This window comes from Eschrichtius robustus, chromosome 12 (assembly GCF_028021215.1).
Source record: "Eschrichtius robustus isolate mEscRob2 chromosome 12, mEscRob2.pri, whole genome shotgun sequence".
Classification (NCBI taxonomy): Eukaryota; Metazoa; Chordata; class Mammalia; order Artiodactyla; family Eschrichtiidae; genus Eschrichtius; species Eschrichtius robustus.
In genome coordinates, this window is record NC_090835.1 from 84,314,743 (window position 1) to 84,436,638 (window position 121,896).

At 50.4% G+C, this 121,896-nt stretch overlaps 10 protein-coding genes across 33 annotated transcripts; 6 read left to right on the forward strand and 4 right to left on the reverse strand.

Moving 5' to 3' along the window:
• Window positions 1-19,949: 19,949 nt before the first annotated feature.
• Window positions 19,950-31,207, reverse strand: LOC137774087 (butyrophilin subfamily 1 member A1-like). Its single transcript, XM_068559206.1, has 8 exons — window positions 30,739-31,207; window positions 26,912-27,193; window positions 26,595-26,795; window positions 26,306-26,326; window positions 26,185-26,211; window positions 25,081-25,134; window positions 21,021-21,047; window positions 19,950-20,611 (listed from the first exon to the last, which is right to left on the reverse strand). Exons 1-8 carry the CDS (start codon window positions 31,205-31,207, stop codon window positions 19,950-19,952), a joined length of 1,743 nt encoding a protein of 580 aa, XP_068415307.1.
• Window positions 31,208-51,730: 20,523 nt separating this feature from the next.
• On the forward strand, window positions 51,731-74,077 carry NOTCH4 (notch receptor 4). Its single transcript, XM_068557486.1, has 30 exons — window positions 51,731-51,797; window positions 52,596-52,677; window positions 52,864-53,156; window positions 54,749-55,096; window positions 55,196-55,318; window positions 55,429-55,665; window positions 55,790-55,945; window positions 56,405-56,599; window positions 58,065-58,178; window positions 59,258-59,371; window positions 59,458-59,580; window positions 60,423-60,582; window positions 61,204-61,349; window positions 61,760-61,912; window positions 62,134-62,251; window positions 62,482-62,569; window positions 62,930-63,083; window positions 64,789-64,973; window positions 66,728-66,980; window positions 67,230-67,342; window positions 68,333-68,856; window positions 69,432-69,815; window positions 69,925-70,100; window positions 70,644-70,863; window positions 71,045-71,126; window positions 71,221-71,359; window positions 71,874-72,169; window positions 72,408-72,555; window positions 73,085-73,182; window positions 73,358-74,077. The coding sequence occupies exons 1-30, from the start codon at window positions 51,731-51,733 to the stop codon at window positions 74,045-74,047; spliced, it is 5,979 nt and encodes a 1,992-aa protein (XP_068413587.1). The 3' UTR covers window positions 74,048-74,077.
• A 1,931-nt stretch (window positions 74,078-76,008) lies between these two features.
• GPSM3 (G protein signaling modulator 3) lies at window positions 76,009-77,779 on the forward strand. Its single transcript, XM_068558366.1, has 4 exons — window positions 76,009-76,143; window positions 76,351-76,459; window positions 76,671-76,870; window positions 77,116-77,779. The coding sequence occupies exons 1-4, from the start codon at window positions 76,102-76,104 to the stop codon at window positions 77,251-77,253; spliced, it is 489 nt and encodes a 162-aa protein (XP_068414467.1). The 5' UTR covers window positions 76,009-76,101; the 3' UTR covers window positions 77,254-77,779.
• A 1,032-nt stretch (window positions 77,780-78,811) lies between these two features.
• Window positions 78,812-83,671, forward strand: PBX2 (PBX homeobox 2). The gene is made up of 9 exons (XM_068556916.1): window positions 78,812-79,032; window positions 80,055-80,128; window positions 80,367-80,614; window positions 80,714-80,904; window positions 81,093-81,228; window positions 81,348-81,501; window positions 81,888-81,976; window positions 82,099-82,185; window positions 82,308-83,671. The coding sequence occupies exons 1-9, from the start codon at window positions 78,812-78,814 to the stop codon at window positions 82,398-82,400; spliced, it is 1,293 nt and encodes a 430-aa protein (XP_068413017.1). The 3' UTR covers window positions 82,401-83,671.
• A 272-nt stretch (window positions 83,672-83,943) lies between these two features.
• AGER (advanced glycosylation end-product specific receptor) lies at window positions 83,944-87,465 on the forward strand. 10 transcript variants are annotated; one of them, XM_068556914.1, is made up of 11 exons: window positions 84,525-84,591; window positions 84,776-84,882; window positions 85,024-85,216; window positions 85,393-85,457; window positions 85,576-85,663; window positions 85,760-85,942; window positions 86,086-86,216; window positions 86,405-86,546; window positions 86,822-86,848; window positions 86,965-87,091; window positions 87,214-87,465. In XM_068556914.1, the coding sequence occupies exons 1-11, from the start codon at window positions 84,540-84,542 to the stop codon at window positions 87,311-87,313; spliced, it is 1,215 nt and encodes a 404-aa protein (XP_068413015.1). In that variant the 5' UTR covers window positions 84,525-84,539; the 3' UTR covers window positions 87,314-87,465. The 10 variants fall into 10 exon arrangements, with proteins under 10 accessions (XP_068413008.1, XP_068413006.1, XP_068413007.1 ...); XM_068556907.1 differs by having other exon boundaries at window positions 83,944-84,882; XM_068556905.1 differs by having other exon boundaries at window positions 83,944-85,216; window positions 85,760-85,993.
• Window positions 87,466-87,648: 183 nt separating this feature from the next.
• Window positions 87,649-90,077, reverse strand: RNF5 (ring finger protein 5). Of its 2 annotated transcripts, XM_068556934.1 has the most exons (6): window positions 89,893-90,077; window positions 88,894-88,912; window positions 88,685-88,797; window positions 88,524-88,578; window positions 88,330-88,447; window positions 87,649-88,223 (listed from the first exon to the last, which is right to left on the reverse strand). In XM_068556934.1, the coding sequence occupies exons 1-6, from the start codon at window positions 90,030-90,032 to the stop codon at window positions 88,126-88,128; spliced, it is 543 nt and encodes a 180-aa protein (XP_068413035.1). In that variant the 5' UTR covers window positions 90,033-90,077; the 3' UTR covers window positions 87,649-88,125. The 2 variants fall into 2 exon arrangements, with proteins under 2 accessions (XP_068413035.1, XP_068413036.1); XM_068556935.1 differs by lacking the exon at window positions 88,894-88,912 and having other exon boundaries at window positions 89,893-89,975.
• Window positions 90,078-90,366: 289 nt separating this feature from the next.
• AGPAT1 (1-acylglycerol-3-phosphate O-acyltransferase 1) lies at window positions 90,367-100,292 on the forward strand. 6 transcript variants are annotated; one of them, XM_068556930.1, is made up of 7 exons: window positions 90,367-90,543; window positions 97,057-97,253; window positions 97,479-97,612; window positions 97,928-98,103; window positions 98,257-98,352; window positions 98,477-98,549; window positions 99,064-100,292. In XM_068556930.1, exons 2-7 carry the CDS (start codon window positions 97,066-97,068, stop codon window positions 99,246-99,248), a joined length of 852 nt encoding a protein of 283 aa, XP_068413031.1. In that variant the 5' UTR covers window positions 90,367-90,543; window positions 97,057-97,065; the 3' UTR covers window positions 99,249-100,292. The 6 variants fall into 6 exon arrangements, with proteins under 6 accessions (XP_068413031.1, XP_068413030.1, XP_068413034.1 ...); XM_068556929.1 differs by lacking the exon at window positions 90,367-90,543 and adding an exon at window positions 90,771-91,005; XM_068556933.1 differs by lacking the exon at window positions 90,367-90,543 and adding an exon at window positions 91,259-91,357.
• An 88-nt stretch (window positions 100,293-100,380) lies between these two features.
• On the reverse strand, window positions 100,381-103,061 carry EGFL8 (EGF like domain multiple 8). 4 transcript variants are annotated; one of them, XM_068556925.1, is made up of 9 exons: window positions 102,984-103,061; window positions 102,336-102,464; window positions 102,000-102,122; window positions 101,780-101,892; window positions 101,584-101,679; window positions 101,307-101,477; window positions 101,137-101,216; window positions 100,905-101,058; window positions 100,381-100,600 (listed from the first exon to the last, which is right to left on the reverse strand). In XM_068556925.1, the coding sequence occupies exons 2-9, from the start codon at window positions 102,434-102,436 to the stop codon at window positions 100,551-100,553; spliced, it is 888 nt and encodes a 295-aa protein (XP_068413026.1). In that variant the 5' UTR covers window positions 102,437-102,464; window positions 102,984-103,061; the 3' UTR covers window positions 100,381-100,550. The 4 variants fall into 4 exon arrangements, with proteins under 4 accessions (XP_068413026.1, XP_068413027.1, XP_068413025.1 ...); XM_068556926.1 differs by having other exon boundaries at window positions 102,336-103,010; XM_068556924.1 differs by lacking the exons at window positions 102,336-102,464; window positions 102,984-103,061 and having other exon boundaries at window positions 102,000-102,256.
• Window positions 103,062-103,987: 926 nt separating this feature from the next.
• PPT2 (palmitoyl-protein thioesterase 2) lies at window positions 103,988-111,418 on the reverse strand. Of its 6 annotated transcripts, none has more exons than XM_068556919.1 (9): window positions 111,217-111,418; window positions 110,105-110,298; window positions 109,706-109,859; window positions 109,137-109,232; window positions 108,940-109,047; window positions 108,055-108,138; window positions 107,851-107,935; window positions 104,972-105,026; window positions 103,988-104,791 (listed from the first exon to the last, which is right to left on the reverse strand). In XM_068556919.1, the coding sequence occupies exons 1-9, from the start codon at window positions 111,224-111,226 to the stop codon at window positions 104,648-104,650; spliced, it is 930 nt and encodes a 309-aa protein (XP_068413020.1). In that variant the 5' UTR covers window positions 111,227-111,418; the 3' UTR covers window positions 103,988-104,647. The 6 variants fall into 6 exon arrangements, with proteins under 6 accessions (XP_068413020.1, XP_068413023.1, XP_068413018.1 ...); XM_068556922.1 differs by having other exon boundaries at window positions 110,105-110,320; XM_068556917.1 differs by lacking the exon at window positions 111,217-111,418 and adding an exon at window positions 110,807-111,194.
• Window positions 111,419-113,212: 1,794 nt separating this feature from the next.
• PRRT1 (proline rich transmembrane protein 1) lies at window positions 113,213-115,598 on the forward strand. The gene is made up of 4 exons (XM_068558798.1): window positions 113,213-113,231; window positions 114,148-114,683; window positions 115,055-115,240; window positions 115,422-115,598. The coding sequence occupies exons 1-4, from the start codon at window positions 113,213-113,215 to the stop codon at window positions 115,596-115,598; spliced, it is 918 nt and encodes a 305-aa protein (XP_068414899.1).
• Window positions 115,599-121,896: the final 6,298 nt, after the last annotated feature.

Sequence of the window (121,896 nt, forward strand, 5' to 3'; positions counted from 1 at the left end):
GTCCCCACAGAATGGTTTCTGTGCCATTAGACTCTACGAGAGGGAGTACTGGGCCCTCACCTCCCCAGAAACCCTTCTTACTCTAAGAGAAAAACCCCTTAGTGTGGGGTTATTCCTGGATTATGAGGCTGGAGATGTATCCTTCTACAATATGACAGACGGATCCCACATTTTCACCTTTCCACAGAACACATTCTGTGGTGTCCTAAGACCACTTTTCAGACTTTGGTCCGCTGACTCAGGCCCCCTAACTATCCGTCCAGGTGATAGAGAATGAACTGATGTTGTAATTCATATGCTTACCCCCCCATGAGAAATGATTACTTTGATCCCCAATGAAGATCACAATTCTCACCCAAGGAGATATAAATTGATTTTTTCCTACTCCTTACTGGTTCATTCGCTAGATGAAGCTCTGGGCACAGACTTGTGATTGCCCTTCATATCAATTATCCCTTCTTCTTCAGTTATAGATCCTTATTATTATCTTTTCCTATGACAGCCTCATATAAATATTAGATTTCCTAGCCTCCTCTACTGAATGTGAATAAATGATGATGCCGTATTATTAGCTAAATTATAAGTATGTATCCTTAAAGGGAAATTGTGCCTTTCTATTCTTCTTTACTTTTTCTGCTGGCTGTAATATGTCCTGATGGGTAGAATTCAAAAAAATACATGACATGTAATATGACATGGATGGTGGAGAAATTAAAATGAACATGGGTTTTTGAAAACTTCATGGAGCTACTCTATTGCCCAATTCTAGAATTCTTTTCTGTGATACATAAACTTTTGTATCTTTAATCAACTTATATGTTGGATATTTGTCATGTGTGATTGATTCTTACCCTTACTGGTGCACTCTCCCTTTATGTTTGACAGCAGATGACATACACAATTGAATATGCAGGTGACACTGGAGGCGCAGAGTCCTGTACTTGATCACTTAGCTCCTCCTACTCCTCCAGTGTGCCAGTCTCATTAGGTCCCTTTATTTCTTCTAATTCAGCAGTCACTCCTGACTTCACTTCATATTCTTTCCTATTTAGGTGCCATAGCTATTAATTTCAAGTTTTCTCTTACTAATAAATGAAAATCCTGGTGTCATTGTCCTGTCACATTGACCTGGCAAAATTCCAAATATGAATTGATCTAATTATCCATTTCTTATACTGGCAACTTATCATGCTATAACAACTCACAGAAATTAGTAGATTGTTTCTTTTATACATGTAAAGTCACCTATCAACTTTTGGACACCAGTACTATCTGGTAATGCTCCTATGCCTCTCCAGCCATTTGCATTCCCTTATTTTGCAATCAATTTTGTTAAAAATTCCACTTTCTTTAAACTTCCAAATCTACTACCACCTTATTCTCATTGTTTGTTTTTCTCTTCTTCCTTTTCTTCCACACCATATGGCTTGCGGAGTATTGATGCTCAGGCTGAGGGTCAGGCCTGAGCCACTGAGGTGGGAGAGCTGAGTCCAGGATGTAGGACCACCAGAGAACTCCCAGCCTGATGGAATATTAATCAGTGAGAACTCTCCCAGAGATCTCCGTCTCAACACTAAGACCTGGCTCCACCCAACGGCCAGCAAGCTCCAGTGCTGGACGCCTCACACCAAACAACTAGCAAGACAGGAGCACAGCCTCACCCATTAGCAGACAGGCTGCCTAAATTCATACTAAGCTCACAGACCCCCAAAAGCACACCACCAGATGCGGCCTTGCCAGTCAGAGGGACAAGATCTAGTTCCACCCACCAAAACACAGGCAACAGTCCCCCCCACACCAGGAAACCTACACAAGCCACTGGACCAACCTCACCCAATGGGGACAGACAACAGAAGTAAGAGGAACTATGACCCTGCGGCCTGTGGAAAGGAGACCCCCAAACACAGTAAGTTAAACAAAATGAGAAGACAGAGAAATATGCAGCAGATGAATGAGCAAGGTAAAAACCCACAAGACCAAACAAATGAAGAGGAGATAGGCAGTCTACCTGAAAAAGAATTCAGAGTAATAATAGTAAAGATGATCAAAATCTTGGAAATAGAATGGAGAAAATGCAAGAAACGTTTAACAAGGACTTAGAAGAACTAAAGAGCAAACAAACAGTGGTGAACAGCACAATAACTGAAATTAAAAATACTCTAGAAGGAATCAATAGCAGAATAACTGAGGCAGAAGAACGGATAAGTGAGCTGGAAGATAGAATGGTGGAAATAACTGCTGCAGAGCAGAATAAAGAAAAAAGAATGAAAAGAAATGAGGACAGACTCAAAGACCTCTGGGACAACATTAAACGCACCAATATTCGAATTATAGGGGTTCCAGAAGAAGAAAAGAAAAAGAAAGGGTCTGAGAAAATATTTGAAGAGATTATAGTCAAAAACTTCCCTAACGTGGGAAAGGAAATAGTCAATCAAGTCCAGGAAGCACAGAAAATCCCATACAGGATAAACCCAAGGAGAAACACACCAAGACACATATAAATCAAATTATTAAAAATCAAATACAAAGAAAAAATATTAAACACAGCAAGGGAAAAGCAACAAATAACATATAAGGGAACCCCCATAAGATTATCAGCTGATTTTTCAGCAGAAACTCTGCAGGCCAGAAGGGAGTGGCAGGATATATTTAAAATGATCAAAGGGTAGCATTGACATACATACACTACCAAATGTAAAATAGATAGCTAGTGGGAAGCAGCTGCATAGCACAGGGAGACCAGCTTGGTGCTTTGTGATCACCTAGAGGCATGGGATAGGGAGGGTGGGAGGGAGGCACAGAGGGATGGGATGTGGGGATATATGTATACATATGGTTGATTCACTTTGTTGTACAGCAGAAACTAACACAACATTGTAAAGAAATTATACTCCAATAGAGTTGTATATATATATTTAAAAGAAGACAAGCCACACACCCTCGAAGAACCATCAATTCTTTTAAAATAGTTTCCTGTAACTCACAGCTTTTCTCTTCCAAAGCAGTATTTGAACCCAACATACTAGTCAAGCTTCATCTGTCTATTTTATGGTTAATCTCCTGTAGGTTTCAGACAGCTTAAAAGATGGCCAGATTCTAAGGAGAGAATGTCTCCTTATATTCAATAAAATTGCAGGTATAGAGTGAAGGCTTAAACTCCCCAAAGAGAATTTGGCGGGGGGCGGGGGGGGGGGATTCCTATCAAAATAACTCATTCTTCAACGTTGTTTCTTTTTTTTTTTTTTAATTTTATTTATTTATTTATTTATTTATGGCTGTGTTGGGTCTTCGTTTCTGTGCGAGGGCTTTCTCTAGTTGCGGCAAGTGGGGGCCACTCTTCATCGCGGTGCGCGGGCCTCTCACTATCGCGGCCTCTCTTGTTGCGGAGCGCAGGCTCAGTAATTGTGGCTCACAGGCCTAGTTGCTCCGTGGCATGTGGGATCTTCCCGGACCAGGGCTCGAACCCGTGTCCCCTGCATTGGCAGGCAGATTCTCAACCACTGCGCCACCAGGGAAGCCCAACGTTGTTTCTTGAGTGAACAAGATTTCAGCAAGGAGAAATAAACTTCCACCTAAAGAGTGGTATTGCTCTTTTTCTGTTTTGTTGTACAAAACCACTCATTCATGTTAGATTGCAAATATTGTTCATAGTTCTACAGTAATTTGATGGTATAGAGACCTGAAGTATATACTAATGATGATGCAACTATGTGTTCATACTGAACACCAAAACATATGCAGTGATTCCTGGGACTGGCATCATGGGTCCCGTGACACGAGTCCCATTGTTTGCACATCAGTGGATCCACAGGTTCACTTTTGTGCATAGTGCCAGTTTGTCAGCCTGATTACTATTTCCCAGATGACTTGAGAGTCTGGTTTATTACAATACCACCTCATTGCTTATTTTGGTACAAGTGCTAAGAGTTCAGATCATGGGGTGCTTTAAAAGGCTCAACCTTCCCCTTCACAACATCAAGAAACATTAAGTCTGGAAGAAGCATGATTGACTGTAAAGCAATGTAGGGGATGAAAATTTTAAAATTTCATAAATTCCATTTGGTCCCCCTCCTAGAATTTGTGACATAGTTTTCAGAAAATGACACCAACCTGTGCCTGAACTTGAAGTGATTACATCCCGTATTTATCATTTGGTCTCCCCTTAAAGCCTCTTGCACTCTAATTAGTATTGCTGAGGGGTTAGATAATTCAAAATATCCAGAAGATATTGTCTCTGACACTTCACTCATATTATTTTACTCTTTTAAAAAAATCCACAGAATTATCTTTAATCATTTCAAACACTGAAGAGGAAATTTTCCTGCACATAATTAATCACTCCTCAACAATCAAAATATTTAATTTAATCCATATTGATTAAATTCCAAAGACTACTGATTATATGATCTAGATATTTTGCTCAGTAACCATTTATAGTTAATTTATTCTTACAATCTTTCTCATATTTAACAAGGTTTAGATAACTTTGTCTGATGTTTAGATAACATATTGAATGCTTAGTCCAAAGGTGAATAACATGGTAAGAGAATTATCTTACATTTATTCATTCATTCACTTCTCACAAGAAGTCTAACCTGTCGCTTACTGGAAAAAAATTGTAAGACAGTCGCAGGCAAGATTTAGGAAGTGACAATAACATCAGATGATATTTATTTGTAACAGGAAGATTGAAAACTTCTGTCGTTATTGTTGTTGTTGTTGTTAACCCAAACGATTATGCTGGAGGTTCAATATAATCACAACAGTCCTTAAAGGTGGAAGTAGGAGGTAGAATAGAAAGTCAAAGTTATGTGATGTGAGAAGGACTCAACTTGCCATTGCTGGCTTTAAAGATGGAGCAAGGCAGTCACAAGCCAAGAAATATCAGTGGTCTCCAGAAATTGGAAAGGACAAAGAAACAGACTCAACCCTAGGGCCTCCAGAAATGGATGAATCCCTGCCAAACTTCTGAGGGTTTCCCAGTGAGATATGTGTTAGATTTACCCTATAGAACTACAAAAAAATAATTTTTGTTTTTCTAAATTGTACGAATAGTTTATTATGGCAGCAATGCAAAACTAATACATAGATAATGGATGGGAATGACAAATGGATAAATAATATGAGGGGGGGAGAGAAGAATCACGATCAAGTAAAAGGTTTCTAAGATTGATTTATTTAATTTCAACACCAGTCATCCTACAACTTTCCTTATTAGATATTCTTCCCACATTTTCATTTTCTTACCTCTTCGCTATCATATTCTACTCTCTGGTTCTCAGGGTTCATTTCATTCTATCCCACTTTGGTTCTTGACCCCACACTATCCCACTTCCTGTCTCTGTTGCCAGCTCCACTCACTTTTCTTTCTGAGTCTGAGAACCATCTGAGTCCATTTTCATTTATGTATCCACTTTGTATAATCCATTCACTTGGAGGAAACTGAATCCTATATGTCCTCTTTTTAATGTCTGACATGTTTGTGTTGTGAATCATGTCCAGTCATTATTCCTGTGCATTTATTATCATTTGGGAATATATACCCTGTACGGTTCCTTTGGAAATTTTCCCTTTCAATGAAGGAACTAAAATTGTGTGTGTGTGTGGGGGGGGGGGGTGGTTCTGAATTAGCACAGGAAAATAAGAAACCATAATGCTGTTAAAATTAAAGCTTACAATATTGATTCTTCCAATCCAAGAACATGGTATATCTTTCCATCTGTTTGTGTCATCTTTGATTTCTTTCATCAGCATCTTATAGCTTTCAGAATACAGGTCTTTTGTCTCCTTAAGTAGGTTTATTCCTAGGTTTTTTTGTGTTTGTTTTTCTTTTTGATGCAATGGTAAATGGAATTGTTTCTTGAATTTCTCTTTCTGTTTTTTTTTTTTTTTGTTAGTGTATAGAAATGCAACAGATTTCTGTGTATTAATTTTGTAACGTGCAAACTTTACCAAATTCATTGATGAGCTCTAGTAGTTTTCTGGTAGCATCTTTAGGATTTTCTATGAATAGTATCATGTCATCTGCAAACAGTGACAGTTTAACTTCTTTTCCAATTTGGATTCCTTGTATTTCTTTTTCTTCTCTGATTTCCATAGCTAGGACTTCCAAAACTATGTTGAATAAAAGTGGCAAGAGTGGACATCCCTTGTCTTGTTCCTGATCTTAGAGGAAATGCTTTCAGCTTTTCACCATTCAGTATGATGTTATCTGTAAGTTTGTCATATATGGCCTTTATTATGTTGAGGTATGTTCCCTCTATGCCCATTTTCTGGAGAGTATCATAAATGGGTGCTGAATTTTGTCAAAAGCTTTTTCTGCATCTATTGAGATGATCATATGGTTTTTATTCTTCAATCTGTTGATGTGGTATATCACACTGATTGATTTGTGAATATTGAAAAATCCTTGCATCCTTGGGATAAATCCCACTTGATCATGGTGAATGATCCTTTTAATGTATTGTTGGATTAAAAAGATTAACATATTCAGATTTGCTAGTATTCTGTTGAGGATTTTTGCATCTATGTTCATCAGTGATATTAGCCTGTAATTTTCTTTTTTTGTGGTATCTTTGTCTGGTTTTGGTATCAGGGTGGTGGTGGCCTCATAGAATGAGTTTGGGAGTTTTCCTTCCTCTGTAATTTTTTGGAATAGTTTGAGAAGGATGGGTGTTAGCTCTTCTCTAAATGCTTGATAGAATTCACCTGTGAAGCCATCTTGTCCTGGACTTTTATTTGTTAGTAGTTTTTTAATCACAGATTCAATTTCAGTACTTGTGTTTGGTCTGTTCCTATTTTCTATGACTATACTAGCCAAGGCAATCTACAGATTTAATGCAATCCCTACCAAATTACCAATGGCATTTTTCACAGAACTAGAACAAAAAAATCTTAAAATTTGTATGGAGACACAAAAGACCCTGAATAGCCAAAGCAATCTTGAGAAAGAAACACAGAGCTGGAAGAATCAGGCTTCCTGACTTCAGACTATACAACAAAGCTACAGTCATCAAAACAGTATGGTACTGGCACAAAAACAGAAATATAGATCAATGGAACAGGATAGAAAGCTCAGAAATAAACCCATGAACCTTCGGTCAATTAATCTACGACAAAGGAGTCCAGACTATACAATGGTGGAAAGACAGTCTCTTCAACAAATGGTGCTGGGAAAATTGGACAGCTTCATGTAAAAAAAAAAAAAAAAATTAGAACGTTCTTTAGCATCATACACAAAAATAACCTCAAAATGGATTAAAGACCTAAATGCGAGACTGGACTATAAAACTCTTAGAGGAAAACATCGGCAGAATTGCTGACATAAATTGCAGCAATACCTTTTTCTATCCATCTCCCAGAGTAATGAAAACACAAACAAAAATAAACAAATGGGACCTAATGAAACTCAAAAGCTTTTGCATAGCAAAGGAAACCATAAACAAAACGAGAAGACAACACACAGAATGGGAGAGAATATTTGCAAATGATGTGACCAACAAGGGATTAGTCCCCAAAGTTTACAAACAGCTCATGTGCCTTAATATCATCAAAACAAACAACCCAATCATTAAATGGGCAGAGGACTTAAGTAGACATTTCTCCAAAGAAGACACACACATGGCCAAGAGGCACATGAAAAGATGTTCAACATCACTAATTATTAGAGAAATGCAAGTCAAAACTACAAAGAGATACCACCTCACACAAGTCAGAATGGTTATCATCAAAAAGTCCACAAACAATAAATGCTGGAGAGAGTGTGGAGAGATGGGAACCATCCTACACTGTTGGTGGGAATGTAAATTGGTACAGCCACTGTGAAGAACAGTATGGAGGTTCCTTAAAAAAACAAAAATAAAGCTACCATATGATCCTTCAATCCCATTCCTGGGCATATATCTGGAGAAAAACATGGTTCGAAAGGATACATGCACCCAAATGTTCATTGTGGCACGGTTTACAATAGCCAAGACATGGAAGCAACCTAAATGTCCATCGACAGAGGAATGGATAAAGAAGATGTGGTACATAAATACAATGAAGTATTACTCAGCCATTAAAAAGAATGAACTAATGCCATTTGTAGCAAAATGGATGGACCTAGAGATTGCCATACTGAGTGAAGTAAGTCAGACAGAGAAAGAGAAATATTGTATGATATCACTTATATGTGGAATCTAAAAAAAAAATGATACATATGAACTTATTTACAAAACAGAAACAGACTCACAGACTTAAAGAATGAACTTATGGTTACTGGGGGGGAAGGGTGGGAGGAAGGGATAGATTAGGAGTTTGGAATTGACATGTACACACTGCTATATTTAAAATGGATAACCAACATGGACCTACCATATAGTACAGGGAACTCTGCTCAATATTATGTAACAACCTAAATGGGAAAAGAATTTGAAAAAGAATAGATACATGTATATGTATAACTGAATCACTTTGCTGTACACCTGAAACTAACACAACATTGTTAATCAACTATACTCCAATATAAAACAAAAAGTTAAAAAAAATTAAAGCTTACATCACTTCTTCCTTCCCCTATATGACAACTGAAGAAAAGTTTATTCTCAAAAATATAAACTAAGGTATACCTATTGGACTATTGTTACCTCTATATTTACACCATTTCATTACTTATGCATTCTCAGATAGGAACCAACATCCCCCTATACCTAACATAGTTCCCTGTATGGAATAGGTATTAAATAAGTGTATAAAAGGATTCTCCTCTTTGGGGATTATTTTCCTTCCTTCAGCATCTCTAAGCATAAGGAGCAGAGAGGGGACCTTCAAGATGGCAGAGGATTAAGATGTGGAGATCATCTTCCTCCCCACAAATACATCAAAAATACATGTACATGTGGAACAACTCCTACAGAACACCTACTGAATGCTGGCAGAAGACCTCAGACTTCCCAAAAGGCAGGAAAATCCCCACGTACCTGGGTAAGCAAAACAAAAAAAGAAAAAACAGAGACAAAAGAATAGGGATGGGACCACACGTCTGGGAGGGAGCTGTGAAGGAGGAAAAGTTTCCAGACACTAGGAAGCCCCTTCACTGGCCGAGACAGGAGTGGGTGGGGGGAAAGCTTCAGAGCCATGGCAGAGAGCACAGCAACAGGGATGCAGAGGGCAATGCGGAGAGATTCCTGCACAGAGGATCGGTGCCGACCAGCACTCACCAGCCCGAGAGGCTTGTCTGCTCACCTGCTGGGGTGGGTGGGGGCTGGGAGCTGAGGCTCGGGCTTCAGAGGTCAGATCCCAGGGAGAGGACTGGGGTTGGCTGTGTGAACACAGCCTGAAGGGGACTAGTGCACCACAGCTAGCCAGGAGGGAGTCTGGGAAAAACCCTGGAACTTCCTAAGAGTTGAGACCATTGTTTTGGGGTGCACGAGGAGAGGTGATTCCTTCCCTGTCTGCCCACAGAAGGCAGAGCGCCACCTAAACGAGCTCCAGAGATGGCCACGAGCGGCAGCTATCAGCTTGGACCCCAGAGACAGGCAGGAAACGCTAACACTGCTGCTGCAGCCACCAAGAATCCTGTGTGCAAGCACAAGTCACTATCCACACCCCCAGGAGCCTGTGCAGCCCGCCACTGCCAGGGTCCTGTGATCAGGGACAACTTCCCCGGGAGAATATATGGCACACCTCAGGCTGTTGCAACGTAATGCTGGCCTCTGTTGCCGCAGGCTACCGTACCCCTCCCTCCCCCAGGCCTGAATGAGCCAGAGCACCCTAATCAGCTGCTGCTTTAACCCCATCCTGTCTGGGTGGGAACAGAAGCCTGAGGGCAACCTACATGCAGAGGTGGGACCAAAACCAAAGCTGAACCCCAGAAGCTGTGTGAACAAAGAAGAGGAAGGGAAATTTCTCCCAGCAGCCTCAGGAGCAGCGGATTAAATCCCCACAATCAGTTTGATGTACCCTGCATCTGTAGAATACCTGAATAGACAACGAATCATCCCAAAGTAGAGGCAGTGGACTTGTGAGCAGCTGTAGACTTGGAGTTTGCTGCCTGCAGCTGACTTCTTTCTGACTTTTATGTTTATCTTAGTAAAGTTTTAGCACTTGTTATCATTAGCAGATTTCTTTATTGGTTTGGTTGCTCCCTTTTGTTTATTATTATTGTGTTTTTTATTATTTTATTCTAATAATTATTTTTCTTTCTTTTTTTTCTCTCTTTTCTTCTGAGCTGTATGGTTGAAAGGGTCTTGGTGCTCTGGTCTGGTGTCAGACCTGAGCCTCTGAGGAGGGAGAGCCTAGTTCAGGAAATTGGACAACCAGAGACCTCCTGGCCCCATGTGATATCAATCAGTGAGAGCTCTCTCAGAGATTTCCATCTCAATGCTAAAACCCAGCACCACCCAACTGCCAGCAAGCTCCAGTACTGGACACCCCATGCCAAACAACTATCAAGACAGGAACATAACCCCACCCATTAGCAGAGAGGCTGCCTAAAATCATACTAAGTTCACAGACACCCCAACACACACCACCAGACGCAGCCCTGCCCATCAGAAAGACAAGATCGAGCCCCACCCACCTGAGCACAGGCACCAGTCCCCTCCACCAGGAAGCCTACACAAGCCACTGAACCAACCTCACCCACTGGGGGCAGACACCAAAAACAATGGGAACTACGAACCTGCAACCTAAGAAAAGGAGACCCCAAACACAGTAAGTTAAACAAAATGAGAAGACAGAGAAATATGCAGCAGATGTAGGAACAAGGTAAAAACCCACCAGACCAAACAAATAAGAGGAAATAGGCAGTATACCTGAAAAAGAATTCTGAGTAATGATAGTAAAGATGATCCAAAATCTTGGAAATAGAATGGAGAAAATACAAGAAACGTTTAACAAGGACCTAGAAGAACTAAAGAGCAAACAAACAATGATGAACAACACGATAAATGAAATTTAAAATTCTCTAGAAGGAATCAATAGCAGAATAACTGAGGCAGAAGAACGGATAAGTGACCTGGATGATAAAACAGTGGAAATAACTACCACAGAGCAGAATAAAGAAAAAAGAATGAAAAGAATTGAGGACAGTCTCAGAGACCTCCGGGACAACATTAAATGCACCACATTTTAATTATAGAGGTCCCAGAAGAAGAAGAGAAAAAGAAAGGGACTGAGAAAATATTTGAAGAGATTATAGTTGAAAACTTCCTTAATATGGGAAAGGAAACAGTCAATCAAGCCCAGGAAGCGCAGAGAGTCCCATACAGGATGAATCCAAGGAGAAACACGCCAAGACACATATTAATCAAACTATCAAAAATGAAATACAAAGAAAAAATATCAAATGCAGCAAAGGAAAAGCAACAAATAACATACAAGGGAATCCCCATAAGGTTAACAGCTGATCTTTCAGCAGAAACTCTGCAAACCAGAAGGGAGTAGCAGGACATATTTAAAGTGATGAAAGGGAAAAACCTACAATGATCATTACTTTATCCAGCAAGGATCTCATTCAGATTCAACGGAGAAATTAAAACATTTACAGACAAGCAGAAGCTAAGAGAATTCAACACCACCTAACCAGCTTTACAACAAATGCTAAAGGAACTTCTCTAGGCAGTAAACACAAGAGAAGAAAAAGACCTACAAAAACAAACCCAAAACAATTAAGAAAATGGTAATAGGAACATACATATCGATAAATACCTTAAATGTAAATGGATTAAATGCTCCAACCAAAAGACATAGACTGGCTGAATGGCTACAAAAAACAAGACCCGTATATATGCTGTCTACAAGAGACCCATTTCAGACCTAGGGACACATACAGACTGAAAGTGAGGGTCTGGAAAAAGATATTCCATGCAAATGGAAATCAAAAGAAAGCTGGAGTGACAATTCTCATATCTGACAAAATAGACTTTAAAATTAAGACTATTACAAGAGACAAAGAAGGACACTACATAATGATCAAGGGATCAATCCAAGAAGAAGATATAACAATTGGAAATATTTATGCACCCAACATAGGACCACCATACATAAGGTAAATGCTAACAGCCACAAAAGGGGAAATTGACATTAACACAATCATAGTCGGGGACCTTAACACCCCACTTTCACCAATGGACAGAACATCCAAAATGAAAATAAATAAGGGAACGCAAGCTTTAAATGACACAATAAGCCAGATGGACTTAATTGATATTTATAAGACATTCCATCCAAAAACAACAGAATACAGTTTCTTCTCAAGTGCTCATGGAACATTCTCCAGGACAGATCATATCTTGGGTCACAAATCAAGCCTTGATAAATGTAAGAAAATTGAAATCATATAAAGTATCTTTTCCAACCACAACACTATGAGTCTAGATATCAATTACAGGGAAAAAAAACTGTAAAAAATACAAACACATGGAAACTAAACAATTCACTTCTAAATAACCAAGAGATCACTGAAGAAATCAAAGAGGCAATCAAAAAATACCTAGAAACAAATGACAATGAAAACACGACCACCCAAAACCTATGGGATGCAGCAAAAGCAGTTCTAAGAGGGGAGTTTATAGGAGTACAATCCTACCTCAAGAAACAAGAAATATTTCACATAAACAATCTAACTTTACACCTAAAGCAATTAGAGAAAGAAGAACAAAAAAAAACCAAAGTTAGCAGAAGGAAAGAAATCATAAAGATCAGATCAGAAATAAATGAAAAAGAAATGAAGGAAACAATAGCAAAGATCAATAAACTTAAAAGCTGGTTCTTTGAGAAGATAAACAAAAGTGATGAAGCATTAGCCAGACTCAACCAGAAAAAAAGGAGAAGACTCAAATCAACAGAATTAGAAATGAAAAAGAAGTAACAGCTGACAATGCAGAAATACAAAGGGTTATGAGAGATTACTACAAGCAACAATATGCAAATAAAATTGACAACCTGGAAGAAACGGACAAATTCTTAGAAAAGCACAAACTTCTGAGACTGAACCAGGAAAAAACAGCCTATATACCAGATGAAGGAACAAGAAAAACCCCCAGAAAAACAACTAAATGAAGTGGAGATAGGCAACCTTCCAGAAAAAGAATTCAGAATAATGATAGTGAAGATGATCCAGGACCTCGGAATAAGAATGGAGGCAAAGATTGAGAAGATGCAAGAAATGATCAACAAAGACCTAGAAGAATTAAAGAACAAACAAACAGAGATGACCAATACAATAACTGAAATGAAAACTACACTAGAAGGAATCAATAGCAGAATAACTGAGGCAGAAGAACGGATAAGTGACCTGGAAGACAGAATGGTGGAATTCACTGCTGCGGAACAGACTAAAGAAAAAAGAATGAAAAGAAACGAAGACAGCCTAAGAGACCTCTGGGACAACATTAAACGCAACAACATTCGCATTATAGGGGTCCCAGAAGGAGAAGAGAGAGAGAAAGGACCAGAGAAAATATTTGAAGAGATTATAGTCGAAAACTTCCCTAACATGGGAAAGGAAATAGCCACCCAAGTCCAGGAAGCGCAGAGAGTCCCATACAGAATAAACCCAAGGAGAAACACGCCGAGACACATAGTAATCAAAGTGGCAAAAATTAAAGACAAAGAAAAATTATTGAAAGCAGCAAGGGAAAAACGACAAATAACATACAAGGGAACTCCCATAAGGTTAACAGCTGATTTCTCAGCAGAAACTCTGCAAGCCAGAAGGGAGTGGCATGATATACTTAAAGTGATGAAAGGGAAGAACCTACAACCAAGATTACTCTACCCGGCAAGGATCTCATTTAGATTTGATGGAGAAATCAAAAGCTTTACAGACAAGCAAAAGCTAAGAGAATTCAGCACCACCAAACCAGCTCTACAACAAATGCTAAAGGAACTTCTCTAAGTGGGAAACACAAGAGAAGAAAAGGACCTACAAAAACAAACCCAAAACAATTAAGAAAATGGTCATAGGAACGTACATATCGATAATTACCTTAAACGTGAATGGATTAAATGCCCCAACCAAAAGACATAGACTGGCTGAACGGATACAAAAACAAGACCCATATATATGCTGTCTACAAGAGACCCACTTTAGACCTAGGGACACATACAGACTGAAAGTGAGGGGATGGAAAAAGATATTCCATGCAAATGGAAATCAAAAGAAAGCTGGAGTAGCTATACTCATATCAGATAAAATAGACTTTAAAATAAAGAATGTTACAAGAGACAAGGAAGGACACTACATAATGATCCAGGGATCAATCCAAGAAGAAGATATAACAATTATAAATATATATGCACCCAACATAGGAGCACCTCAATACATAAGGCAACTGCTAACAGCTGTAAAAGAGGAAATCGACAGTAACACAATAATAGTGGGGGACTTTAACACTTCACTTACACCAATGGACAGATCATCCAAAATGAAAATAAATAAGGAAACAGAAGCTTTAAATGACACAATAGACCAGATAGATTTAATTGATATATATAGGACATTCCATCCAAAAACAGCAGATTACACGTTCTTCTCAAGTGCGCACGGAACATTCTCCAGGATAGATCACATCTTGGGTCACAAATCAAGCCTCAGTAAATTTAAGAAAATTGAAATCATATCAAGCATCTTTTCTGACCACAACGCTATGAGATTAGAAATGAATTACAGGGAAAAAAACGTAAAAAAGACAAACACATGGAGGCTAAACAATACGTTACTAAATAACCAAGAGATCACTGAAGAAATCAAAGAGGAAATAAAAAAATACCTAGAGACAAATGACAATGAAAACACGACGACCCAAAACCTATGGGATGCAGCAAAAGCGGTTCTAAGAGGGAAGTTTATAGCTATACAAGCCTACCTAAAGAAACAAGAAAAATCTCAAGTAAACAATCTAACCTTACACCTAAAGAAACTAGAGAAAGAAGAACAAACAAAACCCAAAGTTAGCAGAAGGAAAGAAATCATAAAGATCAGAGCAGAAATAAATGAAATAGAAACAAAGAAAACAATAGCAAAGATCAATAAAACTAAAAGTTGGTTCTTTGAGAAGATAAACAAAATTGATAAGCCATTAGCCAGACTCATCAAGAAAAAGAGGGAGAGGACTCAAATCAATAAAATCAGAAATGAAAAAGGAGAAGTTACAACAGACACCGCAGAAATACAAAGCATCCTAAGAGACTACTGCAAGCAACTTTATGCCAATAAAATGGACAACCTGGAAGAAATGGACAAATTCTTAGAAAGGTATAACCTTCCAAGACTGAATCAGGAAGAAATAGAAAATATGAACAGACCAATCACAAGTAATGAAATTGAAACTGTGATTAAAAATCTTCCAACAAACAAAAGTCCAGGACCAGATGGCTTCACAGGTGAATTCTATCAAACATTTAGAGAAGAGCTAACACCCATCCTTCTCAAACTCTTCCAAAAAATTGCAGAGGAAGGAACACTCCCAAACTCATTCTATGAGGCCACCATCACCCTGATACCAAAACCAGACAAAGACGCTACAAAAAACGAAAATTACAGACCAATATCACTGATGAATATAGATGCAAAAATCCTCAACAAAATACTAGCAAACAGAATCCAACAACACATTAAAAGGATCATACACCACGATCAAGTGGGATTTATCCCAGGGATGCAAGGATTCTTCAATATACGCAAATCAATCAATGTGATACACCATATTAACAAACTGAAGAAGAAAAACCATATGATCATCTCAATAGATGCAGAAAAAGCTTTTGACAAAATTCAACACCCATTTATGATAAAAACTCTCCAGAAAGTGGGCAGAGAGGGAACCTACCTCAACATAATAAAGGCCATATATGACAAACCCACAGCAAACATCATTCTCAATGGTGAAAAACTGAAAGCATTTCCTCTAAGATCAGGAACGAGACAAGGATGTCCACTCTCACCACTATTATTCAACAGAGTTTTGGAAGTCCTAGCCACGGCAATCAGAGAAGAAAAAGAAATAAAAGGAATACAAATTGGAAAAGAAGAAGTAAAACTGTCACTGTTTGCAGATGACATGATACTATACATAGAGAATCCTAAAACTGGCACCAGAAAACTGCTAGAGCTAATTAATGAATATGGTAAAGTTGCAGGATACAAAATTAATGCACAGAAATCTCTTGCATTCCTATACACTAATGATGAAAAATCTGAAAGAGAAATTATGGAAACACTCCCATTTACCATTGCAACAAAAAGAATAAAATACTTAGGAATAAACCTACCTAGGGAGACAAAAGACCTGTATGCAGAAAACTATATAAGACACTGATGAAAGAAATTAAAGATGATACCAACAGATGGAGAGATATACCATGTTCTTGGATTGGAAGAATCAACATTGTGAAAATGAGTATACTACCCAAAGCAATCTACAGATTCAATGCAATCCCTATCAAATTACCAATGGCATTTTTTACGGAGCTAGAACAAATCGTCTTAAAATTTGTATGGAGACACAAAAGACCCCGAATAGCCAAAGCAGTCTTGAGGCAAAAAAATGGAGCTGGAGGAATCAGACTCCCTGACTTCAGACTCTACTACAAAGCTACAGTAATCAAGACAATATGGTACTGGCACAAAAACAGAAACATAGATCAATGGAACAAGATAGAAAGCCCAGAGATTAACCCACGCACCTATGGTCAACTAATCTATGACAAAGGAGGCAAAGATATACAATGGAGAAAAGACAGTCTCTTCAATAAGTGGTGCTGGGAAAACTGGACAGCTACATGTAAAAGAATGAAATTAGAATACTCCCTAACACCACACACAAAAATAAACTCAAAATGGATTAGAGACCTAAATCTAAGACTGGACACTATAAAACTCTTAGAGGAGAACATAGGAAGAACACTCTTTGACATAAATCACAGCAAGATCTTTTTTGATCCACCTCCTAGAGTAATGGAAATAAAAACAAAAATAAACAAGTGGGACCTAATGAAACTTCAAAGCTTTTGCACAGCAAAGGAAACCATAAACAAGACGAAAAGACAACCCTCAGAATGGGAGAAAATATTTGCAAATGAATCAACGGACAAAGGATTAATCTCCAAAATATATAAACAGCTCATTCAGCTCAATATCAAAGAAACAAACACCCCAATCCAAAAATGGGCAGAAGACCTAAATAGACATTTCTCCAAAGAAGACATACAGACGGCCACGAAGCACATGAAAAGATGCTCAACATCACTAATTATTAGAGAAAGGCAAATCAAAACTACAATGAGGTATCACCTCACTCCTGTTAGAATGGGCATCATCAGAAAATCTACAAACAACAAATGCTGGAGAGGGTGTGGAGAAAAGGGAACCCTCTTGCACTGTTGGTGGGAATGTAAATTGATACAGCCACTATGGAGAACAATATGGAGGTTCCTTAAAAAACTAAAACTAGAATTACCATATGACCCAGCAATCCCACTACTGGGCATATACCCAGAGAAAACCGTAATTCAAAAAGACACATGCACCCGAATGTTCATTGCAGCACTATTTACAATAGCCAGGTCATGGAAGCAACCTAAATGCCCATCAGCAGACGAATGGATAAAGATGATGTGGTACATATATACAATGGAATATTACTCAGCCATAAAAAGGAACGAAACTGAGTCATTTGTTGAGACGTGGATGGATCTAGAGACAGTCATACAGAGTGAAGTAAGTCAGAAAGAGAAAAACAAATATCGTATATTAATGCATGTATGTGGAACCTAGAAAAATGGTACAGATGAGCCAGTTTGCAGGGCAGAAGTTGAGACACAGATGTAGAGAATGGACATATGGACACCAAGGGGGGAAAACTGCGGTGAGGTGGGGATGGTGGTGTGCTGAATTGGGCGATTGGGATTGACATGTATACACTGATGTGTATAAAATTGATGCCTAATAAGAACCTGCAGTATAAAAAAAAAAAAAATCTGATAACAAAATTATACATCTACATAACATTTATATCAGTCAATTCTGACAAAGCTCTACCGTACTGATGACCTTAATCATTCTTTCTGGAAATACTTAGGCAGCTGGTCCCCTTGTTTAAAAAATTACTCCTCTGTTGTGTGGATAATTCGTATCACACAAACACCTTCCTTTTCTCTCTATTTCAAAGGAAACGTGCCCGTAGCTCATCCAAAAGTAATATAGTGTCATAAAGGTATAAGATAAATGGAAGTGGGGATAAATATAACAGAAAATATATTAACATAAAGAGTACTTAAAATCCACATGAGAACCCCAAAGAGTACATTTGTGTGACTTCAGTGTTGGGGTAACCATTATAATGAATCTGCCAATGCCTCAACTACTCTTTCCCACACACTGGGGGTGGGGCAGGGCCCTCCTCCAAGCCACACTGCAGTTGAGATGTTTATATCAGAGTCCAGTCAGGAGACAAAAACCACATCAGTCATTTGAAAGGGGAAAACTGAGATAAAGAACTATTAACTACCAAAAGGTAGTTAGCTTATAAAGAAGTGAAAGAAAGCTCTAAGGAACACAGAAATAGCAGATATGGGGAAAACACACTACCTCTAGGGCTGAGGCAGACCCTGCACCTTTGGCCACTCAGCTTCCCCGCACACCGTTTTATACACAATTGAACTTCCACGTAACAGCACCACAGCTCTGCCTTCTCACCCGTCAAGACAAAGCTAGCCTTGCAAGGGAAGACGTTCTCACCCTTTCCCCCAGACGAGGAGACAGACAGTCCCAGACATTGGATCCACACTGCTCCTCAAACGCAATCATAATACCTTTGACTCTTCTGTTACCTGAAGACTGTTTTACAAACATAACCTCCAACAACTTGAATAAAAACACAAGGGTAAGAAGAAGAAAGAGGAAGAAAATGGATAATAAATAGAAATCAACACACACACGCACACATACACATGACAAGAAAGAGAAAATATGCAAAGCTATTAAAGTCCTCTTCCTGTAATTGATCACAGGGTAGATCAATATCCATGACTGCCTTCTTCCACTTCCTACTCTCTGTCTTCTCACCCAGAACCACAGGTCAGATTCTCTACCTGGTCGAGTGACCGCAACTTCATTCCCAAAGGTCTGGGTCCTTAATAGTCCTGCTTCCTTTCGTTTGCTGTGGTTTTCCATTAACCTTTACCGTTGGACTTGGAAGTACTGAGAGGCAATACATTGATAACCGGCTCCATGCTCATGGTCAAAGCTTTCTACAATTCATCCTGACCCTGGAAATTCTCTTCTTCATTTACATCTTAATTCGGATAGCAATTCTTTTATTTCCATCTGCTGTTGGCAGAAATGAAAAACACAGATCCTTCTCCTTAATTCCTTAAATGAACACAACACAAGTTTTTCACAGGTAACAGAAATTTACTGAGGTTTGGAAAAATGGGTGTGTTTTATCCATCTCAGAATATGAAATACATAAAATAAAATACTAGACTTCTTAGAAGTCCATCAGCCACCCATTTCCCTGGAAATTTTTGGATGACCACCTTTTCTGGCTTAATAGTACAGATCCCCCAAAACAGATCTGGGGACCAACCATCAGCCTCTGGGTTCTTCTGCACAAACTCAAATTGGATAAAGTAAACACCACTTTATTCTGCAGAGTAATTCGATCTATCACATCCAAACAGTATAAAAACCTCATGAAATATTTTTTATTACCGAAAGAAAAACAACTTCCCATAGTAAAATTCAGGCTACCCCGAAACGCGCCCAGGGTCAGCTTTTATCATCTGCTTCCTGAGCACAAGGCAGGAACTGATGGTTCTCGTAACCACACACCCAGGAGTCTGCCTCCACAGCAACAGGGCAAGACTCCCAGCCATCCAGGACCCACCGCAGAGGCCTCTGTCACATGGAGTCTGCAGCTCCATGAAGACCCACAGCGAGGGGTCCAGGACAGTGACGGGCCCTATGGGGACACAGCCTCCGGTTTGCAGGGGAGTAATGGAGACTCAGCCACTGGGGGAGCATTAGCACCTGAGCCTGAGCTGAACCCCTCCCCTGGGAGGCTCACAGGCTCCTCCAGAAAAGAACTGTTATGGGGCACAGGGTGCCCCTCAGACCATCCCTCCTTGGAACAGACGGTCAGCGACACATCTCCTGACCTGATCATGAAGTATGGAAAGACGGTCCCAGAGAAGGAAGCCCGAGGGAAGGAGAAAATGTGGGAGCCATCAGTCATGTTGTAGAAGGAGACATCCCCTTCCTTGTGGTCCAGGAACACCCCTACCCTGCGGGGAACCTGTCTGAGGGATAGCTGAGTCAGAGGTACACTAAGGGCACAATATCCAGCTTCATACTTCCCCACAACCCAGAACCCCTTTTCTGGGGATTCTACATACCAGCCGTTCCTGTTCACATTTTCCCTACAGACCCCCAGAGCCCACTCGCTTCGGTCTCCATCCCTGATCTCCACCTCCCAGTAACAGCACCCTGACGTGATGCTCTCAAAGCCCAGTACGCTGTAGGTGCTTCCTGAGCTCGCACTGGTGTCCTTCCAGGCCACAGTCGTGTTTTCATGAGAGACGACAAGGTCTGAATGGGCAGATCCTGGATCCAGAGTGACAGGCCCTGCAGAGAAAGTTGCCTATCATGCAAGGACCTCCCCTGCCCCATAATAAGAGCACACAACCACCCCCCAACCTGGACTCTCAGCTGCATGGGGAGAAGGCTAAGCCCCCCAAGATTAGAAACTTGTGACTCAAGTTCACAGCCTTCCAAGCAGGAAAAGGATCCACAAGATAATTTCAGAGTTACATATGTCACAGGGCCCTGAGGACCAGCCTGGACTTCAAAGACTGAAAAATATCTATTTAGCATCCAATATCAGCCACACCCACCAGCCCCACCTATGTGACTATCAGCACCACAACGCCCCACCACCATTGATGGTGCCAGCATCTACATCACCACTGAGAACTGAAGGAGAAGCCACAGGGGCAGCAGTAGGAACATCCAGAAACAACACGAAGTCACTCACAGGCCTGGAACTTCTCCTTCCGCCAATCTACAAGAGAACCACACATTTCATATCAGGGGTTTGCAGAGACTGTACATATCAGGGTCAGTGCTTAGTCTTCTGAAGCATACTGATGTGAGAGTTATAGAGGAAAATGTTTTGGAAACTTTCAACTGATGCATGTATTTCTTTTCTCTCTCTCTCTCTCTCTCTCTCTCACACACACACACACACACACACACACACAGAACCATCATGCTTCAGCCTCCCTTGAAGGCTAAGCCATAGACCTTAATACTGAGGGATTGAGAGGCTTGATATCAATTTGAACATAAAGGTCACTGCCCAGATTTCACTATAAAATAAAGCTTTCTCAAGTCCCTAGCCACTCATCCGTCCCGAAAACTAGGTTTTCTGGAGAAAGAATTGGGGATATCAAAATTTCCAAGGCTTTCATGTAATTATCAAGAATTAATTGAGGGGCTTCCCTGGTGGCACAGTGGTTAAGAATCCTCCTGCCAATGAAGGGGACACAGGTTCGAGCCCTGGTCCGGGAAGATCCCACATGCCACAGAGCAACTAAGCCCGTGCACCACAACTACTGAGCCTGTGCTCTAGAACCCACGAGTCACAAATACTGAGCCCATGTTCCACAGCTAACAAAGCCTGCGCACCTAGAGCCTGTGCTCTGCAAGAAGAGAAGGCACTGCAATGAGAAGCCCGCACACAGAAAGGAAGAGTAGCACCTGCTCGCTGCAACAAAAGCCTGCACACAGAGACGAAAAACCAACACAGCCAAAAATAAATTAATTAATTTTTAAAAAAAGAGTTAATTGAGCTACAGTAGAAACTAACACAACATTGTAAAACAACTATACCCCAATAAAAATTAAAACAACAGAGCTTATGACATGGAATGTCAAGTTTCCCTCTAGAATGTTGTACTTGATTATTTCCTTTCGTCAGTTATAAAACTGCCTTTTCATCCCATCTTTTGATAGGTAGTGAAGATATATGTTTGTTCATGTGTTTATTGATTTGGAATTTCTTCTTTTATGAAATGCATGTTTGTGCCAGTTCCAGTGCGGGGGGGTAATTTTATACTGACTTACACTAGGTCTTTCTCTATTTAGCATTTTAAGCCTTTGTATATCACATCCAGGGCAAGTATTCTTCCTTTTTGCCATTTTTGTTTGTTTGTATTTTGTTGTTGTATTATGGTGTTTTGATGAGGGAAGTATTTTATTTTTATGAAGTAAAATATGGCATAATTAAAACAAAAAAAAGGGTTAATTGAGCCGAACATGCAGGTTACCTCCAAGCCAGCGGTAGAGAGAATACAACTTGGCTTAACTGAACTCAAAGGATGACTATAAACCATGAGTGGAGAGAATTCGGGATACAGCATCAGAGAAATCTTGCCCAGTTAGGAGGCAACGGAAAGGTTTCAAGGAAGGGAGACAGGTGTTCAAAGTGAGGAAGACATACATTCAGTAAGAGGAAAGACACTAATGAATTCTCTGCCCCCTTTTCACAGTGTTAGTGAAGCAAAAACATCCCTATATGTGAGGGAGAACCCAAAATACTGGATCTAGTCATCTGCTTCCCCCTATAGTTACCCAGAGAGGTTGTAAGCTTCCAGGAGAACCTCAGTGAGAGGCCCCCAAAGATGTCCATGTTCTAAACCCCAAAATGGGTAAATATCTTGTGGTAAAGGGAACTTTATGGATGTATTAAGAACCTTGGGATGGGGTCAAGGGTAGGTGGGAAACAACAGTGCCTAAACAGCTAGACAGGACCTGCCGCTCCTCAGCTGACCCCAGACCAAGGATCTTAAGGACCAGGTCAGGCTAGTCCCTCCAGGGTGATGGCCTGATATGACTAAGGGAGAGCAGAGGGACCCCTTTCTCCACTGACCCAAGGCCACATAATCTCTTCCAACCTCCATACTCCCTTTTGGGAAGAAGAAAGGAAGCTCGCCGCCAACCAAAGCAGAGCCTATATGAGTCATGGGACCCTGAAATGTCTGCACAGGGACAGCTGTTGCCTCCAACAGGGTGAAGACTCGGGAACAAGATTAGAACATTTGTAGAAGTAAGTAAATGACATTTCCGTGCACATTTGGGGTGCATATTTGTGACCACTATCCCCACGTAATACAGGTTCATGCAGAAATTGGCATTTCCGTCTCTGTTGATTTGGTTGATGGAAATAAGATCACAAAAACTGGCCTGACCCATGTGACCCTTTGAGAAAAAAAATGAACTTTAATTTACTTGCTCTTCACCAAGACACTAGTTGACACCCAGCTATAAATTTCTGTATCACAAGTGATCGAGATTAACAAGAAGAAGGGGAAGGAGGGGAAAAGAGAGTTGGCATTTAATTGTGAGACTCCACAATGTATCGAGTGTGATGCTATTCTTCACTTAATTTCCACAGCAAATCATTAAATTACAAATTGTTTTTCCAATTTTATGAATAAAAAGAGATCAAACATTTGTCCACCTCACACTATGAACCTGTCAATATGAAAATGTTGATTCTAGTGTAATGGGATTTGTCCTTACAAAATAGAAGGGTATACAAGATATACATTAAAACACAAGCTCTTTAATCTAGCAGGTAAGGGGGAGATGGTAAAAGAGGACTATCTGATCCTCATGTTTAACATATAAATCCCAGGGAGAATCGGTAAGAATCCCTAAGACGACATCCTCACTCCTCATGCTTTTTTCACCCCTTGGTTTACCCCTCTCTGTCTCTCACGATCTATATTCCTGACTGTAAACAAAAACATTCCAAGCAGGGAAAGGGCATGTTACACAGGCTTTGAGGGTATAGATCTTTAACTCACCCCAAAGCTAAAGGGTCCTTGGGACAACCTTACATTGCACTAGGATGTCCCATACCACACTCCTGCCCTGACCACTACGGGAAGGTTGAGATGGTCTCGTTATCAGAGGCCAACTCAATTCGAGGGTTACCTCAAAATGGCTTAAAAATAAATGTGTCTTGACTGAAATTTCTCAAAGCGGTATCAAGGAGTAGATTACACTTCATGCACCCCAATAACTTGCACAACCTCTGTGTGCTCCCCAACTCAAACCACCATGGTTGTGCCTTGTGGTCTCTCTTCCACCACTACAAGCAACCCCAATCTCTATAACACAAATCTCAGACACACTATTTCCTCCTCATCTCCTCCTCTCTTCCTCCTCCTGGTCTTGTCTTCCTTGATTTGCTCCACACCCTTTCTCTGGGAAACAATTGTGACTCCTCTGTGTTTCTTCACACATTGCCCCTAATAAACCTAACCAGGAATGAGCCTATCAGCAAACACAGAGTTCTCTGAAAAGGAGAGATAATGGTTGTTACATTTTTGTTCCTATTACACAAACGTATACACAGGATTTTTCATATAATTTCAGATCTTTCACAGACCCTCACCCCAGGAGTCCATCAACATCCCAGAAGTTCTGGACCCCAGATCCAGAACACCTGCTCTAGAGCAACTAATTCCTCAGCAACCAAGGAGGCTTGGAGGAAGAAACTGAGTCTGGACAGGGAGTCAGAGCACGAGGAAGCAGACAGAAGACCAATATCCCAGAGGACCAGGAAGAAGCAGGAAAACCAAAACTAGAGCCTAAAGGGGTAGGAGTTTTGGAGCAAGAGGGATCAAGAACCAAGGGCCCCCTTGGGAAGGCCTGAGTCCTAAGCAGGCAAGCATGACTTCTGAAATCTTCCAGGGCTGAGCGATCCCTGATCCACACAGTCATTCCCTGCTGCCGTCCCTCCTCACAACTGACCCCTCCATGGTCACTGCACCAGTGAGCAGTTCCAGTTGGGCCAGGTGTTTGGGGAGGGCGTGGCTAACCCTGACAGTGCCCTGCAGTAGAGGACAGGCCGGAATGGAGGCAGATCTGTGTTCCAAGGAGGAGTCCCTGCGGTCTCTGGATGGAGGTTACAAAAGTGACAAGGAGACCAGGGACACCAACCCCACCCTCATGAGTCCCCTGATGGAGAAGAGGGCAGAGTCCAGGTTGGGGAGGGGAGGCTGCAGGAACTCAGAGCCACTTACCTGCATACAGCTGGGCCTTCCTCCAGGCTGAAAGGGAACACACCCTGGTGAGACCTCAGCCAGAACAAGCCTGCTCGCTGTGAATCCACTGGCCCGTGCCTCCCCTCTGCTCTGCAGGTGAGACTAACTACAGTCGTGGAGAGGCTGGAGAGGAGGTGACCCCCTGCTATGTGCAGACAGTGGGTGTTGTGGGAATTTCCCTGGACCACAGGTCAGGAGCCCTGCATTACAGGCTGACTTACACCACTGTCCCACTGCTGCTGTGTGGTGTTTGGCAAGTGACTTAGCTGTTCTGTGCCTCAAAAACCTCAAAAATTCTTATTCTACTTACGTTGACTTTTGCTGCTAAGGATCAAAACTTCTACTATGTGTGAAAACATTTTAGGGAATACAATATAAATTATTCTATAATTTTAAGAAAGCATCATCATATTCAGTTTTTTTCTGGCAAAGATATATTTGGGAAATAACCCTGAAATGGGAACTATTTAAGGACAGGAATGTGAGATGAGTTCTGGGATAAAAGTGGTTAATCTTTCTCAGATGAAATATTTCTAGAGATAAACATCACTATTCTGGGGCATTGACAGCCCTTCCCATCACATTCCCATGCATGGTCAGCCCAGCTATGCCCCCATAACTTTTTGATCATCACCCAAAGAAACTAGAGGGAACAGACCCTCTTTGGATGCTGTTTTGGGGTGGAGACAGGAGGTCACACTCCTAAACTGAATCACCCCGCTGATTTGGATAGCTCCTTTAATGCAATCTCAGAGCACATGACTTTTGCTTCCAGGTACTGTCTGAAAACCAGGGGCATTCAAGGCTAGAAAACTATCAATATAGTGGGTCAGTCAAGGCTGGAATAAGACCCAGGGTGCATGATGGACCCTGGGGTCACCGTCACACCCAGGCTCCCAAGCACTGGGTGGGAATCAGCAGCCCAGATCTGGGAGAGCCTTTGCAGCTGGGTTCTGCCTCCCAGCAGCCTTCACTTCCGCCCCAGGGAGGGGGTCCACACAGCTGTGTCTGGACAGAAGCAAGGAGAGGGACGCCTTGTCACAGGAGGACAGGAAAACCAAGGACATCAGGAGAGTCACTCACCAGCCAGGTAAGCGGATTTCCTCCAGTCTGAAAGGCAACACACAGGAAGCAGGTGAACTAAGAACCAGAATGTCTCCTACGAAGGGCATGCAGAGAGCTCAGGGGGAAAAGCAGAACTTACCGAGTTCTGCCTGGAGTTCATCTGAAAGAGAGTGCAGAAGAAGCATGAGCTCCCATCCCTAAGAAAAAGAGTCCACAAAATACCACCTCTCTGTGTGTAACCTGGAGGAGCTTCCAACCCCAGACCCATCAGGGCCTCCCTGGCTCCAGCCATCCACCCTGGGTCTCCCCAGCCACCGGCCCTGGGCCCGGATTTCCCCGGAGCCCTGGACTCAGGCAGGCCCTGCGGTCGGTCATCCATCTCAGCGCGGCTGCCGTGCTCTCCAGCCCTGGCCACTGTCCTGCCTTACCTGTGTCCTTCAGCACCTCCTCCTTTGCCCGCCGGTCCTGCTCCTTCACCAGGGGCAGACGCTCCTTTGCTCGCATCGCCTGCAACTTCATGGAATGTTCTCTCTTGGTGTAATATCCAGCCCCAAGCAGCAGGACCATCAGCACAGACAGGCTCACTGAGAAAGCCAGCTTCCAGGGAGAGGCCTGGGGGAAGAAGGGCTCTGCAGCCCGGCCAGAGACCCCGTCAGGGCCACCACCCGGGACACCCAAGCCCAGCACACTCAGGAGCGCCCGGCCCGCTCCCCCAGCCCTGCGGGGACCAGCGAGCAGCGCTGACCTGGGATGAAGATGGCCATGGCCTTCTCCTGGCCCAGGACAGTGTTGAGGACGGAGCAGGTCACGTTCCCTGCAGAGCTGTCTCTCACCACCAGAGCCACTTCCACGCCGAACAGCCCTTCAGAGTCCTGGGTGTGCGTCTCGGAGAACGCCAGGGACTTCTCTCCGCTGAGGTCTCTCCACCGCACCTGGGGCTTCGGGAACCACCCTGAGGACGTGCACACCACACGGACCCCATCCTCCTCGGGCCCTGTGATGCGCACCTGAGGGGCAGAGCCCACACCTGCGGGAGGCAAGATGTAGAGCCCAGGGGGGCCGCCTGGGTCCTGGGGGCCCCAGCAGTGCCTACGTGTGCACAATTCCAGTGGGAGCCCTTCGCCTTGCATTCTGGGGCTCTGGGGGAGGCTGTCCCCTGCAGGGAGAAAGGCAGCCACCCTGCCACGGGGAACACAAGGAAGGAGTGTGGGGACCTCCGGGGGCTCAGAGGGCTGGGACTCTTCTCCCCAGTCATGCAGGTGCAAGGGCTGACGCCCAGTGGAAACAGGAGGAATGTGGTCCCAGGTCCCATCCTTATCCTCAACTCTCCTCACCTCACACACTCTCGCAGGGCACCGGCTTCCACACACACTGCCTCTCTTTGAAAATCACCACCAAAATTAGATCAGATGACAACCCTATCCCCTGAACTCCCCTCCCATATATCCACATCCAGTGGGTTATTTCCGCCAGGATTCCTCACATACATTTCAAACTTAAAATTCCAGAACTGAATACGTGATTTTGCCCCATCTGTGATAGATTGATTGTAAAAAGATTCCCAAATCTTCACTCCCTCTTTATATCCAGCTGGCCCTCGGCCACACACTTTTTGATGCCTTCACACTCTGCCTCTGGGCCGGGTCAGGTGACTCAACTAGCCAGTGAGAGACTAGGCCATGTGACTCAAGCAGAGGTTGTAACATCCTAGTGCCATTGGGCTACCCTCTGCCACAGGGAGGACATGTTTGGTCTGGTGCAGCCTTTCCAGCTGAAGCTTTCCTAGATCAACCAATACCCAGCTGAACAAACCCAGCAAAGGTCCTTATGGTGACCTCCTCAGCTGACTGTAAGGACAAATAAGAATTAAAATTAAGAGGCGTCATTCTCCGCGTTGAAAATAAAGGAAGAGATTCCTCTCCCATCCTTTTCCTTAGAACACTTGCTTTAGAAAACCTGTAATTGTAGGTATTTTCTCCCTACTTCCTTTTTTTTTTTCTTTTTTTAATTTTTTGGCCACACGCCACACGGCATGTGGGATCCTAGTTCACCAACCCAGGATCGAACCTGCAGCCCCTCCATTTGAAGGGTGGAGTTCTAACCTCTGGACCGCCAGGGAAGTCCCCCCCTCCACTTTGAAATGTATATAAATCCTTTTTGAAAACTAGATAGGCCTCTTGCCAGCTTTGGGACCCACGAATGCCTTTCTCTAGGACCTGGGAGCCATCTCTTTGAAATATAAACGTTAAGGGAGATAGCACCCAATTTTTGCCTTCCCTGTGGAAGGGTAGGAGCCTAACTTCAGTGGACACTGAACTCCAAGCTGTAAAACCACCTTCTGTCATAAAGGCATAAGAAATTGTTTTTCCTCTGGATAAAGCCAGTTAGCTAACATAGATAGTCACCTCAATTACCAGGAAAATTTAGGGTGAACTATGTGACAGATGGTGCTATCAAGTCCTCTGACCTGAGGATTAGTTAGTGTTTACCTTGAAAACATGTATGTAATGGGATGTATCTGCTTGACTTTATAAAAGGGGGAGCTTTCTCTCTGTCTTTGCGATCTCTTAGTAGATTGCCTGTGATGTGTATCAGACTCTGGTTTAATGCCCATTCAGTAATAAAACTGTATTCTTTCTCTACTAACTTTGTGAGGACGATGTCTGGTTTGGGAGATTTTGTTTTTAATTGTATTTCCCCAACATCACCAAAGGTGTATAAATAATCCCAAGTAAGATTAGTCAAATACAGTCCAGATTAGCTGTACTCCTTTCATGCCTGAATTACATAAATGGTTATTGTTATATGCCACTGTGATTTTTGTGGCTGTTTGTTACACAGCATTATCATGGCAACAGACAACACATGTAAAACAAAGAATGTTGCCCACCACGCAATTCTACAAGGATCAAGTCATTAGCACTGTAGCCACTCACTGACAGTACACCCCAAAAGGAATTCAGGACAAAAAAAATAGGATAAGGCACTCTGTGCTTTGGAAAAACAGGTCCCTTAGATAGTTAGAGATATCTCAGGGAAAAAAAATTTAATGAACCCAGGTTCTTGCATCTTCTCACACATAGAAAAGCACTAAAATCATTAACTGAGGTGTCTGATCCTCGTGACTAGCAGTAAACGTTCACCGAGATGTATGCTTGTCTGCACACATTTCATGGCCAAAATCCTGTATAAACTGGCTTCTCCTCCTACCTCTTTGGAGCAGTTTCTCAGAGCTACTGAGAGACTGTTTCCCGGATTATATAGCCCTCAGTAAGACCCTGAATAAAACTCAGCTCACAGCTCTTAGGTTGTGTGTGTTTCTTCAGTCGACACACAAAATTTTCAATATTCCTACCACTAAACAACAAACAGCCAAGGCAAAACCCTGGGAGCTTCTGCAGTCCCCTCTTCCCCTCCAAACTGTGTCCCCAAATCCACTCACTCAGTTGGGTCGGCTTTCTAAACCTCACTGATGTCTGATCCCCCGGTCCCTCTATGTGATCCCATTGCCTCTATGTGAGGTCATCCTCTTGACCTCATCACTGCATCCATGCCTCCAGCCTGGCTCACCTTTCATCCATCCTCCTCACAGCTGACAAAGGGAACATTCCAGGCACTGCTCTGTTTAAAATTTCCTCAGCAATCCATCAACACCCCATAGCACAGCATGCAAACTCTTCTATGATCTGGAATTTGCCTTCCCCCCCCAGACTCCTCTCCTCTTCCCCCCAGTTTCCACTACCTATGCCCCTCAGGGACCACACACTCCAGCCCCAAGGACCCTTTGATTAACTGCTAGTAACTGCGATCACCATGCTCTCTGTGGCCCCTGCCTTCTCATGTTCCAGTCCATCAGCATCAAGGGCTTTTTGGAGCCTGGTCTGGTGAACTCAAGTGCCTGCTCAAGTGTGTATTACCTATGAACTCCTCCTGATCGCCCCAGAGAGCATTAACCAACCCCTTCTCTGTGCACCCTCGGCCAGGAACATCTCTTCGTTCCATTATCGTCACCTCTTACCACCCTCCCGTTCACTCATCTTATCAACCATGAGGGCCGGCTTGTGTGCTCAGAACACACCAGCCACACTCCCACCTCAGGGTTTCACGCCGGGTGTTTCCTCTGCTGGGAACTCTGGTCCCACAGATATCCACATGGCTAAATTCCTACTTCCTTTGAGCTTCTGCTCAAATTGTCAAAAAAGCCCAGCCTGAGGCCCCATGCAACACTGAAGCCCTCCTCACCCCTGGTCCCCTTCCACTTTTTTCCTGGCCTCTTATCCTAAATACTTACCACTTCCTAACATCCTCTATAACCTATTTATCTAGTATTTATGGATTGCCTCTAGAATATAAACTCCACAGAGCAGGGAACATTGTTTGGTTCACTGATGTATCCCAGGTGCCCAAAATAGGATGTGGCACAGAGTAGGCTTTCGATATATTTGTACTGAATAACGGAATGAGTGGATGAGCCTCCTGTTATCTGTAAAATGAGGGGCCGATTTACATGGGCCCTGAAGTTCCTCCCAACTCCAATATTCCAGGATCAAAAACATAACTCAAGTCACCAACCTGCCACCTTCAGCTCCAAACTCGCCTCTTCGTAGAAGCCTCCCTTTCTGAAGAAGCAGGTGTACATCCCATTGTCTGAAACCTGGACCTTCTGGATGCGTACGGCAGCCTCCCCCTGGGCAAGGAAGTCGCTCACCAGCGAGGTCCGCCCTACGTAACGAGCAATCTGCTCCTCATTCCGCTCGACTCGGTTTTGATAGATGAACACGGCTTCTGAAAACTTGGAGCGGAACCACCTCAGCTCCATGTCTTCTGCACTTATGGGTGGGGACACACGACAGGGCAGCACGGTGTCTCTGCCCAGCACTGCCACAATGGGATCCGAGGGGCCAATCACGAAGAACTCCTCTGTGGACCCAGACATAGGAGTGAGAAAGACAGAGGGACACAGAGTGAGGGCAGGAAACACACACAGTCTGGTGGGAAGGCCTGGGCAGGCTGGGGACAGGTGTTGGATAACATGAGCCATCATGACCTGAGGGATTGAGCTGTGATGATTCTGAATCTCCGCAAGACATTCTGATCACAATTTTATGACCCAGAAGTGATGTCACAGAGAATCCTTCATCCATCTGTACTGCTGTTTTCACACTCTTTCATGGAAAACTCTAAGTCGGTGGTTGGCAACCTTCAGCATGCAGCAAAATCAGCAAGAGGGCTTGTAAAACACACAGTGCTGCCCCCTCACCCCCACCCTGAGCTTCTGATTCAGTAGGTCTGGGGTGGGCCCAAGGATCTGCATTTCTAAAGAATTCCCCGAGATGCTCATATTGATGTTCCAGGGACATCACTTTGAGAACCATAGCTCTATCCTGGCCCCTCTTGGACAGGACTGAACCCTGACCAAAGAGAATACCTGTGGCCTAGGAGAGAACTCCTTGATCACTCAGCCACACCCAGAAACATCCCCACTGCCAGGCCTACCTTAATTATTGGTGCTCATGACTTTCTCCTCAGCTGAACTACAAGTGCACTGAAAACTAGACGCAAATGCTATTTTCATTAAAAACCTGCCTTTACTCTCGTCGCCCACAGGAGCCCATATTCACCCCACCGATATCTTCTCAGAGCCATTGGCCTTCTGAGGCCTCGTGGATGGGCCACGGCATGACCCTTCTGCAGCACAGCCCCGCTGGATCTCCAAAGAACGACTTCTCACTCCTGAGCTGCTCAGACTTGGTCTGAGTCACCATCGTCTCTCACCTGGAGGATGGCAGTAGACTCCCTCCCTGTGTCTTCCTCTCCCCACTCCCACGTCTGCAGCTCTTCAACCTGGAAACCATGTCCTTACTCTGCTCAAAGCCTTGCCATGGCTTCTCGTTCCCCCAGTGGACCACAGGCCGGGTGGGGATGACCCCCAGGGCCTCTCTGACCCCAACTCCTGCTTCTCTCCCTCTCACTCACTCTGCTCCAGCCAACACTTGCCTCCACAGTCCCTTGAACATCCCAGGCACACGGGCAGCTTTGCACTGGCTGTTCTCTCCTGCAGAAACCATCCTTCCAAGGGACCCCTCACAGGCTCACACCCTCCTCCAGGTCTTTGCTCTCATCTCCTTGTCTTCACTGACCACCTCACTGAACACGCTGCTGCCTGCTTCCCACCTCCACACCCCTGACTCCCCCCCACCCCCGCACACTGCTTCACTGCCCCCCTCTTCTCATCTCCTCTTTTTTTTGTTTATTTTTGGCTGCGTTGGGTCTTTGTTGCTGAGCACGGGCTTTCTCTAGTTGCGGCAAGCGGGGCTACTCTTCATTGATGTGTGCGGGCTTCTCACTGCGTTGGCTTCTCTTGCTGCGGAGCACAGGCTCTAGGTGCACGGGCTTCAGTAGTTGTGACTCGTGGGCTCTAGAGCACAGGCTCAGTAGTTCTGGTGCACGGGCCTAGTTGCTCCGCGGCATGTGGGATCTTCCCGGACCAGGGATCAAACCCGAGTCCCCTGCATTGGCAGGCAGGTTCTTAACCACTGTGTCACCGGGGAAGTCCTCTTCTCATCTCTTTTAACAAACTGTCTAGTATAGCTGTTTCTTGCATTTATTATTCATGGCCTCCTGCTAGAGTGTAAGCTCTAAAAGGACAGGGATTCTCTCTGTTTTATTCAAGTATAGCACCTAACACGTAGTCGACACCTTATAAATATATGTAGAATGAAATGAATTAATGAATGAATAAGAACTTCAATACCAATAAAGCTGGGAAACAAAAATTAAATGGAAAAGTATGGTCATATTTTTGACAGTTGGTGTTTTAAAACATCATAAGTTCATAACTGAACGACTGTCAAGGTCCCTTCCCCTTATTATATGGTTTAGAGACTCTTGTTAAATATTTAATAACAATTACTGGTTGGGGAAGCATCATGATTTTTCTAGACAAGGGACTCCTCAAATAGCAACCAACTCCTGATGGTTGGTGGAGTTGAACCAGCCCAGCTCCCGGGGATCCACTCACCCAAGAGGACACAGGATGAGGGGTGGGGTACACTCACCTGCGGACCCCCCAGTGGGCAGCTGGATGAGGAGGAGCAGGGAGGTGAGGTGGCAGAGCACACAGCAGCTGGAGAAATCCTCCATCTCCTCAGAGCTGGAGAGACAGTGCAGGAGGCAGGGCCAGCCCGGAGCTCTGGGGGCCCAGAGGGGAGGCAGGGCTCAGGGCCAGCAACAGTCCCCCCAGGAGCACAGTCCCCCTACTGGATCACTATGCTGGTGAGGTGATGGCCTCCCACAGCCCTGACACCAAGAAAGCCCTGGGTCTGGAGCTTCCCACCCCTGTAGCAGGCCTCTGTGGGGCTAGACAACCACTAGGTTTGCTTGGGAAAAACACAGTCCTTCCCTTCCCACCCCAATGGCACCTGCAGCACAACCCACTCTGCCCAGAAAACCAGGTGTTTCCTTTCTCAGCACCAGGGGCCCCGTGGTGGAAACGTCCTCCATCTCCCCATTATTCACAACCACCGGTGATGCCCCAGGACAGAGACCCATACTCGGGCCCCTCACCACGAAGGACAGGCCAGCTCCCACTTGTTGTCCTTCTGTGGCCCCCAGAGTGACCAGGAATCACTGAGAAGCCTCAGAGACAAACTACGTCCTCCTCAAGGAGACTGTGGGTCCATCACAGGTACCCTGTGCTGCCTTTGCTGCTTGTTTAGTTGACCTGAACTTCAATCCCACCCAGCCCTTTCCTGAGAGGGACCAAGGACATGGCCCTGCACCCAGGTGCCCAGTCAATCCCCACTGACAGCTTAATCCTCAACCTCACTGTCTTTGAAGAAGATTTCTGCATTGGGGTAGAAGATCCCAGTGGAAACAGAGCAGCCGAGGAGATAAATGAGTCCTGGTCAGAGAAATGACTTAGTGTTCAGGGTGGGGGGACGAGGCAGCTTAGGGTCCTGGGAAGGACAGATTCTTGGGGCTGACTGCTGAGTCCCCAAAAGCTGGGGCACTGTCTGTGTGACAACCTTAACCAAGTTTCTCAACCTTCTCTGCCTGTTTCCTCATCTACGAAATGTGCATGTTAACAGCATCTAGATCCCAGAGTTTTAATGAGAATCACACGAATTTATATTTCTAGGGTCACTATATGTAATTAGAACAGGGCCAATTACTAGTAAGTGCTAGAGATACAACATTAAAGTGAATGAAGGAAGGCACACCCCTCACCGCAGTTGTCCTGGGTCTTCCTAGAACCACACGGTCCTCCAGCGCCGCCCACCCCTGCCCCCAGCCCCACCTCCTGCTCATCCGCCTCCTCACCGTCAGCTGCTCCCTGCTTTCTCTTCTTGGCCCACAAGTGTCTTCAAAACCAACCTACCTGCTTTGAAAGGCTGGGGCTTCTGAAGCGTCTCTAAACTCGGCAGCGTGAGAAGGTGCAGGGACTCCAGCAGACCCCAAATCTGCCCTCAAAATTTGCACCTGAAGTTAGTCACTCTGGGCCCCAAACCCTAATTCCAGATCCAAATCTGAGTTCCTCACGTCTGAGGGGCAGGCGGCTCCCAGGAGAGTGGAGAAGCAGCAGAGCCTGGCACAGGGGTGTCTGCAGAGACCAGACCATGGGGACCCCGCTGAAACGATCCCAGACAGCTGAGTCCACCTTTCTCTGGTTCCTTCCACTATTTGAAAGTGAAACTTGGAAAAAGCAATCCCAGCAGACTCTGCCCTGTCCTCTGGACAGTCACCCAGTGATCAAGAAGGAAACAGCATGATCAGAGCAGCAAAAGAGAGTAGATACAAGTAAGCTGAAAGCACCCTGAGGGGGACAGATAGACTCACAGGCTCGATAACCATACTTTGGACAAGTGCTGCCCTCCAGGTTGGCTCCTAACCTCGGGAGCGGGGACTACGTGTGTGGCACAGCCAGGACTACTCGCAGGCCCCCCGCCTGGCCTGTCTGCACCAGGGGCTCGCTGCGGAGACCATCAATGTCAGCTGGTAAACTGCCCCGGAACACAGCCCCCAGTGTGGCTGTTTCCTCTTCTTCCCCAACAGATGACCCAGGAGCTCCCCACAACCTGGCAACCCAGGGGTTAACCCCAGGCATCAGGAGCTTCCGGGGCCAGCTCCGGGACCCTGGCCCTGCCCATGCTGAATGGACAGTGCCCTAAGGCTTGCTAAGGTTTTATATCACCCGTGGCCTGGGTACAGCCATTCAGACCCCCTCCCCGACAGGCTGCAGTGAACACCAGGAAAGGCCGGTCTCCAAAGAAAAACCAGGGAGACTGGCTCTTCCTCTCCTGCCCCTCCCTTACCTGCAGTTTCCTTACTTAGTAAAGGGCACCTGTGTTCACCCAGTTTTCTCTGCCAGAAACTTGAGAGGCATTCTTCATATCCCACTCTCCCACCCAGTCTACTTCCAAAAAGTTCAAGATTTTTCACAAATTCACATCAACGGCCAGCACCGACTTCCAAGCCACCCTCATTTCTCAGCTGGCTCAAGCAGTGATCTCCTCATGGGTCTCCCCACCCCACCTCCAGCCTCACCTCCTCCAGTTCATTTGCCTTCCAAGGTCAAGATCCTCTCACATCGTCTTTTGTCAACTCTCTGGCTCACCCCTCAAGGGACCTCCCTGCTTAACCTCTCCTCTGTGGCTCCCAGGCCTCCAACGTCCTCCCTGACCTCATCCCGTGGTTCCCTCAGGTGCTCCCTCACTGGCCTCAGGTGAGATCCTCCAGTTCCCCGAGCCTTCCCAGCCGAGGACCTCCTCACCAGCCACTGGATGCTCCTGCCGTCCCCCTCCTCCCCCAAACTCCTCACTGCCCAGCTCTCACCTAAAATGACCTTGCTCAGGGGACCCTTTGCTGACTTCCTGATCCCCATTATGTGCCCCATACACATGCTTCTGGGGTTTTGGTGGCACCCTGTCTCCTCCACAGCCCTGACCTGTGCTCAGGTGAGGAATGTCTGGGGAATCCAGGAGAGGAGCCACTGTGTGTCCTGTTCGCCTGTCCAGCACGTAGTAAACACTCAATAAACATTACTTGAGCTCATTTTCAGGAGTCTCTTCAGCAGCGCAGGGGCTACTCAGCCTCGCCCACTTTCGGAAAACATTTTAGTCCACAGAAACACAAAGACTGTTAACCCTGAAAGTCAGCCCCTGGGCAGATGCAAGAGCCACACCATCTGCCCCTCTTTTTTCTTATCTACCCCAGAAATAAACGCATCACTGAGTACAGCCCTGGCCAGAAACATCAGCTTCAACCACTTCTGATGCTTCCTCAAGCCTGCCCAGTGTCGGGGCTTCACAGTAAAGTGACTTTCCTAGTGTCTCTCCCACCTCACTTCTGCCTGGTGGTTGGCATTATTATCCTCATTCTACAGTGGAGGAAATCAAATCTCAGACTGACAACCACACACCCAGCAAATCTCTCTCAACCTGTGTTCACTCTGGGTTGTTCTGAACGGCCTGTTATATTTGTCTTCATGGAACAAGGACTGACCGACCCGCTGATGTCTGGGATGCTTGGTTTCTGCCCGAAGTCTGGCGTGAGCCATTACCCAGAGCTTCTGGATATACCCGAACACAGCCCACTTTGTCATCCCCCAAAAGCCCATTTTTGCTAATATCTACTTACACTCGGGAATATTTGGAAAATCCACATTAACACAAAAGTACCTAATTACACGAGAACAAATATTAGCCTCCGGGTCTGCCTAACCTTCACCCCCCACTACCTCCACCAATCCCTTCCCCACAAGGAGATTTTTCAAGGCCTGAGAAACATTAGAGGAATTTTATGAAAACTAAATTTTACTGAATACCTACTAAGTGCCAGGAACTGAGCCACACAAATCAAATTTATGCCACTTCATTTTCACACATGCACACAGACACGAAGTAAGACAAGAGCCCTGCCACTGAGGACACTTAGTCCAGGCCCCTCACAGAGGAGGGGGGGCTAGAGCTGCAGGGAGGCTGCCCCGCCCCCACCTCCAGCCCTCAAACCTAGCCCAGCCCAGCCCCCAGCTCCACACACAACTCCACAGGAAGCAGGAGCAAGAAGGGACCTTGGACTCCGTAATGCCACAAGATGATCTGGCCAGAAAGCTTATCTCACCCTGAATGCCAGCCTTTGATTCCATACTGGGAGGGGAAGAGCAGTACGGATGACAAAGTACAGGGAAGATTTTCTGGAAGCACACTGGACGGACACTGGAACACACTGGCAAGATGGATATCAAACAACATACTTCACTGCCCTCTCCCAGACATCAGGGTCATGTTCCAGCTGCTTTAACAAGAAAGACAGCTCACTAGCCACAAATGATTTTTCTTTCTCAAAGTATAAATTATCCTAATGCTAATGGGCTTAATATTTTACTTTCTTCTTTAACAGCCACATGGTACCTCTTATCTTTTATTTGCTTCAAGTGCTTTCAGAAGAGTTTCAGATAAACACCTAAGCCATAAAACAATGGTGATGTAAAATGAACTGTGATTCTTAAAATGTTACAGTGCATAAATCACAGCAAGATCTTTTTCAACCCACTACCTAGAGTAATGAAAATAAAAACAAAAATAAACAAATGGGACCTAATGAAACTTCAAAGCTTTTGCACAGCAAAGGAAACCATAAACAAGAGGAAAAGACAACCCTCAGAATGGGAGAAGGTATTTGCAAATGAAGCAACTGACAAAGGATTAATCCCCAAAATTTACAAGCAGCTCATGCAGCTCAATATCAAAAAACCAAACAACCCAATCCAAAAATGGGTGGAAGACCTAAATAGACATTTCTCTAAAGAAGACATACAGATGTCCCAGAGGCACCTGAAAAGCTGCTCAACATCACTAATTATTAGAGAAATGCAGATCAAAACTACAATGAGGTATCACCTCACACTACTCAGAATGGCCATCATCAAAAAATCTACAAACCATAAATGCTGGAGAGGGTGTGGAGAAAAGGCAACCCTCTTACACTGTTGGTGGGAATGTAAATTGGTACAGCCACTATGGAGAACAGTATGGACGTTCCTTAAAAAACTAAAAATAGAATTACTGTATGATCCAGCAATCCCACTCCTAGGCACATATCCGGAGAAAAACATAATCTGAAAGGATACATGTACCCCAATGTTCATTGCAGCACTATTTACAATAGCCAAGACATGGAAGCAACCTAAATGTCCATCGACAGATGAATGGATAAAGAAGATGTGGTACATATATACAATGGAATATTACTCAGCCATAAAAAGGAATGAAATAGTGCCATTTGCAGAGACGTGGATGGACCTAGAGATTGTCATACAGAGTGAAGTAAGTCAGAAAGAGAAAAACAAATATCGTATAATATTGCTTATATGTAGAATCTAGAAATATGGTAGAGATGAACTTATTTGCAAAGCAGAAATAGAGTCCCAGATGTAGAGAATACATTTATGGTTACCAAGAAGGGAAGTCGGGGTGAGATGAACTGGGAGATTGGGACTGACATATATATACTACTATGTTCAAAACAGATAACTAATGAGAACCTGCTGTATAGCACAGGGAACTCTACTCATTACTCTGTAGTGACCTAAGTGGGAAGGAAGTCTAAAAAAGAGTGGATATATGTATACGTATGACTGATTCACTTTGCTGTACAGCAAGAAACTAACACAACATTGTAAAGTAAATATATTCCAATAAAAATTAATTTAAAAAATGTCACAGTAGATGGAAAGAATTAATCCCCTTTTTTTTGAACATGCAATCTGGTAAAGCTTATTTTACTTGACACTGTTAAATTGAAGTGTTCACTGGATTAATTTACACTGTAGGAAACGTTTAAACAACTCCTTTGATACTTATTTTTTTGAAAAATAGGAACACACACATGCACACACACGAAGCAATGATTTTTTTTCAACGTTGAAGTGCTTCCTTCCTTCTCTAACCACAATGACCCTGGCTGGTGGGCTAAGCTCTGCCCTGGAAGCCTGCTGAGCAGACCCCCAAGGGCACAATTGGGGCCATGACCTTCCTCTGAACCTGCACTTCTGCCCCTCTGCTGAGGAAGGACAGCCCCTCCCAGAATAGGCTGTCATCTCCAAAACTGAAATATCCAACCAAAGGTGGCTCACAGACTTCCTTAGGCCCCTTACTCATTCCCAAGAGTGGGTGCTGCCCGGGCCCACCCAGAGGTTGGCTGCAGAGCCCACCTGGACCATAGCACCTACCCCACCACCCTCTGAGTAGACAATCCACTCTGCTTCCAAAGTCTGAGATTCCTGGGGACATGAAGAGGCACCACTCCCGCCCAAGCCCTGAGATGTGTAAAGGTAAAGGGGGGAGACTGGGGAGAAAGACATTCTTACGGAAAATGTAATAAATTTTATTACATTAATGAATAAACAAAAGATAATAAGAGATTAAAAGGAAAGGAAACAAAAAGATAGTATAAGAAAGGAAAGAGGGCTTCCCTGGTGGCGCAGTGGTTGAGAATCTGCCTGCCAATGCAGGGGACACGGGTTCGAGCCCTGGTCCGGGAAGATCCCACATGCCGCGGAGCAACTGGGCCCGTGAGCCACAACTGCTGAGCCTGCGCATCTGGAGCCTGTGCTCCGCAACGAGAGGCCGCGATAGTGAGAGGCCCGCGCACCGCGATGAAGAGTGGCCCCTGCTTGCCGCAACTAGAGAAAGCCCTCGCACAGAAACGAAGACCCAACACAGCCAAAAATAAATATAAATAAATTAATTAATTAATTAAGAAAGGAAAGAGAAGGAAGGAAGGAAAGAAGGAAGGAAGGAAGGGAGGGAGGGAGGGAGGGAAAAAAAGGAAGGGGTAGGATCCCGCTAGCATTCAGCCCTGGCACATCTGGGACAGGACATCTGAATGGACACATCTGCCCAGAGTGTCTCAAGCACGTTCCCCAGTCACTGAGACGTCAGTGAATTTTGCAGAGAAAGTTATTGTACTGCCCACATGGGTGACCCACTCAGCAACCTGGGAAGTATTTACTCACTCTCTCAATCCCATAGGTCAGGCCCACCCACAGTCAAGAGTTAACCAGGCAAGTCTTGCTCGGAGGGATTTGAGTGCCAACTTACAGGAAAGGCCTGGAGTTCTGGCACTTTGGCCTCTGTCCCTGAGAGAATTCGAGGAGAGAGACCTGGGCAGTAAAGGCAGGAGAGGCCCTGACCAACCCTCAGAGGCCGATTCTAACAGCCCCCAGGATGCCCGCCCTGTTCCTTCGTGTCAGGAGACTTGTCTCCACAGGCTGAGCTGTAGGCTGAAGCCCTGAGGCCGGGCCCTGCTCTCTAATGAGTGTCACCAAATACTCAGGCACGCTGTTCACCCAGTGCCATTTTACTCTGAACGTTACATACTTTATTATAATCCTCAGAGGAAAGTTTAACTTTCCTCATTTTACAGCTGGGAAATAGAGGTTCAACAATATGAGGGGACCTGCCCAGGGTCAGACCTTTGTGTGTCAAACCCACAGGCTCCACACACACTGCCCCCCCCCCACCAACAAAGCTCAGCTGAGCTCTAAACAGGGGCCACCAGGTAGAGGTGAACCAGCCCCAGGGGTGCTCCAAGGATCCGGGGGCAGGAGGGGAGGCAGAGGAAATATTCGAAGTTCTGTTATAAATGCTTTAGTCTTATCTCTTTTCATGTGTTACTTGTGTTTGTTTTTATAATCTGTACAACATTTGTGTGTATTTGATAGCTGCATGTTCAAAATACATTACCAGAAGGAGTGGGTGATCCAAAGAGTTTGGAGACCCAAGCTGCAAACTTCCAGTCCAGAAATCCTCTCTAAAGCAGCAGGTGTCAGAGAGGGAAGCAGCAGGACCATCCGCAGCAGCTGCCTGGGAGGCAGCCCAGAAAGAGGGTGCTACCTGGGTGGGAGGAGGAGCCCAGGGGCCAAGAGAAGGCTTGCCCCGCTGGGTCAGCCCAGATTCCATCGGGTTCTGCTGCTCCCTTGTGGCCAGCGGGGTGGACTGGCACAGCGCTTCCCGGGTGGAGACACTGAGGGAAGGAACGGAGAAGCAGACAGGGAATCTTAGAAAAGTGGACCGGGACACAGGAAACCAGACACAAAAGACTGCACGCTACAGGATCCCTGATATACAAAGTTAAAGCACAGGCAAATGAGTCTGTGGTGGCAGAAGTCAGACGAGGGGTTCCCTGCCTTGCTAAAGGGTAGTTAGGACAGGAGGGGACACCAGGGAGTGTCCTGGGGTGGGGGGACTTAATTCAAATATTTACTGACTTACTGAAGAGTTAGCTCTTATTCATGTTGTCTATTATTTTTATTTTATTTATTTATTTTTAATAAAATAGTGTTCGTTTTAAGAACAAAACTGAGTTCCCACAGGACAGTGCTGGGACAACGTCAGCATCTCCGCCCAACCCAGACCCCACTCACTCGTCTATCCCACAACGCTCCCCAATCTCATTGCTCCCTGAAGCCTGAGAAGGTGAGGATCTCCCCCTTCATGGACCCCTCCCCACTAACCTTGTGCGCGCGTGCGCACACACACACACACACACACACACACACACACACACACACACACACACACATCCTGACGTTGCAAAAGGCCCAGCCTCGGCTCTGCCATTTCCCCCAAATCAAAAGCTTTCCTCCTCCACCTGCCCCCTCCCGTTTCACCTCTCCTGGCATCCGTACTGAAAGGTTATAGGACACTCCCTACGCTCACTGGTTCAGTGGGCATTTACTGACAGCATCTCGGGAAGAAAAAGAAAGTCTCTTGCTTCAGGCAGCCTCACAGCCTGGCCACCTGACAGGACAGAAGAAGTGGAGAAAATCACAAAACAAGAGACCCCCTCAGGTACACCAAAGATAAAACACAGCTAAGGGAGGCCCTGGGCAGAGTTGCTGGAGAAGTGCCCTCAGTTTCAGCTTTGGCTCCTCTGGGGAAATTCTGAATTCCTGGGACGAAGCTGAAAATGGCTGGTCGGAGCCTGACCTCTCTGAGGAGACGTCTTCCTTGCTGAGAAGGCGTTGACTCAGAGACCTGGAACCAGCGGTTCAAAGGTAGAGGGAGGAGTTGAAGGCTGACTCCCAGGAGGCTGGAAGGTGAGGGTGAAGCGGAAGACTCCACCCTCCAGCTTGCGCTGAGGAAGAGCAGGGTCCTGAGCGAGGGGGGAGGGCCTCCCCACCCCACCCTCACCCGGCGCCCCCAGCCCATGAGAAACTCAGTTCTCGTCCAGCCCCTGTGAGGACAGGGAGGAGAAGAGAGGAATGAGGGATGGAGGGTCCCAGCGGGAAGCAGAATTCCACTGAGACGGTTCCAGGACAGAGCTGTGAACAGGGGGCTATTTATGTGGGTGAGGACTGGGTGAAGGGAACAGCGGGGGATTCTGAGGCACTGGGGAGCCTTTACCCCGTAAACACACACACACACACACACACACACACACACACACACCAGACCTGAGGGGACAAGGGGAGGACCCCGACACTGACAGGGAAGGAATGTGAGAGAAGCATCGCATCCTCTCTCCTTCCACAGCAGGTCTCCCCCTAGTGCCTCCCACTAGCCAAACGCAATGAGACGCCGCCAGCAAGTCCCCCCTCCCTCATCCCCCTCCCAGTGATCAGTCCAAGGAGGTCAGTCTCCCAGGTTACAAAGCAGGGCAGGGAAAAGTGAGAAAGGGCGGGGGTGGGTGGGTGCAGACGGAGAGTAACACAACAAAGGACAAAGGGGCCTGGGGGAGAGGGTAACATGAGAATTCCCACCCTGATGTCTCTACCACAAGCACCTTCCCAGGTGACCCACCTATTGCTTCTGCCAGAAGACAACCCTCCCCCCACAGAGATATGGACATACTCCTTTCCCCGAATAGCTGACTCCAGTGAACTCCCAGGCTCTTCCCCATTTCTCTCTGCAGGTGTCCCTCTGTCACCTGAGGACTTCCCTGCCCCACCTGCCTGCTCAGGGAAGCCCAGTGCCTCAGCCCCCTGCTATCAGGTGTCAGGTAGGAGACCCCAAGGGGTACTAGAAAATTCTAGTTCACATCCAGAGGTTCAAGTTGTCCACTGCCCCTGGTCACCATTTCCCACTCTATCCCTTCCCTCCTCGGAAGTGATACCTTCTCCTTGGCTAAAAATGCAGGAGAGCAGGCTGCCTCGCCCCAAGGCGACCTGGACTTCCCTGGCCTTGGTCTTTCCCATTTGCTTTCCTCACTGCAGGGGGAGGGTCCCGTCTCACCCTGGAGCTGCACCCAGCACATGTATGCCGCTCCTCTCCCAGGGGCCAGGCTCCGCCATCGCTCCTGAAGAGCCACACTTCCACCTCCTGGCAGGAAGGGGTCAGCCTGCTCCTCCCTTCCCACAACCAAGAGTTGGACATCCTAGGTGGGTGGAAGTCCAGTGTCCACACATCAAAGAGGCCTTTCCCCCAGGGAGTGGGTGCCAGGTCACATTCACCAAAGGATAGGATGGGAGTGACGGTGGGAAGTCTTCTAGAACCTTCCTAGGGGTCTCCCCAATCTTCCAAGTCACAGAAGGGGAGGGTCCTCGGGCTTCAAATGCATCCAAGGAGCTCCTGCACCCAAAGGAGCAAGATTCAGAAAACCTCTGCCCACGTCCAGCCTAGAGCACTCCTTTGGGGAGAAGGGGTCTCTCCACTACTCCCACCTCCTCTGTGGAAGGCTCAATGCCCCAGAGAGAGGTGGTCTCCATAGTAGAGACTTAGTCATCAAAAATGGAGAAATGGAAAAAAGAGGTGGGGGGCAGAGCCAAGGGGAGACCAGCAAGGAAACATCTGTCTGTGGGAAAGACTTATAAAAAAAAAAATAAATTAAAGAAGTAAAATTAAAAGATGGGTGGAGTGAACCTAGAGTTGTTTTTTAAAAATCTAAGGTCCCCAGACATATGAACCCCCATCCCACTCCCCTTGAAACCAGAACACAGGATGTAGAGGGTACTAATAATGGGGTCCAATAGACAAGCACAAGAATGCAGAGAGGAGCAGCCCTGGGCATGGAATCAGGAGACTCAGGTTCAAACCCTGGCCTTCAGCTCATTGCTCTAGGACCTGGTGCGAGAGCCATCACCCTGAGGTGTCTCATTAGCACCCTATAAACCTTCACAGGGGAGAAGGCGCTCTTCTTTTTCCCAGCCTGTTTGGCCGTGGGGATCCCCAACCCACCACAGTTCTGTGCACACCCAGCCTCCTTCTCTGAAGAGAGTGCAAGCCAGTCAGCCCCACCGGCCCCACCATCCACACTGACAATGGTGGGAGCAGAGGGCTCAGGGCCATGACCTTAGTCTCTCTCCCGGGATCTGTGGACCCCAGACCTGCGCTTCCTTCACCAGCTTGTCCTTCAAGACCACCTCCGTCAGCTTCCTCAGGCCTGACTCTTGGACCCTCCAGCTCTGCATCAGCAACCAAATCACCTGCAGAGTTTTTGAAAAAACAGGTTGCTGGACTCCAACCCCAGAGGTTCTGATTCAACAGGTCTGGGGCAGAGCCCAAGAATGTGCATTTCTAACAAGTTTCAAGGTGATGCTGATACTGCTGGGCTGAGGACCACCCTTTGGGGACCACTGCTGAAGCTTCCACCCACAGAGATTCAGACTTAACTGGTCTGGTTGGGCCCTGGGCACAAAGATGGGGGCTTTCTACGCCTCATGGCCTGAAGTTTTTGTCCTCAGAGAGATGGAGAGCCTTTTGAAGTTTTTAAATCAGATTTATATCATTGCATTGGATTGCTTTATTTTACCTTTATTATAAAATGTTTTAAACATGTAAAAAGTAGACAGAATAGTATAAAGATGACAGTATAATAAATAGCCACTTACCCATCTCCCAGCTTCGACCATATTTACTCTCACCCACTTCCCCCTCCTACTGGATTTTTTTTTTTAATAATGTATTTCTTTTTTTTTTTTAATTTATTTATTTTATTTATTTATTTTTGACTGCGTTGGGTCTTTGTTGCAGCACGTGGGATCTTCGTTGAGGCATGCGGGATCATTTGTTGCACCGTGCAGGCTCTTCCTTGTGGTGCGCAGGCTTCTCTCTAGCTGTGGCAAGCGGGTTTTCTCGTCTCTCGTTGTGGTGCGCGGGCTCCAGAGCACGTGGAATCTGTAGTTTGTGGCCCGTGGGCTCTCTAGTTGAGGCGCACAAGCTCAATAGTTCTGGCACGTGGACTTAGCTGCCCGGCAGCATGTGGGAAACTAGTTCCCCAACCAGGGATCGAACCCGCATCCCCTGCATTGGAAGGCGGATTCTTTACCATTGGACCACCAGGGAAGTCCTGCTATAAACATTCTTGTACAGGTTTTTATGTGAGTGTAAGTAAGTCTCCATTTCTCTGGAATAAATGCCCAGGAGTGCAATTTCTGGGTCGTAATTACATATTTAGTTTTATTTTAAAAACCCAAAAAAACCTGCCAAACTATTTTCACAATTTTTTAGTGTAAGTAAAATATTGCATGGAACATACATACTGATACTAAAAATTATTTATTGTTTACCTGAAATTCAAATTTTACTGAGCATCCTGTATTGTTATTTGCTAAGTCTGATATTCCTGCTCCCAGGTGATGCCAATGCTGCTAGTTTGAAAACTACGTTTTTGGTATCTGGGTTCTTTCTAATCTGGTTCCTTTTTATAATTATGAAAAATTTTTCTAACATAAAAATAGATAAAAACAATATAATCAACTCTTCATACCCAGATTCTAGAATTTTCAACTTTGTTATTTTTGCTTTATCCATCCCTCTTTTTTCCCTGAAGTATTTTAAAGCAAATCCTGGTCATTTTGTCATTTTACCCCCACAAACTTCAGTATACTATTCTAAAAAATCGTAAATTTTCTGACATAATCACAATGTCCAGATCACAGCATTAACAGTAACTCCTGTGTCATCTTATTCCCAGTTCATTGAAGAAACTGCCTTTTCCCCATTGTATGTTCTTGCCTCCTTTGTCATAGGTTAATTGATCACATAAGCATAGGTTTATTTCTGGTGTCTCTATGCTGTTCCATTGATCTATGTGTCTGTTTTTGTGCCAGTACCATTATGTTTTGATTACTGTAGCTTTGTCGTATAGTCTGAAATCAAGGCTTATGATACCTCCAGCTTGTTCTTCCTTCTCAAGATTGTCTTGAATATTCAGGATCTTTTGTGTCTCTCTACAACTTCTAGAATTATTTTTTCTAGTTCTGTGAAAGATGCCATTGGTATTTTGATAGAGATTGCAATCTGTAGATTGCCTTGGGAGTATGGTCATTTTAACAACATTAATTCTTCCAATCCATGAGAACAGTATACCTTTCCATTTATTTGTGTCATCTTCAATTTCTTGTCATCAGTGTCTTATAGTTTTCTGTGTACAGGTCTTTTACCCCCTTAGGTAGGTTTATTCCCTGTTGGTGAGCTGGGACTTTTACCTGGGACTTTCAGCTCTCCATCACAATGTCACTGGAAACCAAATGGAAGCAGTAATAATGTGTTTCACACTCTCCCAGCCAATGTGTGTTAGAAGAGGCCTAGCAGGGAGCCTGAACTCCCAACCCTATCCAGCAGTAACAAGATGTCAACAGAAGCCAAGTGAGGAAACTGGGCTTCTACCTTCACCTGACAACAATGAGGCAGCACCCTCTTTCCCCCACTGGCACAGCATCAGAGGATATCTGTTAAAATAGATTTAGATAAAATCCAGAGTCTCATCACGTAATACCCAAAATGTCTAGGATGCAGTAGAAAAGCACTTATACCAAGAACCAGGCAAATCTCAAATTGAATAAGAAAAGACACTCAACAGACACCAACACTCAAGATGACCTAAATGTTGGACTATATGACACATATTTACAACAGACAAGTATTTTAAAGTAAGTATTAAAAATGCTGCAACAAGCAAGGACAACCTCTCTCTTTTTTTTTAATATTTATTTACTTGGCTACATTGGGTCTTAGTTGTGGCATACGGGATCTTCATTGTGGCACGCGGGATCTTTAGTTGTGGCATGTGGAATCTTTTTAGTTGCAGCATGCATGATCTTTAGCTGAGGCATGCAGACTCTTAGTTGCAGCATGTAGGATCTAGTTCCCTGACCAGGGATCGAACCCGGGCCCCCTGCATTGGGAGCGTGGAGTCTTAGCCACTGGACCACCAGGGAAGTCCCTAGGACAAACTTTCTTGAAACAGATGAAAAAATTAATAGTCTTAGCAAAGAAATAGAAGTTATAAAGAAGAACCAAACAGAAACTTTAGAACTTAAAAATACAATAATCAAAATTTAAAACTCAATGGATTGGCTTAACAGGAAAGTGGAGAAGACAGAGGAAAGATTCAGTGAACTTAAAGGTAGATGAACAGAAATTACTCAATCTTGGCAACTGAGAAAAAATAGACTAAAAAATGAGCAGAGGTTCAGAGATTTATGGGACTGTAACCCATTTTTAAATTGTCATTATTGAGTTATAAGAGTTCTTTTTTTTTAATTTAATTTATATTTATTTATTTTTGGCTGCATTGGGTCTTCGTTGCTGCGTGTGGGCTTTCTATAGTTGCGAGAGCGGGGCCTACTCTTCGTTGAGGTGCACGAGCCTCTCATTGCTGTGGCTTCTCTTGTTGCAGAGCATGCGCTCTAGGTGCGCGGGCTTCAGTAGTTGTGGCACACGGTCTCAGTAGTTGTGGTTCGCGGGCTGGAGAGCACAGGCTCAGTAGTTGTGGTGCACAGGCTTAGTTGCTCCGCGACATGTGGGATCTTCCCGGACCAGGGCTCGAACCCGCGTCCCCTGCATTGGCAGGCAGACTCCTAACCACTGCGCCACCAGGGAAGTCCCAAGTTAAAAGAGTTCTTTATATATTCTGGATACAAGTCCTTTATCTGATATATGATTTTCAAATATTTGCTCTCGTTCTGTTGCTTGTCTTTTCACCGTCTTGAGGTGTCATTTGGAGAGCAAATGTTTTTAATTTTGACGAAGTCCAATTTATTTTGTTGCTTGTGCATTTGGTGTCATATGTAAGAAATCATTGTCTGACCCAAGATCTTAGGCAGAGATAAGGCACAAAGTGGGCTCTGCACCTTCCTGACATTGTCCTTAAACTTAGTTTCTGCCCACCACTCTCTGGATTCCCCTGCTACCTAACCACTCCTTCTCTGTCTCTGTTACCATTTCCTCTTCTTTCTCTCAAGTCCCAGCCTAGTGCCCCAGCCTACTTTTCCACAAAAAGTGTGAGGTCAGGAAGATGGCAACCCTGATTCTCAGGGTTGGTGAGAGTAAGGGCATGTGCAGACACTACTACCAAGAATATAAAGTCCTGCACTGCTTTCTGGAGAATGACACTTAGGTACCAAAAGCTTTAAAAATAAGTCTATCCTCGCTTGGAGCCTCCTTCTGCAGGGAAGAGAATCAGTCTGGAATTTACTAACATTGTTTTGCTTTCACTGAAGTTTTTTGATGCCTACTCTCTACAATCAGACAGAAAAAGATTCCCTTTAAAAATCTAAGTTTAAAAATGGGCGGAATTCCCTGGCGGTCCAGTTGTTAGGACTCGGCGCTTTCACTGCCGAGGGCCCAGGTTCGATCCCTGGTCAGGGAATTAAGATCCCACAAGCCGCGCAGCGAAGCCAAAAAAAAAAAAAAAAAAAAAGGGAGTAGACTGTTTAAATATATAAAACAAATTATAGTACTTGTGGTGTGCAGGTATGGTGCGGGTGGTCACAAATGACTGTAGTTTTAGAAAGATGTAACTAATGCTAGACACTGTGTATTTAACTACAGTGAAAGTTTAAAATATGTCGTATTGAAAAATAGAGGGGACTTACAAGTAGATATATGTCCTAATTCTTCTCAAAGCCAAAATAAAATTTTACGTCTATCCTTTGACCCTTTAACTCAGTATTCTCCTCTAGGAATTTAGCCTAAGGAAATAACTAGACAACCACTCAAGTATGTAAGTTCAAGAATATTTATTGCAGCATAGTTTCTCATATTTTTAAAGATTGAGAGCCACCTAAGTGCCGCCCTTACAATAGGAAACTGGTTTCAGTGAACTAGAGTTCACCAAACAGTGGAATACTAGGCAACCATTAAGAATGAAGTTAGCTCTGACTTCCCTGGTGGTGCAGTGGTTAAGAGTCTGCCTGCCAATGCAGGGGACACGGGTTCGAGCCCTGCTCCGGGAAGATCCCACATGCCACAGAGCAACTAAGCCCATGGGCCACAATTACTGAGCCTGCGCTCTAGAGCCCACGAGCCACAACTACTGAAGCCCACACGCCTAGAGCCCGTGCTCCGCAACAAGAGAAGCCACCGCAATGAGAAGCCCACGCACCGCAACAAAGAGTAACCCCCGCTTAGCCCGTACGTAGCAATGAAGACCCAATGCAGCCAAAAATAAAATAATTAATTAATTTAAAAAAAAAAAAAAAAAGAATGATGTTGGCTCACGTGTCTCCTGGTGTGATGCACTGAGGACACAACATCACTTCTGTGGTATTCCTGGTCAGAAATGCATAAACTGAAGAAATAGCAGACATACCTAAATTTAGGAACAGTCTGCAAAGTAACTGAACTGTATCCTTCAAAAGTATCAATATAATGAAAAGACAAAATCTAAGGAACTGTATCCTTTTATCTTATTAAAATAAAGGAGACTGAAAAGACATGACAAATAAATGCAATGCATAATCCTAGATTAGATTCTGGACCAAGAAAAAAAAGCTTTATAAAGGACATTATGAGGCAATTGGCAAATTTTGAACATGGACTGTAGATTAGCTAATAGTATTGTATCACTCTAAGTTTCCTGATTTTGATAGCTGTACTGTGGTTATGTAAAAGAAGGTTCTTGGGACTTCCCTGGTGCTGCAGTGGTTAAGAATTCACCTGCCAACGCAGGGGACACGAGTTCGAGCCCTGGTCCAGGAAGATCCCGCTTGCCGCGGAGCAACTAAGTCCGTGGGCCACAACTACTGAGCCTGCGCTCTAGAGCCCGTGAGTCACAACTACCGAGCCCGTGCGCCTAGAGCTCGTGCTCCGCAACAAGAGAAGCCACCGCAATGAGAAGCCCACGCACTGCAAGGAAGAGAAAGACCCGCTTGCCCCAACTAGAGGAAAGCCCGTGTGCAGCAACGAAGACCCAACGCAGGCAAAAATAATTAATTAATTAATTAATTAACCTTCTTTTAAAAAAATAAAAATAAAATCTCTAAAAAAAAAAAAAAAAAAGAAGGTTCCTGTTCTTAAGAAATTCACACCGATGTATTTATGAGGAAAGGGATATATTGTGTGCAACTTACTCTCAAATGGTTCAGAAAAAAATACTAATGTGTATTTAGAAAAATAATGATAAAGCATATGTGGTCCAATGATATCAATTGGTGCATCTGAGTGAAGAATATCCTGGAATAATTTTTAGTATTCTTGCCTCTTTTCTGTGAGTTTTAAATTATTTCAAAATAAAAAGTTAGTAATTTTAAAAAATTGTGCTGGCAAAGTATACTTATTGGCGTGGAAAGGTTCTCAGGGTGCGCCAGGCTGGGCCGTGAGCGCCTCAATACTGGGGCTGTGCACAGCTGCTGACGACACCTCGAACCACCCTGGACTCTCAGTTCTCTGAGCTACTTGAGGAACTGGGTGTGTGGCTGACCCCAGAGCTGTCCTGGGTTGACTCAAGAAGGTTGAATGAGTCAGGGCCCTGCATTCTCTCTTTTGTGATTTTATTTACTCCAATTTTTAATTCAGTGACTGCCATTCCTTGCATCCCAGGGACCTCTGCGGTGGAGGGAGGGAGACATGGGAGGAGGGGAACCCACACAAACGCAGTGTTGGCTATGGATAATCCAGACTGCAAAATTTAGCGGAGACAATGTTCATTTATCATCGATGACGATCTTACACGTTCCCCTCCAAAAGAAGGCCGAGATTTCCCCCCAAACCAGCCCAGCATCTTCCCCATTTCCCAGAAGGGGAAAACTAACAGCCCAGCAAGGGCCAAGGGTAGACCCAGAAGTCCCCTGTGTTCCTTCTGCCAAGATGAGTGGGTGGAAGCGTGCGGATTCTCTGAGAAGCATCTGTACTGACCTCGCAAAACAAGCATCCTCTCCATGCAAGAGGAATAGGAGATGTCTCATCACCCCACACCTCTGTTTCCAGGTCCTGACCCGACCCCGCCCCCAGGGCATAGGGCAGCCGCCTTGCAGTTCCCGTCTCTAGAAAGGGGAGAAGGACTGGGACTGCTCCCAGGGGCCCCGTTCCCCCGTCTATCACTTGCACTCCAGCCACACTGCCCTTCTTCCTTGCCACCTCCCCAGGGGTTGTCAGGGACAGAAGGCCCCTCCCTCATCCCCCTCAATGTTCCTCCACTCCGCCCCCCCCCCCCATCACTAGGGTGTCCAGGACATTGTGTGACTCAGGAAACAGCTCAGACGTGAGGTTCGCAGCAGGCCGAAGAGGAGGAAGAAGGGGCCGTGGGAGCAGAGGAGGTGGTCATTGCCTCAGTGAGGGCTCTGAGGGTCCCACTGGAAGAGGCAGGGGGGGATCTGGGCTTGGGCAGGGGCTCTGGAATGCAGCCCCCTTCACTGCTGCTGCCGCTGCTGCTGCTGCTGTGTCGGTCAGTCGTCCAGACCAGAGGTGAGGCGTGGGGTGGGAGAGGTGAGGGGACCCACATTCCTTAGGAGGATGTCCAGTGGGTTGGGGACAGAGGGTCAAGCCCCATGCTTTGAGGCGACACTGGATGGAGAAGATTCTCACCCCCCCAAATGGGACTGCCGGCAGGGAGAGACAACTCTGCCCCTGCAGCTACACAGACCCAGGCTATGGGCCCCGTGCCAGGGGTGGTGACGGTAGGGGGGATGGGTGAGAAGGTGCCCACCCCCAGGGAGAACCAAGTTGGCCCTGGAACTGGCGGACAGCGTGCTCTTACAGTCACGTTTAGGAGGAAGAGAGGGAAAAGAGGGACCACCTGCTAGGGGAAGAGATGAGAGGGAACAGGAGACGGAGACACGGGAAGGTCAAGGGCCCACCAAGTCCCTTTCCCGGTCCAGCTGTCCCCACCCCCCGATGGCTCAATGCTGGGCCCTTCCGGGAGGAAATCCCTTCAATGTTTCAGCCATTCACCTCCCAGGAGTCCCCTCAGCCCCCCTCCTGATCCCTGTTGTCTTGCTTCCGAGGGATGGAGCCTGAAGCTGGACTTGGGAGGCCAGAGAATAAACAGGAAAGGAGGGGTGGGGATTAGTAACTGAGAGGCCTGGGATCTAGGGGGCTGGGGAGTGAGCACCACGTGGGGACTAGGGACAGGAGTATCAAGGCGATGGTGGTTTAGAGCACCTGTGCGGGGCTGCTGCAGGCAGGTCCCTCCGGAGCGTCCAGGGGAGGAAAAGTGGAGCGTAATGCTCCCTGCTCCCGTCTCATCCTCATCTCCATCTCTAGGGCTGCCGTGCGGGAGTTTCCCAGAACCCTGTGCCAACGGAGGCACCTGCCTGAGCCTATCTCAGGGGCAAGGGACCTGCCAGTGAGTCTACCTTGTGGGAGTGGGAGACTGGGAAGGGGAGTAGGGGAGGGGACGGGGAGAAATGGGAAGAAAGGAGAAAGGGAGGAGGTGAAGCAGATGAAGGGAAACAAATGAAGGCAAGGGAGGGAGGGAGGAGAGAAAGCAGAGGGCCAGGAAGTAAGCTCTCCTGTCTCCTCCCCTGCCCAGGTGTGCCCCTGGCTTCCTGGGTGAGACATGCCAGTTTCCGGACCCCTGCCAGGATGCCCAGCTCTGCCAGAATGGAGGCAGCTGTCAAGCCCTGCTTCCCACCCTTCCCAGCTCCCCCAGCCCTCCCTCTCCCTTGGCCCCCAGCTTCTTCTGCACCTGCCCCTCTGGCTTCACTGGTGACAGGTGCCAGGCCCAGCTCAAGGACCCCTGTTCTTCCTTCTGTTCCAAAATGGGCCGCTGCCACATCCAGGCCTCGGGCCGCCCACAGTGCTCCTGCATGCCGGGATGGACAGGTGAGCATTGATGGGAGCGGAGAGGAAGGGGGACAGGCAGGGGCCACGGGCTGGGCTGTGGGGTAGGAAAGATGGAACTAGAGCCTGAGAGACTGCGAGCCCTTTGAGGAGAGAGGCCGAGAGAATCAACAAACCAATTCTTGGTGAACCATTTACCCAAGATTGACATTCACCGACAGGATAGTACTGATTGCTAAGATGTTGAGGTATTTCCAAGCCAGCTGGTAAATAGCTACTGCCACAGCCCCCTTCGCACACCACCCTGACCCCTTTCCCAGCCCTTCAACCTCCCCTCGGTCCACTAGCTAGAGGGTTAATGCCTAGCACAGCAGGTGACTTCCAGGACTCTGCATTCTGAGCACCTGAATGGCTTCTATTCTGAGTGGTGGGAGCCCATACTGTCACCTGGGAAGACTGCAGTGGTGGGCGGTGTGATGGGGAGGGGGTGCAGCCCTGGAGCGAGAGAGCAGGACACATGACGGGCAGGGTGTGCTACCATGAGGAAGTGGTCAGGGGTGCCTGGACAGAGCTGCGAGGCCCTGGAGAGAAAGGATCCATAGCACCTCACCAGGATGGGGAGGGCTGGACCAGGCAGCAAGGGCCACGCGGTCAGAGAGTGCTTGGGATGTGGGTGCATCCAGGAGGCGGTGGACTAGAGACAAAGTTTCTCAAACTTGGGTAGGCATAGCAGTCACCTGGAAAGCCTTAAACATACCGGTGCCCTGTCCCAGAGAGCCTGCCCTAGTGCATCTGGGGTGGGCCCAGGACATGGAGATTTTTTAACTGACGAGGAAATTCTGAGGAAACTGGGCCTGAGACTGGGTGTGAGAGACCAGCGTACGTGACAACAAGAAGGATGGCCAGTGGCAACTAGCCAGGCCTTGTGCTTCAGAGTAGGGGCTCTGGGCGGCCCCCTCCTCGGGTCCATTGCCAGCTCTGCCACTGATTAGACATGTGACCTTGCGTAAGATATTTAAGCTGTCTGGGTCCTCGGTTGTCAGCCGATGTCCACACTTCATAAGGCTGGTGTGGGGAAGAAAGGGGGCGATGTTCAGGAAGTGCTTACTTAGCTCAGTACCAGCGCCACTGCCGCCACCGCCGCCATTCCCACTGGTGCACACGGCTGTGAAGTGAGTCTCTCTACCGTTATCCGGACCATTACACCCACCTGAAGTTCAGGAAATCAGGATAAGAGAGGCAAGACGACTGCCCGAGGGCACCCAACTGGCCGGGCCAAGGCAAGGGGCTAAGTCTCCTGCTTGCAGAGGCTGCGTGCTTTCTAATTCGCCACCAAGGTCACCACTAAAGGAACCCTACGTCCCAGATTTTCCCAAGCAGGGCTGATTCACAATACTCCCACCAACAGCTACATGTTCAGTTTTCAGCTTGAAAAATGTGGTCACTCCAGATATAACTCTCCCAAAGAATGATAAAAGTGAGGGTGTTGGAATAGGGCAGAGAGGGTATGGGAGGGAAGGGAAGAAAATATGGAAATTAGGCACAGAGATAATCCAGAGTGAGAGCTGGGTCATCTCAGAGGACCTGGAATTTGTGCAGTGCTAGGAAAATGCCCCCCCCGTCCTCTGCCTCAGGTGAGCACTGCCAGCTCCGGGACTTCTGCTCAGCCAACCCCTGCGTCAACGGAGGGGTGTGTCTGGCCACATACCCCCAGATCCAGTGCCGCTGCCCACCTGGCTTCGAGGGCCACGCCTGCGAACGCGATGTCAACGAGTGTTTCCTGGACCCAGGACCCTGCCCCAAGGGCACCTCCTGCCATAACACCCTGGGGTCCTTCCAGTGCCTCTGCCCCGCTGGGTGGGGGGGTCCACGCTGTGAGCTCCGGCCAGGGCCCTGCCCCCCCAGGGGCTGTCCCAGTGGGGGCACCTGTCAAGTGGTTCCAGGGAGAGACTCCACCTTCCACCTCTGCCTGTGTCCCCCAGGTGTGTCCTCGCAGGGGTCCTCCTGCAGCCCCTCTCTCTGGGCACGGAGGTTGCCTCCCATGGGTCCCCTTTCCTCAGCTGATCGCATGACCCTGTCAGGTTTCACAGGCCCAAGCTGTGAGGTGAATCCAGATGACTGTGTCGGGCACCAGTGTCAGAACGGAGGCACCTGTCAGGATGGGCTGGGCACCTACACCTGCCTCTGCCCAGAGGCCTGGACAGGTGAGTCGTTTCAGCCAAGTTGATGGCACCAGTGGCCCAGATGGTCAGCCCCTGTTCTCCACTCCTCACAGGGCCCCCAGCTCCAGCACCTGTCCCCTTCCCCTTGGCAGGCTGGGATTGCTCTGAAGATGTGGACGAATGTGAGGTTCAGGGTCTCCCTCGCTGCAGAAACGGGGGTACCTGCCAGAACTCAGCTGGCGGCTTCCACTGTGTGTGTGTGAGCGGCTGGGGAGGCACGGGCTGCGAGGAGAACCTGGACGACTGTGTTGCCGCCACCTGTGCCCCAGGATCCACCTGCATCGACCGTGTGGGCTCCTTCTCCTGCCTCTGCCCACCTGGCCGCACAGGTGTGACACGGGGTACAGGGAGGCGGGAGGTGGGAGGTGGAGATGGTACGTGACAGAAGCACCAGGAGGGCAGCTGGGAGCTTCAAGCGGCCTCTGAGAGCCTCGCCTCCACCCTGCCCTCCAGGCCTCCTGTGCCACATGGAGGACATGTGTCTGAGCCAGCCGTGCCACCAGGAAGCCCAGTGCAACACCAACCCCCTGAGGGGCTCCACATTCTGCGTGTGTCAGCCTGGCTACACGGGGCCCACTTGCCACCAGGACCTGGACGAGTGTCAGATGGGTGAGGCACCTCCACATGAGACCCTCTCTGAGCCCCCAGACAGCCTCTGCACTGAAGAGGGAAACAGGCAAATTGTTTTCCAAATTAAAAATATAAACATCTTGGGGATTCCCTGGCGGTCCAGTGGTTAGGACTCCGCACTTTCACTGCCAAGGGCCGGGGTTCGATCCCTGGTTGGGAAACTAAGATCCCGCAAGCCACACGGTGGCCACGTACATAAATAAACATCTCTTTTTCCTGAATTTGTCCATTTTTGGCATCTCTGCCTCACACGGTCTTCTCACCAATCCTCAGCCCTCGAGGCCCCATTTAGTCCTCCTCCATTTTAAAGCCACAATCCCTTTCCCCACTTTGATCTCATCAGCCACAAACAGGGTCCCCACACCTTCCCTGCCACTCTGGCCTCCTCGCCCTTCCACCACTGACCCCTGCGGACTCCCAGATCTTCTCTCCTCCTAGCCCAGCAAGGCCCCAGTCCCTGTGAACATGGCGGCTCCTGCCTCAACACGCCCGGCTCCTTTGAGTGCCTCTGTCCCCCTGGCTACACGGGATCCCGCTGCGAGGCCGATCACAATGAGTGCCTGTCGCAGCCCTGCCACCCTGGCAGCACCTGCCTGGACTTGCTCGCCACCTTCCAGTGCCTCTGCCCACCAGGTACCAGCTGAATGGGCCCTCGGGTAGAGGAGACGGGAGACTAATCCCGAACCCATTGGACGTGACCCCTCCAGAGCACAGACAGCCTCAGGCCGGTTGGGGTCAGACAGCAAAGAATGCTTCTCCTCCTCCCCTCACCCCCCAGATGAAAACTCTGGGAAACCGACGGCCCCTGGGAGAAGGGCTGCCACAGACGGTAGTGAGGCTGTGCACTGCTCAACTCTGCATTCATTTCATAGACACCGCAGGGTACACAAACTGGTCCACTGTACACAGAGGCCCATCAAGGGAGAGCAGAGCAGCAGTTAATAAACTTTTCATGCTGCAGCCTCTGCTTATGCCAACCCAGAATGCTCCTCCTAATCACAGAAACTCTCCCCTGTAGAGATTGAGAGTAAACCTTTAAAATCCCAAAGGGTCTGTGTGCTTGAATTTGGTACAATGGGAAAGGAATGCTGCAAGGCTGCACCTACCTACAAGTTAGTGTTAAGAGGGGTAAACATCTCCCCAGGGAGACAGGGATAGAGCCAATATCAGGGAACTGAATAAAACCAGAAAAATAACAGCTTACTTTGTGCCTGAGCATCTTACATGCATTATCTAATCTTTACAATAACCCTATGAAGTCAGCATTGTCACTATGCCCATTTTATAAATGAAGAACCTGAGGCACAGAGAGGTTAAGTGACTTGTTGAAGGTTGCCCAGCTTGTAAGTGGCAGAGCCAGGATTCAACCCCAGAGCTTTGATAGTTTTACCCAATATACTACACAGCCTTCCTAAGCTGAGAAGCATCCAAAGAAAAATGCTGAGAAAACTATCCAGTAATCCAAGGGACAAGGTTGTAGATCTCAAGGAGCTTCAGAGGCAGGTTCCCCAGGCAAGAAAAGGGAGGCAGCCGAGGTCCAGAGTCTGATCCAGCTTCAGTTCAGGGTGAGACAGTGCAGGCCAGGAGGAGGCCGAAGAAGCAGGACAAGTATGGGAGTGACACAGGTCCCCAAATGCCCTTCAAATCCCCACCTTGGGGATCCCTGGTCTCCCTGGCACAGAGGTCTGCCCAGGTAGAACAAGAGGAGTGAATCACCTCCAAGCAGATGCCCATTTGTCACATTGGTACCTCGAGGACCTCCAGGCTGATCAGCCCTTCCGGGTGAGCCCTGCCTTCTGTGCACAGAGGAATGGCCCCAAAAGGCACTTCCCCAGAGCCCTCCCACATGTCCCGGCAGGTGCCCTGCTCCCTGAGCTTTCACACCTGAGGGGGGCAGAGCCAAACACAGCAGAGCAGCAGGGCCTCGGGTTCGTCTCTCCAACCCACACGCAGACGGCCCCCTGGGAGGGGCTGCCTGCTGGGGCACAGGTCAGGTCAGGGACAGGGCTGGTTCTAGAACCTGAGCCTCCTGGGCAGAAGGGGTGAGCAGCTAAGGCAAGGCTGGCCTGGCTGAGCCTCGCCCTTGACCCCTCCTCAGGCTTAGAAGGGCAGCTCTGTGAGGTAGAGACAGACGAGTGCGCCTCTGCCCCTTGCCTGAACGAGGCTGACTGCCAAGACCTGCTCAATGGCTTCCGGTGCGTCTGCCTGCCCGGTGAGTGCAGATTCCACTCCACGGTTCCAGCCTGGCAATCGCCCGTGGCCTCTTGAAGCTCTCTCGGGCCAGACCGAGGAGCGCCCCATTTCTCCAACTCCTTCTCTGTTCTCCAAACTCTCTTCTGTTACGTCCTCCAAATCTTCCCCTGCTTACTCGCCCACCCTCATCTGTGTCCTGCTAAGTCACCCAAATATCCCTCCTCTCCAGCCCTCCTGCAGAGTCCTCTGTACTCTCCCCCTGCATGCCGGGGGTCCCTGGTTGGTTTTGGCACTGTTCGGCATGGATGCAGGGAAAGTCGCCCCAGGCCTTCCTTCTCCAGCTTCACGGGACATCCCTCTATTCCCTGTTACGATAATAACTGATGTTTATTGAATATTTACTCTAAGCCAGGCACTTGGCTATGTACTTTTCAGGCATTATCTCATTTAGTCCTCTCAGTGGTACCATGAGTAGTTTATATTATCATTTCCCTTTTACAGGGGAATAAAGTGGAGCCTAGAGAGGTTGGGTAGCTTGCCCAAAGTCACACGGCTGGCAGGTGGCTGTTTCACCTTTATGCATCACCCTCCTGTCATCTCCACCTGCCCCAGGTGTCTCCTCTGGAAGTCCTCCAGGTTCACCTTTCCTAGCAAGGGAAAGGGCCAGGACTTGTATCTATTCTTTTGATAAAATGTATTTTCAGCATTAGTACACATATCCAGTTATGCCTTATTTATATAAAGACTAAAGTTACCAAGTTATGCTCTATTTTGTCCTGAAATCCAAATCACTATTTGAGAAGCCCCCATATTGGTGCCTTCATTATATAATGACACGTTTAGACAAAACCCCAAACCAAACCATCTGAAACAAGATTCTCTCCCTTGCAATTTGTAGCAATGTTATTTCTGTATTTGTAAAGAGAAGGCTAAATACCAGTGTTAACTCTTAATTTCTTGTTTGAATCCATGAAATCATGCCTGTAAAGCTCAAACATTTGTAACAAACTCCCTCATAAATCTAGAGAAAGTCAAGAAAAGAAAAGAAAAAAAAAAAGACCTTGGTCATCTCTCCCCTCTCACTCCCAACCCCACCAGGATTCACCGGCTCCCAGTGTGAGGAGGACATCAACGAGTGCAGAAGCTCTCCCTGTGCCAACGGTGGGCAGTGCCAGGACCAGCCTGGATCCTTCCATTGCAAGTGTCTCCCAGGTAAACTGGGGCTCAAACACTGGAGGCGAGAGTGAGGGCAGGGGCAGACTTCCGTGCAGGTCCCTGACCCTCCTGCTGTGCCATAGGTTTTGAAGGCCCACGCTGTCAGGCGGAGGTGGACGAGTGTCTGAGTGGCCCATGCCCCACTGGAGCCAGCTGCCTTGACCTCCCAGGAGCTTTCCTTTGCCTCTGCCCATCTGGCTTCACAGGTCAGCAGGGGAGGCATTGGAAAGAACTGGAGGGGTATTTGAGTCCATTTGGGGTACAGTAGAGGTCACTGATGGGCATTTGAGGATTGGGATGTGAGAACAGAATGAGAATGGAATCCCTTAAATTTATGCAGTGCAAAACCTGCACAACCGTACAGGAGCTGAGGGTGAGTGTTACTGTAGGACCCACATCAGGCCCAACATGAGTGGTATGACTGGGGATCAGGACCAGAGGATGAGGTTCAAAGGCAAGCCATTCATTTGCTTATTTAGCAAACATTTATTAAGTGTCTACTATGCCAGACACAGACACAAAGTTGAGTAAGAGTTGCTATCCTCAAGTGGATTTAAATCTACTGTAGAGAGACCAACAAGTTGATTATGGCCCAGGGACGTGCTCTGAGAGAGGAATGCACAGGATCCTATAGGAACACAAAGGACTGGCCAACCCAGACTAGAGATGAGAAAGGCTGGCTGAACAGAGTCTTAAAGACTGAGTAGGAGTTTGTCAAGACAGAATGCTAGGCAGCGTGTTTTAACTGCAGATAACAGCATGTGCAAAGGCACGGAGGGAAGAAACGTACACCCCACTAAAGGGAGTGTAGGACATCCAGAGCTTAGGCTACAATGGGGCAAAGGTCAGAAACATAGCAATTGTAGGAAGGCCATGACAGGCAGGACCCCATGTGTCATTCTGAAGACGTTGGTATCCTGAGGCATTAGGGAGCCACTGAAGGACAGGTTCATGGTGAGTGAGCAAGTCATGCATAAGAAGCGGCCTTTGGCCCCGTCAAGGACAGGGACGGACTCTGTTTTCTCTCTGACCCATCTCCCCACCCCAGGTCATCTCTGCGAAATTCCCCTGTGTGCCCCCAACCTGTGCCAGCCCAAGCAAAGATGCCAGGATCCAGAGGAAGAGGCCCACTGCCTCTGCCCCAGTGGAAGCCCTGGCTGTGCCCCAGCTGAAGACAACTGCACCTGCCACCATGGGCACTGCCAGAGGTAACATCTTCCAGGCCCTCCCCATTTATAGTCTCCTCTGGGTCCTCCTCAGCTAGGGCAGGAGAAAAGAGCCAGTGAGGGGTGAGTCTGTAGGAAATGACCAATGGGGAATAGGAAGAAGATGGCAAAGTTCTGAGATCACAACCAATGGGAGGGTTTGACTGGTGAGTGTTATCCAATGAGGGGAGAGTTCATAAATAAAGAGGGAAACAGAGGACTAGGGAGGTCAAAGCAGAAAGAAGAGTATTAAATCCCAGGACCAATTCATCTCATCATTCATTAGACAAATATTTACTGAGCATCTACTATGTGTGGATACATTTCCAGGCATTGGGGGAGCAACACAGAACAAAAGAGACAAAGTATCTACTCTCATGGAGCTTTGGTTCTAATGAGGAAAGACAGACAATAAACAAGTTATAGAAGGGATGCGTGAATAGATAGATAGACAGACAGATCTAGTTGGAGAAAATGAGTGGGGCAGGTAGGGCAGAAGGGGGACAATGCTGAGAGCAAAGACGCTGAGAAAGGGGCCAGAGTCTCAGGGCCAAAAAAGAAGTCATAGGGGTCTGACCAATGGGGAGGGGAGAAGAGAAAACCCCCCTTTCTTTTTATGACCAGATCCTCGTGTGTGTGTGATGTGGGTTGGACAGGACCAGAGTGTGACACAGAGCTGGGGGGTTGCGTCTCCACACCCTGTGCCCACGGAGGGACCTGCCACCCCCAGCCCTTTGGCTACAACTGCACCTGCGCCACAGGTTACACAGGTGAGGCGCTCCCTAAACCATATATACCCTGGGCTGACCACCATTTAAATCAAGGGCAAGGCCAGTGGAGACATGTGTCCAAAGGGCTCTGGGTCTCAGTCACCACCAAGAAGAACTGGGCACGGGCTGGGACTTCCCTGGTGGCCCAGTGGTTAAGACTCCACACTTCCACTGCAGGGGGTGCAGGTTCCATCCCTGGTCAGGGAACTAAGATCCCACATGCCCCACGGTGCGGCAAAAAAAAAAAAAAAAAACTGGGCACGGGCTACAGAGGGCACGGGTGACGTGCAGGAGGTGGTGAGAAAAGAAAAGAGGTTGGGGGATGGGGATGAGGAAGGGAAGGAAAGGGAAGACGAGGAAAAGAAGGAAAAGGAGGTTTCCTTTTCTCAGACCCCACCCGCTTCCCTCAGGGCCCACTTGCAGCGAGGAGCTGACAGCTTGTCACTCAGGGCCCTGTCTCAACGGTGGTTCCTGTAGCCCCAGCCCTGAGGGCTACTCCTGCACCTGCCCTCCGAGCCACACCGGGCTCCGCTGCCAGACCAGCATTGACCACTGTGCCTCTGGTGAGTGCCCACCATGTCCTGGGGCTGGGCCACAGGAGGATGGAGAAACTGGTCAGGGTATGTTTGTACCACATTTTAAAAAAAAATTAACTGGACACAGTGAGCTGTTGTTTGGGTGGGGAAGTTGCGGGGGGCGGGGGGTGCCCCGTGTGGGGTGTGACTGAGGCCGCAGGCCAGGTTACAGGCGAGGAACCCAACCCCTCACAGCCTCCTCTCTCCAGCACCGTGCCTCCATGGGGGCACCTGTGTGAACAGGCCCAGCGCCTCCTCCTGCCTCTGCACCACAGGCTTCCAGGGCCCACGCTGCGAGGGAAGGATCCGTCCCAGCTGTGCGGACAGGTGAGCAGGGCACAAAGACCCCTGGAGGGAGGGAGGGAGCCCTCCCCACCCTTCCTCTCCATCTCCTCTGGGGCGCCATGCCGCCTCTCATCCCACATCCCACATCCCTTCACTCTGCCTTCCCTCCTGCTTCCCCATCTCCCCAGTGGTTGCCTGCCACCACATCACACACTCCCTCCCCTTGTTGCCCTGGCCTTCCTCCTACTGTGCCCTCTCTCTTTCTTATCCAGCCCCTGTAGGAACAGGGCAACCTGCCAAGACGGCCCTCAGGGTCCCCGCTGCCTCTGTCCCCCTGGCTACACAGGAGGCAGCTGCCAGGTGAGGGGCACTGAGCCAGGTGTGCTGAGGAGGGAGGGGCAGGAGAGCTCCAGTGAGAGGGCCTCGGGTATTAAAAGGTGGCAGCAGGGAAGCTTAGGAGAGGTATCCACGTGAAAGGAGGTTTGGAAGTCTAGGAGTTGAGGTCTAGCTTGAGATTTGTATGGTTCACTGAAAGGATTTCTGATCCCAGCGACTGTTCTGGGATGTGGGTATCCAAGGAAACCAGGGAGGCTGACCTAGTCCCAGACCATTCAGGAGAGAGTTTTCAAGGTAAGGGACTTTGAGACACTGGCAGAGGACCATCTCTAGGCCTGGGAAGCTGATGCTCTTTCCTGCCTCACACTCCCTCCTAACCCTCAGACGCTGATGGACTCATGCGCTCAGAAGCCCTGTCCACACAATTCCCACTGCCTCCAGACTGGGCCCTCCTTCCAGTGCCTGTGCCTCCAGGGATGGACCGGACCTCTCTGCAACCTGCCGCTGTCCTCCTGCCAGAAGGCTGCTCTGAGCCAAGGTACTGACCCAAGGACCGACTATGGAGCAGATGAAGAGCAAAAGAGTGTCCTCCCCTACCCCACCCCTAAGGACATCCACACACAACATCTGGGCAAACAGTGGACCAAGAGTCAAAGCAACACAGACAACCAGTTACTGATGCTGCAGCTCAACACCCAGGACAGCCTAACACAACTCAACTCCTAGCACCACGTTCAACACAACACAAGCAACACCACCCAGCCCAGTCAACCAGACTCCCGTTGAACACAACCACCAGGGACATAACCCAGTGATCCAGTGTGGAACAACTCAGCACTGTCTTTACCATCATAATTCAACTAGAGTGAACCACGCTTAACCAACTACACTCAACACACTTCGCCATACCCCACTCACTCGGATGTTATGCCAACCCCCCGGGTGAAAGAATACCCTCCTTGTTCAAATAAGTTTTGTTATGAGACAAACTTAGGAAAGAGACCATTGTGAAGTTAGGGGATGGCTGATGGGAATCACTGTGACAGAACATCAGAGGATGCAAAACCCAGGGGATGGACTTAGACCATTAGTTAAGCCACTTCAGGTGTCCCCACCTGAAGTTTCTCTTGACTTCTTTCTTGCTTGAGACATTTAAAGCCAAGAATATAGTTGCTTATAATGCCCTGATAAGCCAAAGAAGAGGTATTTCTCTCCATTCTGACAAAACAGGCAGGAGGAGGAACTTGATTTTTTTTTTTTTTTTTTAGTTGGGGTATAGTTGATTTACAACGTTGTGTTAGTTTCAGGTGTACAGCAAAGTGAATCAGTTACACATATACATATATCCACTCTTTTTTAGATTCTTTTCCCATATAGGCCATTACTATATTGAGTAGAACTCCCTGTGCTATACAGTAGGTCCTTATTAGTTATCGATTTTTAAAAATTAATTAATTAATTATTTTTGGCTGCATTGGGTCTTTGTTGCTGCACGCGGGCTTTCTCTAGTTGCGGCGAGCGTGGGCTGCTTTTTGTTGTGGTGCGCGGGCTTCTCATTGCGGTGGCTTCTCTTGTTGTGGAGCACGGGCTTTAGTCGCGCGGGCTTCAGTAGTTGTGGCACGTGGGCTTCAGTAGTTGTGGCACGCGGGCTCAGTAGTTGTGGCTCGTGGGCTCTAGAGCGCAGGCTCCGCAATTGCGGCCCACAGGCTTAGTTGCTCCACGGCATGTGGGATCTTCCCGGCCCAGGGCTCGAACCCGTGTCCCCTGCACTGGCAGGCGGATTCTTAACCACTGTGCCACCAGGGAAGCCCTAGTTATCTACTTTATATAGAGCAGTGTGTATATGTCAGTCCCAGTCTCCCAGTTTATCGCTCCCCCACTTACCCCCTCGTAACCATAAGTTTGTTTTCTACATCTGTAAATCTATTTCCGTTTTGTAGATAAGTTCATTTGTACCCTTTTTTTTACATTCCACATATAAGCAATATCATACGATATTTGTCTTTTCTCTGTCTGAGTTACTTCCCTCAGTATGACAATCTCTAGGTCCATCCATGTTGGGAACTTGATGTTTTAATCTCTTCGGGGTCAAGAGTTACTGACTCCTCAGGCTCTGAGTGCCCTCCACCCACCCTAGGAATGTCAGTGGCCCCTCCATGGACCTCTCTGCTCACGGTCTGGAGCCCCTGAGCATCCTTCCACCCCACTTAGCTTTATCAATCCCTGTGTGTCTCTCTTCCCAGGCACAGAAGTCTCTTCCCTGTGCCAGAATGGAGGCATCTGCATCGACAGCGGCCCCTCCCATTTCTGCCACTGTCCCCCTGGATTCCAAGGCAGTATATGCCAGGAGAGGGTGAACCCCTGTGAGTCCAGGCCCTGCCAGCACGGGGCCATCTGCGTAGCCCAACCTAATGGTTATCTCTGCCAGGTGAGAGCGTCTAGAGGAGGTGGGGGAAGACAAAGTTGGGCTGGATGTGGGAAACAGCAGTCATGGGGCAGAAAGGGGAGGGGGAGAGGGCATTTTCTTTTCATTTACCCAACACATCCAACCAACCACCAAGTCATTTTACCTCCTCAATATTTCTCAACTCTGTCCTTGCCCCTTCACCCTCATCCCACTGCCTTAGTCCAGGGCTTCGCTGCATTCCACCCGGACACCTGCATCCGCCTCCTAACCATCATCCCTGCCTCCACACTTGTCCTCCTAAAGGTTCAGCCTCTACTCCACCACTAGGGTGCTCTGTTGAAAATATTAAGCTGGCCTGTCACTCTCCTGCTTAAAACCCTTCAGTGGCTGCCCACCTCTTTCACAATGAAGTCCCAAGCCCGGCGCGACCCAGCCCTGCCTGCCTCTCAGGCCTCATCATCTCTCCCCGCCAGCCCCTAACACTGCTCCAGCAACACAAAACTGCAGCCGACTTCCCTGCACCCCAGACTAGCTCTCTGGGGGCTTTCCTCACCCCTCTTCCACTGGATGGTGCCCAGGAGGCGTCTGCCTCAGGGGAATGTCCCTAACTTCTCTCCAGACTGGGTCAGGGCCTTACCTTGGTGGTTCAGGTCACTGAGCAGGCCAGGAAGGCAAAGCTGGGATTCAAGTCCAAGCAGCCTGATGCCTGTGCTCACAACCACGCGTTTGGATAGAAGGCATGATCCTTTAACCACCCTCTTTCTTTAACTCTTAAATTTTATTTTTTAACTTTTTATCACGAGCGTTTTCAAACATACACAAAAGCAGCATACTGATTAGTAGTGAACCCCCGTGTACCCATTACTCAGCTCTCTTTCCTCTTTCACGAAACTCCTTCCTCCAGAAGTTTCCAAACACGCCCCTCGTCTGCTTCTTCCAGCCCTCTGGCCATTCCTCGGATGCTTTGTGAATCCCTTCTCCTCCATTTTTCTGAAGCCTTCCTGGTACTCCATTCTTGCATACTCTCCTTCCTCCTGCAAGAACTTGGCACATGATACAGACCTCATCAATGACTCTTCTCTCACTAGCAAAATGATATGAAATAATCAGAAGACGGTTAAGGTCATCAGTTATGGAGTCACAGACTCGCATTGAATCCCAGCTCTGCCACCTACCAGCTGTGTGGCTTGTGCAAGTCACTCATCTTTCAAGGAATCAGTTTCCTTTTCTGCAAAGTGAGACTCAAATGAGATGATCCATATGGAGGGTTGTTAGGAGGGTTTTATGAGGTTATGTATATAATCATGCAATCAATGCCAGCTGTCTCTCCTCTGGTTGACTGAGAATTTCATGGAAGCAGGGATGAGTTTTCATTTTCTCTGTATTCGTAGAGCCTGAAAAAGTGCCTGGCACAAAGCAGACATTCAATAAGTGCTTATAAATTAATTAAGCGTGACAGATGTGGATGTGTGGATCCAGTGGATGTGTGGTTGGGGGGAGAAGGTTTTTTCAAAAACGGAGCTATATCTAGTGGCAATGAATCAAAGAGATTGTTTGGGACTGGGAAGTGGTTAAGTTGTGTATTATCAAATAATTGTGTATCATGTGGAGTTGAGATAAAAGGGTTAAGCTACACGTGGCTGTGATGGATGGTGAGTTGAGTGATGCTTTGAGTTGGAAGGTGGGGTGCTTGCAGACTATCTGGAGCTGGGTCCCCTAGAGTGCCAGGATGGGCTCATTTACTGGTTCCCTGTCTGACCCTCTTTGCCTACAAGTGTACACCAGGCTACAGTGGACAGAACTGCTCAAAGGAACCTGACGCTTGTCAATCCCAGCCCTGTCATAACCATGGAACGTGCACCCCCAAACCTGGAGGCTTCCACTGTGCCTGCCCTCCAGGCTTTGTGGGGCTGCGCTGTGAGGGGGATGTAGATGAGTGTCTGGACCAGCCCTGTCACCCCACGGGCACTGCAGCCTGCCACTCTCTGGCCAATGCCTTCTACTGCCAGTGTCTGCCTGGACACACAGGTAAGGTCTGAGAGAGGGGGTATGGGCATTTCTGGGCACAGCTGAATTGACCATGGAAACCCAGACAATCCCCACCCATGAGGCAGCCTAGTCATCTGGTCCATCCCCCTGCCTCTACGCCCCACGCCAGAGAGCATGCCCACCACCCCTTTGCCTGTGCGGCTAGTGCTGGGCCGTCTCCCAGGAATGAGCTCGGAAGGAGGCAGCGACTGAAACAGAGTGTTATGTTTAACCCCACCCCTGCCACAGGCCAGCGGTGTGAAGTGGAGCTAGACCCCTGCCAGAGCCAGCCCTGCTCCCATGGAGGGTCTTGTGAGGCCACAGCAGGACCACCCCCAGGATTCACCTGCCACTGCCCCCAGGTGAGTGACCACAAAGCTGCTTTCTCTGTTGCCCCCAACGCTGACGCAAGGTGAGAATGCCTGAGCCAGGAACCTGGGGGAGCACTGGAGTGGGAATTACTGGAGAAAGCCATCTCAGGTCCACAGTGGTACGTGGTTCTCAGCAGCAGTCGTGGGGAAAGGCAGGATCAGGTGGTAGCATGAATGGAACTTTCAGAAATCATGGGATTTGGGAAGATCCCCAAATCATGGGATTTGGGAAGGTCCCCCAAGGCCAGCTGGGTGAGCTTGGATAAGTTCTTTTAACTCCATGTGTGTATTTGTTTATAGACCTCAGATGCATGAAAGTGGGTTAATCTTAAGCCTTGGTTCATGATACACGAACATACAAACTAACATTAGTTTATGTACTGCCTTCTTTTAATTATCCTTACAAGATAACACCCATGAACCTAAAACAATAATTACAATATTAATAATAACTTTCATGTACTTATGTCCTCCTGTATGCTGTTCCCTTCCCAGAGGAAGTGAAGTACATAATCCTATCTCCAAGGATCAAGATAATATAGTATTAGTTCAATTACTATTACTCTATTAACAGTTTCGTCTTCCAGGACTCACATCATGATGACAGTTCACCCAGGTTTTTTGGGGTTTTTTTTTAAATTGGCGTATAGCTGATTTACAACGTTGTGTTAGCTTCAGGTGTACAGCAAAGTGATTCAGTTATACATGTACATATATTCATTCTTTCACCCACATTCTTGCGAACAGCTGTGGTTCATCCATTCTCCCCACTATGCAATATGTCATTGTGTGAAAAAAAAAAAAAAAAGGGGAGACATGGTTTCAACTACTGTAAAATGATGAATTTGATGTTCTCTGAGGCCCCTTCCAGATATGAGAATCTAGGACCCTCTGAGTTATCTTAATGCAGGGGTTAGCTTAAGGGGAGGCAGGGAGAATAATACAAGGTCCTTCCCCCAATCTCTCTCCTCCTCTCCGCAGGGTTTTGAAGGCCCCACCTGCAGCCACAGAGCCCCCTCCTGCGGTCTCCATCACTGCCACCACGGTGGCCTGTGTCTGCCCTCCCCCAAGCCTGGATTCCCACCCCGCTGTACCTGCCTCAGTGGCTATGGGGGCCCTGACTGCCTAACCCCACCCGCTCCTCCAGGCTGTGGCCCTCCTTCTCCATGCCTACACAATGGCAGCTGCTCAGAGACCCCTGGGCTGGGGGGCCCAGGCTTTCGATGCTCCTGCCCTCCCAGCTCTCCAGGGCCCCGGTGTCAGAGGCCTGGAGCAAAGGGATGTGAGGGCAGAAGTGGAGATGGGGCCTGCGACGCTGGCTGCAGCGGCCCAGGAGGAAATTGGGATGGTGGGGACTGCTCCCTGGGGGTCCCAGACCCCTGGAAGGGCTGCCCCTCCCATTCTCGGTGCTGGCTTCTCTTCCGGGATGGGCAGTGCCATCCGCAATGTGACTCTGAAGAGTGTTTGTTTGATGGCTATGACTGTGAGACTCCTCCAGCCTGCACGTGAGTCTGAAACCCTGATGGGCTGGGCGGGGGCAGGGTGAGGGCAGAAGGAAGGACATAGATGTCTCTCGAGTTACAGCATGACCACAGCCTCAAGCTTCAGGGAATTTCCACCCTAATAACCATTGCTGATTAGGGGTATAAGACGCTAGACTCCAACCCAGAGGAATGGGGCAGCATGAATATTTAATGTGGGGACCAAGAAAGAGGGCACTGCCTCTTTCAGAGCTACCCTCTGAGAGCTGTGGGATCTCTGGCCTCAAGCTTCTCTCTCTAAGCCCTGTTGCCATGGAGTATCTCCCCTAGCAACCAGCACCCCTGAGGGAAAAGGGCTTCCCTTCAGGGAGACAGGAGTTTGGGAGGGTAGAGAGTGGGGACAGTGTTAGGAAACAAAGGTGTCAGTAGACATTAGGGTGTCTGGACTACCTACCACCCAGGGTCTAAGCCCATTACTCCAGAGCTGCCCCCACTTAGCAACCAGAGCCCTAGAGGCTGTGGAATATCAGGGATCCTCTCTGGGATGAGGAAGTCAGGTTTCTTTTGGGGTCCTGAGTCCCCGTCTCCTCAACCCACAGTCCAGCCTATGACCAGTACTGCCGTGATCACTTCCACAATGGACACTGTGAGAAGGGCTGCAACACTGCAGAATGTGGCTGGGATGGGGGCGACTGCAGGCCCGAAGATGGGGATTCGGAGTGGGGGCCCTCCCTGGCCCTGCTGGTGGTGCTGAGCCCCTCAACCCTGGACCAGCAGCTGCTTGCCCTGGCCCGGGTGCTGTCCCTGACTCTGAGGGTAGGGCTTTGGGTAAGGAAGGATAGTGATGGCAGGAACATGGTGTACCCCTATCCTGGAGCCCAGGCCGAAGAGGAGCTAGGAGGAACCCCAGAACCCTCTCACCATGAGAGAGCAGCCCCTCAAACACAGCCTACAGGCAAGGAGACGGACTCCCTCAGCACTGGGTAAGAAGGCTGGGAGGCGGGGGAGAGGGGGCAGACATTAGTTTTTTAACCAGCAGAGAGAAGGGAACCAGGGACCAACCGAAAGTTCTCTGAGGTGCCTTCCCCGCAGGTTTGTGGTGGTGATGGATGTGGACTTGTCCCGCTGTGGCCCCGACCATCCTGCATCCCGCTGTCCCTGGGACCCTGGGCTCCTGCTCCGCTTCCTTGCTGCGATGGCCGCAGTGGGGGCCCTGGAGCCCCTACTGCCAGGACCCCTGCTGGCTGCCCACCCTCGTGCAGGCACCGGTAGGTGGCCCCATCACTTCCCCTGAGTTTGCTCCCAGGCCAGCTTTCAGGCCAGCAACCAGCAATGAAGTCAAATGAAACAGAAGCCCTGGAACCCCAAATGTTCTTTGTGGAGACTTACCTTTGTTAACCTTCTTCTCCAGCTAGATCTCCTCATGGCCCATTTGCTCTGCAATCTCCTTTACTTCCCTCAGTACTTTATTCTAACCTCTATCACAGACCGCCCACAAACCTTGGGTTCTGGTCTATTCTACTAAGCCGAGAGTATCCAACCATCCCCGTATCAAACAATTCACAGCACATGAAAGAATAATAGCTCTTATATACCACTTACTATGTGCCAGGCCTCGCTCTAAGCATTTTACAGTATTAACTTATTTAATCCTCCCAATGACCCCTATGAGGCAAGTACTATTATTATTCCCATTTTACAGTTGAGGAAACTGAGGCAAAAAGAGGTTACTGCACTTACCCAAAGGTCTCACCAGAGTACCCAGCCTCACCAGGAATGGCCTCTTTTTCTGACTGTGTCTCTTCCACCAGAGCCCCCCGCCAACCAGCTTCCCTGGCCTGTACTGTGCTCGCCGGTGGCCGGGGTGCTTCTCCTGGCCCTCGGGGCTCTTCTCGTCCTCCAGCTCATCCGCCGGAAGCGCCGAGAGCATGGGGCCCTCTGGCTGCCCCCTGGGTTCACTCGAAGGTCTCAGACTCAGCCAGTTTCCCGCCGACGCCGGCCCCCACTGGGCGAGGACAGCATCGGCCTCAAGTGAGAGTGAGAAAGAACTGGGGCTCAGGGAGGGGACTCGTTCCTGTGGAGATATATTTATGATCAGAAGCAATAAGAGATGCTATGCAGAAGTTGAAGACACGGGAAGGGGAGAGGGGTGGGAAGCCTGCTGGAAATCTTAGGGACCCTGAAGGTCCTCTACCCACCCACCCCCTTCCAGGGCACTGAAACCAGAGGCAGAAGTTGATGAGGATGGAGTTGTGATGTGCTCAGGCCCCAAGGAAGGAGAAGAGGCGGACCAGGTGAAAGCACTGGGGCAGGAATGGTCCTAAAGTGATGGAGGGCTTGAAGGGACAAGTCAACCTTCCTTCACTGATCCTTGTTCTGATCCTCAAGGTTGAAGAAATAGCCTCACCCTCCAAGTGCCAGCTCTGGCCTCTGAGTAGTGACTGTCAGGAGCTCCCCCAGGCAGCCATGCTGACTCCTCCCCAGGACTCTGAGATGGATGTCCCTGATGTGGACACCCGTGGACCTGGTATGTGAGCCAACCCAGACTAAGAAAATGAAAACTCCCTTTGACCCTTTTAGAATCAGAAAGTCCTTTGCTATCAGAACTGGAGAAAGTAATACTAGAGTGAGTGCTTCAAACAGCCATTCTCAAAGAGTGGTCCCAGGACAGAAAAATCAGCATCACCAGGGAAATTGTTAGAAATATAAATTCTCAGGTTCCACTCCAGAGCTACTGATTCAGAAATTCAAAATATTGGGGAATCTGTGTTTTAACAAGCTCCGCAGGTGAGTCTGATCCAGGACTCAAGTTTGAGAATCACTGCCCTAGAATGTTAGAGTATTAAGGCCTGATGCTTCCTTTTACAGATGAGGAAACCAAAGCCCAGAGAAAAATAAAGTAGAAAGTCACTTGACTAAAGCCACAGAAAATCAAGAACCCAAGCTGGGCTTCCTGACACCTCAAGCTGTGATTCTCCCTGAGCCTCCATGTTCTCCCCCTTCCCCAGTTGTCTCCCATTCTTCATGTCTCTCACCCACAGATGGGGTGACACCCCTGATGTCAGCAGTCTGCTGTGGGGGAGTGGAGTCCAGGACCTATCAGGAGACATGGTTGGGAAGCCCTGAGCCCTGGGAACCTCTGCTGGGTGGAGGGGCCTGTCCCCAGGTTCACACCGTGGGCACTGGGGAGACCCCCCTGCACCTGGCTGCTCGATTCTCCCGGCCAACCGCTGCCCGCCGCCTCCTTGAGGCAGGAGCCGACCCCAACCAGCCAGACCGGGCAGGGCGCACCCCCCTTCACACCGCTGTGGCTGCTGATGCTCGGGAGGTTTGCCAGGTCAGTGCCCACTGGGGTTGCTAAAGGAAACGGGGCAAACTTGCAAGTAAGGCTGGGCAATAGCATCCTCTGGGTTTGGCAGAGAGGAAGGTGATGTGAGACTGGGGACTGAAAGAGAAACAAGAACAGGTGGATGAATGTGGATTGGGAGGTGGTTAACAGTGTGAGGGACCTTAGCTAGCAGTCTAGATATACCAGGGGTCACTGGCCCTCTCTGCCGCCCCCCACCCCGCCCCAGCTCTTACTCCGCAGCAGACAGACTGCAGTAGATGCGCGGACAGAGGATGGGACCACAGCCCTGATGCTGGCCGCCAGGCTAGCTGTTGAGGACCTGGTTGAAGAACTGATTGCAGCCCAAGCAGATGTGGGGGCCAGAGACAAATGGGGTATGGATCTGGGGAAGTTGATGTTGTGCTATCAAGAAGTTGAGCAAATGGGGTGTGAGATAAGATGCAAAAAAGGGGGGTCAGCAGAGGGACCAACTGGAAGCTGGGTCATTCCCTCCCGGGTCATTCCCTCCCACCCTGCTGTCAAGGTGGTAAATCTGCAGTGTGGTGGCAGTAGGCAGCACGTGAGTCTTCCCTCATCATCCTCAAACACACACACACACACTACCCTAGTCCACTGGGAACTAGGATGGGGGAAGAGTGTGAGAAGGAAGGGGGTCTCGTGGGAGGTACGTGATCTGCCGGTCCCATCGACCCCAGAACAATGCCCCATTGTCCCTCCCGCGCGCCGGTGACGTCACTGGAGCAACGCTTCCTGCAAGCCGGCGGTCACCCGGGCAACGCTTCCGCCTTGGAGGGACCCGGCGGGCTGAATAGCCCTCCCCCCAAGTCCAGAATCCGTGGGAAACAGGAACCCAGGCGTCGGGCCCCCAGCCTCGGGGTAACAACCTCTCACGTGGTGCCCTAGGAAAAACCGCGCTGCACTGGGCCGCCGCCGTGAACAACGCCCGGGCCGCCCGCTCCCTTCTCCAGGCCGGAGCCGATAAAGACGCACTGGACGGCAGGGTTAGACCGGGTAGCGGGCGCCCCCCCCCCCACAATTAAGCTGACGCGGGAGAGGTGCAAAGCGCCGGAACTCCGAAAAACCTGAAGGGGGAGGGACCACCAGTCAAGTAGGAGGGCCAGTCCTGTGGGCGTGGCCTTCCCTGACCGCCCCCCCTGGCTGTTTCCTCCCGGGCAGGAGCAGACGCCGCTGTTCCTGGCGGCCCGAGAAGGAGCCATGGAGGTAGCCCAGCTGCTGCTGGGGCTGGGAGCCGCCCGAGGGCTGCGGGACCAAGCCGGGCTAGCGCCCGGGGACATCGCCCGCCAGCGCAACCACTGGGATCTGCTGACGCTGCTGGAAGGGGCGGGACCACCGGAGGCTCGTCACAAAGCCACGCCGGGCGCCGGCGCCGGCGCCTTGCAGCGCGCGCGGACCGCATCAGGAAGCGTGCCCCCGCGTGGGGGCGGGGCTCAGCCGCGCTGCCGGACGCTGTCAGCCGGAGCCTATCCTCAAGCCCGGACTTTGTCCGTAGACTTGGCCGCCCATGGGGGCGGGGCCTATTCGCACTGCCGAGGCCTATCGAAAGGAGGAGGAGAAGGCCCGCCCCTCCGCGGCCGTAGGTTTTCTGCAGGCATGCGCGGGCCTCCGTCCAACCCTGCAATAGTGCGAGGAAGATCCGGGGTCGCGGCCGGGTGCGGGGGTGTGGCCTCAGCTGTTGACTGGCCCTGCGATTGGGTGGCTCTAGGAGCCTGCGGTCCCGCCTCCAACACTCCAATCCCGCCTCCTTGCCTTACTCCGTCCCCTGAGCGGGGATCCCCTCAAGTTGCATGGGGTCCCCCAGCCCACCAAGTAATACCCTTAAATGCGGGAGGCGAGGGTCAGAAATAAAAGGCTGCATGTCAGGGAGGGATTCTAAAAGTGAGTACTCATTAAATGACAAGCAGTATGGAAGGCCTCCAGATTTTAAAATCCTTGAGCCTCAAAAGTGAGGGGTCATGAGTGTAGTGTCTCTCCCAAAATGGTGTATGCCACATCGTCTTCCACGTGGAGAAACTGCAGCCCTGGAAAGAGAGTTCGGGGTGCTGGGATGAAGCAGGCCCAGCCTCTCTCACAGAAAATAAGGATGAGGTGTTACAGGAGGATGGAGTGGAATGGGAGAAGTACCCCTGAACCAAGAACTGCAGACAGATAGAATGTAAGATGTTCTTTCCTGTACATTGTTCCCAAAGGGAGCCTCTATCGCCTGTAACCCCCACTACCCACAAACGGCTGACAGATATTTATTGAGCACCTGCTGTGCGCCAGGCACTGTGTAGGCACAGAAGGCAGGGCCAAGGGTCACTCCAGCTGATGACTCCTTGCATTCTCCCCACCTCACCCCACCCCCAAACAAACCACTGCAGGGATGAAGTGCCACTCTTCTAGCCACCACTATATCTAAGAACCCCAAGTCTGTCACCCCATAATAAAGCTGATTTGAAGTGTTACCATCTTTTGGAGGGGTTGGGGAATGGAAAAAACACGAGGTTGACTGCAGAGTGTTTTCAGAATTTTGTGCCCTAGGTTCAACATTTGGATGGAAGCTTTGAGTATAGTTTTAAGAGCAGGAATAAGTAGATTTGGGGTCCTGTGTTAACTTAGGGTATCATCTAAAGGCAAGCGTCTCTAGTAGCCCAATGAGAAACCACACACACTAAACCATGCATACCCTTTGTCCCTCTTCCAAGGGCATTTTTTATAGCCACGGGAGATTCCTGAGGCCTCATGTAGAGGGAGATGGAGAGAGCATCTCAAACTTTAGCCACCATTCAGCAATATGGTTATACCTCTTTCATGGCAATAGACCTGAGACACGGAGACATGAAGCATATTGAAAACTAATAATAACTACCATTTATGAGCATTCACTATGTGCCAAATGCTTTATCACATTTGATCCTCATATCAACGCTATTTAAAAAAACCTCCATTTTACTCTTTCAGAAACTGAGGCACAGAGATTGTATTTGCCCAAGATTGCAAAGCATTAAGTGGCAGAACCTGACCTCTTCATCATATTTCATGCTCAAAGTCACTCAGCTAACATGACAGGCTGCCATTTAGAGGGCCCAAATGTCTCTGTCCTGTTCCCACCTTGGTGCCAGCTAGCCTGACCAGCATTGATCAAAGACCAAGCCAGGTTGTGGTCCTCTCCCTTTTCCACTTCATGACGAGAGGAAAGCTTCCCCTGCATCTCTTACATTTGGTGCATATTTTGTGCCCTAAATAGACTCTAAGCACATATAGGGCAATGATAACTATTCAACACATATTTGTTAGACACAGTGCTAGGGGTATATGTATGTTTGAGGGCCTGACATCCTTGGATCTGAGTCCTCTGCTTCCCACTGGAAACATGCCCCGCCCCAACCCAATAAGTCTGAGGGAAGCTGGGAAGCAGGGGGCAGGTCCTTCTTAGGGAAGGTACCTGGGGTAAGGAGTGGGGGTGTGGGGGGGATTCTGAGGAGTGAAACCACTTCCTCTGTAGCTAGTTCCTGTGTTGACAGAACTGAAGGAGAGGAGGTGGGTGGAGGGAACAGAGCAGGGGGTTAGGGGGCTCCTGAGGCTCTGGAGATGAGAAAGCCAAAAGTCCTTCCCCCTCTGAACCCCCAACCCTACTGCAGCTGGAGGAGTTCTTCCAGTCTCTGTGCTCCCCTGGGGCGAGAGAGGTCAAGCAAGCCATTGGGTGGGAAAAGAGAACTGGAGGAAGTTGACAGGGATGGGCGGGGCCCGGGGGGGGGGGGGTGCTGACCAGGAACCCAGCTTCCTGCTCAGTACCCAGGCATCCAGCCCCCGGCTCACCCCCACCCCTTCCAGCCCCTACTCCCCTCAGGAACTCAGGATTCCGGCCCTCCTCCCAAATCCCAGCTACCCCTCCCCCATCGGTTTCTCCCCTCCAGGGGATGGAGGCTGAGAGACCCCAGGAAGAAGAGGATGGTGAGCAGGTGAGCTCGGCACCGGGTTGGGGAGGCTGGCATTGGGAGAGAGGGAGGTGAGAGGACCTGAGGCAGAGACTGAGTAATGGTGGACTCAAGGGACTTGGACAGGCTTGGGCACAGAGGCAGGAACAGAGACGCAGAGAGAGGAAATGGGCTGCTGGCCTAGCCCTCTGCCCACCCCACCCCCACTTGACTGCAACGGATGTCTCTCAGCATCAGGGCCCCCATCAGGATGAGCATGGCTGGCCCCCTGTGAACACCAGCAATCGGCCTTGGCGATCTGCTCCTCCGTCCCCTCCTCCTCCAGGGTCCCGCCACACAGGTACCCCCACCCACCCAAGGAGCTCCCTGACCCTGGTGCCCACATCCTTCCTGATCCCATGACCAAGGCTCAATCCATCATGGGCTCTCTCCCCACCTCCTCCGGACTCCCCATCACACCCCCTTAGCTCTGACGCCCCCATACACACACACCCACCACTGCTGTCTGCCAAATTCTCTGGGTCTCTGAGCCCTCCCCCTCCTCTCCCCAGCCCTGGGGCCCCGCTCGGCCTCCCTGCTCTCCCTGCAGACTGAGCTCTTTCTGGACCTGGTGGCTGAGGCCCAGTCCCGCCGCCTAGAAGAGCAGAGGGCCACCTTCCATCCCCCCCAGAACCGTCCAAGCCTAGGCCGAGCCCCGCCCCGGCCTCTTGAGGACAGAGAACAGCTCTACAGCACCATCCTCAGTCACCAGGTGAGACACCCATCCCCTCCCCGCCAGGAGGCAAGACCCAGGCTTCTTGGTCTCTTGGCCCCTGTTCTCTTTGGGGGTCCTACCCCTCCTTCTCCCCAGGCATCTGCCCCACTGCCCCGCCAGGTCCTACTCCCCCTACCCCCATCACAGGTGTCCTATATGCCCCTCACACCAGCCCTGGCTCCTTTCAAGCCCTGCTCCTCTTAGAACCTCACCAACAACTTCCCCTCCCTCCACTCCTCCAGAGCCAGCGGATGGAAGCCCAGCGGTCAGAGCCTCCCTTACCCCCAGGGGGACAGGAGCTCCTGGAGTTGCTGCTGAGAGTTCAGGGTGGGGGTCGAATGGAGGAGCAAAGGTCCCAGCCCCCCACACACACCTGCTGAGACTTGAGCCCCACCAGCCCCTCTGCACTCCTGGGGCTCAAAAGCTGGGCAGCCCACTGCATGCCCTCAACCCTGCCAGGCAGGGGCACCAGAGACTGGAAGACCCAGCAGAAATCTCAATATTCATCCACCTTTCCTGGGAACTGGAGCGGGTGAAAGTCCTCAAACCCTGGGAATAGTCAAGGTAGGATGGACATTCAACTCCCTCCATGACCAAGTATGTAGGAGCTTGAGGCCATGAGAGGATCCCAGCCACAGTGGGACACCTCACCCTCTCCTCTGATCTCAGGGAGTGGCTGGGAGTCTTGGTCCTGAACTGTGGGGACACCCCCAGTAGTCAAGCCACCAGGCAGGATCGGAGGGGCTCATTTCCCAGAGGAAAGGTAAATCTCCCAAGGTTTTCACCTGAGAGGCAGTTCCACCCTCCTTCTCAGTAAGAAGAAAGGAAGAGAGGGCACAGCAAAGACATAAAGACTGTTCTCCCACCTCCATCACCGGCACACCCAGCGCCTGGACTGAGGGGCCTACAGGCTGTGAATGGACATTTAGCCCTGCCCACCCTCCCTTCCCACTGCTGTTCTGAGCTGTCTGATGTTTGGTTATATGAATAAATGTAATTCCCCTCTGGACTGAAGACTGGTGTCTCGGGTGGCGGGGTGGAGCGTAGGAGGGTGAGGCCGGAGGCCACCACTCTCCCCAGTCTGGCCAGAGGCCAGCTTCCCTCCCTGGCTGGTTAATTACTGGCTCATTAAGCAGCGGCTGGAGACCTCCCTAATTATCTCCCCCAGCCCCCCTCTCCTGGTTTTAATTAAGTAGAACAGGGAGGGGAGTCATTAGGATAAGAAATATGAACTAAGCTGTCTGTGAACCCAGGCATTCCAGCGGCCAGAGTCCTCATCAGCTAGATCCCGGATTCAGAACCCAGGTGCAAGGCCCCCCAGCCTCCAACACGCCCCCCGCTTCAAGGCCACAGAAGTCCAGACCCTGGGACCTTCCCTTATTTTCCCCACGGGCTAGTCTCCTCCCCTCGTCCCCTCTCCCCTCCTCCACTCGTCTCCGTTCCTCCGTTTCTGTGTGTCTCTCTCCGCCCCCAGCTCCTCCCTGTTCCTCCTCTCTTCTCCCCTCCTCTTCCTCCCCGGCTCCCCTCCCCCAGCCTCCCTCCCTCGCTCCCCCCCTCCTCTCTCCTCCCTCCTCCCTCTCTCTCACACACACCCCCGCTCGGGCCTCCTCTCGCTCTCTCTCCCTCTCTCTCTCTCCCTCTCTCTCTCCCTATCTCTCTCTCTCTCTCTCTCTCTCTCTCTCTCTCTCTCTCTCTGTCTCTCTCTCCGGCTCCATTTTCTCCGCCGCCGGGGGCCGGGGTCTCCTGTGGGGGGCCCAGACAGTACCCCAGGTCTCCCTGCAGGGCCGGGGTGAACCCCCGGGAGAGCCGGGAGCGGGGTAGACGGGCGGGGGTTCGGGCGGAGGGAGCAGCGGCCCCAGCGAGTTTGGGGGGGGAAGTAACCAGGCGCGGGGGGGGGAGGGGCGGAGCAGGGAGGGGGCCTCAGGGCCCCCCCCAACTATGGACGAGCGGCTGCTGGGGCCGCCCCCTCCAGGCGGGGGCCGGGGGGGCCTTGGATTGGTGGGTGGGGAGCCTGGGGGCCCTGGCGAACCTCCCGGTGGTGGAGACCCCGGTGGGGGTAGCGGGGGGGTCCCGGGAGGCCGAGGGAAGCAAGACATCGGGGACATTCTGCAGCAGATAATGACCATCACCGACCAGAGCCTGGACGAGGCCCAGGCCAAGTGAGTGCCCCCAACCCGGTCCCCACACAGACCCAGCAGAAGCCCCATTCACAAGCTCTGAATCTTCTGGGAGCCCCCCAACTCCAGGACCCTCCCCAGGATACTACAGCTCTTCTCTCCTCTCCTTACTCCCGGGAGCCCCAAGATAAGTGATCCCTCTCAAACCTTCCTTCACCCCCAGTCCCTGAAACCTTCAAAAAGGGGAACACTAGGTGGTCTCACTCCCCCCCAGGTGGTCTCACTCCCCCCCCAAGTCTCTCACTGACCCCCGCCCACACACACACACACACACACACACACACACACATACGCCCCTGGAACATCTTTCCATCTCCAGAGCCCTCTTCTGGCTCCCAGACTAAGAAACAGCTATGCTGTCTTCTCCCCTAACTCTCCAGCCCACCCTCATCCTAGGGGCCTCCACACCCCTTCCCAGGGCTGCGACCCTTTCTCTCCATGTATGGCCCAGCCTCCAAGGGTCCTCACTCACCCTTTGCCCCTGCTCAGCTGACACTAGGAGCATCAGAGCCTCCCAGCCTGCTCAGTCCCAGGACCCTTCACACACCTCTATACTGAATTCCCCACTTAAGCTCAGCACCCCTAACCCCCTCTGGCACCTCAAACTCTGACTCTTCTCCCCAGCCTCCTTCTGTCTTCCGCTGAAATTTACCTAGTCACTCTCACTTCTGCAGCCGTTCCCCAAATCCCCTCCGTACCCTTCTAGACCATCTCCCACAGCCTCCACCCGGCCACGGTGCCTTTAGCCTACTGCACCTTCCCTCCTCCGTCCAGCCAGAGCCAAGCAGCTTCCCCACGTCTCCACACTCTGGGAGCTGAGCTCTTCCCAAGAACCCCCCAACTCCATTCGGCCTCCAATCCTGCTTTCCCCCGCCTGCTTACCCACCACCTCCCTTATTCCCAGGCTGCCCTCTCTTACCCTCATGGGTGTGTCGTTTTGTGGTTGTCTTTCCCACTCCCCCATTTCTGTAGCCTCTCAATTTTTCTCTCCCATTCCTCCCAAGGAAACACGCCCTAAACTGCCACCGAATGAAGCCTGCTCTCTTTAGCGTCCTGTGTGAAATCAAGGAGAAAACCGGTACGTGGGTCCCCCCTTCTGATTCCTCAACTCTGGGGACAGAACCCTGTTCACTACAGAACTGGGGCTACGAGTTTGACAGCTTGGGGCCCTGAGGAAAGTGTGGGTCAGGATGATTGCTAAGGGGGGCCTGGGAGGGAACCCAGGCCTGGAGACTTGGGTCTCCAGGAGGCACCAGGAGGGCTGAGAGCTGGGTGTGGGGTCCCGGGGTCCCTAAGTCCACTCGCCTGCACGCTAGGCCTCAGCATTCGAAGCTCCCAAGAGGAGGAGCCTGTGGACCCGCAGCTGATGCGCTTGGACAACATGCTTCTGGCAGAGGGTGTGGCTGGGCCTGAGAAAGGGGGCGGCTCAGCGGCAGCAGCTGCGGCCGCCGCAGCCTCCGGAGGCGGCGTGTCCCCCGACAACTCCATCGAACACTCGGACTATCGCAGCAAACTTGCCCAGATCCGCCACATTTACCACTCGGAGCTGGAGAAGTATGAGCAGGTGAGGAGAGGAAGCTGGAGCGGGTGGAGGGAGAGGCCCTTCGGGGGAATCCCAAGGCCAGGGGGCTCCTCCTCACCAGGCCACGGGCCCCCACTGCAGGCGTGTAACGAGTTCACAACCCACGTCATGAACCTGCTGAGGGAGCAGAGCCGCACGCGGCCCGTGGCCCCCAAGGAGATGGAGCGCATGGTGAGCATCATCCACCGGAAGTTCAGCGCCATCCAGATGCAGCTCAAGCAGAGCACCTGCGAGGCCGTCATGATCCTGCGTTCCCGCTTCCTGGATGCCAGGTGGGGCCCAGGGCCCCAGGCCGGCCCCCAGCACCCAGCTCCTTCACGTTCTTCTCCAAGCCTCTGGGCCACCAGGTTGCGCAGCACAGCACTATACTCCGTGACAGCGGCGCTCTCTGGAGTTAATCAGCGTGGTGGCCCTGCCGGGACACCCACATCCTCCTCACCACCCCGTCTCTCCTCTGTAGACGGAAACGCCGTAACTTCAGCAAACAGGCCACTGAGGTCCTGAATGAGTATTTCTACTCCCACCTGAGTAACCCATATCCTAGTGAGGAGGCCAAGGAGGAGCTCGCCAAGAAGTGCGGAATCACTGTCTCTCAGGTACTGGGGAGGCATGGGCAGGAGTTTTGGGGGCACGGCGCTCTCCCATCCTGTTGACTAAGGTGTTTACAGAGGGGCAGGTTCCCACCTGACCCTCCTTTCTGCCCCACACCCCACAGGTCTCCAACTGGTTTGGCAACAAGCGGATTCGCTATAAGAAAAATATTGGAAAGTTCCAAGAGGAGGCAAACATCTACGCCGTCAAGACCGCTGTGTCAGTCACCCAGGGAGGCCACAGCCGCACCAGCTCCCCGACACCCCCTTCCTCCGCAGGTGGATCCCGCTGCCACCCTGGCTGGCTGTTCTGCACGCTTCCTGCTTTTGTTCCAGCTTCCTATCTAGGCAGGATCATAGCAGAGAGGGGGCCTTCTGGGGTGAGAGGGACCAAGCTGAGATGGGGTGGGAATATCAGGGGACAGAGGCCACCCTAGTGAAGTTACTTCTGCCTTTCTTCCGGCAAGTGGCCAGGGGAGGCTCAGGAACAAACTGCTCCTTCTGAGTGTTGCAATGTTGTTTGGTGGAGAATTTGCGTATGGTGGCCTACCCCCAGAGAGCTAGTTCAGGGGGCTTTTTGAAAACTGAGAGCTGTAGTGAGTCTCCCATCTGCCATCACAGGCTCTGTTACACTCTTCCCTAATTCCCCCTCTGCTTCCCCCAAGGCTCTGGCGGCTCTTTCAATCTCTCAGGATCCGGTGACATGTTTCTGGGGATGCCCGGGCTCAACGGAGATTCCTACTCTGCCTCCCAGGTCAGGTGGTCCATCTCGCCTTGAGTAGGGCTTTCCCAAACTCAGTTTCCCTACTTTAGGATATGAGACTTTTTTTCTTTTGAGGCTTCTCACTGTGTCCTATCCTCCTTTGTTGCCTGCAGGTGGAATCACTCCGACACTCAATGGGGCCAGGGGGCTACGGGGATAACCTCGGGGGAGGCCAGATGTATAGCCCTCGGGAAATGAGGGTGAGTACGTGAAGCCCCTTTCTCCACCTCTCACCAGGATGGGAGGGCCTTTTCCCTGGCAGCGCTGTCCCCTGTGCTGGGTTTCCTAAAGCCCTACCCCAACTGTCTGCCTCTTTTTCCAGGCAAACGGTGGCTGGCAGGAGGCTGTGACCCCGTCCTCAGTGACATCCCCGACAGAGGGACCAGGGAGCGTTCATTCTGACACTTCCAACTGATCTCGCCCCTCAGGGCCACAGGGGTTAGGGGCTCACAAGGCACCTCTTGAAGAGGACGCAGGCATCCAGAGGACAAAACCCAGACAAAGGAGAAGCACAAGATAGAGAAGGGCAAACGGAGTCAATCCCCTCCCTGGCCAGACTCTCTCAGTGCTGGGGGTGCTGACTACATGGCAGGGAAGATGGGGCCCCTTAAGAGGAAAGTGGGGTCTGTCTCCCCCTTTTTTCATTCTTTTTCTCCCCCTTTTTCTCTCACATAGAAACACACGCACCCAGAATCCTATTTTTCAGATCTTTCCTCTCCTCCTCTCTCATACACACACGTACAACTATTCTGTTTCTCTCTCTCCCTCTCTCTGGGCTCCCCAACTCTCCTTCCCTCACCCCACTTATCTGCTCTGGGATCTGTGGAGATGCCAGCCCTGCCCAGCCAGAGATGCCAAAAATGGGGACATGACTTCTGGACAGAGGACATGGGCCACGCCCCCTGTGCCTCCCCACCCCCTGCCCCTCCAGACGGCTTTATTACCTCATACGCAGCTCATCTTAAACCAATAGAATCGCTCGGTAGACGGGAGTGTCTGACTCAGATATCTACCTCGGAGGGAGTTTCTGCTACTTTAGGGAATTGTTGACTGGGCTTTGGGGTTGAACTTTTTTTTTAAGGAAAGAAAAATTAACCCTGGGATCCATCTGTATTTTTTTTTAATTTTTATTTCGGGGATTTTTGGTGGTGGTGGTGGTTCTTAATTTTTAATTTAGTTTGGGGAAGTAGATGTTTTTATAAATATGTTGATTTTTTTTTTTTTTTCATTTCTTGCTTTCCCACATTAAGGGTGATAGCCAGAGGGGTCATGATAAGAGAAAGGGGAACAAATAGAACTGGTGAAGAGCCTGCCTGGCTCCACTCCTGTTCGTCAGGAAGTACATTTAGCAGGGCACCAAGCCTGCCCCCCTGAAATCACTTAGGTGTCCTCCTTTGCTTCCAAAGTCACTGAGGTGTTCTTTGCTTGTGCAGGCAGCTTTCTGCTGCATTTGGTGTGGAAGCAGTCAGGGCTTGCTCTGCCAGCCTGTTCCCCACCACCCTTGGGCAGGGCTAGACTCGGTAATTTGAGCAAATGTCACCTTCCCCTGTGAGTGACAGACACGTCTAATATCTTTCTTTTAAACCACTATTTGCAGATTGGACGGGGAAGAATGGGGAGGGGGTTATTGCCAAATATGTTAAATGTGGGTTGGGGTGTTTGTGTATGTATCTCCCTCAGTTTCCCCAGAAACGAGGTATCTTTTTTTTGTTTTTTTCTCAGTCCAAAATCGAGAGGGTGGGGAGAGAGAGGAGGGAGGCTGCAAAAAGCCAGGTATGAGGGAAGGTAAAATCACCACTGTCCCACCCTCGGCCCTGAACCCTACTATCTGAACCCCTCAAATATCCTCAGGATTTCACAAGACTGTCAGTAGGGAACCCCTCCCGTCAAAGATCCAGGCAGGACTGGGGGGCAGGTTGGGAGTGTGATGGGTGGGGGTGGGAGGCATGGGCCGGGGGCAGTTCTCTCCTCACTTGTAAACTTGTAGTTTCACAGAAAAAAACAAAAAACAAAAAACGCAGTTTTAAATAAAGAAATTTCTTTTTTCCCTGGGTTTAGTTGAGAATTCTTTTCAAAAACATGAGAACTTTTTTTCTCTCATAAAGCCCCAAACGGGTTTTCCCCCCCGCCCCCCGAGTTCCCCGGCCTTGCCCTCACCACCCAGGCCCCAGGTTTCACCCCTGCCTCCTCTCCATGGGAAACAGCCAGACCTGAACCCTGTTGCCTAGCAACCTCACCTAGTCGTCCAGTAGCCCTGGGTGGTCTGGTGCAATAGGTTGGGGGTCCTGAGGGGATAAGAGACCCTAGGAGATGCACTCCCCACCCCCATGGATGTGGCTGTACCCAGAGGCTGGCAGTGCCCAGGGGTGGGGTGACAGCTGTTTCTCCCAGTACCTGAAGGACTCTTGTCCGAGAGAGGCATGAATTCCTAGCATTCCCTGTGACGGGACAAGATGGGGGAGATGGGGGCAGGGGAGAGGGTACAAGCCCCACCTAGGGTGGTGGCCACAGCAGCAAGGGGCAGACAGAGCCAGGAGCCTGGGAAGGAAGCAGGATGGCAGCAGGGGCAGCAGCTGGAGCCTGGGTGCTGGTCCTCAGTCTGTGGGGTGAGCCCTGCCCCACCCCCAACACCAATCCTCCCCGCAGAAAGCACTCTGCCCCCGTCCCCGAAACTCCCCACAACTTCCCAGGAACCTGGGTACTGCTTTTCAATCTCCCTCATCTGCCCTGTTCTAGTTTTATTAGCTCCCATCTCCCTTCCTGCCCCTTCATTGTGGTGCTGTCTCCCAGGGGCAGTAGTAGGGGATCAAAACATCACAGCCAGGATCGGGAAGCCACTGGTGCTGAACTGTAAGGGGGCCCCCAAGAAACCACCCCAGCAGCTGGAATGGAAACTGGTAAGTGGGGCTCCTGTCTCCCCACTTCCGGAGAGACCAGTGACGATTCGCATCCCCTCCTCCCCACCTCCCTACCTCCCTACCTCATCAGCCCTTTCCCAAAGGGCTTGCACTGTTGAGGCCCCTCTCCTCTGTCCCCAGAACACAGGCCGGACAGAAGCTTGGAAGGTCCTATCTCCCCAGGGAGGCCCCTGGGATAGCGTGGCTCGTGTCCTCCCCAACGGCTCCCTCCTCCTGCCGGCTGTTGGGATCCAGGATGAGGGGACTTTCCGGTGCCGGGCAATGAGCCGGAAGGGAAAGGAGACCAAGTCCAACTACCGAGTCCGAGTCTATCGTAAGGGTTCCAGGGCCTTGTTCACAGCCCAGCTCTCATCTAAGGAAAAGCCTTCTACCCCAGCCCTTGACTCCTGGGCCCTGGCATGTGAGAACTTGACTTCAGCTGCCCCCATTCCCACAGCTGGGGTGTATCTTCAAAGCTGCAGCCTCTGATTGGAATTCTTCCTCCTTCAGAGATTCCTGGGAAGCCAGAAATTGTTGATCCTGCCTCTGAACTCATGGCTGGTGTCCCCGATAAGGTAGGAGAAGAAAAGGCGAGATGTGGAAAGGGATCCTGAGAATGGGAGGGGAGTGTAGCTGTGTGTATGTGTATGGATTCTCTTATTTTCAAAGATGATGAGGTCACTTTTTCCCCAGGTGGGGATATGTGTGTCCAAGGGGGGCTACCCTGCAGGGACTCTTAGCTGGCACTTGGATGGGAAAACCCTAATACCTGATGGCAAAGGTGAGTCCCAGCGTCTCCCCTCCTGGCTGCCTTCTTTCTGATCGCTCTCCCGTACCCACCCTGGAATGTCTTGCCTTGTCCTACCCCCCACCATAGGAGTGTCTGTGAAGGAAGAGACCAAGAGACACCCTGAGACAGGGCTTTTCACACTCCGTTCGGAGCTGATGGTGACCCCAGCCCGGGGAGGAGCTCCCCACCCCACCTTCTCCTGTAGCTTCAGCCCTGGCCTTCCCCGGCGCCGAGCCCTGCACACGGCCCCCATCCAGCTCAGGGTCTGGGGTGAGCGCAGAACTGGGGAGGGCCCCAACTTGGGTGAGCACCTGTCGGAAGGTATGACCCTCAGGAAGGAGAGGGTTAAGCCCATGGCCACGGGGACCATAGACAGGTGTAACCCTCAACCTCATGCCCCTCCCCACCCCCAGAGCCTGCGCCACCGGAGGAAGTCCTGTTGATGGTGGAGCCAGAAGGTGGAGCAGTAGCTCCTGGTGGTACCGTGACCTTGACCTGTGAAGCCCCTGCCCAGCCCCCTCCTCAAATCCACTGGATCAAGGATGTGAGTGACCTGGAGAGGGGGCTGGCAGGTAGCGAGATATGTCATTGGCAACTAGGAGGGCAGGGGATTCATGGAGAGCGAGGCAGGCAAGGAGGTACAAGGGTACCTGATGATGTGGAGGCAAAGCCAGCAGTATGGGATGTGTTGGCAGGGGTTTTAATAGTCTCCTGTCCCCTTTTCCCCACCAGGGCATGCCCCTGCCCCTTCCCCCCAGCTCCGTGCTGCTCCTCCCTGAGGTAGGGCCTGAGGACCAGGGAACCTACAGTTGTGTGGCCACCCACCCCAGCCATGGGCCCCAGGAGAGCCATGCTGTCAGCGTCAGCATCATCGGTGAGGAGACCTCTCTCCAAATCCCAGGGACCCTGGGGGCGGCTGAGGGACAGTGCAGGCTCCAGTTCCCTACCCTACGCTAACACTGTCCCCGAGAGCCACCCCACGCTTCCCTCCGGGCAGCCACACCCAGGCCTTCTCTGCCCTACACAGCCCAAGAGAACAGCCCCGCCTGTCCCCTCTCCCCTCTAAACTGAAGAAAGGGAGAGGCTCCGCCGGGGCTCCCACTAGCCTTCTCCCAAACTGAAGCCTTCCCTTCTGATTTTGTTTTCCAGAAACAGGCGAGGAGGGGCTGACTGCAGGTGAGGGGTTGGATAAAGTCAGAGAGAAGCAGACAGACCTCAGCATGACTGAGGGGATGGTCAACAAGAAACGAACTGTGAGGGCTGTGCCCTCAATTCTCCCCGTCTCCCTACAGGCTCTGTGGAAGGGCCGGAGCTGGGAACTCTAGCCCTGGCCCTGGGGATCCTGGGAGGCCTGGGGACAGCCGCCCTGCTCATTGGGGTCATCATGTGGCAAAGGCGGCAACGCAGAGGAGAGGAGAGGTGAGTGGAGGAAGCCAGACACCTCAGACTAAGGGCTTCCAGGCAGCAAGGAGGGGTGTGGGGGGAGAAATGACGGAGTGCTGGGAACCATGTGCAGAATTCTCCCCAATCCTCCTCCCCAGGAAGGACCCAGAAAACCAGGAGGAGGAAGAGGAGGAGCGCACAGAGCTGAATCAGCCCGAGGAGCCTGAGGCGGCAGAAAGCAGTGCAGGAGGGCCTTGAGAAGCCCACAGCCGGACCCCATCCATCAGCTCCCTTTTTTTTCCCACCCTCTTTTCTGGCCCCAGACCAATTCTCCCCTGTATAATCTCTACCCCACCTCCCCAAACTTTCTTCCACAACCAGAGCCTCTCACAAACAGTGATGAGTAAACACCTGACACATTTGCTCTTGTGTATGTGTGATGCCCTCACCCCCTGCACCCTCGAGAGCCCTGAAGGAGAGGGTCTCACCCCCATGCTTCGCCACACCACACCAACATCTACTGAAGTTGGAGAGAAATGCTCCTGTCTTGGAAAGAAGGAGGGATGGACAAAGGTGGGCAGAGTTCCCGTGAATACATCTCACCTTGTTTATTGAATTTGTAATAAAGGAGGTAGTGAGGGAAAGGAAGCACTTAAGAGTCAGGACCCACGTTAGACACCGGGGAGAGAAAAATTAAATTAAATCAACAAGGGGAATATGGGGGAGAGTCAGAGGGAGCCTTGCCCACCTTTCAACATCAAATCAAGAAATGTGGGGGAAAGCAAAGGATCAGGAGAGACGGGGAGACAGACCTTGTCTTCAGTCCGTCCTCCTCTCCCAGAGCTGGGAGTTACGATGCTACTGAGCGAACAGTTCAGAGCAAAGGTTCTCCCATTCTATGCACGGGTGTCACTCCTCCTCCCCACAACCCCCTGGAAAGTGGCCAGGGTTGGCCTTAGCCAACAAAAATGGAGGGCTTACAGGGGAGGGTCCGGGAGTAAGGAAGGGTCAGCGGGGACCCCCAATACTGATTTTCCTCTGGCTGGAGGTGGGCAGGAAGGAGACACAGCTCAAATACTGAGCAGCCAGAAAAAGAAGAAGATGGCGAGAAACAGGAAGAGGGAATCCTGCCAGCTGGAGGCCGGGTGACCCTGTCCCAGATCCACACCTGTGGAAGAGAGGAAAGCTGTGGAAGAAGTATCCACTCGTAGGCTAGAAGCGGGTCTGAGGAGATTCAGAGGGCTCGCTGGTAGTAGCTGAGGGAAGGCTCTTACCTGTACCCCGACGGAACGGCTCGTGGGTATTGAAGACGGTGGTGAAAAAGCCAAAGGGAAAAGCACCAACACCAAATGAGAAGTGAAAGCCCCCAGTATCACCAAATGGCTGGAATCCCTAGGGAGGTGAAGAAAGTCAGTGGGGAACGGGGCAAGTCTTTGGCAAGGAAGGAATACAATCAGACAAGACTCACCCCTCTGCTCTCTGGAGTGGGTCGCTGGCCCTGGGGGCGGGGTGGGGTTTTCAATCTGAGGAAGAGAGGGACTATCAGCAGGAAGTAGTCCCTCCTCTTCCATACCCCACTCCCCAAGCAGAGCCTTCCACCTTCCCTCAGCACCACCTCCCCTCTCTCACCTGGGATCCCGGGGCTTCTGGCTCCCTCGCCCGTAAAGGGGGACAACCTTTTCTCTGCTGATCCCAGCTTTACACACTGGGCACTCTTGCCGCTCTGGCCGTGCCTCCAGCCACTGGGGGAAAAAAATGTAGTGGTTTCCAGTACACAGAAGGGTCTTCCAGCTCCTCAGACCTCCCCATCTCCCTCTTCATCTCCTCTGCGTACGCACCTGATGGAGACAGGGCCAACTGGAAGGGGAACGAGAAAGGTCAAACCAGTTACACAAAAGACAGACACAGCCCCAACCTCAGAGTCCCATCTTACCCCTCTTACCAGGTGTTACCTGCTGTTTCTTTTCATATTTTCCACAACCCCTACCATACTAGCCAACTTGGCCTTGCTGCTTCTCTGATCCTCCAATACCTAAAGCTACATCCATCCTCAACATGCTCAACCCTCTCCCCTCTCCTCTCCCCCAGCAAACACACACACACACACACACACACACACACACACACACACACACAAATCCTCACCCCTCCCTTCTCTGCCTTTCAACTTAATTTCCAGTCCTGTTCAACCACCCATTTCCAGGTCTCCTCTTTCAGCCCCGGCCCTATCCTTGCCCCCATCACTCCCAGACCAAACCCCCTTTACCAGCACCTTCTCCCGCTACTCCTTTTCCTCTCTCCTATGCCCAACAAAGTCCCTATTTCCACAACTCCTTAACCTTTGGGGGCTGCCCCTCCACAGTGCCCTTGTCCCCAAGTTTCTCATACCAACCCTTGCCATATCTCACCTGCATGTGATCCCACCTTCCCTAGATCTCCCTCTACTCAACTGATGCGTGCCTCCCCTAACCTTTGAGTCTAATCCGATCCTACCTGTACAGCTAAGACCCCTCCCTTCCCTGGGGTAAGGTGGCTCGCGTCTCGCCTGCACAGATGTGCAGTGCCCACCCCCTGTGTCCCACTTCCTCTTAACGCACCTCTTAACACAACTAGGTTGGCTCCTACTTGCTATGACTTTCCTTTCCACAGTTCTCCTCTGTACAGACGTGACCCTCTCGCCCACACATACCCAAAAACACGTAAGAACCCCCCCTCAGGCCTCACCTATGAGAATGTGCCCTCCGATTATTTGTATGACTGTACGGTCCCCCCCGCCCCCAGCCTCCCCAGTATAAATCTGAGCCCCACTCCTTTTCGCACCCCTCTCAGATTCTCACCAGTACAGGTGGCCACACACACTGACCACAGCTTCCCGAGCAGTCTCCAGACATATATTACATTCGAAGGTCGCGCCCGCCCCGCCCCGCTCGCGGTTTGGCCCTTCAGGGCCCCCGTCCTCCTCCTCCGCTGCTGCCATGGCCGGTACTGTTTCGGCCCCCGCGTGCCCCTTAATCCCCCGAAACACACATACAGACGCCGCAACAAACGAGAAACCGCCTCCTGCCCACGATCTTTCGGCAGGCTTCAAGGTTTTCTAATCACTATTGGTCTCAGTGCCTGCCAATCATACAAAATCGTATTAAAGGACTGGTCCAAAGGGCGGGGGAGGAAAGAGGTTTACGCGGTCCCGCCCTTGCACAATGACTATTGGCTAATACAGTCACAGTCAGTTTGCAGTGCCATGGGATTGGTAAATATTCCATACGTCCTGTCGCCCCGGCTAGGGAGGGCTTTATTCGTCTGAGTAGCTGCCAGTCATAACCAAAGGCCAGAAGCAATTGGCTCAAGACTACTTAGACCTCGCTCACTACAAGCCCCTGTCTTTCTTTTACTTCCTCTTTCAGAGAACGTCCGGATTCCTTTGGACTTTGGAGCGTATAGCTCCAAAGCAACTAATTGGCTAGAACTCGACGGAAAATGGAGGCGAGGTAAAGCGCGCGTGCGCAGTAGGCGGAGGGAAGGGGTGGGCCAATCCTATGAGAGTTGAGCTTTCTCTGGTCCCACCCCTTCACCTCTACACTGTCGCCATGGTGACTGCTCTACAATTGGCGGGGTTTGGGGTTCAAAGGCCTTGTCTCGGCCTCATCCGGGTCCTCCGACTGCGGTCTCTCTCGACTGATTGGGCCGTTTTTTTCGCCCCTGATTGGCCGAGGTCGGAAAAGACGGCGAAGAGCTCGGAAAAGAGGACAAACGCTAGGGTCGCAGGGTTCAAAATGGCTCCGGCCTCCTTCGGTGACGTAAAGAGCAGAACTTGGGTCCACGCCTCCCTCTTAGTGAAGAAGGGAGCAGAACTGGGATTAGCCCGACGTTTGGATGGTGCGAACATCGATCTGCGGCGCTCGTGTTAACCCATCTCCTTCGGCTGGACGACTCAGCCCGCTCCTCTTTAGGTGATTTACAGAGCAGAAATGAAGTAAAGGCCCATCCCCTTTTTAATGTGACACAGAGTAGAACAGAGTTGCCCTAGACACCGTTTTAAACCTTAAAGAGCAGAAAAGGTCTAGCTCCACCCCTTTGTGAGTGGGTGAAGAGGCAAGATCCACCCCCTTTTAGGCGACCCGCGGCGGAAAGGGGTTAGGCCCGCCCCTTCCTTCTTGTACTGTGCTCCGCAGAACTGGGGTCTTCCTCCTGGGCTGGACCCCTGGGACTTAGGCAAGCTGCTTCAGAGTTTGGGCCTTTCGTACGAGTTTGGGCCTTTTCTACAGTCAGTGGCCCTCACTGTGGCTCAAGGAGCAGAACTAGGTAACAGTCCTCCCATTACCAGTGTTCTTTACATCTTGTTCCTCAGGGCATGTAAACTCTTTCAGGGCAAAGGTGTCTAGTGGGGGTGGAGGCCAGGCACAAGCTGAGGGTTCTTCAACAACATCCTGGTAAAAGTTCCTACGTGACTCAGTGAGGGATGGTGAGAAGTTAGGAGCTGCCTACGGCAGGGGAGGTTAGTGTTCGGGAAGCGTGTAGAGGTTTAGGGAAAAACCTTATTGAGAGGCAGAAGTGGAGACCAAGAAGGGAGGAGTGATGGAATGATCCTGATAAGGGGATGATGGGAGTATGGGGGAGAGGGCAGCAGGGGCTGAAGAGAGAGCTAGGTACATACTACAAAATTAAGGAGGCATGCTTATCCCAGAGGAATCGGCATTCTTCCTCACTTATTTTTTCAAGAGAGCAACCCTAATGCCCAGTTTCCATTGGAAGAAGAGTACATTTTTTCTATGTTGAGGAGAGGGGTAGTCTCAGCTTGGGTGAGTAAGGAGACTGATAGGAAGGAAGGAACTAGAAAAGAAAAGGTACTGAGGTTAAAGTACATCACAGAAGGAAAAGGGCAGGGAGAGGGCCTGAGAGTGTCCCTTCTCTCCAAAGACCAGGAAGGGGGAGGGTGGGGGAGGTCAGTGGAGGAGGGAGCTGGACTGCTGGGAGATAGTGGCAGGGACAAAGGGCAGAAACCAGACAAGAGGGCTGGAGGGTGAGGTGGGGTGAGATGGAGTCCTGGAGAGAAAAAGAAGAGAGGTGAAGAACTCAGAGCTTCGCATATAGTAGGTGCTTGATAAATATTTGGACTTGAATGGGGGAACAGGAAGAGGGAGATGGAAAAGGCTTGGAGTTGGAGGGAATAAGCAGCAGATGTGGGAGTTAAGGAGAAGAAAAGAAACAAGTTGACAATAAGAGGAGAGCTGATGGAGAATGAGAAGGAACGGGCCAAGGAAGGAATACAGCACCAAGGGACACGCAAGCCATGTGTGCTGAAAGGAAGTTGGAGAAAAGAAGATGCAGCTGGAGCCAGAAAAGGCCAGAGAGACCGAGACGGAGCCCAGCTGAGCTCTCGTGGGGTGGAGCTAGCAAGAGGAGACTGAAAGATGTGGGGAGGAGATGCCTGGGTCCCCGGGAGGCGATTGGCAAAACAGGGCGCCCATCACCGCCCCCTACTTCCTGGCCAGCCCCGGAAACCAGCGGGCGTGGGGAGGGGTGGTGGGGGATAGCGGCAGTAGCAGCCCCAGCCCTCAGAGAGACGGCAGGGAGGGAGGGAGGGAGGGAGCTGGGGGGGACAACCCCCCACCATTCCTACCGCTATGGGCCCAGCCTCCCATTCTCACCTCCCCTCCATCGGCCGGGGCTAGGAAACCCCCAAATCCTGTCGCCCCCTTGGCACCGACACCCCGACTGAGGCAGAGACACAGCCACCCGCCACCACCGCTGCCGCAGCCTGGCTGGGGAGGGGGCCAGCCCCCCAGGCCCCCCACCCCACTGAGGTGGGGGCAGGAAAGGGATGGGAGGAGGGGGGAGGAAGGGGCTAAAAGGGATGTGGAGGAGGGGATGGGGGAAAGATTGGGTCTGGGAGGGCGGGCTGGGGAGAGGTTTGGTGGGAAAAGGATACGGGCCAACTTGGGAGTGGGTTGCTGGGGAAAGGAGAGGGGGCCTGAGAGGGAAGAAGGATGGAAGAGATACGAGGGAGGAGAGATGGAGACCCTGTGAACTTGAGATGAGGGTGTGGACAGGGAATCTTGGAGAGGAAAGCCCCAACACCTTCCCCAGTTCCTTTTCTTGCCCTTTGGCCCCACGTGACCCTTGGGGGGTAGTGGCAGGCAGAAGGCAGTTTAGTGCCCTCCTTTCCCCGGCAGAATTTGCTTCCTAGGGATGCCCTGAGACACCTGTTTCTCTCAAGGCACAGGACCTCTTGTTTCTCAGTGGCCTTCCATGCTGTGTTCGACCCTTACTGACATACAGATGCCTTGTGAGGGGCCATGTTTTCTACATTGAGTGGGTGTGCCTTTGATGTGTTTAATGGCTTGTGTGCGGCCAGTTTGTCCTGTGCTCTTCATGGGTTGTGGAGAAATGATGTGTTATCTTCCATCAGAATTGCCTGTTCTCATATGTCCGTGTCTCATGGCCAGTCTTGACGTGTTCACACGTGTGTGTTCTCATCTGTTGCATCTGTTATGTGGTTTCATGTTTCTTGCACATCTTATGTTTACTTTGCATGTTTACTTTAGCATGTAGAGATCACACCTTATTTTGTTTGGGCTCACAGGTTATGTGCATAGTCCCACCATATGCAGTCATCTTCGTGTGTGGGATCTCGTGGCTTAGCTGACTAGCACACACTCACGTTGTGATCGGATTGGCCTGTTTACTGCATGTGTTTTCCCAGTCCCAATTCACACCGCACACGTGTGCCCCTTCGCATGATGTGCTGATGTGACACGTCCACAGCTTGTGTGCTTCTGGTTACATACACTATTTATTTCATAATTTTATTGCCAATATATTTTGTGAGCCGTATGCTCATTAACTCACTTGGCACTCCATTGTGCTTATAAATCCTCGGACATCCCTGCTCTGGAGAGAGTCACTTAATGTCACATATTAGAGAAAAAGGTAACTGGGCCTCCATGTCCCTAAAGAACCATCCCCATATGCCTTACCTTGCTGACCCCACTGGCCTGTGTCTCTTCACACATGTTACATCCGGTGCCTGTGAACAGTCTGTCCATGGAGCTCAGTGCATAGCACAGCGTCACCTCTGCCACGTACATTATCTGTCCCCCGCTCTTTGCACTGTTGGCATGTATTTGATGACAGCGGCATCTTTCCCCTGTGGCATGTTAATCCCCTTTCTGTATGTTTCTCTTGTGTGCAAGATGGTATGTGCCATCTTGTCTAGATTGCTGTCACTCTGCCTTCACCGTGACCCTGTATTGTGTGTGTATATCCAGAGTAGGTTACTGTTAGTCCTGGTGTGTTCATTGCTTTTTTGGTGGCTTTTCTTTTCATAGTTAATAGTCCTCAAGAGGGTAGCTCTCTGATTGGTGTTCAGAACTGTTGTCTCGTTAATTACGGCTATGTGGGTATGTACACAGCCTTATAATCTGTTCAGCAAATGTTTATTGAGCATCTTCTCTGCTTCCTTCCATCCTGGGCATTGGGAATAAGACAATCCCTGTCCTCAAGCTGCTTACACGTTAGGGAGGGAAACAAAGATAACCTCAAGCGGTTACACCCTGTCTAGTGTCCGGATGGGTGGTTCTCAAACTTATGTGCACGTCAGACTCACCTGGATGGCTTGTTTAAAATAGTATACAGATTCATGGGGCCAATGGCCAAAATTTCTGATTCAGTAGTCTGGGGTGAGGTCCAAGAATTTATTTTTCTGCACTTGGAGAATCAGTGATCAAGGTAAAAGTGTAATGAAAACACAGGCCTGGAGGGGTTCAGGAAGACCTCCAAAAAGTGACACTGAACTGTATCAGGCAAGTGAAGCGGCAGAAGAACATTCCAGCCAAAGGGAACAGCATGTTCATGGCACAGAAGCGTGAAAGATAATGGTGTGTCTGAGGAACTGAAGTAAATCAATTTGACTAGAGCGAAAAGGCTTTTGTAGGGATGTGGCCAAAGGTGTAAGGAGAAGTCAGCTTGTCAAGAAGGGCCTTTGGGCAAGAGAGATGCTCACATTTGTGTCACAGAAACATCTGTGGTTGCCATGTGGAAGATGGATTGAAGGGGAAGAGTTAAGAGCCCGTTGCAAATAGTCCAGGGGAGAAACGCTTGTTCCAACTTGCGGGGGCAGTAGGATGAAGCAACTCAGAAAGCCTATTGTCCTAGAGCTGGCAGAGTCCCATTTCCTCTATCACCTGTTACCTTCACCCTTGGCAATGGACTTACCTTGGAGCACAGCCCTTCTGTCATTGGAAGGGAGTGCCTTTGGCCTTAATACGAGTAACAGATATTTGCCTGAACACCGTTTTTGTGAATTGTGACCCTGCTCACCGTGGGGCAGAGTGGAGGAAGGAGGAAGAGCCTAAAAAGCAGATTCCGCATGCCTGTGCCTCTTCCTCCCGAGCTCTTTCCTCTCCCAGGGCAGGTGGTGTAATGACCCTTTTACTCTCTGCCCTCCTTTTTTCGCTTGGTGAAGCCTTACACACTGCATGCCTGACCACATTGCCTGCAGTGTTGCTGGGAGGGAGGGAAGTGGGTGGTCGGATTTGTTTGCCAGTTTGTGGAAGCAGGATTAATAGATATAGGTATGTGCATGGGTTTATCTGGGAACAGGGAGCCTGCCTGGGTGGAGAGGGGTTTTACTGGGTATGAATTTACCATCCTTTACCGGTCATGGGTGTGATTGTAAATTTGCGTATGTGTGTGAACAGGTCAGTCTTTGTATGACTGTGTGTGTCCGAGTTTGTGTTAGTGACAGAGCCTTTATTCTTGCCAGTCAGCCCCTGGAGAATGTCTGTGAGTGTTTTGTCGTTTCCACTGTATCTGCTGCGTGCTATGTGTGCACTTGTGTGTATATACACAGGCAGCAGCATAACCAAGTGGTTAGGAGCACAAGCTGCTTAGCTTTAAGCTAGGAAGTGCCTCTTAGGAGTCATATCACCTCAAGTAAGTTTTTTAACCTTTCTGGGCCTATCTCCTTTAAAACGTAAATCGTGTGTTTCATATTTAAGGACTTAACATAGTATATAGACCAGCCCTGTCCAACAGAACTATAATGCAAGCCACATATGTAATTTTTAATTTTCTGGTAGCTACATAAAAAAGGTAAAAGTAGCACGGTAAAATTAATTTTCGTGTATTGAACCCAGTATGTCCAAAAGGTTATAATTTCACAAAGTAATCAATATAAAAGATTATTAATGGGATATCTTACATTCTGTTTTTTTGTTTTTTTGTTTTTTTATAAATTTATTTATTTATTTTGGGCTGCGTTGGGTCTTTGTTGCTGCGCGCGGGCTTTGCGACGAGCAGGGGCTGCTCCCCGTCGTAGTGCGTGGGCTTCTCGCTGCAGTGGCCTCTCCTGTTGCAGAGCACGGGCTCTAGGTGCACAGGCCTCAGTAGCTGTGGCTCGCGGGCTCTAGAGCGCAGGCCCAGTAGTTGTGGTGCACGGGCTTAGTTGCTCCGCGGTATGTGGGATATTCCCGGCTCAGGGCTCGAACCTGTGTCCCCTGCACTGACAGGCAGATTCTTAACCACTGCGCCACCAGGGAAGCCCTACATTCTGTTTTTCATTCAAAGTCTTTGAAATCTGATGTGTATTTTATATCTCTAAGCACCCCTCAATGCAGACTAGGCCACATTTCAAGTGCTCAGTTGCCATATGTGGCTGGTGGCTACCATATTGGACAGCAGAGGGATAGACCATTGTAAGATCCTTACCAGCTACAAGCGTTAGCTATTATTAATGTCCTGTTGTTGTCATGTGTCTGTGAGTCGTGGATGTCCATATCTTGTGTCTCATGTCTGAATGTATCTGGATCCTTCAGGGAGACGGGTGGGAGAGCAGTCCTGAGCCCCCATCCCCACCGCCCCCATCCTCGAGAGGCTTTCTGGACAGGCTTTAATGGGAGCCCTGGCCCCCAGAGCCCCCCCAAACCCTGCCTTCTGCACCTTGCCCAGCCCGTCCCCCATCCAGGAACCAGGCCCACTGCCCTTCGCCCCATCCCCTGCAGGTGACCAGAATGGAGCTGTGGCCAGGGCTGTGGACTCTCCTGCTGCTGCTCGCCCTCCTGCTGCCCACTCTGTGGTTCTGCAGCCCCAGTGCCAAGTACTTCTTCAAGATGGCCTTCTACAACGGCTGGATCCTCTTCCTGGCTGTGCTCGCCATCCCTGTGTGTGCCGTGCGAGGACGCAACGTCGAGAACATGAAGTGAGGGGCAAGGGGCTTTGGGTGATGAGGGAACCGTAGGGTCAGAAGCAGGCAGTGGGTGGGGAGGGCACTGAGGGTGCAGGAGACACTGAGCGAGCCCAGGGACAAGGAGGCGGAGCAGACTGCAAAGATGCCCAGGAAGCCGGGCGGGGGAGGGGGGCCGAGGCCTGCAGGTGGACGTCAGCAGGTCCCGCTGGAACCCCTTGCCGTGTGGAACCTCCGCAGGATCTTGCGTCTGATGCTGCTCCACATCAAATACCTGTACGGGATCCGAGTGGAGGTGCGAGGGGCTCACCACTTCCCTCCTTCACAGCCCTACGTGGTCGTCTCCAACCACCAGAGCTCCCTCGACCTGCTTGGTGAGCCGCCTCCCCTCGCCACGCCCATCCTCCCGCAGCCCTCCCCGGGATGGCCTCCCCTAGAGGTCCTCCACCCTCCCTCATCTGGGGCGTTGCCCCCTTGCTCCCTCTGCAGGCCTCTTTCCCTGGGGTAGAGCGGCCCTCATAAGCAAGATAATACACCTTTAGTCACCTTCTCTTACTTCCGCGGGCTTCCCCCACCCCTCGCCCCCAGGCCTGCCTCTTCCTTTAGCTCTAGTCCCTGGGTGACGACCCGGGTGAGGTGGGCTGCTTCCTGTGACACTGCTCCTCAGCCCGCCCCCACCTCTGCCCTAGGGATGATGGAGGTACTGCCAGGCCGCTGTGTGCCCATTGCCAAGCGCGAGCTACTGTGGGCCGGCTCTGCCGGGCTGGCCTGCTGGCTGGCGGGAGTCATCTTCATTGACCGGAAGCGCACTGGGGATGCCATCAGTGTCATGTCTGAGGTCGCCCAGACCCTGATCACACAGGATGTGAGTCACCCTGGGGAAATGGGGGTTATGGAGTAGAACAGTTGTAAATGAACTGATGTGCAGGGCCACCAGGCCTCGGAAGTCCCATTACAGCATCACAACCATTCTCTGATCCCTCCACATGTGTGTCTTCCTTGACTCTTTCTTTCCCAGGTACGGGTCTGGGTTTTTCCTGAGGGCACGAGAAACCACAACGGCTCCATGCTGCCCTTCAAACGTGGCGCCTTCCACCTCGCAGTTCAGGCCCAGGTGATTACTCCTTGCCGTCTACTACTGACCCTCAAGCCCCCACCATCCCTTCCTCTCTTGGCAGAGGCTGGTCCTTGGGACCTCAGAAGGGAGCCGTGGGCTGATCGCTTTTCGTTTCCCTCAGGTTCCCATCGTTCCTATAGTCATGTCCTCCTATCAAGACTTCTACTGCAAGAAGGAGCGCCGCTTCACTTCAGGTGAGGGCTCTGTGCAGATCTGGGGTTGGCGGGTGGCCAGAAGGGCCATGGGAGAGGCTAGAGGGACGTCGCCATGGGGCAGGAGCTTCAGTCAGCGTCAGCACTGAGATGTCCACAGGATCATCTGATGTGACCCCACATCAGCCAGTAAGTATTTATTATTTATTAAGCACCCCCTATACCCTGCTAGATGGGTAACACTTGGTCCCTCCAAGAGAGGCCATTACTGTCTAGCCGGAAAGATAAAGCCTGTGTGTGCAGTTAACAGCATTCGGCGGTAAACACTAAGCCCCAGACAGTGGGGCTGGCAGGGTGCTGAGGTGTCTGGACTGGGGCTGGGGAAGGCTTTGTGTGGGAGGACCTCAGAGAACAGGTGGCAGCTGGTAAGCTGAGGGGGAGTTGTCCAGGGCAGAGAACTGAAAGGTTGAGGAGGGGAGTAAGTATCAGGGGAGCTCAGAAACCTGTGGGCAGACTCCCGGTAGACAGGCCATGATGGTGCTCACCCCTCTCCCAGGGCGATGTCAGGTACGGGTGCTGCCCCCGGTGCCCACAGAAGGGCTGACACCAGATGACGTCCCAGCTCTGGCCGACACAGTCCGACACTCCATGCTCACCGTTTTCCGGGAAATCTCCACTGATGGCAGGGGTGGTGGTGACTATCTGAAGAAGCCTGGAGGGGTGGGCGAGGCCCAGCTCTGAGCTCCCTTCCCATCTACCCACCACCGTCTCCACACCTACCAGCCCAGTGGGCCTGAAGCTGGGCCAAGCCCTCTTCCTCATTTCCCCTCTCCCCACTTGTTCTCTTCTTTGGAATCTTCAACTTCTGAAGTGAATGTGGTTACAGCACCGCTCCCTGCCCCCTTCCCAGCACCGCCCCCCAACAGACTCTTGCCTAGGTGCAACCTCCACCCTGAACCCCACCTTCTGTGCCATCCTGTCTGTGGGACAGTTGCCTCCCCCTCATCTTCAGTGGTTCAGCCTACACAAGGGTAGGAACACTCCATTCTGTCCCCAGTGGACCCTCTTCCTTTGTGGTCTTCTCTACCTCTCCACCCCACACTGGCCAGTGGATTCATCCATTCTGTGGAACAATTTCTCACTCCCATGTCCACGGATTCAGTGGACTCATCCATTTGTGAGGGCGACTCCTCATGCTGTGGCTGGAAGCTGATGCCTGGAATACTTCTCCCAGGCTCATCCTGGAAACATTCCTCAGCACCTTCTCCCTCCTTCCCGTGGAGCCTCCTGTCAGTGGGGGCTGGACTCTGTCACTCAGAGGTCTCATCCCTGCCCTCGTCCAAGTGCCCAGGGTTGAGCACACACTGGGATGCCACATTTCTGCCTCCCCTCATCCCCTGGGTATAGTTGTTCTGTGGTCCTGGCCCCACCAAGCCCCCTACAGCCCTGCTGTACCATTCTAACCAGACACAAGGGGAAGAGGCAGACATCAGGTGCTGCACTCACTTCACCCTGGGGAGTTGGGGAAAGGAACTGAACCCTGGCTGGAGGGGATGGGAGGGCTTTTAATTTATTTCTCTTTCTTTTGAGGCTTCCCCTCTCTGAGCCAGTTTTCATTTCCTCCCTGTGGCATTAGCCACTCCCTGCCTCCCACCCCAGATCTGTGCTCACAACCACAGAGGTGGGCTGGGAGCAAAAGGAGAGGGTGGGACCCAGTTTTGCGTGGTTGATTTTTATTAATTATCTGGATAACAGCAAGAAACCGAGAATAAAGCTTGAGAGAGATCTGGGCACTTTCTGGCTGCGTTTGTTAAGGAGTTAAAAAAGCAGTTCTCATTCCAGGCCTCTGCCCCAGCCGGAAGACTCAGGGGCAGGCCAAGACAACCCGCCTTCCTCCTTTCTTCAGCTTTCCAAAGTTTCCATTGTTCATTGCTCTTTAGTGGCAGATTACCTTATCTGCAGCTCCCCAGCAGGCCAATCCCAGAGGATTAGTGGGTCCAGTTTCTGTATAAATTAGTGGGGCAGGGGCTCTGCAGAGGCTCCTTAGCTCCGCCGATTGAGGCCTGGGCCCAGGCTGTTGTCCTCACAGGAGCCTGGTTAATGACAAGGAGACAGGCAGACACGTTGACTGTGGGCTTCTTGGAGGCCTGGAGTGGGCCCTGGACACTGAAGGATTGACAGTCTCACTCACCAATAAGTGGAACCACCAAGTGGGAGACAGACCAGGAGAAGGGGTGGTAAAGTGCGGAAATCTGGGGAAGGTATGGGGTGAGTGAGTGGAGGAGCAGAGAGAGATTTTGGACAAGAGAAAACTGAGTTGGGAAAAGGTGTCTGGAAGAGCTGGGGGCAGCTGTTGGGAGATGGGGGGTCCCCACAGAGAGGGGCATGGGGACTCACAGGCACCTAGCCTCTCCTCCAGCAGCAGAACCTGGTCACTGAGAGACTCAATCCTGTCGCCTCGGCCCCACAGCTCTGCCACCTGTTCGGGCTGCAGCTCTTCTGGGGGCATGGGCAGCACTGCTCGGACCCAGGCCCCAGCCTGACTGGCCCACTACAAAGGAAGGGACACCTCAGGGTGTTGGGGGGTGGGGTCTGCCACCCAGACCTGGCCCCAGGCATCTGCACTCACCTGCTCCAGCCGCTCCAGGCGCCCTCGCAGCTCGCGAATCTCCCGCCTCAGGGCACGCTCATCGTGTCCAGCCTCCCGAACTGGGACAAAGGAGCGAGCCGAGCGTGACCACTGTCCTGGCCCTGCCTCTGGTCCGGCCCTCCGCATGCCCCACGCACCCACCCACTCACCGGCCACGCTGCGGATGCTGGCACTGGTTGGGGGCTCTGGGGCCCCTTCTGCGCAAGTGCGCCCGTCCGGGCCCAGCACCAGGCCCCGGGGGCAGCCGCAGGTGAAGCTGCCTGCTGTATTGAAGCATCCGTGCGAGCAGAGAGTGACGCCAGTCCTGCATTCATCCACGTCTAGTTACCGGAAAGAGGAGGGGGCTGAGGCGGGCGGGGCGGAGGGGGGCGCCGCGGCGGGTAGGGAGGTCCTGGCGCCACCCCGAGGGAGGGCGAGCCAACTCACCCACGTGACAGTGCTTCCCACCCCAGCCCGGGGCGCACTCGCACTGGTCTGGCCGAACGCAGACGCCTCCGTTCTGGCAGGGCTTGGCGCAGATGGCTGCGGGCGCCGGAAGCGGGGTTCAGAACCGAGCGGAAGGCCTGGCTCTCCAGCCCGGCGGGGCGCACCTCCCCCGAGGCCTGGGAAGACCCAGCCTCACCTTCATCACAGGTGAGCGCCCCGGGATGCCGCTTTTTCCAGCCCTGGCAGCACACGGCGTGGGTCTGCTGCACCTCCCTCCTCACCTCCCGCCAGGCCACATGGTACGTGGTCCTGGAACACAGCGCCGGGCTCTGGACATTGGCATATGGGTCCTGGTCCCGGTTTGGGGGGTTCGTTCCTCTTGAGAGACCCCAGAGCCCAGGCTCCCCACCCCTCACCTGTAGGTGCTGCAGACACGCCTTCCAGAGCACAGAGTCAAGTAGGGCTTATATACGGGTTGGCTGTAGGACTCGTTGTAACGGAGTGGGACCACCAGCGTCTGCTTGGAGCAGACCCCCTGACTGCACCCATGCGGGGGAAAGTGAGAGGCATTGAGTGGGCCAGGCCCTGGGGAGCCAGGAGCCCCACTTCCCTTCAGGCTCCACTGAGGCCCCACCCTCCCTAAAAATGACAGCCTCCCCGCCATTCTAAACTTTGTTTTGCCACCTGTGAAGCCCCACCCCCAGCAGGTTTCATGAAGACCTCACCCCTGGCCCTGCCCCCTCTGTTATCACCTCTCTTTGAGGGATCCACCCTTGGCCCCCTCGCCTGTCATCAGTAGCAGGAGGAATGAGAGTCCGCCTAAGACAGTGCACAGCTCAGCCCTGGACCCCATGTTTCTCCTTGACTTCAGACTCTGCCAGCTGCAGGCAAGAAGAGGTTAATGGAGGCCCTTCCCCTCTCCTGTTAACTTCTCCAGTTCCAGCCCTTCCAAGAGCAGTCTGCTGGTGCCCTTTAAGTGGGGCAGGACATTCATTTGCACGCTTGCACTAGCCACCAGGATTGTCTACACCTGCAGGTACATTTAACTAACACCCCCCCTTCCTTTAGCACATCATGGTCCATGCGGCACCATACAAGCTCACAGCCCGACACACTCCCTCCACCTCCCCTCATGACCCTCCTGTCTCTGACATGCCCTCTTCCATCCTAATCCTCCTACCTTCAAAATATCAGATATGCACCATTACACCCCTTTACACCTTGTACACACCCACACACCTGGAAACCCCACCTTAAACACATTCCTGCTACCCTCGCGCACCCACACCACCACATACACCCTGGACCCACTCCCCTCACTCAGACAACACACCCAACTCACACTCACTCTAAGACTCTGAGTGACCCCCAGTCTTTCCCCATTGACGTTCTCTCCCCACCTGTCTTTCCCCCTCTCCTGGAGACTTCAGGCCACCAGCCTCAGAAGCAGCAGCTCAGACTGGTGGGCGGGCTGGGCGGGCTGCAAAGGAGAGGAGGGGCGGGCCAGACAGAGCCCTCCCATTCCTGCCCCCTCCCACAAGCCTCCTCCACAGCTGGAGCTTGGTCAGTTCAGTGGGGTCCAGATCCCACTACCTTCACCCCCCCCCCCAGCCAAGCAAAGGGCCCCTTAGAAGTCTCTTCTCAACCCTATGAGGCCCCCTATTTTGGGAACTCCCCCAAATCAGCAGAGACTACTAGCTTTAAACACCAGCAGTACCCCTGGCCCTTGCCCTCCACGCTTCAACCCAACACAGACTAGGGAAGAGCTGAGGGGCAGGAAAAGGCAGAGCTGGCAGAGAACTAAGTGGGGTCAAGTCATGGGAGAAAAGGCAAGATCAGATGAGGAGAGAAAGAAGGGTGTGGTGGGGACTGTCCAGGGCAGTAAAGGGAAAATTGCCCCCATTTCTTGATGACATTTGTTAGGGCCTGGTGGGGGGTATGCAAAGTTGAGTCAGCCACCGCCCCCCATGCCAGAGCAGACAGGGCCTTATTGTCTCCACCAAGATTCCTTCTTTCGAGGAAGAGGAGGCTCATTGTCCAGCCCCTCACCCAGCTCTGGCCTACAAAGGTCAAAAAGGGGCACCACAAATGCCCACCCTGACCCTTAGCCCCCTCGTCTAGCCTGGGGGTGGCTGGCGCATTCCACCCATGAGGCTGGGGCCCAAACCACTAGAGCCCTGGGCTCAGCCCCCCAATCACAGGCTGGGACAGGAAGAGAATTGTCCTCAGCAGGAAAGAACCCGCAGAGAATCAGGAACCCACACAGAATGGGCATTGAGAGAGCGGAAACACCAAGGGGGTCCCACCCCAGACCAGGCATCCGGGCACCCGAGCCTCAGGCTCTCCATCCCCACCCTCCTTGGGGAGCCAGGTCTCCCTCAGCTGGAAATGAGTCAAGCCAAACTGAGTAAATGGAACTTTATTTCCATAAATCCAGGGGTAACACCCATTCAAGGGTAGCTAAAAGAGGGGCTGGAGCCTCAAAGAAACTGGGCACCCCAATACTGAACATAGGGACTGGGGGATCCCCAAACCTGAGATGGGCCTCACAGGCCACAGATATTCCCCAACACTGACACTTCAAGAACGGAAATGTCCCCATAGGGGAGCCTCGGAACCCCACTCTCATGGGTGGTCCTTCCTGGGGGTCGGGAGGGCTCACAACAGGGGAGTTCAGACGAACAGCGAACATGGGGAAAACAGAAGCTAAAAATGTCCTGAGTGGCCTGGAAGGAGACCCCTGTGGTGGGCAGGGGCTGGGTCCTCCGTCTCCAGCCAGAGACGCAGAGCAGCAGTAGGAGCAGCCATGAGTTAACCTGCTTTCTCACTCGCCACGCTTGGCCTTAAGAGGATGGGAGAGCTCGGAGCAAGCCCCAGACGAGAGGAGAGGACACGAGATGGCGGATACCAGGATTTGTCGTTCACAGAGGAGCGGAGGAAGGGGCCCTGGGAGCCCTGGTTGGTGGGGGCAGTGGGGGAGCAATGAGGTGGTCACGGGCACACCAGGGCCTGACATCCAAGGCTACCACTTGGTCTCCGGGCTGGGGGGTTCCCGAGGGATCCCTCAGGAGAGCCAAGGTTCAATGCAGGTCTCATAAAGGGTACGGTTGGAGTGCCAGGCCGTGTGGGAGATCCCAGCCATTGGACACCTCACTATGGCCCCCCGAGCCAGGAGAGTCTTCAACCCAAAAGAATCCCGCAGATAAACCTTCAAGGTGGGCAAAGGGGCATGGAAGAAAGACATAGGGAGGACAAAGTAAGTTCCTGCTGGTGTCCCAGACCCCCTCCCCACAGGGTGAACCTTTCAACTCCCGTGTCAGTGGCAGAGAGAGCCACAGACAGCTGGGACAGTGCGCGCAGAAAGGGAAAGTAATTCCAATGAACTCACCAGTTGCTCCTCCATCTCCAAGACCGTCTCATTTGCATCATAGAAACCAAAGAAGCTACAAAAAGATTGGGGGGGGTAAGGGGGAGGTTATCAGGAGAACTGGAGAAAATCAGGGTGGGCTAGGGTCCTTCAGGAACTCATGGCCTGTTGAGGACACAAGCAGCAAGGAGGACACTCAAAATACCAATATTTAACTGGGTATCATGTACCTCCTGAGGTGATGCACTGAGGGTACAGCATCACTTCTGCAGAATTCCCATCAAGAATGCATAATCTGAATCTAATCATGAGGAAATAGCCAACAAACCCAAACAGAGGGACATTCTATAAAATAGCTGGCTCATACACTTCAAAAATATCAAGGTCGTGTACAAAGACCAAGGAAGTATTCCAGATTAAAAGAGACTAAAGAGACGTTGACAACTTAAATGCAACACGGGATCCTGGGTTGGATCTTGCACTGGATTTTTTTCTATAAGGACAATTGGGAAAATTTGGATAAGGTCTACAGAGTACTGTATCTGTGTTAATTTCCTGATTTTGATCATTGTATTGTGGATATGTAAAAGAATGTCCTGTACATAGAAAATAGACACTGACATACTGAAGTTTTCAAGGGTGAAGAGATATCATGCAACCTGCTCTCAAATGGTTCACACACATACTCCGTACATATATATGTGTGTATATATATATATATGGAGAGAGAGAGAGAGGGAGGGAGAGAGAGAGGATGCTAATGTAAACTCGGTAAGATGTTAACATTTGGGAAATCTAGGTGAAGAGGATACAAGATTGCTTTGTACCACTTTGGTAATTTCTTGAGTATGAAATTATTTCAAAATAAAAAGTTCTTAATTTATTTTAAATTAAGAATATTTAACTGGCATGGGCACTGAGTGGACACAGGCCACAAATAACTGAACAAATGCCAATATGGGCTATGGGAGCAAAGAGGAGAGGCTACTACCCTAGCTTTAGAGCATCAACAAAGGCTTCCCAGCGATTACCCTGGACTAAGGAAGGCTGTCCCAGGCAAATGGAACAGCAAGAGCAGCACAGAGGTAAGGCACAGCTGGGTGCGTGGGGTGCTGGGTTGGAGGCCTGGAGGCCTTGTTGAAGGGCTGGATTTCATACGGTAGGAAAGCAGTAGGGGCACAAAGACCTGGATTTAAACTCCGGCTCTGCCACACACTCCCCACTGTGTGTGGTTGATCATGTTGCTTATCTTCTTTGCCCTGTATAAGAACACCTCCTTTGTAGAGAGGAAGCAAAACATTGTGGTTAAGTCAGACAGCCTGACTTGACCACTTACCAACTCTATGAATGTAGGCAGGTTATTTAATCTCTTTGTACTTAAGTTTCCTTATATGTCAAAAGAGGATAATAGTAATTACCCTATAGGGTTGTCGTGAGAATTAAATGAGCTTTATTTGAAAAGTACTTAGAATAATGCTTTGGGACATAAAAGGTGCTATATAACCTTGAGCCATTATTATCTTCACAGGATAGTTTGAAATGAGATAAAAATAAATCCCATCTCTAACTATTATAAGGCATGTTACTCATTCACTTAAAACCTTCCAATGTGTTCAATGTGTCTCATTCAGAATTTTCAAAAATCAAGGGCCATGGTTGCCAGGGGCCAGGGAGTGGCAGGGATGAGGGAGTTACCATTCTTTAAAGGGTATGGGGTTTCAATTTGAAGAAAAAAAAGGTTCTGGAGATAAATAGTGGTGATGCTTACACAAGAATGTGAATGGACTTGATGCCACCGAACTATACACTTAAAAATGGTAAAATTTTATGTTGTGTATATTTCAGGAAAAAAAGGGGGGGGCTTACTTTGCCCCACAAAGGCTCTCTGTAACTGGCTCCCTGCTACCTCTTTCACCTCCTCTCCCACCCTCTCCGTAGCTCCCTGCACTCTAGCCATATGGGCCTCTTTATTCCTCAGACATGCCCCAGGGCCTTTGCAGGTGCTACTCCTCTCCCCTGGGTTGTTCTTCCCCCAGTTTGATCACAACCCTTTCCCTCACTTCCTTCAGTCTCTGCTCAAATGGCAACTCTTCCAGAAGGACTTCTCTGGCCACCAGCTAATATAGGCCCTGGCCATCCTCTAATCCCTTCCCCTGCCTTATTTTATCACCACTTGGCATATAGATTTACATTTCTTGTCTGTCTCCCCCACAAGAATGTAAGCTACATAACACCATGGACTTCTCTTTCATTTACTACTGCATCCCCAGGACCCAGAACAGTGCCTAGGCACACAGAGTATTTGTTGAGTGACTAAAGTAGATCAGGTGACATTTCAGATCACTCATGATGATCAAAGGCAGGCACATAGTGCCATGAAGCCATGGATTTTCCTGAGGAATAGGATAGAGGGGACGAGGCTGGAGGCTATTACAGTAGTCCAGGTAAGTAAAAGAGGTGGTAGGAAATGTGATTACATGGCATATGGAACTATATACACGTACCAATGTCATAGTCCTGGTTTTGATATTGTGCTATAGTTACATAGGATGCAACCATTGGGGGGAACTGGGTGAAGGATACACGGGACCTCTCTAAACTATCTTTGCAGCTTCCTATGAATCTGTAAATATTTCAAAGTTAAAAGTTTTTACAAAGGGGGGTTGGTAGGGATGGAGAGCAAGCAGACTCTACCTAGTAGAGTCAGCAGGGCTTATTGACTGGCTACATATGAGGCTAGGAGATGACTCCCAGGTTTTGGTCTTGGGTGACAAGATGAATGGAGGGTAGGGGTATTAACTGAACAGTGGAAGGAGCAGGCCAGTTTTAGAAATGAGATAAAGATTGGTGGGGGCTGGGGTGTCCTTAGCCAATCTTCAGGCCACACAGTCCCTTATTACCTGGACTGCCAGGGGGTAATGACACCATCATCAGGGCCCCCAATCAGCACCAGGCGGCCCACACGAAGAAAGTTCTTCCGCCAAGCTGCAGGGTGGGAAGAAGAGAGCCTGAGTCAGTCACAGGGGTCAGGCCAGGTTGGAGAGGGGAACACAGGGGGTCAGAGAAGCAGAAAATGGGACCAGGGTAGGAGCCTGGGGTCTTACCAGTGGCATTGGGATGGTCTCTTTCCCCATTGATCAGGGCCAGGAAGCTGCTGGCATTGAGGTACAAGTCATCATGGTGGGGGTCTGGGTACAAACAGCAGTTAGAAAGGTTGTCAGAGAAGCAGGGAGAAGAGGCAAGACCAGAGGCTGGAAGACCAATCGGGAGGCTAAAGTAATAGACAAGGTGAATAGTAATATAATAGTAGCCATAATTGTAAACATAATAGCAAACATCTTTTTCTAACACCTACTATGAGCCAGATACTGTTCCAAGTACATTACATTCATTAATTTATTTAATCCTCATAACCACCCTATAAGGTATGTACTATATATCATTATACAGATGAGGAAAATTGAGTCACAGAAATGTTGAGTAACTTGCCCAAAGTCATGCCGCAGGGCCAGGCTTCAAACCCAAGCAGTCTGGACCCAGCAGCATCCATGGTCTTAAAAACTATACCAGGCGTTTGCAAACTATGACTCATTAGCCAAATCCAGTTCAGTGCTTGTTTCTGTAAATAAATTTTATCGCCAACACAGACACACTCATTCATTTACATACAATATATGGCTGCTTTCACATGACTGTGGCAGAACTGAGTGGTTGTGACAGAGACTGTACGGCCTGCAAAACCCAAAATATTTACTATCTGGCCCTTTAAGGATACAGTCGGCCAACCCCTGCAGCAGGCTATACTCTCTAAGGCAAATAAGGTGATAAACGTAAAGCATTTTGAACAATGCCTGTTCACATAGTAAGTGCTCAATAACGGTTAAGTTATCATTATCATTGCTGTTGGTTATGGTAGAGGTGGGAGCAGCAGGCCCTATCCTCCAGGATGCCCTTTCCATGGAGGCCCCAGTTTGGCAGGTCCTACTCACCATGCCAGTAGTTGCAGATGGAGAATTCCTGGCCCCAGGGGCTATAGCAGATGCGGTAGAGGTTAGACCTCATGGAGGTGGGGAACAGCCACTTCAAATAGTCCGTGTCTGGCAAGAGAACAGCAGTGCCAGGTGGCTCCAAACTTGTGCCCTCAAGACTCAGGGCCCCCCCTATGGAGCCCACAGTGCCCACTCACCTCCATACTGTCCCATCTGTGGAGAGGAAAGAGAGATGAAAGAATCCACATTGTGTTCATCCATCACAGACAGCAGTGCCCGGCATACCAGGCCCCCTGCAGGCAGAACACCACATTGGGCAGGGACTTAGGGACAGCCGGGCCAACATCGCCCCCCGTCCGCACCCCACACACACACAGTGTACCTAAAGGAAACTGAGGCCCAGAGAAGGCACACACCTCACACCTTGTGTCAAAACATCCACGTCATGTAAGTGACAGAGCCAGAATTCGATACCGGGTGTCCCGACTAACTGTAGGGTGCTTTTTACTGTCCCACTACCTTTTGTGTCCAAGAACCATGGGTAATGGGCAAAGAAAGGGGCAGCAGTGCAGGGAGCCTCCCTCCCACTCAGGACACACACAGAGGTAAGACCCAGGTACTGAGGGAAGTCAGGAAAGGAGGGCTCAAGTATCAGGGCTCTGGCTGAAGCAATGTGGCTCAAAAAAGGGAACACTAGGCAGTGTCCCTCAGATAAGGATCAAGCCTCAGATAGGGCTTAGGAGCTGGGGTGGGGGAGGGTGCCTACCCTGCGAGTAGCAGATGAGATGCACCCCTTGAGGGGCCTTTGCCATGATGGGGGCCACAGCCTCTCGGAACCCTTGCACCTGTTCCCACAGGGGCCGCAAACTCTCTCTCCCATCGAAGAGATCGAGCACTGTCACCACAGTCCCAGGGTGTGTCTGTGGGAAGGGGGCAATGCCCCAACCGGGGATGGACGATGAAGCCCCTCCACACCGCCCTCAGGCCAGCGCCCACATGCCTACTGTGCCCTGCTAGAACCAAGGATCTCTCGTCCCCAGACTTTCCCCACGCCAGCACCAGCTCCCCGAGGAAGTTGGCAGGCCCAGCATTCAGTTCCCCGTTCTCCTTCCCCAGCCTCTGAAGACGCCACCAACGCCCCACAACCGTGGGTCCCCTGCCAGACCTCGTTGATGTATTCCAGCAGGTGGCGGAAGCTGTACGAGCTGTCAAAGAGCCCATGCACCACGATGACCGGCTTGTAGGAAGCCCGATGGGGCTCGGGGGTTGCGGGCAGCAGCAGCAGCAGCAGGAATGGCAACAGGAGCAGGAACCCCGCCGGGGGGAGCCGCAGCCCCGGGAGCCCCAGCATGCTCCCGCCTGAGAAGGGGGCGATGAGGGCCTGTGAGAGAGATGACAACACCCCCTGCCTTCCGAACAGACGCCGGCAATCAAGCCTCCCCTGCCCGTTCCCACACCAGGTCCTTGTCACAAAATATCCTACTTTTACTCTAGTCCTCTCCCCACAAACACACCCCCCAACCACATTGTAGACGCACTGACGCTCACCCAAGCCCTGTCCCTAACTCAGCGGGGACTCTGTCCCCAGGCCAGCATCTTCCTAATGCATCATCCCAGCCATGCAAGACCGGGGTTTTGCAAGAAAGACCCCTGAGCAGCAGCGCAGGACCCCTGGAGAGTGCAAACTCCCACCAGGCCTGGGTCCGTGAGCCTCGCTCTGCCCGCTGTTTACTTCCCTGCAGCTTGGAACCCACGTGGGGGAGGGGAAGGGTGTAAGAAGAACGCGCGCAGGGGAATGACCGGATGGGAGAGGGGAGGCTGCTCAGGGTCGCACTCAGCCGTCACGTCCGGGGCTTTCCCTACCAACCGTGCCAGTGTCCCCCGCAACGCAGGCCGGAGACTTGGAGGGGCAATGGAACAATCCATTGCGCCCAAAGAGCGGGGGAGGAAATAGGTGGAGCGATCCATTTAGACCGGCGGGGAGAGGCAGAAGCAGCAAACATGTCCTGGGAATTGAGAGACTGCCTCTTCAGTCCCTGCGGCAGCAGCGACCCAAGGGTCCCATTTCCCGGCCTTGATTCGCCCTACTTCCCAATTCAGGCGTCCGGCTCCGCAACGGAACACGGAGTTCTCTTTCCCCAGGGAGGCGCTGGGAGAACAGACTGGGGAAAGGCAGTCCTTCGCATTTCGTCGTCCGTCTGATGAGGGCTGAAGGTAGCCCAGGCGGACCCTACTCCTAAGCCCCTCCCTCCCGCCCGCGCCGGATCTGCGTCTTACAACTCTTCATCCTGAAGTGCGTGTAGTGCCCTTGTCTCCAGAGTCACGGAGAGCCCTCGAGGCCCCTCGAGGTAAAAGTGCAGCTTGGCCCAGTTTCTTCTGCCCTACTCTGCTCCGGGGCCCATCTGTGACACACACACCCCGCTCCCCAGAGGCGGAGGGCCCCTAGGGCAGCGCTGACTCGGGCTCGTTTGCTTTCGGATGAGTCTTTCCACCAGAGCGACTCCACAACCCCGCCCTGAACTTGGAACTCCTTGTGGGCGGCTCCTTACTCAGACCTTCCCACCCGGTCTGGACTTCTGAACTCCAGGCGTCCCGCACCTCTCCACCTGTGACCCCTACCGATACCCAGGTGCCCGGGTTAGGGCTTTTACTTAGCATTTAAAGACGTTTCCCTTGATTTAAAAAATAAAAAAAAAAAAAAAAATCGCAGCTTCTCTGACTTCCTCTCTCTATTCACAAGGTCTTTGCCAGTCTAAGTCTCTCCCAATAAAACCAACTTTCGCCCCGAGTTGTGTAGAGGATGGGGTGGCGGTGGTGGGTTAGGGGCTCACGCGAACGCCTTAGAAGCCAGAGTGAGCGGTATGGGGCTGTGATCTAAATCTCTGGGGCCTGGGAATCGCCCTGGCAAGCGCCTCTCTTACAGCTCTGTAGTTTCTGCCTGGAGTCGGAGGGGAAGGACAGAGCTCCGGAGAGCGACTGCCTCAGACGGGGGCCGGGAAGTACTAGTCTAAAGCGGGAAGGTGGGGTGGGTAATAATGACTCCCAGTTACGTTTTTGCAAAAAGCCCAACTCTGGTCAATCTTGGCTGACTGCTGATCTTCAGCCCCCATCCCCACGTACAAGCTCCCAAGATACAATAAGCAAAATAAAAAGACTGCAGTTACTGCTGTGCCCCCAGGTCGACTCAGGCAATGGCGCTGCGTCTTGGCGGGGGTGGTGGGTGGGTGGGATTTCAGGAATGGATCTGAACACTGAGGGCCCTGGAAACCCTAAGAAGCCCAATAAGTAAAGGGGGGAAGGGGGACCAAGCACGTATTCCCAAACCGAGCTGCCAGCAATGAGCAGTTGATCCATCCCCTCCTCCCAGCGGGCTTCAGCTCCTTCATCCTGGAGAGGAAAGGTATCTATATATCCCCCAAGCTTCCTCTTCGTCCTACCCTGCAACCCCCAGCCCCCAACACACCACAGGCCTCCTACCTCTGAACTGCTATAGACCAGAGCCTCTCACTTTACCTCTCGATTCATCCCAGGCCAGGGTGGCAGGTCGAGGTCATAACCCTGGGAACTTTTCAGGCCATGGCCGGCCTCAACTCTGCACACGGTTTTCTCTCTCTCTCTATTTTGTTTTGTTTTGTTTTGTTGTTTGTTGTTTGTTTGTTTTTGTTTTTACGGTTCTCTCTCATACAGTCATCTCTCCTACAGGGGGAAAACTAAGAGCCAAGGATTTGGGAGAAGATCCTGAGATCTTACAGAGACTCTGAGGGAAGCTGAGGAGGGGGAGGCCTGACTGGGGTGAACAAGATCCAGATGGAACTGGGGTATTGAATCCACTGAGCACCTGCTCGCTGCCTCCCACAATATAATCACTACGGCCAGTCTTGGAGGGGAAGACTCTAGAGAGTTCTTTCTCCCTCCTTCCTTCCCTTAGTACCACCCGCCTTGCCTGGTCTTGCTTGCCTCCCAGTTTCCATGACAACTCCAAAGGAGCCCAAACTGGGGGCTTGAATGCCGGGGTGAGAGGAGGCGAGATGTAGTCCAAAAGCGGAGAGAGACCGAGTGGGGATACGTCTGGAGGTTTCCCCCTCCCTCGCCTCGGTCCCTTTAAGCTCCCCCCCTCCCTGCTTTCCCTCCGCCCCCCGCCGCCACAGTCTTCATCTCTCCATCTCTGCGCTGCTGCCGGCTGCGCAATCTGCGCACCCAGACTCCGGTGCTAGCCAGGGACCCTGACTCCAGACTCCGGTTGCACGGATCCTGTCCCAGCGAGACAGCAGGCATGTCATCCGAAAAGTCAGGTAGAAAACAACAACAAAACCTCCAGCCCTCTCCAGTGTCTCCTGACTCTCCCCCCCCCCCACCTCCCTTACCCCTCCCTAGCGGTTGGTTCTGTTTCATTCCCCTTGTATCCAGCTCTCCACACCCCGACCCCCAAACCCCCTCCTCTTTTTATATCCCTCCCTTCTCTTCCTTTCCTCCTGCCAGTCTCAGCCTCAGTCCCTTGCCAACAACATGGGTTAGGGGGGCAGGTTGAGAGGGTGAGGGAAGTACAAGAGTGGACTAGCATCAGCCAGGTACTGCATGGGTAGCATCACTGCAAGTGACAGATGGACAGATGACACTGGCTCGCATGGAGACATCCAATGGGGAAATATGGAGAGATGATCAGATGGGGCTTGCCAGGGGAGTAAAATCCAGAGGACCCTTCTTTAATCTGTCCTAAAAGTGGTACTGAGACTCCCAAAGAGACTAGGGAACCCCCTCCCCACTGAAGGAAGGGCAGAGAGGAACATGTTATCATACATGTGTTTATACAACTGTTGAACTGAGCACATGTTAACACAGTGTTGCATGTCTACACACGTGCACACACAGGACTAGCTCGCATAGGCTAGCCCAAAGGCAGCCATAAGCCAAGGAGCATATGAGTTTTGGGTCTGCAGGTTAAAGCTGTGTGCCCATTGCTGAAGAAGGGAGAGGAGCAGAAGAGAGTTATGACCTCAAAACTAGATTGAAAAGCGGGGGCGGGGGGGGGGGAAGCTGATGGCCTAGATACAACCTCTCTGCTGCCCCAAGAATGAGAGATGGCTTCTCACCCATCTCCTCTCTGTCTCTCCCATTATCTTCCTCCATCCCTGACCCTCTGTGTCTCCCCCTGCCCCTCCTTATCTCGTCTGTCTTATCTCTCCCCACACCTCTGCTCACCGCCCCCAGGCCTCCCCGACTCAGTCCCTCACACCTCTCCACCACCCTACAATGCCCCCCAGCCCCCGGCCGAACCTCCCGCCCCGCCCCCACAGACAGCCCCTTCCTCGCACCATCACCACCACCACCACTACCACCAGTCTGGCACCGCCACCCTCCCGCGCTTAGGGGCAGGGGGCCTGGCTTCCGGGGCCGCCGCTCAGCGCGGTCCCTCGTCCTCCGCCACCTTGCCGAGGCCTCCACATCACATCCCGCCCGGCCCGGCCGCTGGGGTACCCCCACCCGGCTGCGCTACCTTGCCCCGCATGCCACCCGACCCTTACCTGCAGGAGACTCGCTTCGAGGGCCCACTACCCCCGCCGCCGCCCGCCGCCGCCGCCCCGCCCCCGCCGGCGCCCGCTCACACTGCCCAGGCCCCGGGCTTCGTGGTGCCCACGCACACTGGAGCGGTAGGCACGCTGCCACTGGGGGGCTACGTAGCCCCCGGTTACCCCTTACAGCTGCAGCCTTGCACTGCCTACGTGCCAGTCTACCCGGTGGGCGCGGTGAGTACGGCGCGGACAGGGGCCTGGGGGGAGGGGGGGATGGAACAGGACCTGGAACTGGGGACACACTGGGGGCTGGTGGGATAGAGAAACAGGGCCAGGGGACCAGGCGGCGTTCTGGGGCCAAGGGAGAGGAGAGACTAAGGAAAAGCCTGGGAATGGGGGGGGGGGGGGGGTGGGGGGACGGGGGGGAGGGAGTGGTCTGGTGGTCAGCTGGAGTCAAAGATCAAGGCCTGGCAGGGGAAACAGCCTAAAAGTCCAGAGGAGGTTTGAAAGAAGGAAACAACCCTCTTTCTCTGCCAGACGTGGAAAGTTGGTGGGCTCAAGGAGGGTAAGAGTGACGTCCTCTCCCCACAACCTTCCTTCCACAGCCCTATGCCGGCGGGACCCCGGGGGGAACGGGAGTAACCTCCACGCTCCCCCCGCCGCCCCAAGGCCCAGGGCTGGCCCTGCTGGAGCCGAGGCGCCCGCCCCATGACTACATGCCCATCGCGGTGCTGACCACCATCTGCTGCTTCTGGCCTACGGGCATCATTGCCATCTTCAAGGCAGTGCAGGTGTGTGGGGGGGGGGTAGGGTGGGGGAGGGAATGGAGGCGGAGTATGGAGAGGAGGGCTCACTGGGTCTTTCTTAGTCCCAGGGAGTGTTGGACGTTTTGGGGAGCACCTTAGAGGGAGGCTGAGGCGTGCGGCCGAGGTAGCAGATCTCTCATCTGCTCTCCCCCAACCTCCCCCGCAGGTGCGCACGGCCTTGGCCCGCGGAGACATGGTGTCAGCCGAGATCGCTTCACGCGAGGCCCGGAACTTCTCCTTCATCTCCCTGGCCGTGGGCATAGCAGCCATGGTGCTCTGTACCATCCTCACCGTAGTCATCATCATTGCTGCACAGCACCACGAGAACTATTGGGATCCGTAAGGACGCCTACGGCCCGGCCCCACTCTGCGCCCCTCGACCTCCCAAGCGCGTTTTGCCGTCAAGCCGCGGATCCAGCGGGCGCCCTGCACGCCCGCTTCTGGGGCCACCGGACTTGGTTACATCCTAAACTAGGCCTCTACTGAAACTCTCGCCTTGCGAGCACGCTCCGAATCCAGTTCCTCAGGAACCCCGCCAAAACCCACACTAACAGGGACGCCGCTTCCTGGGATTCCGGCCAAATGCCGGACCCCTCAGTCGCTCCAGGCCCCCACCCCCTCTAAATACAGCGCCCCCAGCCGAACTCCCTCGGTCACTGCTCCCCAGCCTGGAAACTTGTCCCTAAAGCCCCGCCTCCTGTATAGGCTCCGCCCCGGCTCTGATAAAGCCCCGCCTCCAGGTCGGCAGGCTCCGCCTTCTTTTCCTTCCCTGCGGGGTGATTCAGTCCGGTGATTGGGTTTGTGGCGCCAGGCCTCGCCCGCTTACTGACAGACTCCTCCCCTTCGCCCGGCGCGAGAGCCGAGCCCCAGGGTAGCCACGCCCCCACGCTCACTCTCATTTTTGCGAGTACAGTTCCGTTTCTCCTCCACCTCACCCCCGCCTCTTTTCTTGCTAATCCCGGAACCTCTGTCTACTTTTGATTTTTTTGCAATGAGATTCGGGAGGTTACCGGTTTCAGAACCTTCACCGTGGGATGAAGATTACGTCCCCGTTCTCTGTAAATAGTCCCTTTCTCCTATCCCAACTCCTGGGCAGCCGGGCAGAAGGGAACCTAGGGTACAAACCTTCCAGTGTCCGGAGGGAGCCGGTCCCTCCCCGTCCCCTCGGTAGTCCTCACCTTGTTCTGATCTGTGTGTGAGTGTGTGTGTGAATTTCTGAAAGCCAATATTAAATAGATTAAGTGGATTTATCACCCGCAACTCCGAAGACTGCAGCCTTGCAAAGACCCTGCTTTTTTGGTTTCCCCTTTCACCTCCCCTCATCTCCCCTTCTGGGGGCGTGGGGAAGGTGGGGGAAGAAAACTGACAGGGACAAAAGTGAGAGGAGACAGATTCCCAGGACACCAGAGAGACAAACACAAATACGGGGGAAAGGGGCCTCCCTGGGAATCCTACCTTGGGATCCATCGTTGGTAGGGATTTCTTTACCCAGCACACCTTTTCCACTCCCTACCAGACTGGGCTTAAGGCTTTGGAGAGGGAAGATTTACAAGCAGACCCAGGGATCTATCCCCAGAACTCCAGGAAGTCAGGAGGAAAGAAGGCAGACCATTCTGAAAAAGATGGCCAGGGATAGGGTGGCATGGGGCAGGGAAAAGATGCCAGCTGCCCACAGCTCTTCCTGCTTGCAGGCTGAAGGGTGGCAGACAACTTGGATTAGCCCTACTTGGTGTGTTGTACCAGTGTAGGGAAGGCAAAGGGAGCAAAGAGCTGTGGGAGTCGGGCTGCTATCACAAAAATACCATCACTGGATGGCTTATAAAGAACAGAAATTTACTGCAAGTCTGAGATCAGGGTGCCAGCACGGTCAGGTGCAGGCCCTCTTCCGGGTTGTAGACCTCTCACTGTATCCTCACTTGGCGAAAAGGGTTAGGGAGCTCTGTGGGGTCTCTTTTATAAGCACTAATCCCATTCATGAGGGCTCTACTCTCATGACCTAAGTACCTCCCAAAGGCCTCACCTCCTAATACCATTGTACTGCACATTAGAATTTCAACATATGAATTGGGGGAGAGGGGAGGGCGCACAAACATTCTGACCAAAGCTGAGTGCCAGGGAGGAAGTCCATAGCCTCTCAAGTCTGCCTGGGGCTAGTTGCTCTCTCCTATCCTGAGGTCAACCAGGAGACCTCTTGGGGAGGGGGAGGGGGCACAAGCGGTGGACTTGGTATCTTCAGTTGTACACCTGCAGGACAGGGTCCTATCCTGTATTCCATGCAGGATACTGGTGAGACATCGTCTGAGATAGCAGGTGTGAACACTGAAGCTCATGAAGTTTATAATCTAGACGGAAAGCCATGCACTGTGATAGGAGACATGGGATGAGGATGGGATGGAGTATGGAAATCACGGGTTCTCCTTTGGATGTTTCAGGTTTCATGTGCCTTCCTTACCCACTTTCGTGAAAAAAGAACTGACATCTGCAGCTTGCACTTCCTCACTACCTACTCACTTTTCCCCTGTTGAATAGGGTATATTGTTGTCAGAAATGTCTTTCTTTCATACCCACTGCTTCTTAACCCTTTGAAATACGCTTCAATTCCCAACTCTACTGAAATTGTTCTTTCAAACAGTACGCAATGACCAAAAGTTACCAGGAGCCAAAATCAATGGCATTTTCACAGTACACTGCCTCTCTGAACCCTCCCACGTTTGTCCCTTGACCCTGGATTCCCCACTTTCCCAGGTTCAGGGACATGTTATCTCCTCCCCTCTACCTATATGCACACCTCAAGCCATCCCTCCTCCTCTCTCCTGGCCTGTTTTTTCACCTCCTGTGCCCTAAGTGTCTATATCTGGATTTCTTTTCCCTTCTCTGAGAATTTCCCTTGAAAAAATCTCATCCACTGCAAACTCAGACGTCATTTGTAACCAGATGCTTCTTTGCTACAGACTGAACGTTTGTGTTTTCCCAAAATTCATATGTTGAAGCCTAATCCCCAATGTGATGATGGGGCATTTGGGAGATGACTAGGTCTTGAAGGTAGGCCCTCATGGATGGTATTAGTGCCCTTATAAAAGAGACTCCAGAGAGCTCTCTTGCTCCTTCCACCATGTGAGGACATAGCTAGAAGAAGGCTGTCTATGAACCAGAAGGAGCTCTCACCAGACACTGAATCTGCCAGCACCTTAATCTTGGAATTCCCAGCCTCCAGGACTGTGAGAAATCGATTTCTGTTGTTTATAAGACAGCCAGTTTATGGTATTCTGTTACAGCAGCCCAAGTTGACTAAGACATTCTCCAACCTATGTATTTATAGGCAGACATTCTTCTGGTGCCTGTGGAACACAGCTGGTTGGACAATGCTGCTGGTTCTCTAAACTCAGCAGGTTCCAAACCAAACAGATGAAATGCCACTGAAAACCTGCTTCCCTACCTTTGTAGACAGCACCATTTCCCGGGCGCCCTTATCTGAAAATGTGACGCCTCTTCCATCTCCTTCCTGCCTTTACTTTTGGTGAGCTGTCAAGCCCAGTCAATTCTGCCATCACAATGTCTTTTGAATCTGTAACTTTTTCCCAACTCTTGCTGGAAAAATGACCTCATCTAAGATTATTGCAACAGCTCCCCTAACAGGTCTCCCTCTTTCCTACCTCTCCCTACCCCAAGTCTCCCGTGACACTGCTGTCAGATTATCCTCCCTAAATACACTTCTCATAGCCCCTTAACACACTGCTCAAAAGCCATTCAATATTCCCTATTGTTTACTCACCTGTTTACAAAATTTTAATCTGGCCTTCAATCTCTGCCATAATTTGAAATCATCCAGCTTTCTCTGGAACCAAACTGTATTATTCATCATTCCCACTTCAGATCTTTACCCAGCTGTTCTTCAAATCTAAGACCTCTTACTCCAATCTCTGCCTGTTACAAACCAAATTGTTTTGCTGCTTGTCATGTGTTTCAGACCACATCTAAGCTTTTGCTCATGATATTCTCCTTCCCTTCACATCTGCTTCTTCACTTGGCTAAAATGTACCTATCCTTCAAGGCTCAGATCAATTGACCCCTTCACTCCAGCAAGAAGGAATCGCTCTCTATTACAGGTTGGACTAAAGCAGTGGGTTTCTAAACATAGCTCCAGGCATTCCTTGGAGCCATGATTTTTACCCCTGGCTGTACATTATAGTCATCTGGGGAGAATTTAAAAATCCCAAACCCCAGGTCGCATCCTAAACCAATTAAATCACAATCTCTTGAGACTCAGGCGTCAATATTTTTAAAGACATCCCCAGGTGATTCCAAAGGTCGGGATCCCAGCCAAGGCTGGGAATCACAAGCTTGGAGGCACTTTAGGGACCACCGCAGAGAGGAGAGGCCGAAAGGTGTGGCTTCAACCAGAGCAAATTTCTTTAGCAGAAAGTATCTGGGTCTAAAACATACCCATTGTTCACTTTATCTGGATTTTTTCCCATCTCTTCCCGCTGAGATCTTGATGTACTCACCTTACCTTGTCAGCTACTTGAAGGCAGGAGCCAAATCTGGCTTATCTCTGGTTTTCAGACCCTGAAGGATAAAACCTCTTCTACCAATCTTTGAACTCCATTGAATGGAAAGGAATTAAGCAGAGAAAGAAGTGAATGAAAATGACTTCTCCAAGATCTCATCACCTCACTCAGATTCCTCCCTCGGGAGGCGTATTCCAATTCATTTCTCCTCCTACCTTACCTCAACTCCCTCCAAGAGCAAGGATGCCCGTGGCTCTTGTCCTCCTATCAACAGAGAGTCCATCCTCCAGGAGGAGAGTCTTTGGACCCTCTAACAGCTATTGGGGGCTCTGATTCCCCCATGATTCGATTCTGGATCATCACTCTCTTGTTGAATCCTCAGTGAAGATTCAGTATCTAGCTTCCTGCCTTTCTCTCTGCCATCTACCTCTACCATTTCATTATTTTTGGTGGCTTCAGTATCCACGTAGACAACCATACAGCACCCTCGTCAGTTCCTTCCCTTCCTCACCTCCAGTGATGTTTCCCCCCTCCCCAGCCACTGTCTCCCTGTGTCACATCTTTGAGACTTTGTTACCACAAATAATTGCCTCCCCTCCAAAATCTCTTCAGTCTTTTCATGTCACCCCTCCTCCTTCACCCAGTACCCCTGTTCCAAAAATTCTTCAACCCCACCTGGACCTCCCATTCATTGACTCTCTCACTCTTCTTTGCCGCTAGATACCCTCATTTTTTACTTACCTCAATACCTACTCAATACCTCAATACCTACCTCAATAGCAGATCCCAAGTTTCAACACTGTAATTGCCTCTCAGGCCTTGCACTGTATTCTTGGTCCCTCTCCCTTCAACACATTTTATCCCTGGTTAAATCCAACTCTGCCTGCACCACACCTGTACCCAAGAGCTGAATGTGTCTGGGGGAAAAACACACAGTCATACCGACTGGTCTCACTTCCTTTCAGCCTTCAGTGTGGCCTGCAGGCCTGCATTTTCCCACATTCCCCAAATCTGAGACCACAATTTCATATGATGACAACCTTTCTTCCTATCTCAGTGAGAAAACAGAAACTCTCAGAAAACAACTTCCTCATGGTCCCACCCCCAAATCTCCCAGGCCACCTGCATCTCTATTGAATTCAATGCCTTCCCCTTGTTACTGCAGAGAAGCTGACCTGCTCACGGTCCCCACCCCATCTGTGCACTGGGATCCCATCCCTGTTCACCTGCACAGAAATGGGACTCTTGAAATTATCCCCTATCTCGCCCACATAATCAGCTTTCCCCTCATTACTGAAACATTCCCATCACCATACAAACATGCTGCAATAATACAGCTCATGTTTGAGAAGAAGGGGAAAAAACTCTTTTAAAAAAAAAAATATATATATATATATATATTTATTTGGCTGTGACGGGTCTTAGTTGCCACGTGCGGGATCTCCTTTGCGGCATGCAGGATCTAGTTCCCTGACCTGGGACTGAACCCAGGGCCCCTGCATTGGGAGCGTGGAGTCTTAACCACTGGACCACCAGAGAAGTCCCAAAAACTCTTTTGCTACTCACCTATGTAGTGAAAGCACAATGTTCAGAATAGTGGTTACCTCATGACAGGAGGAGAATTCTTCTGTTTTTCAATTTTTTAATTGAAATATAGTTGATTTTGTGTTAATTTCTGCTGTACAGCAAAATGATTCAGTTATACATATATATACATTCTTTTTTAAATATTCTTATCCATTATGGTTTATCATAGAATATTGAGTATATTTCCCTGTGCTATACAGTAGGATCTTGTTGTTTATCCATTCTATATATAATAGTTTGCATCTGCTAACCCCAAATTCCCAATCCATCCCTCTCCCACCTGCCCCTCCCCCAGGAGAATTCTGAGTGGGAGGGATACACAGAGAGCGTCAACAATAGCAGAAAGATTTTATTTCTTAAGCTGCAAGATATTCATTTAATTACTTCGGAATATATACGTGCCGGGGTTGAGAAACTCTGGTCTAGAACCATTAGCAACATTTGACACAGTTGATCACTCCCTCCTCCTTGAAATGCTTTCTTCACTTCTACTCTTTCTGGATCCAGCTTAAGAAAGTATTCCCTAGTTCCTTATTTGCTGCTACT

Coding starts and splice junctions, on each gene's coding strand:
- PBX2 (XM_068556916.1), top strand. CDS start 78,812: ATGGACGAGCGGCTGCTGGGGCCGCCCCCTCCAGGCGGGGGCCGGGGG. Junction 79,033..80,054: donor CTGGACGAGGCCCAGGCCAA/GTGAGTGCCCCC, acceptor ATTCCTCCCAAG/GAAACACGCCCTAAACTGCC. Junction 80,129..80,366: donor TGAAATCAAGGAGAAAACCG/GTACGTGGGTCC, acceptor CCTGCACGCTAG/GCCTCAGCATTCGAAGCTCC.
- LOC137774087 (XM_068559206.1), bottom strand. CDS start 31,207: ATGGCTCATGTTATCCAACACCTGTCCCCAGCCTGCCCAGGCCTTCCC. Junction 26,212..26,305: donor TGAACTCCAGGCAGAACTCG/GTAAGTTCTGCT, acceptor GTTGCCTTTCAG/ACTGGAGGAAATCCGCTTAC. Junction 25,135..26,184: donor GAAATCCGCTTACCTGGCTG/GTGAGTGACTCT, acceptor GTTCTGGCTGAG/GTCTCACCAGGGTGTGTTCC.
- AGPAT1 (XM_068556930.1), top strand. CDS start 97,066: ATGGAGCTGTGGCCAGGGCTGTGGACTCTCCTGCTGCTGCTCGCCCTC. Junction 97,254..97,478: donor CGCAACGTCGAGAACATGAA/GTGAGGGGCAAG, acceptor GAACCTCCGCAG/GATCTTGCGTCTGATGCTGC. Junction 98,550..99,063: donor GGAGCGCCGCTTCACTTCAG/GTGAGGGCTCTG, acceptor CCCCTCTCCCAG/GGCGATGTCAGGTACGGGTG.
- PPT2 (XM_068556917.1), bottom strand. CDS start 110,942: ATGTTTGCTGCTTCTGCCTCTCCCCGCCGGTCTAAATGGATCGCTCCA. Junction 110,299..110,806: donor TTGCGGGGGACACTGGCACG/GTTGGTAGGGAA, acceptor CCCCCTTCTCAG/GCGGGAGCATGCTGGGGCTC. Junction 105,027..107,850: donor ATTACCCCCTGGCAGTCCAG/GTAATAAGGGAC, acceptor ATCTTTTTGTAG/CTTCTTTGGTTTCTATGATG.
- AGER (XM_068556905.1), top strand. CDS start 84,439: ATGGGGGAGATGGGGGCAGGGGAGAGGGTACAAGCCCCACCTAGGGTG. Junction 85,664..85,759: donor CCTAATACCTGATGGCAAAG/GTGAGTCCCAGC, acceptor CCCCCACCATAG/GAGTGTCTGTGAAGGAAGAG. Junction 86,217..86,404: donor AAATCCACTGGATCAAGGAT/GTGAGTGACCTG, acceptor TTTCCCCACCAG/GGCATGCCCCTGCCCCTTCC.
- RNF5 (XM_068556934.1), bottom strand. CDS start 90,032: ATGGCAGCAGCGGAGGAGGAGGACGGGGGCCCTGAAGGGCCAAACCGC. Junction 88,579..88,684: donor CAGAAGCCCCGGGATCCCAG/GTGAGAGAGGGG, acceptor TCTCTTCCTCAG/ATTGAAAACCCCACCCCGCC. Junction 88,224..88,329: donor GCCGTTCCGTCGGGGTACAG/GTAAGAGCCTTC, acceptor TCTCTTCCACAG/GTGTGGATCTGGGACAGGGT.
- GPSM3 (XM_068558366.1), top strand. CDS start 76,102: ATGGAGGCTGAGAGACCCCAGGAAGAAGAGGATGGTGAGCAG. Junction 76,460..76,670: donor TCCAGGGTCCCGCCACACAG/GTACCCCCACCC, acceptor TCCTCTCCCCAG/CCCTGGGGCCCCGCTCGGCC. Junction 76,871..77,115: donor GCACCATCCTCAGTCACCAG/GTGAGACACCCA, acceptor CCACTCCTCCAG/AGCCAGCGGATGGAAGCCCA.
- EGFL8 (XM_068556924.1), bottom strand. CDS start 102,247: ATGGCGGGGAGGCTGTCATTTTTAGGGAGGGTGGGGCCTCAGTGGAGC. Junction 101,478..101,583: donor TGGGAAGCACTGTCACGTGG/GTGAGTTGGCTC, acceptor TCCGGTAACTAG/ACGTGGATGAATGCAGGACT. Junction 100,601..100,904: donor GGAGGAGAGGCTAGGTGCCT/GTGAGTCCCCAT, acceptor GTCATTAACCAG/GCTCCTGTGAGGACAACAGC.
- NOTCH4 (XM_068557486.1), top strand. CDS start 51,731: ATGCAGCCCCCTTCACTGCTGCTGCCGCTGCTGCTGCTGCTGTGTCGG. Junction 66,981..67,229: donor GTGTCTGCCTGGACACACAG/GTAAGGTCTGAG, acceptor CCCCTGCCACAG/GCCAGCGGTGTGAAGTGGAG. Junction 73,183..73,357: donor AAGACGCACTGGACGGCAGG/GTTAGACCGGGT, acceptor CCTCCCGGGCAG/GAGCAGACGCCGCTGTTCCT.
- PRRT1 (XM_068558798.1), top strand. Junction 114,684..115,054: donor CAGTCTACCCGGTGGGCGCG/GTGAGTACGGCG, acceptor TTCCTTCCACAG/CCCTATGCCGGCGGGACCCC. Junction 115,241..115,421: donor CCATCTTCAAGGCAGTGCAG/GTGTGTGGGGGG, acceptor CCTCCCCCGCAG/GTGCGCACGGCCTTGGCCCG.